A 144,179-nucleotide genomic window follows, 5' to 3' on the forward strand; every position below is an offset into this window, starting at 1 on the left:
CTACAGACCTTCAATATCTCAAAGATTTGTGATGTCACAAATACAGAATTGGGAGTTTCCTGAACCTCTAGAAGCAAATCTGGATTTATACATAGATTAAGGTAGCTGCTTATATTGATTTGGGGCATTAAAGGTCTACTTAAGTAGAGATGTTATTTTAATTTCAATCATACAGGAGTAGCAACATTTCACATTATTATCAACCTTAATGTAACTTTTTTTTTCTGACTAGTCTTGGCCACTAATACAGAATTCCCAGGGAATGAGTACGAGCTAAGTTTAATAATAAAAAAATACTTTAGGCACAAATAAGGAGGGAATGTATGCTGTTTAATAGGCAACGGTCATAGATAAGTACTTGACCTCTGCTATTTCATTTCATTTTAGCAACACCCTGTGAGGTATTAAACCTAATTTTAACTTAGAAAATTGAAGTTCCAAGAAAATTTGCAATTTGACCAACGTCACAAATAAGCTGAGATTTGAACTTGGGTCTGTCTGTACTAAGGCTCTATCTAGTACCTTCCTTTGAACTTCAATACGTTTTACAAATAATGAGTGATTTGGAAATTAAGCCCAAACAGTTGTCACTACCTATGGTGGGGGGACTTGGAAAGAAACTAGAGGCCCAGAAAGAGCAAGGAGAATGAAAAAGGTTCAGAAAGGTTGGTGCAGCGGACTGCCTTTGTTCTTCCATTCTTTTTGAGTAAAGCCTCTTCCCCTGTGTCCGTTGTTCACTCTCTTGTGTACAAATAAAGCTCGATTGTTGAGAAAGGCGATGGGGGATGGGGGACAGGGGGAAGAGCGCGACGACGGCGAGGTGCGCCTGCGCGCTGGTGGCGGCGGCGGAGGCAGTGGCGGAGCCCGGCAGGGAGCGGGTCCGGAGCGGGCCACCGGACCCGAAGCCGAGGGGGGCTTCAGGGAGCTCCCTTGCCGGGCCTTTGGCGGCCTGATGGAGTAAGAGGGGTTGGCTGTGAATGTGAGTATCCAGGGGCCGACCTGCGTTGAGGATTTCGGAGCCCGAGGGTCGTAGTGGTCTGTCTCTTAGGGAGGTGGTGGGGCTGCAAGACGCGCCAGGGTCTCTGCTCCTGCAGGTTGTGGCTCAAGGCAACCTGGCCACCCACTTTCCCGGAGCCTGCGCGGGTTTACGGGCAGGCGGTGATTCTGGCTTCAGGATATGTATTCTCGCGGGGGCGTTCCGACTCTGTTCTCAGCCGCAAAGGAAACGTGGCTACAAAACCTTGACCTTTTATGGAGGCCGCCAACCTCTTTTGGTCTCTGGGGAGGGGGCCCTAGACTCTGGTGCTCAAAGATTTGCGGGTCTCAGGCCAGGGGCTCCTGTGGCCTCTTGTGACTCGCTTTTTCCTCCTTTGGTCGTCTCCTTGTGGGATGTGTCTTAATAATAGCAACTAACTATGGAGCGCTTAGTATGTGTCTGTTTAATATTTAGTACGATCTCGGTGCATAATTATGGAAAGGAAATGCTTTGCACCTCCCTCCTCAATTTGTTCGATTTAGTCATCTCTGAGAGTAAGATTAAGCCATTTTGTTGGGAAGTTTACTTCCGTGGCTTCAATCAACTTGGGACTGCCATCATAAATAAGGAAGCTTTACTCTTACCCTCCTACCTTAGTCTTCCAAGTAGAGTTGCTGGAAATAAAGTTGTGCACCCCCACGACAGGCCATAAATAATTTTTTAGTGTTAAGAGCTTAATACCATTCTAAATCCCAGGAAATCTTTTATTATTGTTGTTGTTGTTGTCAATGGATCTTTATTTTATTTATTTATATGTGGTGCTGAGAATCGAACCAGTGCCTCACACATGCTAGGCAAGTTCTCTACCACTGAGCCACAACCTCAGCCCAGTCCCTGGGAAATCTTAAAATTTGTTTTAAGCTCTGTTCACAAGTTTGGCTGAGAATGAAACAGTGGAAGATAATATTCAGATTCGACTAGGATTTAATTAGTACTTACTACAAATATGCCAAATACACTCGGGTGTGTCACAAAAAAAAAAGAATGCAATATTGTGATGGCAGGTGGTTTATGCAGCACCTTTTGGATGTGATCCTATACATTTCTGATGGTAATTTGCTTAAACTAGCCTTTTTAGTGTAATTGGCATCACTTAATATGATGCTAAAACATCTTACTGTTACACCAAATTAGATATTCTAAGTATTTCTGCTGAGAAAGCAAACTGTTTTACAGTTATAGTTTCTAGAGTTAAGTCGAATCTAGAAAATGGTAGGAGCCTTTAATTTAGAGTATGTTTACTGGATGGTTTTTGAAGAGAACTTCAAAATGGCCTGGAAGGAGGGAAAGGTTATATAGAAATCTGACCAGGCTAGTCAGAAACAATTGCTTGTATTAAAAGGAAAATATTTTAAAAGGAGGGCTGGGGTTGTATCTCAGTGGTAGAGTGCTTGGCTAGCACTTGTGAGGCACTAGGTTCCATCCTCAGCACGACATAAAAGTAAATAAAAAGGAAAAACTATGGTGATTATTGTACATCTAGATTGGAGCCTATGTAGTCTAAAAGCTACTCTATAAGAAAAGCAGGTCCTACACAACGGTAAATGCCAGATGACTTGGTTCAGGAACCAGGTATGACTGGGTGAGAAGTATACATATTGGATGTCTTGGAATCACACGTTGGGAAGTTTAGTATTATACCCAATGAATGAGTACCTAGGCAGACAGGTTACACCTGAGTACTCTAACTGCATGCCTAACATGCAGAATTGCTAATTGAAAGTTTTCAGTCCCCTGGGGATGTGGCTCAGTGGCAGAGCACTTGCCTAGCATGGCCTTGGGGTCAATCCCCAGAACTAGAAGAAAGGGAAAGGGTAGGGGGAGCAAGTTTATAGTCAGTTGAGTGTTTTGTTTTTTGTTTTTTTTTTTTTAACTGAAAGAGACCATCAAATATGAGTTCCAGCTGGGCCTGGTGGTGCATGTCTATAATTCCAACTACTCAGGAGTCTGCGGCAGGAGATTCCAAGTTTGAGGCCAGACTGGGCAATTTATCAAGATCCTGACTCAAAATAAAAAATTTAAAGGGCTGGGAATAAAACTCAGTGGTAGAACGCACTGAGTTCAATCCCCAAAAAGAAAAATGGAAAGAAAAGAAATGAGTTCCCAGGTATTCATCAAAAGAGGATGGTTAAACAGATTTATGTATTTATGTAAATGAGCCAATATTGAAAGATTTCCAATATATAGTGAAAAAGAAAAGATGCCAAAAAGCGTGTGCATTTTGCAACCATTGTGGTTTTCTCTCTCTCTCTCTCTCTTTCTCTCTCTCTCTCACACACACACACACACACACACACGCATGTGCACGTGCGCGCACGCGCACACACACACACACACACTCTTACACACACACCATAAATGGAAATGGAATATCTGTGGATGGTAATTAGAATCACAGAGACAGAAAGTAGAAAACTGGTTGCCAGAGGCTGGGGAGAGGGAAATGGGAATTATTGTTAGTGGGTCCCGAGTTTCACTTTCACAATGTCACCCTAAGGGGCTTTGAGGAATTTTTTCCAGGGGGAACTCTTCTCAGACCTTCCAGGCTCTTTTTCCTCCCCTTTGGTACTGAAGCTTGACTCCAGGTTCTATTACTGAGCTGTATCCCTATCTCTTTATATTTTGAGATAGGGTCTTGGTAAGTTTTTAAGGCTGGCCTCAAACTTGTGATCCTCCTGCCACAGCCTCCTGACTCTCTGGGATTACAGTTGTATGTATATCCCAACAGTGTGCTGCTTTGCCAACCTTCTTTCAGGCTCTTGACATATCCCTGAAAAGAATTTAAGTATGAATCAGATTTTAGCAAAGAGGAGGAGCTTTATTAGAAAGTGAAAGGTGACAATACCATACTTAGAGGAGAATGCAGGCTATCTTGAGAGTGAGAAACACTTATGAGGTCTGAAACTTTAATGGGAATGTATGTGGGGATGGCATCATCCTAGATCCCATCATTGGTCTGGCATTCTCAGGATCTTTAGGTTGATGTTGTCTTTTACATCTGATCAACAGATGATATTTAGAATATTACCTTGTATTATACGTTTCTTAAAATCATCTTTCTTTGCTTTAATCTGAAAGTACATTGTGTAGGCTAGTTGCACTTAAGCTTTAATCAAAAAGAGGCAGTTTGTTTTTTGTTTTTTTTTTTACAGTTACTCTAATATTTGTAGATTTCTCAGAAATTTGGGAGTGACGGGCCCAGAGAAAAAAAACAGGTTTGGGGAGTTAGTCCTATCAAACTTATGGTTTTCCTTCCTCAGTTTCTGAAGTAGCTGGGATTATAGGCTTGTGCCATGGTGCCTGGCTCCTTATAAACATTATTATTATTATTATTATTATTATTATTATTATTATTATTATTTTGTACCAGGGATTGAACTCAGAGGCACTCTATCCCCAGCCCTGTTTTGTATTTTATTTAGAGACAGGGTCTCACTGACTTGCTTACCACTTCACTTTTTTGCTGAATCTTTGCTTTGAACTCATGATCCTCCTGTCTCAGCCTCCCGGGCCACTATAAACCTTTTTTATTTGAAAAATTTAAAACAACCAGAAAAGTAGAGAAAGAAATACATTGAACCCATGTAAATCTATCACTCAAATTTTTTAATCTGCTAATATTTTGCTGTACTATATTTGCTTTTATTCCTTTTTTTTAAAGAGAGAGAATTTTTTAAATATTAATTTTTTTAGTTTTTGGCGGACACAACATCTTTTTTTGTATGTGGTGCTGAGGATCGAACCCAGGCCACACGCATGCCAGACGAGCACACTATGCTTGAGCCACATCCCAGCCCTGCTTTTATTCCTGATATTTGATTTCTAAGTATTTTAATAGGTCTCTAATAAAAAAGAACATTTTCCTGCATAACCCAGATATGTGGGAATAATTTTTCTATATTATCCAATATCCATCCAGTCCCTGTTAAATTTTTTCCAAATTGTCCCTCTTTTTAAACCTTGTTTTGAGAGGGTGCTTGCTCTATTGCCCAACCTAGTCTTGATCTCCTGGGCTCAAGTGATCCTTCTACCTCAGCCTTTCTAGTAGCTGGGAATGCAGGTGCTTGCTCATGTTCCTGTCTAAACCAATTTTTATTCATTTTCCAATAAAGGCTACACTGTTGCACTTGGTTATAATGTGTAGCTTTAAAATTTTAAAATGACTCATTATGTATTCAAAATATAAATGATTATCATTTAAAAAGATGAAAAGCTCACTATAAGAAATTGTTTTTTTAACTGAATCCATGATAACTGTTCCATGTTTTATAAAGGAGGAGTGTGAAGTTTGGGAGATTAAAATTTACTCAGGGTTGTAGACCTATGAAATATTTTTTTTCTAAATCCAAGGTCCATGCTTTTTCTATCATACTTTGTAAACTATAAACTGGTATATAAATTCAAAGTTATTATTACTTTAGTACTTCTGCTACTTGTGTACTTTATTTGTATTTTTTGGATGGGTAATCAATATCTAATAAGATTATAATTTTTGGAGTATCAGTAAATCAGGAGAGATCTAAGTAATATGATATCTGTATAGCCATTCTGAAAGTTCAAAATATATACAAGTCAAACATCTTGATTTCTGGAGTTCCAAAAAAATTCCATTTCTAGAATTTTTACAGTCTTATAGTCTTGGTCTTAGATCTAAGGTCTTCTAAGTGTTAAAAAACAAAACAAAACAAAACTGATTTTAAAAGGTGGGTGTGGCTTTGTTTTGGTTTTAGCTTTAAAAACAATTCTATGTATTGCTCAAGTGTGTGTGTACACGCGCGCGTGTGTGTGCACACGTATGTGTGCATGTATGTACATGTAGTGCTGGCAGTTGAACCCAGAGACATTTTACCACTGAGCTCCATTCCCAGCCTTTTTTTTTTTGTGGTATTGAGGATTGAACCCAGTGGCACTAAACCATTGAGCCACATCCCCAGCGCCACCCCTCCTTTAAAAAAATATTTTTTAGTTGTTGATGGACCTTTATTTTATTCATTCATTTGTATGTGGTGCTGAGAATCGAATCCAGTGCCTCACACAGCGCTCTACCACTGAGCCACAACCCCAGCCCCTTTTAAATTTAGGGTTATGCTAAGTTGCTTAGGGCCTCACTAAATTGCTGAGGCTGGCTTTGAATTTATAATCCTGCTACTTCAGCCTCCCAAACCGCAGGGATTACAGGTATGCACCACTGTGTCCAACCCATTTCCAATCCTTTTTAATTTAATTTTATTTTTGAGACACAGTCTTGCTAAGTTGCCAAGGCTACCCTTGAATTCACCATCCTCCTGCCTCTGCCTGTAGTTGGGATTACAGGCATGTGCCACCACACCCTGCTACTTAAATCTTTAGAAAGTTCAAAAGAATCTCCAGTGTAAAGTAAGCTCATATCCCCAGGCCCTCAGTTCTTTTCCCACAATGACTGTTATGGGTTTCTTGGGAATCCTTTTAGAGGTATTCTGCATGTATGTATATTTTAAGGGTAAATTCCAACAGTAAACTATATAAGCATCTTAGCTATATAACTTAAAATAATGCTGTTCAAGGATATATTCCTATTTTTATTGTTTGTTTTTATTCCAAACATCTTTGTTAATTTTTATTTATTTATTCAACATATATTAATTACCTGGTGTATACCAAACATGTCAGGTAGTAGGAACAAAATGATGAGCAAAAGGTATTCTGCAATTAATATTTAATTAATTAAGTGTAATTAAAGAGAATATCAAATGCAGAAGAAGCAATTGGATAAATGGCATTCCAGTCAGGCATGGTGGTGCAGAGCTGAAATCGTAGTGGCTGAGATACCTGAGGCAGGAGAATCTCGAGTTCAAAGCCAGACTCAGCAACTTAGCAAGGCCCTAAGCAACTTAGTGAGTCCCTATCTCTAAATAAAATATAAAAAGAGCTGGGGATGTGGCTCAGTGGTTAAGCACCGCTGAGTTCAATCGCTGAGTTCAATCCTTGGTACCAAAAAAAAAAAAAAAAAAAAAAAGGCAGTCCAATAAGAAAAGAATAATAATATTCCATCTTTAGGATTGATTGTTGTCACCATGTTTGGACCTCTTTTAGGTTTCTGACCTTGATTGCCTGGAAACTGGCTTGGCTTCTTAGACTCCTAACTCTTGTCATTTAATAATTGTTTCTGTCTTCAGTACCTTTTTTGTTATTCTTTCAGAAATAATTGCATTTCAAAAAATACACAAAAGTGAAGGGAAGGGACTGGGACTGTAGCTCAGTTGCAGAGTGCTTTCCTAGCACATATGAGACCCTGGGTTTGATCCTTAGTACCGTGTTAAGGAAAAAATAAATAAAGGCATGCTGTCCATTACAACTATAAATAAATAAATAAATAAATGTGAAGGGGAGAATATTTAATCACTGGACAGAAGTAATACTGTTCATATTTTGATTATAACCTCTCAAGTTTATGTATGTTTTTATTTTTTATTTATTATTTTTTAAAGAATTTAACCTTTATTTTTTATTTATTTGTTTTTTATGTGGTGCTAAGGATCAAACCCAGTACCTTACCCATGCTAGGCAACTGCTCTACCACTGAGCTACAACCCCAGCCCTATTTTTAAATTTTTTAATCAAAAGTGAAGTCATTGTCTACCTACTAGCTGTAATCAGTTTGTTTCATGACATGTTATTTTTCTGTCATTAAATAATTACCAAACTTTTTAAAAAGCATTCTGCTGGCCATCAAGGAGCTTATAGTTTACTGGGAGAGGTATTCAGCAAATGATTATACTAATAACTAAATATAGCAAAAGATTTAGTTTAGGACCTGCTTTGTGTAAAATATTTCATATCAATGTACTAATTCCTCAACAGTCATATGACATTGACAGTAAAGGGAAGCAGACACTGAAAGATTATATTACTTAATTACCATCATACCAGCTAGTGAGTTTTAGGTTTTGAACACAAGCATTCTAAAGATCTTGCTTTTAATCATTAGCCTAATCTGGTGACTTTCAGTGAATTTGGGATCATCCCAAGGGAAAATGTAGAAATTTTGGGGAGTATTTTTTTTTCTTTTCTCTGTCTCTGTCTCTCTTTCTGTCTCTCTCTTTTTTTTTCTCCCAGCACTGGGGATGGAACCCAGGGTCTCACGCCTCACATGTGTTAGACAAGCTCTCTACCTTTTATCTGCATTCCCAGTCATTGAAGGATGTTCTTTTCAAAATAATTGGGAGAGTACACTGATATTTAATGGATTAAATATCTGGGATGTTAGACGTCTTACAATGTAAGGGACATTTCTGTATGGTTTAAAAAATTGTTTTCAAAAATTGTGTTACTTCTGTTTAAAAAAAAAATTTTTTTTTTTTGTTTTTTTTGTTTTGAGCCAGTCACAGCAGCACACACCTGTAATCCCAGCAGCTCAGGAGGCTGAGGCAGGAGGATGTTAAGTTCAAAGCCAGCCTCAATAGCTGAGTGAAACACTGATAAAAAAATAAAAATAAAAGGGGATGGAGATTTAACTCAATGGTAAAGCACTCCTGGGTTCAATCCCGAGTAGCCCCCCAAAAAGTTAATTTTTAAATTGGCAAAATTATGTATATTTATTGTGTATAAAATGATGCTTTGAAATATATATATGTGGGGCTAGGGTTGTGGCTCAGAGGTAGTGCTCGCCTAGCACATGTGAGGCCCTGGGTTCAATCCTCAGCACCACATAAAAATAAGTAAATAAAGGTATGTGTTCAACTACAACTAAAAAATATTAAAGAAAAAGAAAGAAATATATGTATGTGCTAGGCTGGTGGTACACACCTGTAATCCCAACAGCTCAGGAGACAGAGGCAGGAGGATCATGAGTTCAAAGCCAGCCTCAGCAAAAGTAAGGCCCTAAGCAACTCAGAGACACTGTCTCTAAATAAAATACAAATAGGGCTGGGGATATGGCTCAATGGTTGTGTTGCGTTCAATCCCCAGTACACAAAAGAAAAAGAAAAAAAAAAGAAATATATGTGTTATGGAATTAGCTCCAGCTAAATCAGCATTTGCATTGCCTTTTTTTGTGTGTATGTGGTAAAAATACTTAACTCTTGTATTACTTTCTTTTTTTAAAAAATATTTTTTAAGAGAGAGAATTTTTTTAATATTTATTTTTTTAGTTCTCGGTGGACACAACATCTTTGTTGGTATGTGGTGTGGAGGATCGAAGCTGGGCCGCAGGCGTGCCAGGCGAGCGCGCTACTGCTTGAGCCACATCCCCAGCCCCTCTTGTATTACTTTCTAATGTCCTAGAGAATATTCACATAGATGAAGAATCTTTTTATAATTTTCTAAACCTAGAACCAAGTTTGTTTTCCTTATAAGCAGTATTTTTGCATGAAGCATAGTTACATAAATCAAGGAATTGTTTCTCTTTAGTTCAGAAAGATAATCAAGAGATGGTCACTAAAATCAATACCCTGGTGGAGTGGCTTATGCCTGTAATTTCAGTGACTCATGACGCTGAGACAGGAGGATTGCAGATTTCAGGCCGGTCTTGGCAATTTAGCAAGACCATATCTCAAAAGACGAGAGAGAGCTGGAGATATAGCTCAGAGGTGAAGTGCCCCTAGATTCCATCCCCAGTAACCACCCTTCACAGATTTGGTCTAGAGTGCTGGATGCAGTGGCACATATCCATAATCCCAGCAACTCAGGAAGCTAAAGCAGGAGAATTGCAAATTTGAGGCCAGCCTCAGCAATTTAGCAAGGCCCTGCAATTTAGTGAGACCCTGTTTCAAAATAAAATAGGGTTGGGGATGTAGCTCAGTGGTAAAGAGACCCTGGTTTCAATCCCCAGTACCAAAAAACAAAACAAAACATAAAAAAGATCTGGTCTTTAGTATTTTGAAAAAATCGTATCACTGATAGCAATGGCATTCATGATTTATTTTTATTTATTTATTTATTTTTAGTTATTGACCTTTATTTATTTTACTTATTTGTATGTGGTGCTGAGAATCGAACCCAGTGCCTCACACATGCCAGGCAGGTGTGCTACCATTGAGCCACAGCCCCTCATGATGTATTTTTTTTTAAATATTTTAAAGTTGTTGATGGACCTTTATTTTATTTATTTGTATATGGTGCTGAGAATCGAACCCAGTGCCTCATGCATGCCAGGCAAGTGCGCTACCACTGAGCCACAACCCCAGCCCCTCATGATGTATTTTTATCAGCACTATAATATACCTGTTATTTCAGTCTGTTTTGTAGTTGTCATGTTCATAGTTTTATTTCTTAAAATACTGTCATGCTAGAGCATTTATATACTGAAATGTTTGTTTATTATTTTATGATAAATTATGTTTTTGGTTTTTGTTTGTGGTACCAGGGATTGAAACCAGGGGTGCTTAACCACTGAGCCATACCCCCATCCCTTTTTTATATTTTATTTAGTGACATATCTCACTAAGTTGCTTAAGGACCTCACCAAGTTGCTGAGTCTGCTTTGAACTTGCAATCCTCCTGTCTCAGACACCCAAGCTGCTGGGATTACAGGCATGCAACGTCACACCCGGCAATATGATTCTTTCTTTAATTTTTCCCACAAAGACTTGAGCTACCCTCCCCTGTACTCCAGGCAAAATGGTATTTTTAGTACTGATCTACCGTGTTCCTCCCTGAGACATTAGGGCTTCTTTATATACTTGCTCCTCTTCCTGGAATGCTGTTACCCATTTTGATCCAGTTAACCACTCATCTTTCATATATCTCAGTCCAAATGTCAGTTGCCTGGGGAAGTACTCCCTAATTTCCCAGACTAGGTCAGAGTTCCTCGCTGTGCAATGCTATCCTAAAATCCTGTCCCTTTTTTATAGCACTGTGACTATTTCTGAGGTAGGAAGGAGAGTAGCAATTCTCAACCATACAAAACTTAGCACCTTCCTTTTTTCCCTAAAACATTTTGGAAATTTTCATTTATATATATATATATATATATATATATATATATATATATATATACACATACACATATATATGTATATATATATATATATATGATTATTTAACAATCCTTAGTGTACCCATTAGCCAGCTTCCCCAATTGTTACCACACATTTTTTTTTCTTTCTTTTTTTTTTTTAAAGAGAGAGAGAGAATTTTTTTAATATTTATTTTTTAGTTTTCGGCAGACACAACATCTTTGTTGGTATGTGGTGCTGAGGATCAAACCCGGGCTGCATGCATGCCGGGCGAGCGCACTACCGCTTGAGCCACATCCCCAGCCCACAATTTTTTTTCTTTGAAGATACTGATGCCAAAGAAGACAGAAAAAGTATAAACCAAAAATAGAGGAAGTAAAAAATAGTAAAATGGTAGATCTAATCCAAAAATATTAATAATTCTCTTAATTTAACAGAACATCCTGATTTAATGCATAGTGACAGATTGGCTAAAAGTAATGCATGGGAAATTATATGTCATATAAACAGTTAAGCCGAAGAGAATAGCACATAAAAATTTGTGGGATAACTCAGCCAAGAGGAGCCAGAGGAGACATAATAATTAAATGTACTATGATATTCTGAATGACAACTGGAAAAGAAAAAAAAAAAAGATTAGGTAAAAAATGAAGGCATCTAGGGGCTGGGGTTGTGGCTCAGTAGTATAGTGCTTGTCTAGCATGTGTGAGGCACTGGGTTCGATTCTCAGCACCACATATCAACGAATAAGTGAATAAAGATCCATCAATAACTAATAAAAATTTTTTTAAAAATGAAGGCATCTGGATAAAGTATGGCCTTAAGTTAATATATTAATATTGCTTTATTAATAATGACATATGTATCAGCAATATGTGTAAGATGTTGATACAGGGAACTGGGTGTGAGGTATATATAATATACTACTGCCTTTGCAACTTGTCTATAACTCTGAAACTATTCTAAACCTAAAATGTTAATTAAAAACCACCCAAGAAAGATTGTAGGATACAACTTAAGTAGTACTTAACAGGAAAGTTTATAGCTTTAATCACATTTTTTAGAGGAAAAAAAAAGATCTAAAGATAATGACCTAAAGTTCAACATTGAGAAGCTAGTAAATGAACAAAATAAACCCACAGTAGTTAGAAAGATGTGATAAAGCCAAAAGAAGAAATCAGTAGACAAAGACAAACAGTAGACGAAATCATAAACTTGAGGGTTTTTTTTTTAAGATCAACAGTATTATTATTACTAGTAGTAGTAGTAGTAGTAGTAGTAGTAGTAGTAGTAGTATTTGGTACTGGTGATTGAACCCAGGGGCATTCTGAGCCACATCCCCAGCCCTTTTTGTATTTTATTTAGAGGAAGGGTCTCACTGAGTTACTTAGGGCCTTGCTAAGTTACTCAGGGCCTTGAACTTGCTATCCTCCTGCCTCAGCCTCAGGAGCTGCTGGGATTACAGGCATGTGCCACCATCCCCGGCCAAGAGCAATATTATTGATAAACCCATAAAATAAAAAAAAATAGAACATATGACTAGTATTAGGAGTAAAAGGATTTTTTCATACGATTCTGTAAGGCACATTAAGGCCTTACAGAATAACTTTGTGTCAGATTTGACTTTTTTTTTTAAATGTTGTCATATTAAAACTATCACAAATTCAAACAAAGTCTGGATAAATTTATATTTATTAAAAGATAAGGTGTTTTAGTCAGCTTTTTTGCTGCTGTGACTAAAGGATCTGACCAGAACAGTTGTAGAGGAGGAAAAGTTTATTTGAGGACTCAAGGTTTCTGAGGTCTCAGTCCATAGAAGTCTGGCTCCATTCCTCAGGGCTGATCATCATGGGGCAGAGTGTGTCAGAGGGAAGCAGCTCACATCATGGTGATCCAGAAGCAGAGAGACTCCACTTTCCAGGAGTCATGTCATATATACACCAAAGTCATGTCCTAATTCCCACCTTCTTCAGCCACACCCTAACACTTCAATTATCATTCAGTTAATCCCTATCAAGGGATTAATTCACTGATTGGGTTAAGACTCTTATAACCCAATCATTTCTCCTTTGAGCCTTCTTGCATTGTCTCACACATGAACTTTTGGGTTGGGGAACACCTCATATCCAAACCATAACATAAGGTATTATTGTTTTTTAAGTTGTACACATTGATGGGATTTATTGTTATATATTTGTACATGTACACAATATAGCAATATAATTTGACCAATATCGCTCTCCAGGTGTTAATGGTTTTAAAACCTCAATAGCTGGATGTGAGGGCACATCTGTTGTCCCAGCTACTTAGGAAGCCAAAGTAGAAGGATCTCTTGAGCCCAGAGTTCAAGGCCAGCCTGGGTAACATAAGCAACATTCTATCTCAAAAACAAACAAAGCCATGAAAAAAATTCAGGGCCACAGTAGTTTTGCTATTGAATTTTATCAAGTATTTAAAGAAGAAATGCATCAACTTAATATAAATTTGAGAAAATAGATAAGGAAGGAACACCTCTGCTCATTTCATAATGTCAGCACAAACCTAATAACTAAAAGCCTATAATGATACAAAATAAAAAGGAAATTAAAAATCTGCATACTTTATGAACACAAGCACAAAAAAATATATATGTAAAATGTTATCATATCCAACAAAATATACAAGGGCTAAACACATCATGATTAAGTGACTAAGAATATATGGATAAGTGTAAAATGTAAATTATATAATCTAGGTAGTGGATATAGGGATGTTCATTATAAAATTCAATAATTCTATGGTTGGAATTTTCCAAAATACCTTATAAGGAGAAAAAATTGAGGGAATGTTATGATCAGAATTGCATTTTAAAGAGACTACTTCTGTTGTAGTATAAGGAATTTAGAAAATATGATTGTGTAAGGGTATTTTGACAGAAGGTTTATCTCTAGCCCCCTTGACAGAAAGTTTATTGATAAGACCACTTATAATAATAGAGTTATTCTTTTTAGGATGGTGATATGAAAGTAGATTTGAGCCCTGGGAAAATTTATAAACTGCTGGACTGCTGAACTTTTGAACAAATTTTGTCTGATTTTTTTGTTTGTGTGCGTGTGTGTGTGTGCGCGCAGATGCACTTATAGTGCTGGAGATCAAACCTAGAGTTTCGTGCATACTGTTCAAGTGTAAGTGTTCTACACCTGATTTGCATCCAAAGCCCATGAGCATATTTTTTATTGCATGCCTGCTGATGTGTTAGGATCTATCACTGCCACAAGTACAGTATACACATAAGCTTTTAGTAAATGTTAGACTCAGTATTTATAAAGGTATTTTGGAGATTTCCAAATTTGCAAATCCCAAAATTTGCAAATACCACTATAGCAGCATATACTTTCCTTTCTAAAATTCAATAAAATACATGATGAGCTTTTTGAGACTTAATGATTTTTTTCTTTTTAGTTGAGATGGATGCAATATATTTATTTTCAGTGCCTCACATGTGAGAGAGGCAAGCGCTTTACCACTGAGCTATATAGCCCCAGCCCCAGACTTAATGATTTTTTAAAAAATACAGAACAAAAGCATTTAGAAATCTACATTATGTCAATTTATTTTATTTTTTTTTTAAAGAGAGAGAATTTTTAGTTTTCGGCGGACACAACATCTTTGTTTGTATGTGGTGCTGAGGATCGAACCTGGGCCGCACGCATGCCAGGTGAGCGTGCTACCGCTTGAGCCACACCCCCAGCCCTACATTTATGTCAATTTAACTTATACCAATACAATGATATAGTCAACCATGAACTTAAAAGATTTTTATAAAAATAGAAATAATGAAAACACCAGCTATTTTGGTTATACATGTACAAAATGGATGAGATTATTAAATATACTTTTAGCAATGAGAGGAGAACAACAGAGCTTTTTGAGAATATTTGTAGTCATCTAGGCTTATTCATTAGCTTGCAGTGATTATGGAATTGTGAATTATGGTGTAGACTTCTGGGAGTGCTTGGGGAAATCATATATATATATATATATATATATATATATATATATATGATTCTGTTAAAGATAGGAATTGTAAACTTTCAGCTGTTAAATAAATGCAATAAGCTATCCATTTATACTTTTTAAAAAGTGTATATAGATGCTATCTTGGAGTTTATGGGTTATTCTGTTTTCTGATGATAACTTTTTCTAGCATTTTTATTCCATTGTTAGGGTCAGTTTTATCCCACTTTCTTTCTTTCTTTTTTCCCTGAGGGGCATAATGTTTGCCAAGTTCCAGAATTAAGTAAGAAAATAGAACCTGACGTTAGTTCTAATTCTGAGTTAAAGAATCAGACTTTTGATTTTGCCTTGACAATTTCCTTGTTTGATGGAGGCATTACAAACAGCATTATTTGCTGGAAGCTGAACTTCTACCTACTTTTTAAATTTTTTTAAATATTTTATTTTTTAGTTGTAGTTGGACACAATACCTTTATTTTATTTATTTATTTTTATGTGGTGCTGAGGACCAAACCCAGGGTCTCGCACATGCTAGCCGAGCGCTCTACCACTGAGCCACAATCCTAGCCCCTGAACTTCTACCTATTAATGCCTTTTCCTGAGTCACAGCATTAAATTCCTGTCCTGTTTTACTCCTTTGCTTACTGATAAAAGAGTGGTCAATACATACACTCCTGCTAAGTGTTAGGGAGAATTGTAAAATGCCTGTTAAGTTTATGTTCAATCGAAGATTGATACAGGAAAACAACAATCACTTTCCTTCTGAAGGGGTGTCAGCAGGCTTAGAACTAGCAAATAGGATAGCTACCAAAAGTAAGAATTGAAATTCTGGTTTTTAGTTCATGTGCCCCAAACTACTTCTGACCCCTTAATTTTCAGCTTTCTACATTTTTAGTGAGACCCACTCAGTAAAGTGAGTATCTCCCATAAATGTCAGTCATATCTTTGCTCCATAATCTCTAGAAAATACAGGGATGGTGGCAAAAAGTTTCCCTGATGCCCTGTTTTGCTCACCAGAAATCCATTAGTTTTCTGACAGAGTTAAATGGAGGTATAGAAAGTTGCCTGTAGACTTTTGAAAATGATATTCAGTGTACTACTCCTCACCCTGCCACCCTCCCCGCAAAGAAACCAAAACAATAAACTTTTTTTCTTTTTTTAGTGTTTTACTGTCATGTAGATTCCAAGTTGAGTATAATTGTCAAAATTTAAATTTCTTAAGCACTACTGGGTTTAATGTATGAATGTTATACAGATATAAAAAGTTATATCTGTTCCTCATAGTAGGTTAGCAAGATCAAACAAACCTACCATCCAATAGCCTGTTTTTAACTTATTTCTCAGGTTGTTTTAACAATAAAACCAAATGATGATGTTTTGAATGAAGTTCTTCTACACCAAAAGGTGTTTTTTGAGCCCTGAGTTATATAATAAATATTAGAAGGTATTGATGTTTGAAGTAGACTACAGTTTTATTAAATAACGGCTACTTGAAAGACTATCTTCCTGGTCAACGTAAATCATACCCTGTCCCCACACATGCCCCCAGTACTGGAGATTGAACTCAGGGTTCTTTACCACTGAGCCATGTTTCTACCCCCTTTTAAAATTTTGAGACTGGGTCTCATAAGTATGGGAGTTTGAAAGAAAAGAATCTGACATGATATACAATTTTGCCTAGGCGAATGGTAATGGTACTAATAATAGTAATTAGTACATGGAGAAACGGTGATTATAAGGTTTTTAGGGTATTGGGTCTGAGAAATGTCATATATTTCTCATTTGGAGAAACAAAAGATTTCATGAGGTAAATTTAATTGATATGGGCAGGAGATGTAAGGTGGTTAAAGTGAGGATGGCAGTAATTGGATTGCTTATATACTTAGTTGACTTGCATTATGGAACCTCTCAATCACCTTGGTTGAGATCACCAGGCAGGATGATTGCTTCTTTGGCTTCTAATCTTTGTTAAAGCCTTTAAAGAGTAATGGTTCATATCTAGAAGGTTGTGAGCTAATATAATTATTTCAGAAAACTTAATGGAATTATGTTTAACCTAGTTTAAGGACCTACAAATTGAAGTTCCTGTCAGATCAACCCAATATATATACTATATTTTCCTTATTAATCAAATTGCTAGCATACTTTTTCACTTTCTGAGAAAGTAAAAATGAATTTAAGAAATTGATCTAAAGAGTATTTTTATTATATAGCTTTTATTTATTTATTTGGTGCTACAGATTGAACCCAGCTCCTCACACATGCTAAGCATACACTTTACCATCAAGCTACATTCCCAGCCCATATATATAGCTTTGTTTTTGTTTTATTTTTTTTTCTAGTTGTATATGGACTCAATGCTTTTGTTGTTTTTTAGTTTTTGCATTTTTTAATATTTATTTTTTAGTTGTAGTTGGACACAATACCTTTATTTCACTTATTTATTTTTATGTGATGATGAGGATTGAACCCAGAGTGTCACATGTGCGAGGCAAGGCCTCTACCGCTGAGTCACAACCCTAACCCTATTTATTTGTTTTTATGTGGTGCTAGGATTGAACCCAGTGTCTCACACTTGTGAGGCAAGTGCTCTACCACTGAGCCACAACTCCAGCCCCCAGCCCATATAGATTTATTTCTTCATTTATTAGAGGTTGACATCGTCAGCTTTTTAAAATAGCAGTAGGTTTTCTTTTTCTTTTTTTGATTGGGAGAAGGGTACTGGGGATTGAACCCAGGAGGGCTTTACCACTGGGCTATATCCCCACCCTTTTTTATTTTTTGAGACAAGCTTCCTCTAAGTTGCTTGGGGCCTTAATAAGTTGCTGAAGTTGGCCTCAAACTTGTGATCCTCTTGTCTCAGCCTCCCAAGTCACTGGGATTATAGGTATATACCACCACTCCTAGCCACAGTCTGAATTTAGTGCTTAGTTTTCAGCTGAGTAAAAATATAAAAAAAATTAACAGTACTGTTGCTTGTGTCAGAAAGTCAGACTTTGGGGGCTGGGTATGTAGTTCAGTGGTAGTGTACTTTCCTGGCATGCATAAGGCCCTAGGTTCAGTCATCAGCACCACCATCAAAAAAAAAAAAAAAAAAAAAAAGTTCACACCTCTTCGTTGACTTTATTGCTTCTGAGGTTTTTTTGTTTGTTTCTATTTTGCTTTGATGGTTAGTTTCTTGAGGCAGAATTTAAAATATTTCTGGATCGGGCTGGGGATGTGGCTCAAGCGGTACCGCGCTCGCCTGGCATGCATGCGGCCCGGGTTCGATCCTCAGCACCACATACAAACAAAGATGTTGTGTCCGCCAAAAACTAAAAAATAAATATTAAAAAAACTCCCCCCCCAAAATAAATAAAAATATTTCTGGGCCTATCTCTTCATCAGTTTACTGAACTCCTAGATTAGTCCTGGGTGTTCAATAAATGTTTATTGGATGAAATAACAAAATATTTCATACAAGTAGTAAACTTTAAGTAAATGTTAAGACATAAGAAATTTAGAAGAATAAACATGCTACAACAATACTAGAGTGAGTTAGGTTAATTTTAAGGTTTAGGAGATTTTTAGTAATCCTGAAAGTATAAATAATATTATACCTATCCATTAAGGAGTATATCTTTGTTTTGGTAGCTAATTGATATTCATCTTTCTCAAATGTCCAGATTCCTACCCTGTAATCTTGTTTTTTGATGGGAGGGCACTAGGGATTGAACTCAAGGACACTCTACCACTGAACTATATCCCCAGCCTTTTTTATTTTTTATTTTGAGACAGTGTCTCACTGAGTTGCCCAGGTTGGCCTCAAACTGGTGATCCTCCTGCCTTAGCTTCTTAAATTGGTTGGGATTACAGGAGCCATTATGCCTAGCTACTCCATAATCTTATTCAAGTGTTGAACCTTATTATTTAAAATTAATTTAGTATAGGAAAGATGGTAGAATGAATTGGACATAACTTTCCTATGTTCATATATGAATACATGACCAGTGTTAACTCCACATCATGTTCAACCCCAAGAATTGCATCCTAATTAGAATAAGTTATATTTCATGTATGTATAATATGTCAGAATTCTATTGTCACTTATTCTGAAAAGAACAATAAAAAAGAAAGAACAGTGCTTTTAAATAAAAAATAATATTAGATGCTCAATGTTAAAGTAGGTTGCAACTGCAAGAAAAACGTTAAATCACCAGAGACATGGAAAACCTTAGGCATCTTTTATTGGTCTTTCTGCTATTGTCTAGCAGTTAGGTTGACGTATAACCTTCTTTTGTCATGGTTTTAAGATTTTCTAAAGAATGAACTGCATGTAAGGAATGAACTGCAAGTAGATATATCTGTTAGAGCTTGGTATTGTTGTGTAGAGGAAAAAAAAGAATGCTTCTTGTAGAGTGGACTTAAAATCTTAGGTGGAGTGTTGAACTCAAAAGCTGAGTATGTTAGTGCTAGAGGATTGTGCAGTTGAAAACCTTTGGGTCTTACTCTAAACCCAGCTCTCTTCATCTTGTGTTTAGTAACCTAAGATAGTTCCATTTGGAACAATTCAACAAATAGTTAAACAGATTGCCTTCAGCGTGCCAGTTTCTGTCCCAAGCGTTGTAACTATACTTAGTGTTCAAAATATGTGAAGTTCAGGCTGGGCTGTAGGTCAGTGGTAAAGCACCTGCCTCACATCCTCAGCACCAACATGAAAATAAATAAAGATACTGTGTTTATCTACAACTAAAAAAAAAATTAAAAATATATGAAGTTCTTATTCTCGTGGAACTTAAGTTGTAATTGGGAAAATAAGTAACAAAGGGTCCTTGTTTCAGATATTTCTTGCTGCATAATAAATTTACTGGTTTTAAACAACATTTTCATTGTTTCTTATAATTCTGTGGGTTGAAAAGCATTCAACTATTGGTCTTCCTGATCTTGCTTGGAGTTTGTCTTTGGTGGCTGTACTTGGGAACCCCAAAACAGCTTACTTATAACTGTCACTTGGTCTTGACTATTGTTGTACTCTGTTGCATTTCAGTTCTTTTCCACTTGGCCTCTCCCTGTGGCTTGGCTTTTTAAAAGCATTGTAGGTATGTTCCAAGAGGGAGTATTACAAGTGGACAAAGGCAGGAGCTGCAGATTTTGGAAAGCCCAACCTTAGAAGTTATATAGTATCACCTTTACTACATTTTATTAGTCGTACTAGTTCACAGTGAGGAGGGAAATACTCTACTTTTTGGATGGGTGGTGACAAAATCACATTGCAAAAGAACACATTGTAAGAGATTGTTTTGAGCATCTGTGGAAACATGGTCAACTAAGTGTTCACCATGTTTCCACAGATGGTCAAAACGTGGTCAATTAAGCAGGTTAATAGAGAAATAGGGGAGGAGGGACAGCATATGCAATATCATATAGGGGTTCAAGGAAGGCCTCCCAATGAGGCAGCATTTTAATATCTGATGGAAATGATAGAGTAGGCCCGTAAGAAACATAGGTCATTTTAAGGAAGAATATTCCCAGCAAAGAGAAAAAAAAAAAGTAGAAGCCTTAAGTGGGGAGAATCCCTTGTATGATCAAGGAATAGCAAGGAGGGCATTGTGACTGAAATGGAATGATAAAGGAAGAGTGGGGGCTGGGGATGTGGCTCAAGCGGTAGCGCGCTCGCCTGGCATGCGTGCGGCCCGGGTTCGATCCTCAGCACCACATACAAAGATGTTGTGTCCGCCGATAACTAAAAAATAAATATTAAAATTCTCTCTCTCTCTCTCTCCCCCCCCCTCTCTCACTCTCTCTTAAAAAAAAAAAAACCTATTTAAAAAAAAAAAAGGAAGAGTGGTAGGGCATTTAAGCTTGAGAGGAAGTGAGAAACAGATTGGTAGCCACAGCAAAGACTTATAATTTATAATTTTCTGTAAATCATTGGAAAATTCTGAGTAGAAGAATGACATGACCTTATTTAAATTTTAAAAAATCCTGTTCCTAGAATCTTTGGCTATGTATATGAAAATAGACTCTAAGAGGTCAGAGTGGAAATAGGGAGTCAAGTCAGTAGGCTTGACCATTATGTGGCAAATGATAAATGTCCTAGGTAGTAAGAACTGGTAGAAATTAGGGTATATTTCAAGGTAGGGTTGACAGGATTTTCTGATAAGGGTGGATATGGGATGAGAAAGAGCAATCAAGGGTGACTCACAAAGTTGTGGCCATTGGCATCTGGAAAATTGGAATTTCTGTCTGTTGAGACAGGAAGACTGGTAGAAAAGCAAGGCGGAGGTGAGGAAGATATGACTTGTAATTTTGACTATGTTAAGATCAATTCAAGAAGGTATCTGGGGGAAAGGTTACTAAATGTTAACTTCTTTGTTGCAGGTTTGATGTTGAGTGCTTCAGATCTGGTCACTATGGTACGAGAACGAAAATGCATATTGTGCCACATTGCATACAGCTCAAAAAAGGTAATCAGAGGGAGAATTGAGGCTACATGGATAATCATTTTTTCAGAGATGTCTTATTAATAGATGGATAAAAGCTTTTAATAATGTCTTATTTAGTTTCTTTCTTAAACCATAGTCTTAGGCCACTGGTTTCTTTCTCAGTACTACCTCATTAAGTCAGTACCTGTATTATTAAACTTCTACCAGAATTTGAATGTACTCACAGGTGAATGATATAGAGAAATTTAGTTAGGAACCACTTACAGAGAAATTCAGGTTATTAGAGGTTGTTATTTTCTGAGATTTTAAAATTGTATACTTTTTTATTATTATTATTTTTAATATTTATTTTTTTTAGTTCTCGGCGGACACAACATCTTTGTTGGTATGTGGTGCTGAGGATCGAACCCGGGCCGCACGCATGCCAGGCGAGCGCGCTACCGCTTGAGCCACATCCCCAGCCCCTAAAATTGTATACTTTTAAATGCACAAATGCTTAGCAAATATGGCATTTTTCATATGTACCTGGTTTCTGTATATGCCCAGTCTTATGAAAAGTGCAATATAGCAGAAATGGTACTAACAATATCCTAGACATCCACAAGATGGGGATGTTGCACAAAGAAATATAGACCTTATCTGCCCCCTCATTCCCCACCTCAGTACTAGGGATTATACCCAGGGTCACTTTACCACTACATTCCCAGCCCTTTTTATTTTTAATTTTGGTAAGGATTTTGCTAAGTTGCTGAGGCTTGAACTTGTGGTCCTCCTGCCTCCTTGTTCTAGAAAATCTCCCGAGTTGCTGGGATTACAGGTGTGTTCTTGATTGTTATTGGAAATTCAGAAAACTGTGAAGATCATGGGCTAGGTTAGCCAAGAAAGTCTGATTGCAGGTAATGCACCTTGAAAGAAATCTAAGAGTAAAGCAATTTAAGTGAAATGGAAAAAAGAGATAGGTTAAGTGAAAAACAACATGAACAAAGACACCCAGGTAGAATGGAGTTGGCAGTTCTAGGTGTCAGTAAGAAAGCTTATTTGATTGAAACAGTTTTGTTTTGGGATTAGTGGGATTGTAATTTAAGTGAAGATAATTGGAAAACAGTATCAAATGTGCTATAATGAAGGTTTTTTACCCCTATTGAAGATTTCAGTTACTGATGGAAAAAACTAATTGATTTAAAATCATATTTAATAATATATCTGCTACCTTTTAAAAAGTAAAATAATTGGGGCTGGGGCTTAGCTCAGTTGTAGAGCGCCTGCCTTGCATGTGTGGGGCCCTGGGTTCTATCCTTAGCACCACATAAAAACAAACGAAATAGAGGTATTTTGTCCAACTACAACCAAAAAACAACAAATATTTTTTAAAAAAGTAAAATAATTGTTTTTTTAGATTTAAAACTTGATCTGGACTTATGAAACTTCCAAGTTCCTTATGTCTACTTTCATAAGGAGATGGGACTAGAGAGGCCAGTGTTCCAAGGTGTGGTATTAGATTTTCTTGGAGTAGCAGCCCTATCTTGTCACTTCACACTTGCCATGATCATAGTGAAGTAAAAATCAAGGACTATAGTTACTTACTCCTCTTGTCTTAGGAAAAGCTAGTTTTATGTTGTTAGACAAGGGAATGGTATGGTTTTAGTGAGTAATATAGTGTAAAATAACAATGGATTAGTTGGAAGGGATGACTCTACTAATTATTTTTAGATGGATTAAGAACAGTTTGTGTTGAAACAGTGCTTTCCTCCAGTTTCCCAAACAAATGTAATCCTGGTTTCTCCACATATACTTTAGAGGAGAAAAGGCTCTAGGGTGACTTGAGCAAGGAAAAGCTGTATAATATAATCCCTGAGCATCCTCATGCCCATTAACTTATATAAAAAACCAAGAAGCTATTAAGTTAAAAATATGTATCTATTCATTTATTTTTGTTATTATTTTTTTTGGCACTAGAGATGGAATCCAGGGGCACTTTACCACTGAGCTACATTCCAGCCAGCGCCCCTTCCCCCCACCCCTCCCCTTCTTTTTTTTTAAATTTTGAGATAGGGTTGCTGAGTTGCTTAGGGCCTGGCTAAGTTGCTGAGACTGGCCTGGAACTTGGGCTCCTCCTGCATCAGCCTTTCAAGTCACTGGGATTACAGGTGTGCACCACCACACCCAGCTGTATTTAGTTTTTTATTTCAGCGTTTCTCGAATTTATTCAACCATGATACCCAGTTCTTTACAAAGAACACTGATTAATGTGCAAGGAACTAAACAGAAGCCTGGTATACAAAAATGTGTATATTTGGAGCTCTTACCTTAAGTCTAGCCTGTGGGTCTTGTCCAGGTATTTTGAATACTCAGTTGTTTCACTATTTGTATTCATTTTTTGGAACAGAATGGGTGAGGATTTTGCATATAAATTTGGGAAAAATTAGTGAAGTGTTCTAGAAAATCAAAAGTCACATTGCAACTAGTTTTTAATTATAACACTTTTGTAATAAATACAGAATCAGTTTTTATATCAGAGAGAATAACTCATTTCAATTAATATTGTCTTGGTCAGGAATGGCTTGGTTGCTAGAAAAACCACTTATATTTAACTGAAGGAATTTAAAATACAGATAAGAATCTAAAGAAAAACAGCAAGCATAGGGACTTGAAGATTTTGTAAATTCTTGGAGTTTTTCATTCCAACACAGTGTTTGGAACATTGAAATGTTGTCTTGGTGTCAGATCAGCCTGGGTTGGAGTTCCAGTTTAACTACTTGGTTATCTATAACTCTGAGAGGCCATCTTTTCATATTTATCCCTTCAATCCCTCACTCTCCACTCGGTACATAATAAGCACTTGATAAAAATCTGGTAAATGAAGAAGTTAACTTCTCTGCATCCTGTGTCCTTGGAAAGTTTATAACTCTGCAATATTTTGCTGTTCAAATGAGAAAATGTTTAGGGCACTTATCACAGAATATAGTAAACAGTAATATTCAGAAATTTTAGTAGCCTTTTATTATTTGTATATATAAATAGCTATTCTCTAATTATGACATGCTGGCTATATAAACTTTCAAGTGACAAAAGGATAGACATTTACAGCTCTTTGTGTTTTGTGTGTGGTTTGCATGTTTTTAAATGACAACTTTTTCACAGATTTTATTTTCTTCCCTCTAAGAACGAGATAAGGGAAGTGGGAGGGGACATAGTAAATGTTCAAACTTTTCATTAGATCCAACCAAATCAGTTGGGGAAGTGGAGGAGTGTGCAGTGAAGTAAAGCAGTAACTGAATTATTGTATTCAAAGTATTTTTTTAAAAACTTCCTGATCTGCTATAGAGAAGAGACTGTTATATTTGTAATTCCCATCTATAATTGATGTAGCCATTTATATTCATTCAACAAATGTTTATTGACACTCATATTCCAGGTCTGACAAACTATGTGTAAACCTGTTACTTTCTTTTTTTAATACTTATTTTCTAGTTGTAGTTGGACACAACACCTTTATTTTCTTTTCATGTGGTACTGAGGATTGAACCCAGGCCTTCGCATGTGCTAGGCAAGCACTTTACTGCTGAGCCACAGCCCCAGTCCCATAAACCTGTTAACCTTTTACGTACTTTTTTTTTTTTTTTTTTTTTTTTGAAAGGTACCTAGGATTGAACCCGGTCTCACTTAACCATGGAGCCATATCCCCAACCCTTTTTATTATTATTTTTTTCCTATTTTGAGACAGGGTCTTGCTAAGCTACTTAGGGCCTCACTAAGCTACTGAGGCTGACTCTGAACTTGGGAGCCTGGCTGTAGCTTACTCTTTCGGGAATACTAGGGATTTAACCCAGGGGTACTTTATCACTGAGTTACATCCCCTAGCCCTTGTGATTTTGTATTTTGAGACAGAGTTTTGCTAAGTTGTTTAGTTGCCTCACTGAGTTGCTGAGGCTGGCCTTGAACTTGTGATGTTCCTGCTTCAGCCTCCAGAGTCACTGGGATTACAGGCACACACCACCATATCAGGCTGTAGCTTACTCTTGAAATATTCAGTAGAGAAAGAGAGTGTGGACAAAAGTAGTCAAATAGTTGGAATACTAAGTGATTTAAGAATTAAAACAAAAATTAAAACTTTAGAAAATTCTTTGTAGCGGGATAGAATTAACCTACATATTTTATTCTTAAAAGTCTTTTGCCTCCTGGGCTAGGGTTGTGGCTCAGTAGCAGAGCGCTCTACTCGCACATGCGAGACTGTGGGTTCGATCCTCAGCACCACATAAAAAATAAATAAATAAAATAAAGGTATTGTATCCAACTAAAACTAAAAAATAAATATTAAAAAAAAGTCTTTTTGACTCCCGAAGGCAATACTTTCTAATCATTTTAAAAAGCCATCCAAATATGTTTTTCTAATAATTTCTTTTACTTAAAATATATTGCTGGACACAGTGACACACACTTACAATCCCAACAATTTGGCAAGCTGAAGTAGGAGGATTCAAGTTTGAGGCCAGCCTTAGCAACTTAATGAGACTTTGTCTCTAAATGCCAAAGTAAAAGGTGCTGAGGGTGTAGCTCAATGGCAGAATGCCTTTGGGTTCAGTAATCCCCAGTGCCAAAAAAAAGGAAAATATTTCAAAAAGCACAGCTGAAGAACTGTGATCTGGGAAGAATAGTCACACACAAAAGAAACATTGACACAGGAAGCTGAATCCCCAATTGTTGATTACATAGGACATAGAATTTTGTCTTTTTTCCTCCCTCCCCCAAAACAATCCCCCTTAGTTTAATCTGCTTTTTTTGATTTTGAAGGAGATGGACGAACACATGCGGAGCATGTTGCATCACAGGGAACTTGAAAACCTGAAGGGCAGGTATGGGAATGGCTCTCTTCCATAAATTTGCATATGGGGGAGGGGGGCTGAGTACCAATGGTGCCTGTCCATTTATTTATTTATTTATTTATTTATTTATTTATTTATTTATTTGTGTTTATTTATTTTTCAGTTGTGTATGGAATGGACTCAATGCCTTTATTTGTTTTTATGTGGTACTAGGATCGAACCCAGTGCCTCACACTTTCAAGGCAAGTGCTCTACCACTGAGCCACAACTCCAGCCCCTCCTGTCAGTTTATTTGATAGTAATCTTTTGTTAATGAATACTGTCTTATGGCATAGAACAATCTGTTTGCATTAGTAACAAGTACAGTAGATTTTTAGCATTCTAAAAGGATAAACCCTGTAATTCTACTTCTTAGGAGGCTAAGACAAGAGGATTGCAAGTTTGAGGCCAGCTTGGGTAATTTAGTGAGACCCAGTCTTGAAAATAAAATAAAAAAGAATTGGGGATGTAGCTCAGTGATTGCCTAGTATGTGTGAGTCCCTGGGTTCAATCTCTAGTACCCCACCTCCATAAACAACTGCAAAGGGATAAACTGATATCTTTGTGCATCTCACATGTGTAAAATTCACAGCAGCTCTGGTAGAATATAACAAAGATGAGTTAGGATGAACTAGTTCTCTCTTTAGTAAGCTATATCATTCCTACAAAGCAGCCTTACAGCTGGGACATTTCATATTTAGCAATGTTATAAATTATTGCATACTATAAGCCTCTAGTATTCCTAGAATAGTCTTTGAGAAATTCAGAGTCTACTAAATTGCACTGAATCTCATTAGTATGAACAAAATCAAATTACAGGCCTTAAGTGTATTTGAGAACGCTCTTTTGGGATTTAAAACTTGAGATGTTTAAGGGAAGAAAATATAATAAGCTGCTTTTAAAAAAAAGTATGTATATATGCCTGTCCTTTTTCCATTTATGGTTTCTTTTTTATTGTTTTTGACTTCAATGTTTTGCATTTGAAGTTTGGAGACTGGATAAACAGCATCATTGGGAAACTAAGAAATATGAAATGTATTTTATTCCCTGAATAATAGTTAAGTTTTGATCAGAATACCATCCTAGCAGCCATGGTGGCACACACCTGGAGTTTCAGTGGCTTGGGAGGCTGAGGCAGAAGATTGTAAGTTCAAAGCCGGCCTCAGCAAAATCGAGGCACTAAACTCAGTGAGACCCTGTCCCTAAATACAATACAAAATAGGGCTGGGGATGTGGCTCAGGTTGAGTGCCCCTGAGTTCAATTCCTAGTACCTCACTCACCAGCCTCCCAAAAAAGAATGTCATCCTATATCATTTGACATTATTGTATTAACTTTTTTGTTAAGTCATATTGTTTTAGATTATGTGGGCAAGTTAATGTGTTATGAAACTTTCAGCATCTCTTTAGCATATTAATGGAATTTTTACATGTCCCTAGTCTCATACTATGCAAAGGTTAGGTTTAGCAGCAATATAAAGAGGATTTTACTCAAGAGTTAGTGTGTGGTGAGCCGTTGTCATAACTTGAATATATGTGATTTCTAACTTACTAGCATTCAAAATCTATGAAAAACAGTTAAATTTTTATTCTATGTGGATTATTTTAATTATTTATGAACCCATTTCCAGTGGACTTCCTTTTAGAGCTTACCTTATTCTAGACTACTTACCTGCCACCTGCTCCATATGTACATATTATAAAATTAAATAAAACGATATGATATGTCAAGAGCTTTGTAATGTTGTGAACAACCAATAAAAAAAAATAAAAGTAAAAAAAAAATTAAATAAAACAAATAAGGTCAGTAAATCTAGTTAATAGGAGAGAAACCCATTGCATTCCAAGACTAATGTCATATTTAATTCAGAGGTCACTAATCAGCCATTTAAGACTTTTAAAAGACAGTCGATTTATTTATTTATTTAATGAGAGAGGAGGGAGAGAGAGAGAGAGAGAGAGAGAGAATTTTTAATATTTATTTTTTAGTTCTCGGCGGACACAACATCTTTGTTGGTATGTGGTGCTGAGGATCGAACCCGGGCCGCATGCATGCCAGGCGAGCGCACTACCGCTTGAGCCACATCCCCAGCCCCGATTTATTTATTTATTCATTCATTCATTTATTCATTCATTTTGTGGTACTGGGGATTGAACCAGGACCTCACAAATGCTAGGCAAGTTTTCTACCTGCCTTTTTTATTTTATTTCAAGACAGGATCTCACTAAGTTGCCCAGGCTGATCTCAAACTTGGGGTCCCCCTGCCTCTTTCTCCAGAATAGCTGGGATTCCAAAGGCATATCACCACATCTGGCAAAAATTTAAAACAAGTTTTGGTTACATAAGATTCATGTTCACAATGAATACAGAATCATGAAAAGCAAAACTCTTCCTGCCCCATTCCCCTTTAAATTCCACTCCTGTTTTAGAGGATAGTCAAGGGTTTAGAGTATTTCCTATCCAGACCTCTTTCTATGTATTTACGTAGATTTATATTTATATACACACATTTTGTTTTGTAGCCGGACACATTCCATATGTGTGTTGTTCTGTAACTTATTTATTTTTTCCTCCCCTCCATTCCCCTCCAAGCAAATTCACTGTGTAATGGAGATTTTATCTACCATTTTCAGTTACTCGGAACATAATTAGAATACTGAAGCATCTGAACCACCAAATAGAAATGTCATTGTTACCACCCTAATTCATTTTAATGTAGAGAAGAGCGCTTTAGTACTAATTTACTCATACGTTAGATACAATGCTCACATGTTTTAATGGTTTCCCGGCCTTTAATAAATTATAAGGAAGAAGGCAACAGGTAACAAGAGAAAAAAAGGAAAGAAAGAAAACATCTGTTAAGACTATCAAAAAAAACAAAATCTCTTCAGGCATGGTGAAGCACACCTGTAATCCCAGTGACTCAGGCAACTGAGGCAGGAGGATTACATGTTTGTGAGCACTCTCAACAACTTAGTAAAACCTTGTCTTAAAATTTTTTAAAAAAGGCATACTATCTCAAAAAGCATTTACTGACTTGGAACATTTTCTGAAAGAAAAGTTATCACTAGTCTATATGGTAAGTACAGATAATCATCCAGCATTATTCCTTTTTCCTGTTACCCTCAGTTTGTGATTATTGCCTCTGAATTTTGTGGTTTATTACTGGCTTTCTGGTATTTAGACTTTCTATTTATAATTGTATCTATAATTTCAGGGTTTGATCTGGTTAAGAATTGTGAAATATATATTTTTAAAGTTTTTAATATAAGCTTGAATGAGAAGTAAGTAACTGATCCTCTGGTTCACAATTAGGGATCTGGAGTATTTCCCTATTTTCCCCCTCTATTTGTTCAGATGTGTGGTCTATAAGTAACTTGTCCAGATAGATGCTGTTAAAAAGGCTCAAACCTTTATTTATCAAACAGCTGTTGTGGTGTAGTTAGAGCAAGCTTAATAAAGAAAAGCTTATGCAGAGACCATCTTAAGGCAGCCTTTCACTCATGAAAGGAAATTGTGTGGTAACAGGATGAAGGTAATTTGAGATCTTTAAACACCCTAAGGAAAATTACTCCTTTTATTAGTTAAGAAGCGAAAGTAGTTCATTTTTCCCATAATTATTTTATGTACTTACGTAAAGTATTTAAACTGGTTGTTAATTAAAGAATTGAAAAATAGCATCATTGGGCCAGCCTTAGGTTGTCCAATACTACATATGGTCCTTACCCGTCTTCGGATGAGCTGACCTCAGGGCGTCAGCCTCCTGTCTTAGATTGGTACCACTGTAATTGGATCTTACCCGTCATTGACTACCGGTCCAGTATACAGCCACACCTGTGGAGAGGTCTTTGTCATGACAAGCAGAAGGGAGGAAGATACACCAAGCCAATTGATGGCTCTTGTTGGAAAAATTGTACCACCGATGACATCATCAGCAAAAATACTCCAACACTACCACAAGTCGCTGCACCAACAGATAGTTCACAATGCATACAAGTGAGTTCACAATGCATACAAGTGACACATAGTTTAGGCAAGTTCTGCAAGCAGTTCAGTGATGGCTATTGCAGAAACTGTAGATTAGTTTTATCTTTGTCTTCACCGGCACTGGGATGAAGATAGGAATTCTAGTAATAATGGCTAAAGAAAAAATTATGTAACATTCCAGAAGGCACTAAAAGAAAACAATTTTCTTAACAATTTACATTATCTTGAAGAGAAAAGAAAACAATTTTCTTAACAATTTATATTATCTTGAATAGAATTATTAAATATAATGAAAAGGAAAGGTGAAAGTAAACAAACAGATCTGTTAACCTTCTTTTTTGTTTACATATTAAAACAATTCTTAACAGTTATTTACCCAATTTAAATTAAACCATTTAAATCACGTGAATAAAAAAAATATTTTGATCCATTTTTTCATGAGCGCTCATCATATATGATATATGGACATACGTACATTCAAACATATAACACAAAACACAAGTGTGCACACATAATATAATACATACAACACATAACATAATAGTAAAGGCCTTATAACTTTTTACAGGTGAAATCTCCATTGCAATGTTTAAAAACTCTATAGTCAAAAAAAAAAAATAGGACTGATCAGCAAAACATTAACCTAGGTCTGTATGAGCTCAAAAAACAAAATAGAACTTCATGATATGGGAAAGGGCAATAATAAAATAGATATTGAAAAAAGCATCCTGGTTCTGTCGCAGATGTAAGGATAGCCAAATTGGAGTTTTGGATATCAGCTGTTATGGATTTGAGCCAAATCATCTTCTTTTTGGTCTATAGAAATCGCTTTAGTTAATCTCTCTGGAATCCAAATCGGCTGCTGTTCTCCTTGTGGAAATACACAAACAGGCCCCCGACTCCAGACAATCACTGGGTCAGAATTTTAGTTAATCTTTCCGGAATCCAAATCGGCTGCTGTTCTTCCTGTGGAAACACACAAACAGACCCCCGACTCCAGACAATTACTGGGTCAGGACCTTTCCATTGTCCTGTTAGAATATCTTTCCAAAGTACCTTGGGCTTATGTACATTTTTTGGACACATATGCCTTTCTGCAGCACTAAGTCCTGATGAATCCAAATTTAAAAAGTTTAGAGTAAAAAGGGTTATTTTAAGTTTATCTTTGGGGAATATATACCCCTTCCCAATTCCGTCTTTTTGCTTTAATAAGTACATTTTAATAGTTTGATGAGCTCTTTCAACTATGCCTTGTCCCTGTGGATTGTATGGGATTCCTGTTATATGAGTAATGCCAAATGATGAGCAAAATTGTTTAAAAGAGCTAGAAGTATAACCAGGGGCATTATCTGTTTTTAACTGTTTTGGAACGCCCACAGTGGCAAAATTTTGTAAGCAATGAGCTATAACATCTTTAGTTTTTTCTCCGGCATGAAGGGAGCCCATCAAAAATCCAGAAGAAGTATCAACTGTAACATGCAAATATTTTAATTTTCCAAATTCTGGCAAGTGTGTGACGTCCACCTGCCAAATATGGTTAGGTATCAATCCTCTAGGATTGACTCCAAGATTAACTTGTGGTAAAAAGGTCACACAATTTTGACATTGTTTTATTATTTGTCTAGCTTGTTCCTTAGTTATTTTAAAACGCTTTTGTAAAGTTTTAGCATTGACATGGAACCTTTTATGAAAATTTATAGCTTCTTCTAGTGTAGAGAAAATATGTATGTCATGTGTAGTTTTATCTGCTAAATCATTGCCCATACTAAGGGCTCCAGGCAATCCTGTATGTGCCCTGATATGTCCTATAAAGAATGGATCTTTTCTGTCCCAGATTAAACTTTGTATAGTGGAAAACAAAGAGAAAACAGTAGAAGAAGGGGAAATCCTACCAGCATCTTCAAGGGATATTATAGCATTAACTACATACTGACTATCAGAAAATAAATTAAATACAGAATCTTTAAACATCACAAAAGCTTGTAATACTGCATTAAGCTCTACCTTTTGAGCTGATTGTTTGGGTACTAAAAATGTAAAAGTTTGATCAGGTGTAACTATTGCTGCTGTACCATTATTTGACCCATCAGTGAATATATTTGGAGCATTCATGATAGGTGTTTTTCTTGTCATTTTTGGAAAAATTACAGGATGCAATGACCAAAAAGACAATAAAGGATTAGATGGTAAGTGGTTATCAAATGAAACATTAGATTTGCACATGATTATTGCCCAAGTATTTAACTCATTAGCTAATTCATCAATTTGATTCATAGTATATGGAGTAATAATTTTATTGGGAGAAATTCCAAATACTCCCTTTGCTGTTTTTATTCCTTTGAGTATTAATTGTCCTACAGCCTCAGGATATCTAGTAAGAATAGTGTTAGGAGAATAAGATAAATGTATCCATAATAATGGACCTTCTTGCCAAAATACTCCTGTAGGAATATTTTTTGTTGGTAGTACAATAAATAATAAAGGCAAACTTATATCAATTCTATCCAAATGCATATTTTCCATATATGTTTCAATGATTTTTTTATGCCTTTCTTGCTTCAGGCGTTAACATTCGGGGTGAATTTGAATCTGATGGACCTTTTAGGATATCAAATAAAGGTCCTAATTCTCCTGTTGGAATACCTAGATAAGGCCTTATCCAGTTTATGTCTCCTAATAACTTTTGAAAGTCATTAAGTGATTTGAGTTGATCTACTCGTATTTGAATTTTTGGTGGACGGACCATGGTTGAGGATAATAGAACTCCTAAATAATTAACTGGAAAATTTAATTGTACTTTATCTATTGCTATCTCTAGATTATAATTTTTTAATAAATTTGTAAGTGTGGCATAACATTCTAGCAATGTGTTTTTAGCTTTGTGTGCTAATAATACATCATCCATATAGTGAAATATTTGTAGTTCAGGATTTTGATTTCTAAGTGGCTGGATTACTTTGTTAACATAAATTTGACACATAGTTGGGCTGTTAGCCATCCCTTGAGGGAGTACTTTCCATTCATATCTCTGATCAGGACCTTCATGATTTAGTGCAGGGATAGTAAATGCAAAACGTGGACTATCCTCAGGATGAATTGGAATTTAAAAAAAACAATCTTTAATATCTATAACTAAAACATACCAAGTTTTTGGCAAAGCAGACAATTGAGGAATCCCCGATTGAGCAGGTCCCATAATGACCATTTCATTATTAATGGCTCTTAAGTCTTGCAATAATCTCCATTTACCAGATTTCTTTTTGATGACAAAAATGGGAATATTATGGGGAGATACAGAAGGTTGTATGTGTCCTTCCGCTAATTGTTGTTTGACCAGATCATGGGCTACTTGTATCTTTTCTTTAGTCAAGGGCCACTGAGGAACCCATACTGGTCTTTCTGATTTCCATGTAATTTTTATTGTCTCAGTGGCCCTTTGTGAAAATCCAACCCATGTCTGTCTGTTCCTTGATCTATTTGTATTGGTGCTGCTATACCTTGTTCTTGTTTTTCTAATCTTTTTCCTTTCCTAAAACCTTGTCTAGCCATAATAGTGGGTGCATTTTGATTGATGTTATTTGTTAATGTCAAACCTAATTGATCTAAGACATCTCGTCCCCATAAATTTATGGGAAGATGATCCAATACATATGGCTGTATAGTTCCTTCACATCCTTCAGGATCCTTCCAATCTAATACCATTGCGCTTCTATCGGGATTAGTCGCCACTCCTAGGCCTCGAAGCGTTTGAGTGGCTTGTTGTAATGGCCAATGTTTTGGCCATTCTTGACGAGAGATGATGCTAAGGTCTGCACCTGTATCCATTAGCCCATTAAATTCATGTCCTTGAATATTTAGTTTTAGCATGGGGCGAGAATCTAAATTTAAAGAAAGCATAGCCCAATCTACACCTGTGGAGCCTAATCCCTTGGAACCTCTTTCTACAGCATGACTGGAAAATTTATCATGTAGGCTTGGTATTATTAGTAACTGTGCTATTCTATCTCCTGGTGAAATTACTGATATACCCTTTGGAGAACTGGCTATAATTTTTATTTCACCTTCATAATCGGGATCAATTACCCCAGGACTTATCAAAAGTCCTTTTAGAGTAGAAGAGCTGCGTCCCAATAATAAGCCTACTCTTCCTTTGGGAAGAGGTCCTTTTACCCCTGTGGGAATGATTTGAACTCCCATCTCTGGAGTTAGTACTGATCTGGTGGAGGCGCAGATGTCCAACCCTGTGCTCCCTGTGGTTTGTCTGAAGAGGGATCTGATGGACAATGTGTCCTGGTCACTACCCTGATGGGGTTTCTGGGTTCCTCCAGTGCTCCGTATATTTGTGGTTTGGGGCCCCGGAGCATTGGGGCCCCCTGTCCATTTTTTGGCAACGGAGCCCGATGCCTTTGTCCACGATATTGTGGATAAACACCTTGTCCTTGTTTGTTTTTTGATAATGGAGTACCCTCTATGGTGGTTTGAGAACGGCATTCATTAGCCCAATGTAATGGAGTACCCTCTATGGTGGTTTGAGAACGGCATTCATTAGCCCAATGTCTCCCTCTACGGCATTGTGGGCAAATACCCGGTATTCTACTCCTTTGATACCTAGTTTTGTTAAACCCTCCTCCTATGGGGCAATTCCTTTTAAAATGTCCTGTTTGTTGACAATTGTAGCATGTTCTTGGCCTGGTATATAAAGCCTGTTTTACTGCAGCTGCCACAATTTGCCCTTGTTCATTAATGTCTCTGGCATCTAAAGCCTGTTTTACTGCAGCTGCCATGACTTGCTCTTGTTCATTAATGTCTCTACATAATTTAATATATGTGTTTAAATCTTCCTATTTCCATGGTCTAATGATATCTCTGCACCAACGATTCGCTTGGTCATAAGCCAGTTGTTTTATTAATGGCATTGCTTGTTCTGTATTCCCAAAAACTCTGGTAGCTGTTTGAATAAGCCTATCTACAAATTCAGCATAAGGTTCATTAGCTCCTTGTATTATCTTAGATAATTGACCTTGTAAACCTCCATGTCCTTGTAAAGTCTTCCATGCCTTAACTGCATCTACAGCAATTTGTGAGTATACGCCAGGATCATATGCAATTTGTTGCTGCCGATCCTCATAAGGTCCCTTTCCTAACAACATATCTAGATTTCTCTGAGAATAACCAGCTGCTGCATTTCGCCTAGCCGTCTCCTTGCAAAATTCCTCATTGGCAACCTTCCATAACAGGTATTGTCCTCCATTTAGCACAGCTTTACAAATATTAGCCCAATCTGCTGGCGTCATGTTTAAGTTGGTAATGGATTCGACCAAGCTTACAGTGAAGGGTGCTTGGGGACCATAGGTTGTTACAGCCTCTTTTAGCTCCTTCACTGTTTTGAAATTTAAACCCTGGTAAATTCGCTGCCCTCCTACCTCATATACAGGGCATACTTGAGATCCTGTCTCAGGATCCCAACTATCAACTGTGGGGGTTGGGAGCCTCCTAGCATATGGAGGTGGTGCTGTTGATTGGACACTTATGCCCTCTGGTGGTAAAATGCTGTTAGTAGCAGTCTCCTGTAGAGGTGGTGCTGTTGGTTGGACACTTACGCTCTCTGATAGAAAGGTGTTATTAGGGGCTGGGGATGTGGCTCAAGCGGTAGCGCGCTCGCCTGGCATGCGTGCGGCCCGGGTTCGATCCTCAGCACCACATACCAACAAAGATGTTGTGTCTGCCGAGAACTAAAAAATAAATATTAAAAATTCTCTCTCTTTCTCTCTCTCTCTCTCTCTCTCTCTCTCTCTCCCCTCTCTCACTCTCTCTTTAAAAAAAAAAAAAAAAAAAGAAAGGTGTTATTAGCAGTCTCCTGTTGTAACTTTTCCCCTGATGGCTTTTTCTGCTCTAAACTTCCTTCCTCTGTCTCACTAGCTTGAAAGACCTTCTCTTTTACTTGAATCTTTTCCTCTTTCTGACTAACTTGAGAGACCTTCTCTTTTACTTGAATCAATATGTCTTCTTCTTCCTCTACCTTTGTCTGAATTGAAGGCTTTGGACTAAGCAAACCAGATACGAGTGTCCACAATGGCAATGTGCCAACTGGCAGAGTCCCTGGGTTGTTCTTTTCTATTCTTTTTAAATCTTCACCATGATGGTTCCATTGTGATATATCTAACAACTCCTCCTTAAAAAGCCATGGGCTACATTGTTGTATTGTATCAACGTATGCCCTGTTCTTGATTTTACTGAGATGCCTCCTTCCTCTAACAATTTACTTAACAGTCTTTTGGTTTGTTTTTTACTAATTGCTGATCCCGTATTTCTGCTATAATACAACCCAACAAGATAACACCAAACAAAACCGAGACAGAATGAAATAAAAATGGAACCATACAAAATCATTATATCAACCTTTCTATCCTCCTGAAATGTCCATCCGTCCTTTCTCCCTATCTGTTCCTCAGACGCAAATAGTTTTTCCTCAGATGTGAGCGGTTTTTCTTCCGTCTCACTCATCTCCAGGGACAGGCAAGTTAAAACAAAAATGAAGCAAAACAAAAGAGGAATCTTAGAATGGCTACCCATCCTCTCGCCCTGCCCTCAGGGGCGAGCAGTTTACTTACCCTCAGTCGCTCCCCGTGCGAGCCACCAAATGCCGCAGTCTGGCTGGGCACAATTCAGGAGCCACTTGTCAAAAGAAACTAACTTTATTTTTAGAACTACAAACGCCAAACAAAACAGCTCCTCAGGAAAAAACCCTCAGAGCCCAACTGCCACCACCGGCTTCCCACAAGCCTCTCACCCCCACACAAACCTCACCACCTCCCACAATCCTCCTGCTCTTGAGGCTGATTGGCTGGGTCGTGTGGGCGGAGCCAAAGAAGTCCCCCAATGAGCAGCTCCGTGGAGGAGCCAATCAGCTAGATGTTGCTGGGGCTGCTGTGAGCCAATCATCAGCTGGCAATCTGAAGGGCAGGGAAATAGCCCAATGAACATCACCGCAGAGGAGCCAATCAGCTAGATGTTGCTGGGGCCGCTGTGAGCCAATCATCAGCTGGCAGTCTGAAGGGCAGGGAAACAGCCCAATGAACATCACCGCAGAGGAGCCAATCAGCTAGATGTTGCTGGGGCCGCTGTGAGCCAATCATCAGCTGGCAGTCTGAAGGGCAGGGAAACAGCCCAATGAACATCACCGCAGAGGAGCCAATCAGCTAGATGTTGCTGGGGCTGCTGTGAGCCAATCATCAGCCGGCAGCTGGAAGTTTGCTGGCAGCTGGAAATTTGCTGGGGCCCCTTTGGCTGTAGCTCTCAACAAACACCCTAAGGAAAATTACTCCTTTTATTAGTTAAGAAGCGAAAGTAGTTCATTTTTCCCATAATTATTTTATGTACTTACGTAAAGTATTTAAACTGGTTGTTAATTAAAGAATTGAAAAATAGCATCAATAACATATAATTTAATTTGCTAGTAACTTTTTTTTTAAACTTTGAAACAATTTATTTCATTGATAACAGTTATTTAAATTCTGCATTTATGATTTCAGTTTCTTTATTTAAAAAAAAGAGGGAGCCTAAGTAAATAATCTCAACATCACTTCACATATAACAACATATGGCTCGGATATCAGGGAAAATGACAGAGTAAAAAATTCAAAAATTTTGTCCATAAAAACAACAAATAAACCAGGAGGAAAAATGCTTGAGTCAGTTGTTTTGGAACCATGCTAGTAACTTTTTTTTTTTAATTTTTTTTTTTTTTTTAAGAAATTTTTTTTTTTAGTATTTATTTTTTAGTTACTGGCGGACACAACATCTTTGTATGTGGTGCTGAGGATCGAACCCGGGCCGCACGCACGCCAGACAAGCGTGCTACCGCTTGAGCCACATCCCCAGCCCCTTTTTTTTTTTTTTTTTTTTTTTTTTTTTTTAGTTTTTGGTGGACACAACATCTTTATTTTATTTGCATGTGGTGCTAAGGATCGAACCCAGTGCCTCGCGCACTCAGGGCAAGCACGCCACCGCTTGAGCCACATCCTCAGCCCTAGTAACTTTTTAAAATGTAGTTTCCTGGGCTGGGTTTGTAACTCAGTGGTAGAGTGCTTGCCTAGCATGGGTGAGGCACTGGGTTTGATCCTCAGTACTATATTTAAAAAAAAAAAAAATCAAATAACTTAAAAATAAAGGTAAATTCTTTAAAAACAAAATAATTTGGTTTCCCAAACATGGTGTGTGGAAGCATAAATACCTGTTGAGTGTAGAACAGAGGTTATAAGGTTGCCTCTGGATATATTGGCTTTTTAGAAGATGTAGTTGTCATACCCTGTTCCTTCTCCGTATAAATGAGAATTATCTTCTTGAAGTATCTTATAAAGTTTATCTCTCTTTTTTAAGCTAGATTTTATTTATTAGAAAAAAAGATGTCTATTTTTGATAAATTATTTAGTGCTTACTTTTATGTCACACTTATTGCCTACACCGTTCTAGGTTATTGATGTATTTTTGCCTGTACTGTTCTAGGTTACTGATGTATTTTGTCTATCAAATAACTTTAGAACTGTGGTTATGTTCTTGCTCAACAAGGAAAGCAACATGTTTTCAAAAATCTGTGTTTGAATATCAAGTATCCAACATGTGCTTTGGGGTTGCACAGTGTGTGGGTTTACGATTATGTATACTTATTTTTAATGAGGTTAAATTCTGCCACTTTATAGTTCATTTCCTAATATTTTATTTTATTATTATTTTTTTTGAGAGAGAGAGAGAATTTTTTTTTTAAAGAGAGAGAATTTTTCAATATTTATTTTTCAGTTCTTGGCGGACACAACATCTTTGTTTGTTGTGCTACCGCTTGAGCCACATCCCCAGCCCGAGAGAGAGAATTTTAATATTTATTTTTTAGTTTTCGGCGGACACAACATCTTTGTATGTGGTGCTAAGGATCCAACCCGGGCCGCACGCATGCCAGGCGAGCACGCTACCACTTTGTGGCTCTCCAGTTGTCTTTAAAAAAAAAAAAAAAAAAAAAAAAAACATTTTTTTAGTTGTAGATGGGCACAATATCTTTTTTTTTTTTTTTTTTTTTTTTGGTTAAACACAATACCTTTATCTTGTTTATTTATTTATTTATTTTAATGTGGTGCTGAGGATCGAACCCAGGGTCTCCCTCATGCTAGGCGAGCACTCTACTGCTGAGCCACAACCCCAGCCCAATATCTTTGTTTTATTTGTTTATTTTTTTATGTGGGTTGAGCTACAATCCCAGCCCTCCAGTTGTCTTTTTAAAAATCTCTCTCTTTCTCTCTTTCTTTTATTCCCCCAGTACTGGGGAGGTACCCACAGCCTCATGCACGCTAAGCAAGTACTCTACCACTGAGCTCACCCCAGCCCTGTTGTATCTTTAAAGAGGGATTTTGATGGTTCAGACATGAGAAAAATTATCTGCATCTTAGAAATAAAAGTAAAATCTGCAATTTCATTTAAATATCTTTTAAGGATTATACTAAAAGTCAAAGTATAAGCAATAGGGTGATGATGTTGTTACTACAATATACAGTTTAGTATTCTGTAAGTGCTTTGGTAGAAAAGGGGACAAATACATTTTCCACAGTTTTAGAGAATTTAAAGACAAAAGCTTTTCTAGTGTAAAATTAAGTTGATTTGAATTTCTATTATAATATAAATTAAGTATGCTAATTTTGTTATATGGTGTTCAGATTCTTCTGATACTGTTCATTCTGATAAGATTTTTAACTCATTTTTGTTTTGCTGTGCAGAACAGCTTGTTTTGTATTATAAGTTAGTGTTCACTTAGAATGAACCTTATCAATGTAGTTTCTACAGAGAAAAGTATGCTATTCCTAGTAAGATGGGGAAAGTTGACGATTGCTATTCTTTAAATGTAGTAAGTATAGTTGAAGACTTTTGGTGAAAATAATGTACAAGTACCTGTGGGATTAGAAGGAATTAGAACATTGATAGAATAATTTAGAATTAGTGTTTTTAGAGAGAACCTGGTCAGAGTTCATTAAAATGAATCTGTAAAACATGAGCATTTTGAGTTACAAAGTCCAAAAAAAGGTGAGAACTTGTAGATTTTCTCTCTCCCATGATGTTTAGAAAATTAGAAACAGTGTTGTGCGTTAATTTTATTGGGGTGTGTGTGCATGTGCGTGTGCGTGTGCGCGGCGCTGCTGGGGATCAAACCCAGGACTTCCTTGCATGCTATACAAATTGTCTAACATTGAGCTAAATCCCCACCTGCATTGCACAGTATTTTCTTTTTAAGTTTACTGGGTATTTTTTAAGGGCTTATACTTTGTCACGGTTGGCAACATTGACTATAAAAAATTAGTTGTTCAATAAGTTGGTTTTTAGTTTTTTGTTCTTTAGTGAACATTCAGGTGATCTCCAACAGAAACTGTCTTTAGTAAAGATGGTTTTGAGCATCTTTTCTGGCTAATTGACATAAATTCTGCCTATGTCTTGTTAAGTATATGTAAGAAAAGATGAAGCAGAGGCACACCTGTGTGTGTTTCTGCCTGGCCAAAGACATTGTGTCTTTTTGTGTTGATGTATTTTTTTAATAGATTGGCATAGGAAGTGCAAAAATGCCACTAGTATAAACCCAAGTCACATGATACAGGATTATGCCAGTTCGAATTATTGAATGGATACTGCTGCCCAGTGGCTTTGGTGTTCAGAAGGTCCTTAGAAATTATTGCAGAGACAACTGATCCAATCAAGGAATTTTGAGAAGCTAAAAAGCAGTTAAATTTTAATATTTATTTATTTTTTTAGTTTATAGCTCTGGAAAAGATTGAAGACTTTAGCTTCTTACAACTGGCCAAGTATGAAATTTACCCTTAAGTAAAGGAAAAGAATAAATTCTGTCTGTCCTGTTTAAACTAATTTTCTCATTTTCTTCTTCTCTAAACAGTAGCATTTTCTGTAACTTGAGAATAAAGCAGCTGTTAACTGCCTACAACTGAAATTCTTTTCATTCCCTTTACAATAAAGCCCTCCTGAAGCAGAATGTAGATCACATTATCATCCAGACCAAAAAAAGTTCACTGAGACTACTCCTATCATTTTTCTCAGGGTCCGGAATCTTCACATTCCAGGCAGAGCTCCAGCTGTTCAGATTTAGTTACACAGTTGGGATTGGCTGTACCACCTACTCTTTTCTCCACCCCTTAATTTTCACTGGAAGAAGACTCTAAAGCAGGAGATTAAATGGAAGTGCTGTCACCAGCTTTCTGAGTGCAGCTGGCACCATGGGTGTGCTTCAGAGCAACTTATGTTTGCTCTGAGCCCCCTGCCCTGCCTCCCCTTTCACCATGTTTCCTCTGGCCAAGATTTTAAGTACAGCAATTCAAGAAGATTTCTCCTCCTAAAGCTCATTAATCTGAAGTGTATTGCCTCTTGATTGCTGGAAAAGAATTTAAAATTCATCTCAAAAGTAACTTATGAACAAATTTATTAAAGTGATGAAAGGAGCATTGAAATTGATTAGCACTGATTTTTTACTGTACCAAATTGTGCAGTCTCTTTCAGAGGAAACTTTAACAGATCTGGTGAGTGTGCCATGCCAGTGGGGAGAATTGAATGTCCCTCGTCTCCCTCTTTCCCTAGGGACAGTAGTCATGAGTGCCGAGTATGCGGGGTCACAGAAGTGGGTCTTTCTGCATATGCAAAGCACATTTCTGGCCAGTTGCACAAAGATAATGTGGATGCCCAGGACAGAGAAGATGATGGGAAGGGAGAGGAAGAGGAGGAAGATTATTTTGACAAGGAACTCGTTCAGTTAATAAAACAAAGGAAAGAACAAAGTCGGTAAGTGATGATTTTTATTTTTTTAAAAAGCTTGTCTGTAATAGAACATAGTAGAGAATATATTTTACATACTTTTTAGCCTATAGCATTTAAACTTACTTATAAAATGTAACTTGAGGTTACTGTCTTATGAATAAAGGAAAATGAAATGCTTTCTTGAACTACTGTGCTATCTGCTCTAAAAAATTCAAAACTCAGTATTGTATGCTAGCTCTAGCTACATTCTGAGGTTTTTACTACATTGATAACTATGTTTAGAACTGTTTTAATGGTGTCCAAATTTTGTAGTGGAAAACTTAATTGAGTGTGAGCTTCTTTGAATATATAGCATTTTTAATTGGCAAAATAACATCTAGGAAAATTTTTTTACCTGATATGATTTAACATGGTGCTTCTGCCAAATTTGATTTCTGTCTTTGAATCCCTAGTGGCTACCAAAGTGTTTTTTTTTAATATTTATTTTTTAGTTATAGGTGGACACAACACTTTCATTTTATTTTTATGTGGTGCTGAGGATCGAACCCAATGCCCCACTCGTGCCCACAACCCCAAGCCTACCAAAGTGGTTTTACAAATATTTATCAAGTTAATTTATATTTTAAATTTGAGAGTGTCAGTATCATTTGAGTATCATTTGATAAATATTTGTAAAACCACTTTGGTAGTTTGTATGGTATTTTATGCTTGTATGTATGTATTGAGGTGTTAGGAATTTGTGATTTTGCCTTATTGATTTTATTTTCTGAAGAGTTTAATTAACAGCACAGAAATTTTCAGATATGAGAGAACACCATTTATAAAGTGGAATAATTTTTCAAGTCCAAAGACATGATTAAAAACATTTGAAATTCTACAATAAAATTTTGATCTTGAATCTTGAATACTAGTCATTCACTTCCTTTTTGGTTAGATATTTGGATATAAAAAAGGAGTATGTCATTTAACTCTATGTATAATCAGGAATTTTTTGAACCAGTCCTTAAAATAAGACTTCCTTAGCCTTAAAATGTCAATAGCAACATGGTTCTTTGAGTCATTCAGTTGCTTAGTCCTTCAAATGACATTCTTATTATTATTAGTACAGTTGTAGTTTACTCTTTCTGCTGTTTAAGGGAATTGGAGCCTCTAGGAGACTAACTTCTGTTTTATTCTTATACACCAGTGCCATTGTTAGCATATCTGTATAAATGATTGTTAAGTCAAAGGGTAAGAAGCATTTCAGTAGATTAGACATTGATAACACAATTCTTCAAATTTTCTTATATGCCTTTGTGGTAACCTATTTATAAAATCATCTGTTTCTTCATGAGGTCCCCCTCCCCCCACATGAGATATTTAACTCTGTTCTTTTGGGGCTGTGGATTTAGCTGAATACTATTATTCCCTCAGTCTAGCCAGGTCATGATGATCCAGAAATTCTTCTTCATATATGATTTATTCCCCAATTCTCCCCCCATTTCTGATCTCATTTGTATAACTGAGTCTGTGGTTCCATTGGATGTTATAAGTTGCCTGCTGCCTAGAAAGATAAAAACAAATTAGTTAATGATAACACACACACAAAAATCCTGCTAGTGTATTTAATATCACTTGTTACTTGGAGACTTCAGGTCTTCTGGTTAGCCATGTTGTAATTTATAATGTAAATGGTATTTGCACTTTTTTAGATATATTAACTTTCAATTCCTTGTGGAAAAAAAGGATTACAATTGTGTTCAAAATGTTATAGACATTGAAAGCTCTTCAGACCAATTAAACTAAGTATTGAATTTAAGATTTAAGTCAAGTTTAGAGAAAGAAACCTAACCACAGAAACTTTGCTTTGGGATTTTCAGTCTATCAAGGCCTAGTGACTTAGGAGTATAAACTTAGATTCAGACTGCCAAGGTTCAAATCTTCACTCTGCCACTTTTTGGCAAAACACTTAACCTGTCTCCTCCTCAGGTTTCTCATCTAAAAAATAGGAATAATAAGAATACTTGCCTTAGGATTGTGAAAATTAAATAGGTAATCTATTAAAAGAATTGCATTAAATGATACTTAGTAGATACTCAGTAAATTTTGGCTAATATTACTCATTATCTCGAGTCCTTAGCACTCCTTAGCTTGTGCTAGATGCACCGTAGGCAGTTTATAGAAGAAAATGGTTTTGTAATTATTGCTATGATGTTTACTTAAACTTATTCACATTTCTGTGGCCTCCTTATTTAACATGAATAGTTCAAATAGTTGTAACTTCTTTATAAAATACTCTACCTCATGGAGCTCCTTATAGCACTTATTGTGGTTACTGCTTATTTGTATGTGCTATTTTACTCCTGTTGGACTTTAATTCCTTGGCTAGGTTCTGAGCCCATCATAAACAGAAGCTGCATATTAAAGTTTTCTTATATCATTCACAGTCATTGTATAAGTGCTTGATAAACTGTTTATTAATGAAGATAACCATGCAAAATATGATCGTAAAAATAGGTTAAGAAGGGGCTAGAGTTGTGGCTTAGTGGTAGAGTACTTGTCTAGCATGTGTGAGGCACTAGGTTCGATCCTCAGCACTGCATATAAATAAAGGAATAAAATAAAGGTCCATCAATAACTAAGAAAAAATATATTAAAAATGAAATTAAAACAAAACAAAAATAGGTTAAGAAAAAAATAGGTTAAGAAACTGGATTTTTTAGAAGGAACCTGTAATTGGAGAAATCATGTATTAAGGACAGATAAATTAACATAAAATTGTATCAACAATAGAATAAAAGGAACAGAGTCCTAGAATATGCCAATAAATATAGAACCAAGGAAGGATAGTGTAAATATGTCAGATTTGTAATATTTCTGGGATGATGGGGGAAATAATATATTATGTAATATTAATTAACTGAAGACTATTGAGTTTAACCATACCATTTAAAGATGCGAAAGCAAACACTATTAGAAATAAAAATGGGGGCTGGGATGTGGCTTAGTGGTAGAAAGCTGGTCGGGCACGTGTGAGACACTGGGTTTGATCCTCAGCACCATATAAAAATAAAATAAAGGTATTGTGTCCACCTAAAACTAAAAAAAAATAAAAATAAAAAAAAATTTTAAAAAAGGGGCTCTACTACTTAATCTAAATAATAGGGGAAAAGAGGCAGAAGGGAAGTTTGGTGGGTTTTGCCTATAAAGAATGCATTAAAATTTCTTTAAATTCATAACAAAAAAACTATTTTTCTTCCAGACAAGATGAGCCTTCCAATAGCAGCCAAGAAATAAACTCTGATGACAGGCAACCTCAATGGAGACGAGAAGACCGAATCCCTTACCAAGACAGAGAGAGTTACAGCCAGCCAGTGAGGCATCATCGTGGACCTCCACAGAGAGATTGGAAATGGGAGAAAGATGGCTTTAATAACAATAGAAAAAATAGCTTTTCACATTGTTTGAGAAATAGTGGTGGACCAAGAGGATGTTCTGGGTGGCATAAAGGTGTTGCAAGAAGTTCCTCAACCTGGTTTCACAACCACAGTAATTCTGGAGGTGGTTGGCATTCAAATAGTGGGATGGTAGATTGGAATTATAACAGTACAGGAAGGAATTCCAGTTGGCATTCTGAAGGAACAGGTGGCTTTTCCATTTGGCATATGAACAACAGTAACGGAAACTGGAAATCCAATGTACGTAGTACAAATAGTTGGAATTACAATGGCCCTGGAGACAAATTTCAACCAGGCAGAAACAGAAATTCTAACTATCAAATGGAGGACATGACTATGCTTTGGAACAAGAAATCTATTAAGTCAAGCAAATATAATCCAGAGAGATATAAATGGCAGTGGCAAGACAATGACAAAATTGGTACAGTTGCCACATACAGAAGTCCTTCTGAAGAAGGATTTACAAGTGATAAATTTCCTTCAGAAGGCTTACTTGACTTCAATTTTGAGCAGCCAGAAAGCCAAACCACTAGGCAGGCAGACAGTGCAGCTTCCAAAAGTAGTGGAAAGAATGGCAGTGTAGCAAGGGAAAAGCCTCGTCGCTGGACTCCATATCCTTCCCAGAAAACTCTGGATTTACAGTCAGGATTGAAAGAAGTCACCAGTAACAAGTCAGAAATAATAGATAAACCTCTCTTTGATTTTAGCTTGATTACCACAGGAATACAAGAACCTCAAACTGATGAAACAAATATCTCCCCAATACTAAAAACACAAAAAGAAATACATACTGGATCTCTTAATCACACAACCACTTCTGACTGCACTGTTTCCTATGAGGTGGTAAGAGATTGCCCCATTGCAGAAAAACCTGAACAAAAGCATGATTCAAATAGGATTCCTTCATTGAAATCCCCACTCCTTCCACTTCCAGCCACTAAATCAGTTTCTCAAAAGCAAGATTCAAAGAATCCTTCAAACACCAAAGCAAATTCTTTTTCCCCTGGAGAACACTCAGATCCCTTGAACAAACCCACTTTAGAAGACAGACAAGGTTCTCCTTACATATCCAAATTGCGAAGTTCATGTCCTCATGTTTTAAAAGGGAATACAACTACATCTGGCACTCAAAAAAAACCTGATGATAATTTAAATGAAACATTACAAAAAGCCAAAGAAGTGCCAGAGTGTCATGAGACATTGCAAAATCCACTTCTTAGCACTTCTAAGAGGACCAGTAACTTTGCAAAAGCAAGTAGAAATGTAGAAGAGTCTGAAAAGGGATCTTTGAAGACTGAGTTTCAAGTGCATGCATTAGAAGATGAAAGTGATGGAGAGACATCTGATGTAGAAAAGCATGGAACAAAAATTGGAACTCTGGGTTGTGCAACTACAGAAGTTTTATCCTGCAGCACTCACACTGTTGAAGAGAAAGAACAGGATGAACAGATCTTGAAAACACCTCGGAAATTTTCCACCTCTCCTTGTAATTCCACGGTTCACCAGAATGAGTCTGAGTTACAAATGGCATCTGCAGCTAGTCCACACTCTGGCTTATTGCTAGACTTGAAATCTCTAGAAGATGGACAGGATGACAACCCTATTAAATCTCACATATCTTTCGAAACAGAAGGCTTTGAGAGTACTAGTTTAGATGCTGAGCTTCAAAAAAGTGATATTAGTCAGCCCTCTGGTCCTCTCTTGCCTGAACTAAGCAAGCTTGGCTTTCCTGCCTCACTTCAGAGAGATCTAACCCGGCACATTAGTTTGAAGAGCAAAACTGGAGCACACCTTCCTGAGCCAAACCTCAATAGTGCTCGCCGTATTCGCAATATTAGTGGTCATCGAAAGAGTGAAACAGAGAAGGAGTCTGGACTCAAACCAACCCTACGACAGATTCTAAATGCATCTCGGAGAAATGTCAACTGGGAACAGGTCATTCAGCAAGTAACCAAGAAAAAACAAGAGCTAGGCAAAGGCTTACCCAGGTGTGTGCCTCTTTTCAGTATCTGTGTTCTTTCTTGCTTTCTTTTAAAGGTATCCTTTGACCTGGGTCAAGAGAATTCTGCTTGTTCCTTTTAATTAAATGTTTGCCAAAAATACTCATTGTAGATGTCTGATTCAATTTACTATCAAAGAGTAAGTGGTACTCTATGACTAATGGAATACAGTTTTTCTTAGTGGAGAATGGAGGTTAAAATGGAGGCACACCTCCTTCTGAGAAAGGAGATAGGGGCATAGGAAAAAATCATCAGCAATCCATCATTTCAGTTTGTATATCCATAAATCTGTATCTATCTGTAGAATTTAATTTCTCTAGATCTAGATCTTGAATGAATGACACAACTTTTAAATATAACTGTCCTCATTGCCTTTTACTTAGAACCTGTGGATAGTTACCTTTCTGTATTTACTCTGGACATCATACTTAAGAACACAAAATGTTTATCTCAAACACTTCTGTAATATTGTGGCTGTTCATCTTATGTTGAGGTACTATTCTGAATGATAAAGTGTTCAAACAGATTTACTACCTGAAAATCATAATTCTGTAGCATTTTAAACTACCCTTCAGGTTTAGGGTAGTTTCTATCCTTGTTCAAATAATAAATTTATTTTTCCCCCTTTTCCTTTACCAGATCTGGTGAGTAGTATATGAAATTATGAGTAAAAAACTCAATGTAGTGCCTGACACTTGTAAGTGATCAGTGAAAGTTTATTGTTTGTTTTGGTTTATTTACTTTTAAAAATTAGGTGTTTTTGTTGTAGATTTAGAGCTGTATTTGAAATAAAATTCTCAATTTTTACTCTCATATGTATTCTTATGGCTATATGTCTATAATTTATTACTGTGACATAGCAATATTATTTATTTTCTGTCTCAATTCCTTATCAAACTGTGAGCTCCTTGAGAACAGGAACCATCTTATATGTTTTTGTAACCTGTGCTTGACAGAGTCTGACACATTAAAAAGAGCTCTTCCCTATAACCATGTCGGTTTATGTTTTTGTTTTTGTTTTTCTTTTTTAAGGTTTGGCATAGAAATGGTACCTCTGGTTCAAAATGAGCAAGAGGTCTTGGATTTAGATGGTGATCCTGATCTGTCTAATTTAGAAGGATTCCAGTGGGAAGGTGTTTCCATTTCCTCATCTCCTGGGTTGGCCAGAAAGCGAAGCCTTTCTGAGAGCAGCGTGATCATGGATAGGGCTCCTTCTGTGTACAATTTCTTCAGTGAGGAAGGTACTGGCAAAGAAAATGAGCCCCAGCAGATTGTTTCACCTAGTAACTCATTGAATGCTGCACAGAGTCAGAAAGCAACGATGTGCCTTAAACAGGAGTTGACACCTCTGACTGCCTCCCTCAGAACAGGTGAAAAGTCTGAAAATGTTGCTACCCGAAGGCGTCATAGTGCACAATTACCCTGTGATCATATAATACCTTTGATGCATTCAGCAAAAGACCTAAACAACCAGGAGAGGTCTACACCACCATCAGAGAATCAGAATGCCCAGGAGAATAATGGAGAAAGAAACTCTCTCTCATCAAATGCATCCTCACTCCTTGCAGCCTCCAGTTTAGCAGATGCAGCCACTGATAGCAGCTGCACCTCTGGTGCTGAACAAAATGACAGCCAGAGTATTAGAAAAAAACGAAGAGCCACAGGAGTGAGTATGATTCCCTGTGCTTTTTATAGAACATCTCATGTAGCAACTTAGTTGTTTATAAAGAAGGTTTAACTGTTTGATTTTGGAGGGATTTGGGGTTGTAGTTCTCTACACTCTGGAATAGAACTGTGAGGCTCTTATTTCATCCTACTGGTTTCTTTCACCGAGTAGTTCTACTAAATTAGATGTAATGTAATATGAATGTACAGTACCAGGAAAGTATGAAGTCATCGCTAAAACTAGTCTTCAACCCAGTGATTCTTTGTATCACCTGACCAAGAATAAGTCATATCTTCAGCTGTAATGCAGTCTATTTTCATAGATGTACTCTGTACTGCTTCTGAAGAGTTTTCTGTTATATTCGTAATGCATGTGTGTATGACTGTTGGATTCAGAACTTCTAGGATTAACACTAAAGTAGCTTGTTACTGTTAGAGTGCATATATAAGAACATAGCATAGAAGTATTTTGTTTTATTTTTATGGTATTGAAAATTGAACCCAGAGGCTCTCTACCACTGAGCCATACCCCCAGCCCTTTTTATTTTAATTTGAAACAGGGTCTCACTAGATTGCCCAGGCAGACCTTGTACTTATGATCAACTTGCCTCAGCCTTCCGAGTTTCTGGGATTATAGGCTTGTGTCACCAGGCCCAGCTTTTTAGTACTTGTAACTATCTTTTGTCCTTTAGCTACCCAGCCTGGCTTCTTAAGAGTCTTGTCCTTCACCAGTACCACTTCAGCTCTTCTGGCATTCCTACTTGATATTGCTTAATCTTCTCAGAATTCCTTTCTGGAAAGAAAGAGTTGCTGGTAGTGATAGAATCTGGAATCTGGCACTGTAAGAAAATCGTCTCTTTCCTTTAAAACTAAGGCAATAAATAAAGTAGTTAGGGTCATGGGTTTAGACCTGTTTCAAATTCCTATTCTGTTCCTTGGAACTAGACTGTACATAGGGGATATTAGATGATTTGAAATACAAAAGTAAAAAATTATCCTTTGGCAAAGCTAATTTTTTTTCATCCTCTAATCCCCATTTTTTTCCCAAATATTGGCTGACAACACAATTATTGTCTTAAAGGAGTTCATGATCAAGTAGAAGAATTTCTATTTTTATTACAAAAAAGTGGTCAGAACTGAGTATGGACACAGCTTCTTCCTCTTTTGCCCATGACAGCATTTAATTGTCCCTAGCTCTTTTTTCCATTGAGTTTAAAACCATCATAGAGTCCACGTCCACAATGACAAAGCTAGTATCTTGAGGTTTGTCTCATAGGCAGTTTAGCTTCTTATTGCAAAGATTTTCTTGCTGAAGTTTGAAATAGAAACTGTGCCAAAATAAAATTAGAGTTTGTGTTATTGGCTTTGTTCATATGTGTGAATTGCTTCACCAAGGTGGAATGCTTTACCTAAGCCTGTGGGTTTTACCACCTTTAAGATGCTGGGAAGGCATCTGATCTTGTATTCTCCCCCTCACCCCTTTTTTTCTTTTTAGCAGATACATTGATTCAACTAATATTTGACTTGTGTGTGAGCAATAGTGAAGGATAATGTACGACTATCTTAGAACTTTCATTCTTTATTCTTTTTCTCTTGGATAATGACCCTTACATATTGATATTATTCAGTTTTGTTTTGCTCCACAGGATGGATCTTCTCCTGAACTCCCAAGTCTTGAGAGAAAAAATAAAAGAAGGAAAATTAAAGGGAAAAAAGGTATGGTGCAGAATATTGTGGCAAAAAGAAGTTGTTCTTAAAGCATTTGGTCTTTATACAACTTGACACAGCAAACTTGTGTTCATCAAACACTGATACCCATTTTTTTTTTTTTTTTGCATTGTTTTACTTAAGAGCAAATTGGATTTCCTACAACACTCAATACAACTAGAGGAAGAGTATATGATGCCACATAGACCTGTAGGCTGAGGTTATATATCTCTTGTACAATATAAGCCAGAAAATCTTATTGGGCCTTTTCAGTAGGATAAAAAAGAGCACGTCATTTAATAAAAACATTGTTGTTCTTAATCATTTATAGGCATTTCTCTCAATTTTTCATTTTTGAAGCATTTTGGTTGCTTTTCTAATAGTGAATTAGGGAAAGAGGTTATTAGCATTGTTCCTCCTCTGATAGGTTTCTGTGACTTTTACTTTCCTTATAGGGAGTGATTTGATGAGTGGATGTGATAAATAAGGGAAGAGTCAAGGGCAACCCTGTTTTCTGTTTGGGGAAATTAGGCAGATGATGTTATTATTTATAGAGATAGATGACTCCATGGCAGGAACAGATTGAGGCTAAAGAAAGATGAGTTTCCTTTTAGATCCTTTGATTTAAGGGACCTTTGAGACACTTAGAAAGGGATATAATAATTGGATATGTGGATCTGATATTTAGAGGAGAGGTTTTAGCATATTAAATTAGAAAAAGACAAATGATGACACATACATTATTTAGAACATTTATTTAAGTTAAATACACTCCTCTCGGGGTGGGGTTGTGGCTCAGCGGTAGAGCACTCGTCTAGCACGTGCAAGGCCCTGGGTTCAATCCTCAGCACCACATAAAAATAAATAAATAAGGGTATTGTGTCCAACTATAACTAAAAAATAAATATTTAAAAAAGTAAAATAAATAAACAAATAAATACACTCCTTTCTGATATTGTGAAATATATTTTTGGTCTTTGTTTGCTGGCATACAACCTAAATCCTTGGAATCTCTTAAGTGATAGAATCTTTTTTGTGTGTGCTAATGGTTGACTTATGGCTGGCAGGTAGCTTCAGGATGAGGGGTTATTCACCTGAAAGATCAAGGCAGGATTGAAGGGTTGGGACTCTTTAGCTGTAAACCCCACCCCAGCCCCTGCCCACGCATGCAGCCTTTTGTGGGGGAGGAGGAAGCCCTGAAGGTTAAATCAGTCTTCAGTGGCCCCAAATTTAATCAATTATGCCTGTGTAGTAAAGCCTCCATAAGAACCTAAAAGGAAGCTGGGACCGAGGCTCAGTGGTAGCCCTCTTGCCTGGCATGTGTGAGGCACTGGGTTTGGTTCTCAGCACTGCATATAAATAAATAGATTAAAGGTCTGTCAACATCTAAAAAAAAAAAAAGTACGTGTGTGTGTGTGTGTGTGTGTGTGTGTGTGTGTGTATAAACACAACTACAACAAAATAACCTAAAAGGACAGGGTTCAGAGATCTTCCAGGTAGCTGAACACATGGAGGTTCTTGGAGGGTGGCTCACCCACACAGCATCAAACTTCTTTCTTCCATACATCCATACATTACCCTATGCATCTCTCTATCTGTATCCTTTGCAATATCCTTTATAATAAATGAGCAAATATAAGTATTCCCTTGAGTTCTATAAGCTGCTTAAGCAAATTAATTGAACCTGAGGAAGGGGTTATAGGAACCCTAAATTATGGCCTGTTGGTAGTCTTGGAGACTAAATGCTCAGTCTCTAGGATATTATGTTATCCCTAGGTAAATAGTGTTGGAATTGAATTGGAGAATACCTGTCTGATGATGTTCCCTGCAGAATCAATTTTTGCTGAGTATGGGGAAAACCCCCACACATCTGGCATCAAAGTGATCTGTGTTGTTGAATGTGTGTAAGAGAAATAGTCTGAATTTGACTTCTTATGTTTCTACTGACACAATGTATTTTTTTCACAAGGCATTTTCTAATAAGGAGAGCTATTCTAACTATGAAAATACCAGAAGATAATGGGAAATGTGTCAGGGCATTAGAATGGGCAAGGATTTTTTGGATAAGACCCCCAAAACACAGTAAGCAAAAGCAAAGATTGACAAATTAGTTAAAATAGCACCCAGATCAACTTCCCTGTAGCCTTACTCGAGAATAAAGGAACAGTAGATCTCAGACATCTGCTGATACCACACTGCTGCCTAATCCTTTTTTCCCAGTTTTTCTGGAGCCGCCTCCTTCCTATGTATCCCCATCATTAGCAAACTAAAAAATATTCTGTACATCAAAGGAAATAACAGTAAAGAAACAATCTCAAGAATGGGAGAAAATATATATGTTTTTAGTGCTATAAATATTCTGGATATTAAACCCTTGTCAAATATATATATCTATCTCAGTGGTAAATAATAATAATAATAATATGACTGAAGAGAACCATTTAAAATTAACAGACTAGAAAAATATAAGATTTGGGAGGAAAGTTCCAAGCAGACTAGGTCTGAGGCCCAGTCTAAGCAAAAGCCCTAAATGAAGTGGATGGTAGCTAAAAAATGGAAAATAAAACCTCGATCCATGAATGTGCTTCAACAGAGATTTCACCTGGGAAGTTAGTGGAGAAAGAAAGTGATTAGTTAGGATAGTACAATGTGGTATACTTGACCTATGAGACAACTCTGTCTTGCGATTCTTACTTCATTTCTATCTTTGATATCAGGCTTGGTCACATATTTTCTAAAACTTGTCGAGTCTCCTAACCTCTGGAGGAGAAAACAAAAGTTTTTTCCTGAATCATGGGCATAGTTGAGTCTTTTGAGAAACTGTTACTGAAGAGGAGTCTCCAGTATTAAGCTGGGCCTTATGATTTCTTTCAGCAGAACGTTCTCAGGTTGACCAGCTACTGAATATTTCCTTAAGAGAGGAAGAACTAAGCAAATCACTGCAGTGCATGGATAATAACCTTCTGCAGGCCCGGGCAGCTCTGCAGACAGCATATGTTGAAGTTCAGAGGTTGCTCATGCTCAAGCAGCAGGTAACAACATATGTATGGTCTAAATGAAAACAGATCATCTCAGAAGTAGATTTTGAAATGCTTAACAAGATACTTTATTTTCAGATAACTATGGAAATGAGTGCACTGAGGACTCATAGAATACAGATTCTACAGGGATTACAAGGTATTCATAGGGTGTCCATAGCTTATTACTTTTTGTTCTATATAGAAGGGAGGGAAAAGTAGTTATGGAAAGATCATATGGTTTCTCCCATGTTTTTTTGGTTTCATCATTCTGTAAAAAGCCTGAAACCAGCTAGGCACCATGGTGCTCACTTGTAATTCCAGCTACTCGGGAGGTCAAGTCAGGAGGATTGCAAGTTTGAGGCCAGCCTCAGCAATTTAGTGTGACCTTCTTAAAATAAAAAATAAAAAGGGCAGGGGAAAAAGGTCACTGATAGAACGACCCTATGTTCAATCCCCAGTGCTGCAAAAAAAACAAAAAGGGAAAAAAAACCCTTAAACTGTATATCCCAGAAATGTTTAGCAATGGATATAGTAACTCTGGATTAAGAATAAAAAGACCAGTGTTCAAATCTGGCACTTCCACTGGTGTTTATATAATTTTAGATAAGTCATTTAAAGTTTAGAAAATTGATATGTTGATGCCAATTTTATACCTGTATCTTTAGTAGTTGTATAGATTAGATGATATTCTATTTTGAAGAATTATGAGGGAGTATACTAATATATTTATTTAAAATTCCTTTCTAATGTTTATAAATACAAATTGTTTTAGAAACAAGTGACTCTTCAGATAGCATTTTTGTATTCGTATATGTGTTTCTTGTTCTAGAAACATATGAACCTTCTGAGCACCCAGATCAGCTTCCCTGTAGCCTCACTCGAGAACAAAGGAACAGTAGATCTCAGACATCTGCTGATACCACGCCGCTGCCTAATCCTTTTTTCCCAGTTTTTCTGGAGCCGCCTCCTTCCCATGTATCCCCATCATCCTCTGGAGCCCTTCTCAAAGTAACTACATCTCCTGCTTTCCAAGCCCCTGGGAGTGTCCCTGCTCCAGACTCATCAGTTCAGATTAAACAAGAGCCCATGTCTCCTGAACAAGATGAGAATGTGAATGCTGTATCACAAGTCTCTGCTTGCAGTGTATCCAAGGAATTACCCCAAGTTAATAGTAAGTAAGCTTTTCTCTAGCTTAAAGGGCATCCCTGCAGTGGGACTAGGACAGTTATATAACAGTGTGTAAAACCATACTTGTCCATTAAACTAAAGTTATTACAATTAAATTTTTATTTAAATGCCCTACCTAAAGGAGAGTTTTTTAAAATGTTTTAGAGAATGTAATTTAAATATCAGTAACTTAATTTTCTCTAATTTAAGGTTACTGAGTTGACTTTGTATTAATACTTAAAAGTTTCTATTTATTAGGTTAGGTGCAGAATTTATTTGGTGTTTTTGATAAATGGGTTAAAGTTGTTCATCCAGTTTTTTAGATAAGGTATATGCTCTGAGTTTTTTATCATCAAATGTCCTTATCTCAAATACAAGTCAGAACTTTTATAAGCCTGAGAGGCTGGTAGCCAAGATAAGATGACGTGGGGTTCTGGGGTTTGTAATCCTCTAATGGGAACTTGGACTTAAGTGGTTTTGAGAAGTAGCCAGGATTTTTACTCTTTTCATAAAATAACATCTAGTTAACATTTGAGAATAACTTGTTAGCTATTTAAAATCTCTTAGAAGTTTTTATGACCACAGTGTTGCCGTATTGAAAATTAGTCCAAACAAAGAAACAAACTGGCATTGTGTGATTTCTTGAGCAAAAACAGTCTGAAAAATTACCCTGGCTTTTAGTACCAGTATAAATAATATTGATATCAAATGGAAATTGTCCTTCATGTTGAATTTTAAGTTGCTTTTTTTGTGGATAGTATTTAAGATTTAAAAAAATAGTAATAAAGATTCTTTTATAGATTTCTTTTTCTGATTACAAAAATAATTCACTTTCATTATTAAAAAGTTGGGAGATTACAAAAATGTAGATGTTATTTTGTTATACTATTTCGGTGTTTACTCTTTATTTTTTTATTTTTGGTACTGGGAATTAAACCCAAGGTGCTTTACCATGAACTATTTACTTCCTACCTCTTTTTATTTTTTATTTTGAGAAAGGGTCTCACTAAGTTGCCGAGGCTAGCCTTGAATTTGCAGTCCTCCTGCTTCAGCCTCGTGAATTGCCTGGGTAACAAGTATGCACCATCATTCCTGGCTATATTTCAAGCCATTTTTTTTTCTTTTTTACTTTTTTCTTTTTGTGACACTGGTAATTGAACCTGCCAGGGCCTCAAACATGCTAGGCAAGCACTTTACCATTGAGCTTTATCTAGCCCTCAGTCTCTCTTATATCACAGGTATTCGTGTATTTATATGTAGACTTTGTTTTTTTGTTTTTTTTTTTTTTTAATAAGAGAGAGGGATAATGATTTTTTTTTTTAAAGAGAGAGAGAGAATTTTAACATTTTATTTTTTAGTTATTGGCGGACACAACATCTTTGTTTGTATGTGGTGCTGAGGATCGAACCCGGGCCGCACGCATGCCAGGCGAGCGCGCTACCGCTTGAGCCACATCTCCAGCCCTATATGTAGACTTTGTACAAAGGAGAAATCATAGCCTATTACAACCTGACCTTTTGCATTTAATATTTCATTTTCCTTTGTCTTGAAAATAATTCATCTAGAGCTGGGTCTGGTAGCACAGGCCTGTAATCCCAGCTACTCAGGAGGCTAAGGCAGCCAAGTTCAAGGCCATCAGGGCAATTTAGCAAGATCCTATCTCCAAAAAAATAGATTTTTTTATCTAAAATATTTTAAACATTTTACTAGTTGTGTAATATTTGAAAAGTTGCACAATCAAGATATACAATAATTTATGTAATAAATCTCCTTTGAATATTTAATTTTTTCTCATCAGTTTAAAAATTCCTAAAACAGGAAATAATTAAGTTAATGAAAATAAGCATTCTTAAGTCAATTGAATTTTTTAATCACCCGTGTATAGTGAAATAGGATGGTGTGTGGGTAAAAGGAAAACATCTAAGAAATAAAACTGGAAATACTTTAGCTAAATAGATATTTAAATATCTAGAAAGAATAAAACACCATATTAAATATGTGGACTTTTAAAATAAGATTAAGAGTAATATAAGCAATCCCTGCCCCACATGGAGTTTGTTTGTTTTTTGGCAGAGCTGGGGCTCAAACCCAGGGCCTCACAAATACTAGTCAAACACTATTATTGAGCTATTCCCAGAGCCACATAAGGAGCTTTTGAAAGGACTAAGACATGCCTATTATTTTTTATATTGACGTAAGGCAAAGGATAAGTGCCATAATAGGGATGAGTGTAGGTTATGGGTAACTTCATAGAGGATGAGTTAACAGCTGTAACAATCATGGTTTTATGAACATATCACTGATACATTATTTGGTAGAGGTTCAATTAGTGATAAATAATTTGCAGTTTGCAAACACACAAAAAAAGATGTAAAAGTTTTTTCCTTCTCAACTTAGGAGAAATCAGTTGTCCAGTTTATCCAGTCATCACTGCAGCATTGTCCTTATCAGAGGTAACAGAAAATTGCCATGAACCTATCCAAGATCTGAAGTTTCCTGTGGAGCAAGGAAATACAAGAAACAGGGAAAACTCTCCCTCTTCCCAATCAACAGATCTTCTTAGCATAAATAAAGACAGTGAAGAGCCAACCAAAGGCAACAGTGGGTCTGAAGCATGTAGCAGTTCGTTTCTAAGATTATCTTTTGCTTCAGAAACCCCTTTGGAGAAGGAGGCTCATTCTCCAGCTGACCAGCCTGAGCAACAGGCAGAATCCACTTTGACATCAGCTGAAACTAGGGGAAACAAGAAAAAGAAGAAACTTCGGAAGAAGAAAACTCTACGGGCTGCCCATGTTCCTGAGAATAGTGACACTGAACAGGATGTATTTACTGCTAAACCTGTAAGGAAAGTAAAAACTGGAAAATTAACTAAAGGGAGTAAAGTAACCACCTCTACCTGGGAAGATAGAACTGGTCAGGAGCAAGAGAGTGTCAGAGATGAGGCAGACAGTGACTCATCCCTGGAAGTTCTAGAAATCCCTAATCCTCAGTTAGAAGTAGTAGCTATTGATTCTTCTGAATCTGGAGAAGAGAAACCTGATAGCCCATCTAAAAAAGATATTTGGAACTCTGCAGAACAAAACCCACTAGAAGCTTCTCGTTCTGGTTGTGATGAAGTTAGCTCTACCAGTGAGCTTGGTACCCGCTACAAGGATGGCATCCCTGTGAGGTAAGGATGTTATTGGTCCAATCAAAACAGCTTTCATCAGTCTTTTTTTTTTTTTTTAATGTTTATTTTTTATTTTCAGGGGTACCAAGGATTGAACTCAGGGGCACTTAATCACTGAACCACATCTCTAGCCCTATTTTGTATTTTTATTTAGAGACAGGGTTGCATTGAGTTGCTTTGTGCCTCACTGTTGCTGAGGCTGGCTTTGAACTTGTGATCCTTCTGCTTCAGCCTCCCAAGCCACTAGGATTACAGGCATGCATCACCACAACCAACCACTCGTCTTTTTTTTTTTTTTTTTTTAAAGAACTTTTCATGGTGCTAGGGTTATAGCTCAGTGGTAAAGTGCCCCTGGGTTCAATCCCCAGTACAAAAATAAATAAAACTTTTAGTTACGAATCAGAATTTGTTTAAAAATCAAAATTTGTTTGAGAATAGTAGGTTATAAAAATGGAGGAATTAGATTTTAATAGTGGAGATTTTTCTGCTTTCTCTTTTGATTAGGTTGTAAATATTCATTCTGTTTTTATTTTTCTTCATATAGAAATTTGATATAGAAAAATTGATCTCTTATTATATCATTTACTACTTTGCCCATTGTTTAGAGAAATTCCCTGAGTTGGGAAATTTTTAGATTTTCTATCTGTCCTATTCTCACAGATGCTAAGAAGGCTTGCTTTTATTTTGCAGTGTGGCAGAAACTCAAACTGTGATCTCCTCCATAAAAGGATCAAAAAACTCTTCAGGTATTTGTCATTTTATTTTATGTAAATCAACCACAGGAAAAAGATTTGTAAATTTAGATCCAAGGTTTATATTTACAGAATGGCAGACAGGAACATCAACAGAATTGTCTTGATCAGCGCTAAATCTTCAAATCCTGGCTTTTTCAAGTCTTTCACTTCCATCTCTCTTATCTGAGTCCCTTATCTACTAATTAGTATTAAGATTTCATTGGCTCCAGAGATTTTTGCTTTGAGAAGGAACTGCTTAAAGAATAATCCCTTACTTAAAGAAATAACTGTTCAGAAGCAAGAGATGCAGCAAGAAGAGAGACTGGGTACCTTTCAAATATCACTGAGAAGTTCAGTCTGTAAGGATTTTCTTCCTAAATTAAAGGTCCCCCACCTTCTCTTATTTTATAAGCTTCATAATAAAGATTTTCAGTGAGAATTGTTATATTCTGCTAGAGAAAATAGACTTTTTAGGAAATCATCTTTAGGTTTAATTCAGGGACAACTATATGGTGTAATGTTTTTGAGTTTTGAGTATCTTTCTAGACTGTAGCAGACATGTCTCTGAAACTTATTCTTGTTTTCTAGAAATATCTTCAGAGCCAGGAGATGATGATGAGCCCACAGAAGGAAGCTTTGAGGGGCACCAAGCTGCAGTGAATGCTATTCAGATATTTGGAAACTTACTGTATACCTGTTCAGCAGATAAAACTGTCCGAGTTTATAATCTGGTGGTAAGTGAATGTGACATTTTGAATGTTTTTGGTTATATAGGTTTTGGAAAATCTTGTTCATACTCTCTTCAACATGGAGGGGAATTTATTGAGGGGGTTTTACTGACTTTAGTTGTAGTTGATCCACATCTCAGTGGGGTCACTGGGGACTTTATTATTTCTCTCTTATCTTTGTCTTCTCTGATATCATCTTTTCCTAAAAGGTAGTTCTCTTGTAAAGTGCCTCTGGAGTTTGTTTTTCTTTTCACCACCAGAAAGGGGGGTGGAATTATATAAACAAGCTTGGGCCAGTCAGGTACTACACTGGAGTTGATGATGGCATCAGTTGCATAGCTGCTGTATTAGGAGTGATAATATGAATATTAGGGAGTATTAGAGGAAACATTTTTCCCTAATAATTAATTAATTACAGAATCCAAGTTATTGAGGAGAGCAGCAATTTTTCACTCTCTCATACTTTTATGATTTAAGTTTTGGATTTCATGTATGTCAAAACTAATTCTGTTTATCAATAGTGATAGCCAGGAAACTTTAGGGACAGTAGGTTATCTTCACAAACACTGAAAAAGTATGTAAAGTTACTAAATTCAGTAAAAACTCAAAAGTTAGCTGATGAACCAGAAAGATTTGTTTACTATAGGCAGTAGGTATATAGGTTCCTTTAATCTAGTGATATGAGTAGCAGCAGCAATGACTGAAGAAAGGAGACGGTGGTACAAGAAGTATGAGTGTAAGATCCAGGGGGATCAAGTCCATCTCTAAATTACAAGGGGTGTGTATATGTGTGTGTGTGTGTGTGTGTGTGTGTGTATGTATGTGTATACATACATATAGCTTGTACACACATACACACTTTTTTTTAATATTTATTTTTTACTTGTACTTGGACACAATACCTTTATTTTACTTATTTATTTTTATGTGGTGCTGAGGATCAAACCCAGGGCCTTGCACATGCTAGGCGAGCGCTCTGCCACTGAACCACAAACCCAGTCCCTACACACACATACATTCTAAATAGATTTTGGTGTATACATAGAAATGACATTTAGAAATTCCCTTAGGAAATCAGACCTAGACCTTGAAGACTTGTAGTAGCACATGACACATTTTTTTTTAGTATTGTGGAGTATTCTCAAGCTGATGGTCAAACATGCAACTTTATGGGTAATTAGCTTCATTTTGAATTTGCTAGGTGCTTGGTCTATGTGTTAGAGAACCTTGCCCTAGGCATGAAAATTCGTACCTTTTTTTGTTTCTAGTGCTATGGATTGAACCCAAGTCCTTGCACATACTATGTATATGCTGTTCACTGAGCTACCCTCCCAGTACTGGCCTTCATTATAGTGAATTGCCTTAAGTATTTTTTTGTATGTCTCAGTTAACATAATTCTATGTAGCTCAGTATATGTGACTGTTTTGATAGGCATTCAGTGAACAAATATTTATTGAATATCTTTTGTGTACCAGGCATTATTCCAGGCATTGAGTGAACTGAAATTTTAGCATTTTTGTTGTTGATGATGAAATGTATTGTTTAATCCTACATCCTAAAAGTAATCATTTAATCTTTGCTTGATTTTAGAGTCGGAAATGTATTGGTGTGTTTGAGGGCCATACTTCCAAAGTTAACTGCCTTCTGGTTACTCAGACCTCTGGAAAGAATGCTGCCCTTTACACAGGTTCCAGTGATCACACCATTCGCTGCTATAATGTTAAGGTAAGTGGGTCTAGAGAAATCAAAAGTATTTTAATTTTGCCAGGCACCATGTTGCATGCCTGTAATCCCAGCATTTCGGGAGGCTGAAGCAGGAGGCTTGAAAAGTTAAAAGCCAGCCTCAGCAAGTTAGCAAGGCCCTAAGCACCTTAGGGAGAGCTCATCTCAAAATAAAAAGATCTGGGGATGTGACTCAGTGGTTAAGTGTCCCTGGGTTCAATCCTTGGTCATCCTGCTACCCCGCCTCTGCCCCCCAAAAAAGTGATAATTGTGAGCCTTTGACTATTTACTGTATTGAATGGAGATACTGTGGCAGATACTTCATTCCACCCATTTGACTTTCTTTGTGTCTGAACCTGTTTTAGCATACTGAATTACCTTGGGTAGACATGAGATTTAGACATAAACCACATTTTGTGTCTCTTTCCAGTATTATTTATATCCTACTATTAATAATATATATCCCCCTTGGTCTTTCTTTCAAATATTCTTAATTTTTGCTTTTATATCCTATGCCAAAATTTAGCCTAGATAGAATGAATTACAAAATGTTTAAAATTTTTAAACCTAAATACATTGAACTAAGTGAGAAAATCTCATTAAAATTACATATAATATATGGTTTCATAATTATGTACATGTATAGCTCAGTGGTAGTCCATGAGGCCCTGGGTTTAAGGTGTAGCACTGCTCCTACACCAAAATCTTACATAATATGTTCTTAATTTCTTTAAAAGACAAAACTATATGATACAAAATTTATGACTCTACATCGTTAGGTTTATCACATATATAGATGGAATATATATGATAATAGGTAAAAGGAAGGGAGGGAATATAGTCAGTGCTAGTTCAAGGTTCTTGTATTTTACTGGGAAGAAGTCAGTATTTAATTGAATTGTTAATAATTAAGATTTGATTTCTGTGGCACTGTTCACAACTTTAGTGTGCATCAGATTCATCTGGAGAGCTTAAAACACATATTAATTGGATATGTTTTAAAATCTATACTTTGGCCTTTAATCACTTGGGTACCATTTAGTAATTCTTTTCTTTTTCTTTTTTTAATTCTTGTCTGCTACTATCAAATCTAGGGCCTTGCATGTTAGGCAAGCACCCTACCACTGAGCCATACCTCCAACCCTCAACAATACTTCTTGTGTATATACTATATATGGCCCTATACTTGGTTCTAGGTAGATTTTCTAGAATAATCCAGTCCTGGGAAATTCATGGAAATAATTTCTTTTTTTTTTCTTTATTTTTCATATATATTTTTATTTATTTATTTTTTTTAGTTTTAGGTAGACACAACATCTTTATTTTTTTATTACTATTATTTTTTTTTTTTAATGTGGTGCTGAGAATTGAACCCAGTGCCTCATGCATGCTGTGCGAGGGCGATACCACTTGAGCCATATCCCCAGCCCCTCATGGAAAAATTTCTTGAAAGTCATATCAAGTAGATAACTTCTTAAACTTGTATGTGCATTTGAATTACTAAGGAAATTGTTTGTAATGCTGAGGATCAAATCCAGGGCCTTGCTTATGCTAGACAAGTACCCTGCCACTGAGCTAACTACATATCCAGCCCCTTAAGGAAAATTTTTAGAAGTACAGGTTCCTAAGCCTACTGAATTAGAATCTCAGGAACTTGCGGTTCTATATTTTTAAAAAGCTTCCTGCGTAGTAATGGCCAGTTAAACCAGTACCATATTGAAGAAGGCATTTGAAAGTTATTGAAATAGAGAACCAATTATAGGAAAACACATTTGATTAATGCATTTATTGAATATACAACATTTTCCTTTTTTTAATATTTATTTTTTAGCTGTAGATGGACACAATACCTTTATTTTACTTATTTATTTTTATCTTTGTCCATTTTATTTCAGAGACTTAAGACTCATAGTGTCCTTTGAAGATTTTCTATATTTTTAATTAGAAACATAGATACCATTATTAGAATGTACATATTTTTTCCATTGTTACCTATAGCCTGCAAATCTTTGGCCTCGTATTTTAAAGAGGAAAAAGATCTTTAAAAAATCCTCTACAAAATAGAAAATGCCATGATTTTCTTCCTCATTAGAGTCATTTGAAACTCTACTTTCAGGAGGAATTGTTTTCATATCTTATTTGCTGATTAGATAATTGTGTACTTTTGTCAGACCCGAGAGTGTGTGGAGCAATTACATCTGGAGGACCGGGTTCTCTGCCTCCATAGTAGATGGCGAATTCTTTATGCTGGACTAGCAAATGGTACTGTGGTGACCTTCAACATAAAGGTTAGTAGTTGGGGGAAGAAAATGGTGTTTTCTCTTGCCATTTGAAAATAGAATGAGTGTGTGCAGGAAGAAGTAATGGGCAGGCATTTCCATTTTCTGTTGGGGAAATAGCAGAACTAGCCATTACTTAAAAACTGTTGTCTTCTGATGTAAATGAAATAAGATCCTCTCTTCTGTCTGTTTAGACTCAAAGGTGCCAGGACCAAAATATAACTCTGCTAAGTTAAACCATGTCTGAAGATTTGGGGCCAAATAATGAGTCACAGGTTAAACCAGTCTATTTCATTTTAAGAATGATACCATAAGAAATGAATCTGAACTCCTTCACATATGACATTGGTGTGATTTGGAACTGATGTAGGGTTTCATGAGGATGACCTTTTCATTAAAGTGAACTTATCAGAGTTTTGCCTTAATGCCCTTGTGGCCTTATTATTTACTAACCCAGAGATAAACTCATTTGTTGAGCAAGCCTTTATTGAATATCTGGTATTTTGCTAGGCTCTCAGTAAGGTTTATGGAATTCTTAAGGGAATCTGTGTTTTGCTAAGTTTATTGGACTTCATTTTGTTGGCTTTAAAATGTGAGAAACACGATCCAATTTATATTAAAAAAGTCACTGGGGAGTTGATGAGATTGGGAAGGACTGGTATTAGTAGAAGCAAGGAGATCATTTAGGAGACTTTATAATGGAAGTTGACTTGAAAGGTTAGACTAAGGGTTAAGAGAAAGAAGTGGATGAAAGATGTAGTCTATAAGATGGAATTTGTTAGTCTTACAACTAAGGTTGCTTTTATTTTATATAATGGTGACTTATTTTTCAGAACAATAAACAGCTTGAAATCTTTGAATGCCATGGCCCTCGGGCAGTCAGCTGTCTTGCCACAGCTCAGGAAGGCGCCCGAAAATTGCTGGTTGTGGGATCTTATGACTGTACAATCAGTGTACGTGACGCATGGAACGGACTGCTCCTCAGAACTCTGGAGGGCCATAGCAAGACCATTCTTTGCATGAAGGCAAGTATAGTATAAAAGACAAGATTTGTCTGGCACAAATAGAGTTTCAAATTTTCTCTGTTGTCTAATACATTTAGAATACAGCTACTTTGAAAAGAGCAAGGAAGTAACCCTTTTCTTTATGCCTGGTTCACCAAATGAAATGCTCATTTGTGATATATTAACTGAGAGACAATAATTAAGAGTATTTGGGCTGGGGTTATAGCTCAGTGGCAGAGCACTTGCCTTGCACACAGAGGCACTGGGTTCAATCTTCAACACTACGTAAAAATAAATAAACAAAGTAAAGATATTGTGTCCATGTATAACTAAAAACTATTTAAAAAGAAATTAAGAGTATTTTGCCAGGCACAGTGGTGCATGCCTGTAATTCCAGCAGCTCGGGAGGCTGAGACAGGGAGGATTGCAGGTTCAAAGCCAGCCTCAGCAACTTAGCAATTCAGTGAGACCCTGTCCCTAAATAAAATACAAAATAGAACTGGGGGTGTGGCTCAGTGGTTCAGTGCCCCTGAGTTCAATCCCGAGTACTGTCCCCCACCAAAAAATAAAAGTGTTTTATTGTAGAAGGTGGCTATACTATAAGAGCTTCTTAATCAGTCCAGAGAGCTAATAAACTTGGCAGTTCTTGTCAGTTCGTCAGTTCATAGTGATTTATAGTGATGGAGCAAAAGTTTCAGTTGAGAAAATTTGTCTTGGAATCATTATTTTTTATTTTTTTATTCTTAAGCGTTAGGTGGACACAATATCTTTATTTTACATTTATGTGGCGCTGAGGATCGAATCCAGTGTCTTGTGCATGCTAGGCGAGCACTCTACTACTGAGCCACAACCCCAATCATTGGAATCATTATTTTATACCTGGTTCATGCTCAGCTCAAAGTAGAATAGAAATTAGATCCACCAGTGTTATAAATTAACAGAGGAAACAGAACTTTGTACAGAATCTAACTCATTGAGGTTTTTTTCTCTTTAAGGTGGTGAATGATCTTGTGTTCAGTGGCTCCAGTGATCAGTCAGTTCATGCTCACAACATTCATGTAAGCCAAGTTGATGTAGTCTAAGGAAATCTTTCATAAAATGGTGGTTAAAGCTTGAAGTTTCCTCAGCCCTCTTGCAATTTAAATTAAGCCCTTTATTCAGTGAAAAAATTAATAGTAATTCTTATGTATATGCTCTTGGATAATATTGAGCAATCCAGAAATCCTGACTTTGTCAAAATTTTTTGTAGGAGACAGACTCAAGGTTTTGTTTGAATGCCCCATTTAAGCAAATTAAATGGAGCAGCTGAGGCTCTTAGAAAGTGGGTGTGTTATGTAGTTTAAAATAGAACAAATTAAAACCGCTGAAAGACTGTACTTACGTCCTAAAGGCAGCTCTGAAGCTGCCTTTGATTTTTAAAAAATTGATTTTACTATTTCTTATTATCAATTCCTCTTTTGAGGAGTGGGACTTAATAAGAAGACTGTCATGAGGTTGTGTTAGAATACTACTGGTTCTTCTAGTTAGTACTTTAGATGCAATTTTAAGCCTCCCAAAGGCCTACAGGGACTGTTTATTAAGCACAAGGTAAGTTCTTGGTCTATAAACTGGGGCATAATCCTACTTGATGGATTTGTCCAGATTCAGTGAAATTATAAAAGTAAAAGTACAGGCAGAATATCCCTTATCTGAAGTGCTTGGGTCCAGAAGTATTGCAATTTTTTTTTTCAGATTTTGGAATATTTCCATAAGATATTTTGGGACTGGACCCAAGTCTATACATGGAATTTATTTATATTTCATATGTGAATAGCCTAAAGGTAATTTTATTGTTTTGTTTTTGACTGATCTGTCACAGGAGGTCGGATATGGAATTTTTCACTTGCAGTGTCATGTCTGCACTCAGAAATTTTGGGATTTCATATTTTTGGATTAGAGATGTTCAACTTGTACTTCAAAAGCTGTAGATAGAATTGTGGCCCTTCTCTTTCTATAACATTAGGTTCTATCAGGATACATTGCATGTATTTTATATAGGTAACAAATGCCTGTGGAAGCACTTCAGCTTTTAAAATTAGAACAGATGCATGGGTTTACAGATAACCTCAGAATTATGCCTCTTAGAATTATAGAATCATTAATCTCAAAAGTAGAAAGGAATCTTAAAAATCAGTCTAGTGACTGTTATTTTTCTTCTGATGTAGACTGGTGAACTTGTACGGATCTATAAAGGTCACAATCATGCAGTGACTGTGGTGAATATCCTAGGAAAAGTGATGGTGACTGCTTGCTTGGATAAATTTGTTCGTGTCTATGAATTACAGGTAAAATTTAGATTCAGTATTTTGGCTTGAATGGTTTGGAGAGGTTGTTTTTTGGGATTAGTGTTGATTTTTGATACTGCTTTTTTTTTTTTTTTTTTTTTTTTTTTACAAACACTCTAAATAATTATGAAACTGGACCACACTCTGACAGACACTACTCTGAGATACTTGGTGAGAGGTGCATGGGTGTCAAAATGTAAATGGTTTCTAGAGGGCAACCTCAGTCTCTTTTTTAAGAGTTCTCTTTTAACAGTTCTCCTTGTGTGCAATTTTGAGACTTTGATTTTAAAGAAATTGGTTTTACTACTTATCATCAACTCCTCTTATTAAGTAGGACTTAATAAGGAGACTGCCATTAGGTTCTGTTAGAATACTACTGGTTCTTCTAGTTAGTGCCTGAGATACAATTTTAAGCCTCCCAAGGCCTGCAGGGACTGTTTATTAAGCACAAGGTAAAAATAACCTTATTACCATGTTTTTCTTTCTAAGTCCCATGATCGACTGCAAGTTTATGGAGGACACAAAGACATGATTATGTGTATGACCATCCATAAAAGCATGGTGAGTATTATTTGTCTCATTAGAAGTTTGCCTTTGAATGTGTTTATGTGACATTCTACATACTAATAATATGTTACTACTTATCACTTCCCAAAGTGACATCTGTTTCTGTATGCCTCATTATTGAATGTCTGTTTATCTCTTGGCATAGTAATAGTGAGAAATAACACAGCAACATTGTTGAATATTCATTTTTGTTTATAGTGAAAATAATTACAGTAAAAATCTAAGACCATCCTTCACTAGAAGATATATTTAAGATGCTTTTAAAAATTGAGTGGTGCTTTTTCTAAAGACATTGTGATCTGAACAGAACTCTGAAGTGGAGTCAGGAGATTTGGCCAGTGTGACATAGTTATAGCAGACCTAAAAGTAGAAGCTAATAGGGCTGGTAGAATGCTCACCTAGCACGTGTGAGGTCCTGGGTTCTATCCTCAGCACCACACAAAAATAAATAAATAGAATAAAGATATTATATCCAACCACAAATATATATATATATATATATATATATTTTTTTTTTTTTTTTTTTTTAAAGTGGAAGCTAATTCTCTTAACCCTGCTAAACCTTCATATATTTTATTTTGGTCTAATTGTGGGGTTGAGGATGGATATTTTTCAAACTCAAAGAGTTTTGAAAGAGTATTGAACCCTTTCCTGCAATGAATTGAAAGAGTATTTTTCAAAGAGTATTGAACCTTTTCCTGCAATGAAATGCAGATGCCTAATAAGCAACACCAGTTAGAAACCAGAGATACCTGGGCTGAAGAATAAGTAGGTGTTGCCAGGTGTGGTGGTGCACACCTGTAATCCCAGCAGCTCAGAAGGCTAAGGCAGGAGGATTGTGAGTTCACAGCCAGCCTCAGCAATTTAGTGAACCCTAAGCAACTCAGCAAGACCCTGTCTCTAAATAAAATATTAAAAAGGGCTGGGAATGTGACTCAGTGGTTAACCACCCCTGGGTTAAAAAAAAAAAAAGGTAAATGCCCTCTGAGTCTTGCCAGGCTTGCTCTCAGCCACAGTCCCAAGAGTGGCTCCCATTCTAGTACTCTGGAGCTTATTTTGCTTTAGGTTTGTATTTTCTTTTAACTTTTTTTTTTTTTAAAGAGAGAGAGAAAGAAATTTTTTAAATATTTATTTTTTAGTTTTCGGCGGACACAACATCTTTGTTTGTATGTGGTGCTGAGGATCGAACCCAGGCTGCATGCATGCCAGGCGAGCGCGCTACCACTTGAGCCACATCCCCAGCCCCCACTTTTTTTTTTTTAAATTAGGTGTAGATGGACACAACACAATGCCTTTATTTTTATGTGGTGCTGAGGATCGAACCCAGGTCCCGCCCATGCTAGGCAAGCACTCTACCGCTGAGCCACAATCCCAACCCCATCTTTTAACTCTTATTTTAAAGGTGTTTTGTAGTTGTTTCTTTGTGTATATTTTGATCCAGTGTTATAAATCTCTTTCTCTAGATTTATACTGGCTGTTATGATGGCAGTATTCAGGCTGTGAGACTAAATCTGATGCAGAATTACCGCTGTTGGGTAAGCATTGAAATTGTTCCTGTCACCGGACCTAGGAATTGCTTAACCCTAGGCTAGTTTATAGATTTTCATTATCATTAGTATAGCATTTTTGTATTTGAGCATCTACTTTTTGCCTTTTACTGTAGGACAAGGAAGCTATTTTAAGAATCATACATACAAGAGCTTTGTAATGTTGTGAACAACCAATAAAAAAAAATAAAAATAAAAATTAAAAAAAAAGAATCATACATAAAATGCTTATACTTCTTTAATGAAAAGTCTTTCAAGATTAGATAATATCAACTATATCAAAAGTATATGAAGTAAAAGCAGAAGTGGTTTTTTGTGGGTTTTTTTTTTTCCTTTTTGTGACCTGTCCCTCTACTATACATACTTTTTAGGGATTATAAATGTTTAATGGCTTGGTTTATATCCTCATTGGTTTCTGAGGAATAAGTAAGTAAAAATTTGTAGTCTTAAAGTTATAAACCTCAGTTCACCAACCTAAATGATTAGCCCTTAAAACTTATTTTACATTTGACTTTAGGCTTATCCACAGCCTAATTACTTTTCAGCTTTTTTATGTATTGCTGTCTTTTTCTATTTTGCCAGTGAAGGTAAGCAAAATCTAGTACAATAAGATCCAGAGGTGGTGATGCACACATGTAATCCCAGCAGATCGGGTGGCTAAGGCAGAAGGACACAAGTTCAATGCCAGCTTTAGCAACTTAGTTAGATTAATCTCAGAATAAAAAATAAATAAGACCTGGGGATGATGCCTAAGCATCCTAGGTTTAATTCCTTGTGTAAAAAAATATATATAGGGGCTGGGATTGTAGCTCAGTGGTAGAGCGCTCGCCTAGCACATGTGAGGCCCTGGGTTCGATCCTCAGCACCACATAAAAATAAATAAACAAAATAAAGGCATTGTGTCCAACTACACCTAAAAAATAAATATTTTAAAAAACATATATATATGTGTGTGTGTGTGTGTGTGTCTAGGTATATATATGTGTGTGTGTGTATGTATATATATATGTATATGTGCGTGTGTGTGTGTGTGTGTGTGTGTGTGTGTGTATATATATATATATATATATATATATATATATATGGTGGGATGGAATAGTCTAACAATGAGAAATATAAAAATTTGCATTACTTTTTAGAAATAAATTGTTAGAGCTATAAGGTTTATTACAAACAAGTTACAGGGAAAATGCCAAGCCAGTTTTTATGCTTTTCTGACTAATAATGAAAACGAGCCACATTTACAAGTAAAGTTACACTTTTTTAAAAAAAGTAGGTAATAAGGGGCTGGGGATGTGGCTCAGTGGTAGAGTGCTCACCTAGCATGCATGAGGCACTGGGTTTGATCCTTGGCACCATATAAAAACAAAATAACGTGTTCACCTAAAACTAAAAATACATACATAAATAATTTTTTTAAGTAGGTAAAGATTATGATTCAAATGATAAAACATTGTGAGAAAAGTCAGGCTTCCATGACAACAAATATTTCCACAAATGTAGTTTTCTTTATAAGACATTTTTATTTCCAAGTTTACAAGTCATCAGTTCTTAGGATTATTAAACATATCCCTTTTAGTATTACAGGAAAATTATTTTGTAATAAATAGTCTAAGATCGAAATTCTGTTTTATGATGGCAAGGTCAAGACTATGATTTGAACTGAATTTATACTTGTTCATTTATATATATTTGCTAATTTTTTCCCTAACAAGATGTAATGGCTACCTTAGTGTTTTATCTTCTCAAAATACCAAAGTATCAAAAGACTTCTTAGTCCTTCGGGGTCCTCATTATATTGATAATTTCGTTGCCTCTGGCCCTGCTATGTTTATAGCCAAAAATAAAAAATAAGGGGTGTACTTTTTGCTTCCGTAGTATTTATGGGATAAAACAAGGGATGTTGTGATCATATGTTTACTGTGTTCTTTCTGTTTTTTTGTTGTTTTGGGGTGTTTTGTTTTGTTTTTTACTGTGCTTTTCTTTACCTAGTCTCCTCATTCTCTTCCTTTGCAGTGGCATGGTTGCTCTCTGATATTTGGTGTTATAGATCACTTAAAACAACATTTGCTGACTGATCACACTAATCCGAACTTTCAGACTCTGAAATGTCGCTGGAAGAACTGTGATGCTTTTTTCACTGCTAGGAAAGGATCCAAGCAGGTACATGAGTGGGATTCAAGGTTAACTGGGGTTTAGACTGCTCAGAACAGAGGCTGGCAAATCTTTACTTTATTGAAATTATGGACACTCTTAATAAATAGGAGGAGGGTTGAGGAATTTCTTTTTATTATTCAGAGACTTGGGGAATAATTCAATGAGATTTTCAAAGTAATTATGTAGGTTTTGAGAAAGCTTAGGGGAATGTTTTCAGATGTTTCAAATCAATAACAGAGCTTCCTGTGTTAGGACAAGAACTCCTTTTTTTTTTTTTTTTTTTAAGAGAGAGAATTATTTTTAGTTTTCGGTGGACACAACATCTTTATTTTTATGTGGTGCTGAGGATCGAACCCAGAGCCCCATTCATGCCAGGCGAGCACATTACCGCTTGAGCCACATCCCCAGCCCCCAGGACAAGAACTCTTAACACAAGAGTTTTTTTAAGTCCATAAGTGCATACTTTCATATAAATTAGCAAAGTGCCAGCTCCTAACTGCCTTCAGGTATGAATCCCATATAAAACCTATTTTATATAATGGCTTAACTTGGCTTTGGCTTTCTTCTGTTCTATCACCAACTTGTCTCTCATAGCCCTTCTCCCTTTTCCTCAGGATGCTGCAGGACACATTGAACGACATGCTGAAGATGACAGCAAAATTGATTCATGAAGTTTTTTGCCTCCCATGTTGGGAAGTTATTATATTAGTAGTTGAACTGTTTTCACATAGGCCCCTCACACTAGCCACTGTCTTCCTTTCTCCGGTGAAATGGGGAAGGAGAAAGTGGGTTAGCAGTCAAGCTAACAACTAGCATAAGTCTGGGCAGCTCTGTGGGTTGATAGAGTACACTTCAAGTTCATGCTGGAGGGTTTAAACAGTCAAACAGATTTTAAGGAACCATCCTCTGTGACTGCATGACATTTAGTGATTTATGCTACTACCATTCTTCAGATGTTCATTAAATATCCAGATCTTAGTTGGTTACCTAGTTTGACCCTAATCATACAAACATATTTTGTTGATTTCAGTTTGTGATTTCAAGTGTATGTTCTTATGATGGTTTAGACCTGTAGTCAGGCTTTTAAATACATTTTGTTCAAATGGTAGGTTTTCAGGATTAGTTTTAATTTCTCCAGTTAAAACAACTGGATATTTAAATTGTAAGCAAATCATTTCCTTTCTTAAAAATTATGTGCAGTGTGTTTCACTATTCACCCGCTTTGTAGATGGACAGAACTGACTTTAAATGCTAACGGACACACAGATTTTTTATAAATAGCTAGAATAACTGCTCTGTTCACTATTTTAGAAATTCAAATGTTTAAGTCCCATTATGTAACTCCTTTCAAGTTGCTTTCCCTAGTGAACTTCAGTGCAAATTTTGATAAAGTGCACAGTGTGAAGAAACGTGCCAACCTAATGTCTACTTTTCTGTTTTGCTGTTAGACCTGGGTGCTGCTCACTGCTACAGATATTTTCAGGCTGTTTGAACTGGAGGTGTATTTGTCTCCCCAAATTTCTGACTCTCCAAACTTCTTGTGGGTTTGAAACCTTTTGGTTTACTTTATTGCCTACCCCCATCTCTTACTGTTGAACCCAGACTGATGGCAAATCAAGTATTCCTTTGGACTCACAGAGTGATTTCAACCCAACTGCAGCACCCAAGATGGGAGAGTTAGAATAAAGCATCTGGATATAATTTTTAGGGCCTCAGGCAGGCTTATTAGAGACTTATTCTGAAGCCAGTGTCTTTACTTTCACTTCCCTGCTAGCTGGGAGAGGAGAGGATTATGGTGAAAGGAAAGGCTGTGTCCATTGGGAACATCCAAATCACCAAAGACTTAATGGAACTGCTTTGTTTCTAGATTTTCTCTAGACTCTTACCAGTAAAGCTATACATATATTACTTTCTAACCTTTTGTTTCTGAATTCTCAAAACTCAGATTCTTCAGAGAGGCCAAGAAAAGGAGAGGGAGGAGCCCTGAGCTACAGGGTGTGTGACACCTACAGTTTCTTAGGATTGCCAGCATCCAAGTTTATCCCCTGTTAGTGCACATGTCTTTGAGTATCCTTCCCTCAAGTTCCAGAGCAGGGGCTTCCCCAGGGGCTCATAGACAGGTGCAAGAGGGGCTGAAACTCCCCTGAAATTGTATACAAGACTAAGAATGTGTTTGTTTGTTTTTTTTCCAGGAAAGGTTCTAGTGGTTGTTACTGGATCTAGAAAATGTTAAGAACTAATGTAGGAGCTACTACCAGATAATGGATGGCTCCACAAGCTATTTCTGTGCTTGTGAGTAGAAAACTCTTGTTAACCACATATTTAGGTTTGCATGATGCTGTATAGAGAACAGAGAAGATCCTCTTGATAAAGTATATTTGCACTGTTTCTGTGTGGGATTAAAAGCTTTTCCTGCCTCTCACCTCCATTTCCTATAAGGGTAACGAGAGAAACCACACTGTTCCGAGCTTGGAAATAGTAATTTCCAGGAAAGTCATTTTGGATTTGTTGCTAAACCTGGTCTTTTTCTCTGAACTGCAGTGACTGCATTTCCACATTGGCATAGGTGCTCTGTTCTGCCCAAGGATGTGTCTGAAACAACCATGGTGGAACTTTTGTATAGCAGGAAAGGGGAATGTAAAGTGTTGGGCAGTCAAGGGGAACTTTTGAGGGTATTGCAGACTGGTAGGATAGGTAAGAAGTGTGATTTGGATTTAACTTGGTAGACTCATGTGCATGTATCTGCCTCTGGATATGCATGTGTGAAAGTTCCTTTGTATGCATATATATGGGTGGGCACCTGTGCTTATGGTATTTTTTATTTCACAAAAGATTTCTTTGAAAAAGTGGTAGTAATGTGTTCATTTCAAGAACATGTGATATTCTAACATCAGGTTCAAGTGTTATCTAGAATGAACTGTCTAGCCCTCTGTTGAGAAATAAAGGGACCATAAGCATTTCAGTTGTTTATGGTTGTGTTATCACCTTTAAGCGCCTTAAGTTATGCAAAACTTCCGCTGTTTTTTAAGTTCTCCATGATATTGTTACAGCTATCGCTTCTTTCCCCTTAAAGAAGAGCTGTGGCTCAGGGTCTGTGCCGATTCTGCTGTTTAGAGGCTTCAAGAGGAAGGACATAGTTTAACAACCTGACAGAACAGGCACGTTTCTTATAAGTAATTGGAGGCCATTTGTAGAATGTGATTTTTAATTGTTTGTGCCTATTCTAACAGCTCAGAGCCATGAAAACCATAAATTATTTTAGAAAGGCTATTGAAGATCTTTCTCCTATTAAAGATGTATATGCCCTTGAGCTGCTCCAGCACCCTTGGTTTCAGATTTTTTAAATATTGAATATGGATAAGAATGAAACACTTGACTGCTAAAATGTTTACTAGCATAGGCTAATGTTTTAATGGCAGTTCTGATAAAATATCAGTCACTTCAAATTTTATGCAAAAGTTTAATTAAATTCAAAATATATTTTGGCATATTCCTCAGTTACAAAACAAACAGTGGAAACAAAAAGAGCAAAGAGTTATCTTGACCTGATGTTATTCAAATTTGAGAGCAAGTCATTACTTTTACACTCCTCCTTTGGTGGGGAAAAAATTCTAAGAATTACAAATTGAGTGTTTAGCTCATTACCTACATACAGTTTATAGACAAAACTGTTTCTGCTTAAGTGATTATTTGCTTAATAAAAGTTTCATTTTGTTCTTTTTTCTGAACAACTTTAGTGACTTAGGCATGTGGCCAGTTTGGTGGGAGTAGAGGAATGGCATCGTATTTTTAATGGAAGAGAATTCATTGGAAAAGACTGAAGTATATTGTAAAGTGGGATTTGGACAGCCTGTACACTCTGGTTTGCTCAAATAATTGCAGTTTACGTAGGCATTCTTCTAAATTTTGATTCTGTTACCTAAAGGAGAGCTCCTAGCATTATTATGAAGGCCGCACCTGCCACTTTTATAAAACAGTGGTTTTATCCCTGCCACAAGTCAGTAGGACCCTCAGGGTTTAAGAGAAGAGATCTTATGGATAGGAAAGAGGCTGTGATGGAGGCAATTTGGGCTGTGACTTCCATACAAATGGATGAGGAATCCTCATTTAAACCAGACCTACTGTTATAGACACCAGCCTCTAACTTCACCTTCAACCCAACTATGACCTGCTGGGTCATATAGTGACTGAAGTTTCCCAGAGTTACTCTAAATTTAAGATAGTACACCAGTGAATTGGGTACAGAGGGGGTCAAGAAAGGCTGTTGAAGATCTTTCTCCTGTTAAAGATAAATATATGCCCTAGAGCTGCTCCAGCACCCTTGGTTTCAGATTTTTAAAATATTGAATATGGAAAAGAATGAAATACTTGACCGCAGAAATGTTTATAAGCAAATAGCCTAGTCTTCTTACGTTTTGGTATAAAGCTGTGAACTTCATAACTTTGTAAAGCAAGATATAAAGCAAATACAAGAGGAAAATAAAGTAATTTTTACTAATCAGCTGTTTACTTTTGTTACCTTGTCTGCATATTCATAGTCAACCCTTTCATGTTGGCTAGAGAAAAGGGAAATTAGGTGGAAAACACAAGATGCTTATATCATACTACCACTAATATATATCCCCCCTTGGTCTTTCCCACAAATATTATTCTTAATTTTTACTTTTACATCTTATGTCAAAATTTATCCTAGATAGAATTATAAAATGCTTAAAATTTTTACACCTAAATACATTGAAATAAGTGAGGAAAAAAAATCACATTAAAATTATATTTAATATATGGTTTCATAATTATGTACAACATACAGTTCAGTGGTAGGGCATGAGGCCCTGAGTTCAAGCTGTAGCACTGTTCCCACCCCAAAATTCTACATAATATGTTCTTTATTTTTTATGTCCAATACTCCAGCAGTTATTCCCCTTCTTCATTATATGTATTAGAACTATCTGAGTGATTCCTATGCTCAAGAAATTTTAATAGCCAGGCATAAGGGCTCATGCCTGTAATCCTAGTGGCTTGGGAGGCTGAGGCAGGAGGATCAAAAGTTCAAAGCCAGTCTCAGCATCTTAGTGAGGCACTAAGCAACTCAGTGAGATCCTGTCTCTAAAATTTTTTTTTTTTAAAAGCCAGGGATATAGCTCAGTGGTAAAGTGCCCCTAAGTTCAATCCCTAGTAACAAAACAAAAAAAGCAATATATGTGACTTTTTTTTTCCCCCTGGGGATGAAAAAAAGTGCAAGGGGCACTTTACCACTAGGCTTTTTATTTTTTGAGATAGGGCCTAAGTTGCTGAGGCTGGCTTTGAACTTGCAGTCTTGCCTCAGCCTCCCAAATCACTGGGATTACAGGCATGCACCACTGTGCCTAGCAATGACTTAAGTAGGGCTTGAGGTTTTGTGTTTGTGTTTTCCATTTTCTATTCTGAGACTAGGGCTTTCTGTAGGTGACTGAGAGCATAATTAGAATGCATTCAGCCCTGCTGATCTACACACAACAAAACAAAACAGTGGAACCAGCTGTACACGTGCCTTTATTTAGATCAGTTGTTTTTTTTTTTTTGTTTTGTTTTGTTTTTCCCAGAATGCAGCCAAACATGTGTCTGAAAACCCAAAGTATCAACCCTATTCCACTGGATCAGTTTACCCCAGAGAGGCCCATTCTAAACAGGCAGACCCAAGTGCAAGTTTGGTTACTGTCCCATGGATGGGAGAGTATAAAGGTGAGAGGGCTCCAGCACGAGTGAGTGGCAAGTGCAATTGGCAGATGCTTCTGAAAAAGCCTTAGTGCAAGCTAAGGGGGTAGCATTTGCCTCAGAGCTGAGGCAGCTCAGAATCAGCCAACCTTGGATAGGTAGGCTACACAGCTGAGGCAGACACTTGCCTTCATGTGGCAAAGGAACAAAGTTGTTTTCCCAAGGGTCAGGCTAGACATGACCGATCAAGACAGTATAGAGCAAAGTGGAGGCGGAACACGACCAAAGAGGTGCCTGGAAGCATGCTGATGCAGCTACTGGATCCTTTGAGGTAAATGACTCTAGCTATATTGGGTGAAATTGAAATCCTGAGTGATCTTGCATGGCCTTGGATGAGGCCAGCCTGGTTCAAGCATACATAGTGAGCTGTAGCCACTGAAAGAAGAAGTCCTAAGATCAGAATGTAGACAAGAAAAGGAAACCCCAGCCCTAGGAATCTTATGGGATGGGGGAAAAGGAACAGACCAGAAAGGTAACATGTTTTCCAACATAAAATTATTTGGGAAGCTGAGGCCCCTTGTGAGCCTCTGCTAAGTATATGTGTCCTGTGGACTACCTTTCTCACCAGGCTTCCTTCCTGTCCCATCCCTCCACTACCATTTGGAAGTGAGGAGCAGAGTGGGTCCATTTCTGCCTCATTTACTGCCCACCTTGAATTTTTTTAAACATTTAAAGAATATTTTTAGTTGTAGATGGACACAATACCTTTATTTTTATGGGGTGCTGGGGATTAAACCCAGGGCCTCACAAGTGCTAAGCAGGCACTCTACCACTGAGCTACCACCCCAGTCCCATCCAACTTGAATTTTATGGTGCAGGGTCAGTGTGCTGCATCTGTTATGCTTTACCTCTAGAACATTGAGTTTGATGATACCGTCTCCATCCTTGTCAAATGCATTAAAAGCTCCTGTGTAAAAGAAAACACAGGCCAGAGGCCTGTTACAGGCTCACTCCAACTTCACTACTCAATTTTCTTAAGAGGACCACATGTTTTTAAGAGGATTATCTGCAGGCAGAGCATCACCAGTAACCCTTCCTTTGCCATCCTTTTCTAGGTCTAAAGAGGCTTTGGCCTTTGTTCAGCCTGGACAGAGTAGACTGAAAGATTATCTGGCTTCTTATTGCCAGAGCTATCCCGTGGGAGGGGGCTGGAAGTACTCTAGAGAGCAGAAGGGCAGCCCCCACTTACTGAACATGCCCTCCAGCCTGACGAAGCAGCAGATGAAACTGTCGAAGTCAATGTTCATGCGTTTGTCTGCATACCGCATGGTAATGATGTCATAGAGCTGGCTGTTGAGGTGGAATCCTGTGAAGGGGCAGGATAGAGGAGAAAAGTGAAACTGGAATTCTTAGACCCCATTCTATTTCCTCTAACCCTTTAGGCATACTGTCCTCAAAAATGGAAATGAGAAACTTTCCTTTCTTTAGTAGGGTCCTAGTAGCTTAGTCCCCTCTCCCATTCCCACACCCACCAGTTATAGTCCACATGCCTGCCACCCCCTTTCTTCCCAGCACCTGCATCATTGACAGCATTTCTCATCTCATAGCTATTGATGGTGCCAGACTGGTCTGTGTCATAGTGTTTGAAGATTTTCTGGTAATAGAAAATTTGAAGAAGGTCACACACAATCCCTAAATCAACCCTCTTTTTCATTCCCACACTTTACGCTCTCATCACACCTGCCAGGTCTTGATCTTCTTCCATAGATGATGGAACTCTTGCAGGTTCAGCCTCCCAGATCCATCTGTCTGGAGGAGGAAGGTCAGGGCTACTGGCACATAGCAAAATCCCCCTGGACTGGGAGGGTGTGGCTAGGGGACTCTGCAGGGAAGGTAGCCCCATAGGAAGCCTCTACCTGAACTCCCCTACCCCCCTGCCTTATCCTGCTATTAACCACCCTACCACCACCACCAATAAAGTTCCTGAGGCTTCATAACAAGCCTGCCCTCTAAGGATCCTTCATGTTTAGATAGAATTTCAAGCAGGATCTCAGGCTTGAATTAAGAGCTGGGGATGTGGCCAGCCACAACCCAGTGTCCGTCCTTCTGATTATTTTTAGACCTGTATACAGGATGTTCTGAGTCCAAAAAAAACCCAAAACAATGCTTTCAGATGTTGAATCAGGATCTCCTTCCCTGGGCCCAAATTTGGGCCCTCTGCCTGACTAGGCATCCCTGGTTTTCCTGGCTCTTGTGGGCAGACACCAAAGGGTTGGGAAGGGTTGACAGGAAGGATACATCCATGAGAGCAATCATGCTACGGCAAGACTCCAGCGTGAACCCTTGTGTCTTCAGATCCTTGTCTGGGGGCATGGAGAAGAATGAGGAACCACTTTCAGACAACTGGACCCCAGCCCCTTCCCCACACCTAGTTTGAATATCTCACGCTTGTTCACAACTGTGTTAAGGACATTCTTGAGTTCATCTGCACAGATCTCCATGTCCTGAGGAGAAAAGGAGAAGAGTCCTGGTTCAAGAGTAAAGCAGCTGATAGAGCACAGACTTTGCAAAATAAATCCCAGCTATTCGCTTTTGTGAAATCCCTGTTTTGATTCTGTTATGGGAAGCTGAGGCTCTTCTGAGGAAGATGGGGACAGACAATGCACCTTTAGCTGTATAGACAGTGGGCAGCTAACACATAGGACAAAGGCCTCTGAGCTCCCCAGTGGATGTGTCAGTCCAAAACTCAAGGACTTGTAGGTTTCTGTCTGCATACATTCATGCCCCAAATCCAAAATGATGTCTGTTTAACAATAATGAAAGAATGGTAATTTGAACAGTCAAGTAGAAAAGCAAGCTCCTGTGGGAGTCTTAGGGTTGGAAGTACTTACATCACCAGCTATCTGCTTGAAAATGCTACGAAATTGCTGCTGTTCCTCATTTTCATAGTCCGTATTGCCAGGCCATGGCTGTAGAAAACAAAGGAAAACTGGTTCATAGGAATCAGGGATGGATGGATGAATTTTGAGGAAAGCTGCTTTTGGGCCAAAGGAGCTGGAGTGCCCAAAACAGCCATAGGTGGCAGCTGGAGCTGGGCACAGGGCTAATGCTTTTCTTAGTTGAACATAGTAAGCTGGAGTGAGAATTATCTAGGCCTTAGCGGCTCTTCACTCCATACCTTGCTAGCCCTGACACCTCCAGCCAAAAGACACACTAGTAATGCTGACATGTAGACAGCCCCACTGATCCCACCCGACCCCCAAGCTAAAGCCTTCTCTACTGTTTTGAGCCCGTATATTTCAATCAAATAGGCCCCAAGCAGGTCAAAATTCTTCCAGCTGCCTCAGTCTCAAAGGATCCCCTCCTCCCCATTCCACTGTGTTGCTGCTCCAGGATAAGAGAACTCGGCTGTGGATTTTTCTGGGGACTTCCGCCCTTTAGCCTCACCTCCACTAAGGCTTATATGGCCACCTCTCCCTACTCCAGTAGAACCCTCCCCTGAGTTGTAGAGGACTCCATTTCTGATATCAGTTCCCCTACCTTTCTACTACTATATCCCCCTCTTGTCAGGAGTTCAAGGACTAAAGACAGAAGTTGTTTGGTCTCAACTCTCAATCTGATTCTGTCTTACTCGGTCTTTTCCTCTACCGTCTGTCATTGTCCTGGCTGGATAATCTCCAGTGGGGAGGCTCAGACTGTAATTCCAGTCCTAGGACTAGTTTCATGTGGCAATAAACCCCAAGACATTCACCCAAATATCATCCCAAATTTTAGGGGAACTTGCTGAGAGAAAAGGTCAGTGGGACAAATCCAAACATTAGATGTTAAAAAGACACCCCCCTGGAAACCCTTCCAGCCCCCATGTCCCCCCAAAGCATAGGAGGACCCCTGTTGTGTTCTGGCGACCCCATTCATGCCACATGCTCAGAAACCTGTGGGGATTTCTCTTGCTTATCAGGGCTTGTTTTGTCTTTGCCCTCCTCTGACTCCTGGTCCACACCCAGCTCCTTGTTGCTGTTTGCTCTGTCTGAAACGAAGATGATGGGCTGGAGAGAGGAGGGAAGTGGGGAGGGGCAGGAAGGAAGCAAGGATTACAGGCTGAGCAGGCACATTTAGGCAACCTCCCCCCGGAGCAGCTTTGTTCAGTGAGAAGAAAAGATCAGGGTCAGGAGCTCCTGAACCTCAGTTCAAGCTCCATCTCTGCCGCCAATAAGCTGTGCGACTAGGGAAAAGTTGCCAGGCCTCTGTGGACCTCAGATCTTCATTTTTTAATACCCACCCCATCTCATGGTAGTACAAAGATGCAACAAGGTAAGTACATGTGAAAATGCTACCAATGTTATAACAGCATGATCTAGGGGAGTGATTTTCAAATATTTTAGACTTTTTTCCCCAAATGGAAATAACTTCAAATTCAATTTCCCCCAGAAGTCCTGTATAAATAAAGTCTTAATAAAAGAATGGAGTTCCAGCTGGCCACAGTAGTGCATGCCTATAATCCCAGCTACTGGAGAGGCTGAGGCAGAAGGATGGTAAGTTTGAAGCCAGCCTCAACAACTTAAAGAAACCCTGTCTCAAAAAGAGCAGGGGGTGTAGCTCAGTGGTACAGCACCCTGAGTTCAATCCCCAGTAAAACACACACACACACACACACACACACACACACACACACGCAGAGCTTCTCTGGTTAACGAGGACAGCTCCTTTTCCTCCGTACCCACATCACCATGGTGGCTACTGAGGAACCTCGAATCAACCTCTGGGACTTTGTAGAGTGTAAACTGAAAGAATGATTAATGGTGTGGTCAAGGCATGATCAAAACGCCAACTAGCCCTGTCCCTCACATAAGAAATACTTTCACTGGCCTGTTTACTCATCTATTAATGGGGATAGTAAAACCTGGGCTTTTCTCCTGACAGGGCTTTTGTGGAGATCAAAAGAGAATGTAAGCTATACTGCATGTAAAATTATACTGCAAAAATATTAAAAATGCTACAAAATGGGGCTGGGGATGTGGCTCAAGCCACATGGCATGTGCGCGGTGCTGGGTTCGATCCTCAGCACCACATACAAATAAAAAATAAAGATGTTGTGTCTACCGAAAACTAAAAAATAAATATTAAAAAATTCTCTCTCTCTCTCTCTCTCTTAAAAATGCTACAAAAATATAAGGGATATTTTTAAGATATGCTCTTGCAAAAGAATATGCGAAGGGTTGGAGAGCAGCTGCCATGTCATGCCAACATAGGTGGAAGATATTGCACCCATAGGCAAAGTCTGGGAAAGACTTAACTATAGGGTTTGGGGGCTGAGTGCAGAAAACAATAAAGTAAGCAGATTCTCAGAGCAGAAAAGCAACCTGACCCACCTCTGCCCCATTGTCTTTTCATGCTGCTTGTCAAGTGGGCAGGCCTACGACTACAGTTCCCCCAGCTTCAGCACCCAGCAGGCTCTGAAGGCCCTGGCTTGTTCTTTTAAGAAAGGGGCCTTGTCCAAGCAATTGAAGCTTGCAGGGATCCAAAGACAAGTGGAAGTTACAGTCTGAAAAGGGATAAACGCCAGGAGACATGGTGCAGCCATGGAACATCCCTGCCAGAAACATGAATCCAGGCCCAAATAATTTGTGTTTAGACAACACAGACGTTGAGTATAAGAGGCTGGCACCACAGAAGTGAGGGCAAGAAACAGGCCTTAGATGTAGTTTCCAGTTCTAGTTCCCCCACTCATTATGTGTTTATTTGGGGACAAGTCACCTTACTTGTCTGAACCTGTACCCTCACCTGTAAAAGGGGAATAAAAACAGCACCCACTGTTTAAATACTGTTATAAATAAAAAATCAAAAACCTAATTTTAGGGGCTGGGGCTGTAGCTCAGTGGTAGAGTGCTTGCCTTGCATGCATGAGGCCCTGGGTTCGATCCCCAGCACCACATAAAAATGAATAAATAAATAAAAATAAAGATATAAAAGAAACTAATTTTACCACCAGCACAGTGCTTGGTGACTGTTGGTTCTGGTCTGGGCCAGTCACTATATTTGGAGAAACCCTGTGATGGACCCACTAGCATCCCCATAAATACCAGCACCAAACCTTGTCTGATGGCCTGTGGTGGGTGGTTCAGGGCACAGGTGGAGCCAAACCACTGGACTCCAAAGCTAGCTCTGCCTCTTCCTGGCTGTGTGACCCTGGGCAAATTAATTTGTCTGTACCTTTTCTTCCCCTCTAAAAATAGGGATAATAATGGTGCCAATCTCATAGGGTGGTTGTAAGGATTGAGTTAATCTATGGAATGCACCCAGCACAGTGTCTCCTCAGCAAGTATCAGCTGTCACTATTACACACTCAAGATCCCAGTAGGGGCACAGGGAAGGAGGGAGAGGAAAAGGCTAGTCTGGCGCATGCATCATAAGAGCATGCACACGCATGCACATACACAACTCTCTACCCACTCACCCCGTTACACCCACCTTGGTTTTTTTCTTTTTCTGCATAAGAAAAGGAAACAGTAAATGCAGAATAAGTGAAAAGCAAGTTGCCAGAATGGCTGGTGGCATTGGGCTTCCCTGCATCCTGATCTATACTTGGGGTAAGGCTCTGGGGTCCAGATATCTGGATTACTTTGTGTCAAAAAGGAAAAATAGGTGAAGGGAGAAGAGAATTCTTTTTCCACATCTATGTCTAGAGATATGGCTGTTCTAGCTTTGTTTTAATAATCCACTGTTGTTGAATATGGTCAGGGGAAGGGACCTTCTGGCTTTTTTTTAAATGAATTTAGTAGCTGATCATGGTAGCACACACCTATAATCCCAGTGACTCAGGAAGCTGAGGCAGGAGGATTCTGAGTTCAAGGTCAGCCTGTGCAATTTAGTGAAACCCTTTTTCAAAATAAAAAATAAAAAGGACTGGGGATGCAGCTCAGTGATGGAGTACCCCTGGGTTCAATCTTGGGGTCAGGGGATAAGATTGGTTACTAAAACACTAAAAATGTGACTCACTCAAACTGACTTGTAAATGATTTTGAATGACAGAAAAAAAATCTTTTTAACTTTGGAGAAAACATTTAATGTAGGGAGATTTGAAATCCAAGTTTGGGGCTTCTTTTGTAAAATTAGAAGGTCTAGTGGGCTATACTGGGCCTGGAATTCCCTGTGGTAATAATTAGCTGAGCTAAGAGTGGCTGTTCTTTGCAGCCTCCAGATTGCCATAGTTGCTGCCACTCCAGTTGTCCCTCCAACACTGAAGCCAAGTGATATGTGAGAACTGCAGACAAATATGGCAGTATTAGAGACAACCAAACCCCTACACCTGCTTGTTCTATTTCAGTTGGGTGACATGTCAACTCCCATAAGAATTTGAATGTACAACTTCTAATAAGTCCTGTACATTGATTATCAGTGTCTGAAGAATAATAATAGTACCAAATGCATATTTATTCTAAAACCAAATATCTGTCATGATTCTGAAAATCTGAGCACTAGCATAGGGTCAGAATCCTGACCCTGTATGTCCCGACCAGGAAGACAGTTCAGTGGTCATTTGTCCTCCTATTGGCTGATGTCACACCCACTGAGCACAAGACGACTTTCTAACCAGAGCCCAAAGCCCCAAGGCAGACAGGATTTTCCTCAGTATGGGTCTAAGGCACAACAACTCTGTGCTTCTGGTGTAGGGTCCTCAGCCCTGGGGGCCTGCTTCAGCAAGGAGGTGGGGGGACCTAAATCTGGAGTCAGATTCTGGATTTGAGTTCTAGTCCTGCCTGTCAATTATGAGCTCCATGAATGCAAGGAAGTCATTTAACCCTACTGAGCCTCTGCTTCCTTGATTCAAAGGCAGAGATAATAACCTCATCTACTTCTCAGAAAATTTGCAAGGATTAAGTGAGATACCATATAGAAAAGTACCTTACAAGTCATAAAACGTGAATAATAACCTCCATTTGAGTGTCCATGTTGTACCAGACATTTCACACATGATCTTATTGATTTAAACCCCACAAAAGCATTGCCAGGTAATCATTATCATTATCCCCAATTTTCAGAGTAGGAAACTGAGTCATAGGGGTTCTATAATTGTCCACGTCAGGTCACCCAGGCAATAGATCTGAAGGATCCAGGTTTTGAAACTGGGTCCAGAGGTGGTGCATTTCCTTTTCTCTATGCGAGAAATCCATTGTTTTCCAACTTCATAATCCAACATTGGCTGCAGTTCTTGTTGTCATCCTTTCCTATGGCCTTGTTTCCTTCCTCTAATTGTTCAAACTACTCCCCTTTTCCACATTTCCCAGTCCCTGAACTAACTAAATGGCCTTAGGACTATGAGACCCATTACTTCTGGCCATGCCTACTAGAAGTTGCTGTAACAATCCCCTCTGCCAATACCCACTCACCCCTCTATCCCAACCTGTTCCCTGCCTGAACTGGGGAAGCTGACCTTCTGACCCTTGTCACACATGAGAGCTAATCCACTCACCACTGGCCGATCCACAGAGATTGTATTTTCGACTTCCCTGTAAGAAACACAAACATGGTTTTCAGTGTCACCAGGAGCAAGCAGGAAGCAGATGGAGGATTTGCTCAGGTCATAAGGCTTCTTGGTGCCAAACTGGGACTAAACTTAAGAGAACTCCTGGAGCTAAACCTCTACCCCAGGAACCAGCCCCATGTAGGCACCATCCCCAATAGCCAAGCCCAACCACATGGCTTCTTGTTGGTATTGTCCAGAGCTCCCTAAAGGCATGACACATACCTCCCCATGGACCTTGCACTTCCAGGGATATAGATCAGAGTATGGCAGGGACTATCAACATATCCGTGGTGGGCAAGGATAGGATTGGCCTTACTAGCTTCCCTTGCCACACTATCCTAAAATTTCAATCATCTCCAACATTTCCTATACCTCTTCTTTATTTTGTTTTTATTCCTTTATCAACTCCCAAATCTAGCATACTACAGTGTGTGTATATTTTATATATATTAAATATATATATATATATATATATATATATATATATACATTTGTTATTGTTGTTATTTCCTATCCATTGTTTTTTCACACCAGCTGTTAAATTTCATGAAAGCGGGGATTTCTTTCTGTTTAATTCACTTCTCTATCCCTAATGCCTAGAAGACCAGAGACACAGTAGGTACTCAGTAAATATCTGCAAGATGAATGAACCAACAAATGAGGGAGAAGTGACATAGGAGTGGGAAAGAGATGTAGACTGGCCAATATGTCCCAGGGAACCTTGAATAAAACAATCCAATTGCTTCCTGCCTCCATTATGTGGAATGAGCCATGTAAGCTTTTAGGGATAGGAGGGGAAAGTCAGGTTGTTACTCACTCAGATAGATTCCGCTTTTCAGAGAAGACCCGGAGGATGAATTCCCCCTCCTGATGGGGCTCATAGGTGGAGGGCACAATGACATACTCGCTGGGAGGCAGGCGGAAGCGCTGGGACACCTCCCGCATGTTAATGTAGGTTTTGCTCCTGGCCTTGGAGGCGTTATAGAGGAAGAAGTCCTTCTGCAGGTGCTGCTTGTTCCCATGCATCTGGGGGACAGAAAAGCCTGTGGAACCTGAGCCTCTTGGGAGGACTGTCTTATCTGGTTCACAGTTCACTCCAGAGGTCCCTTCCCAACTCTGTGGTCACCCATTCACAGTCTCCCCTACCTACTTCCAATTCCCAAGGCCTCAAATAGCTCAACATCACTGGAGCTCCCTACCTCACTTCCTCTTCCTTTTTTGTGGCGATTCAGAAGTGAAGGTCAAGTTTATTGTTCCCACACACAGGGACACTTACCAGAACTGCTGCTTGTCTGCTCCGAATCCCCTCAGGCTGGGAAGGACCCCAAAGAAGCAGAGGGGCCTTGGCTGGGTTCTGAGGGAGGTGATTCCTCCATCCAACCCCTCAGAACATGTCTGTGTGACTCTGCTTGTGGGTGTGTAGTTGCGTGGGTATGAGTATGTGAAGGTGTATGGTAAGAGGGAGAAAGTGCACATCTTGGGGGTGCAGTATCCTGAAGCACTTTCTCTGCAGATGAAATAATGTAGGCAGGGCCCTCTCCTATCATAGTTCTGCCCACAAACCCCACCAGGAAGCGTCTTGGTGAGCCACAGACAGACTCAGGACCCCCAGGGAATGCTGCACACAACTGCTGGCGCTGCCACTGCTATACCTCTTTGGGAACCTTGAGGAGAAACAGGAAAAAAAGACATATCAGATCTGAATGAGGATAAATAGTTGGCAGAAGGGAAGGCAGGCAATGACAGAAATGCAGAATATGACTCCTCGTGAAGCAGGCCAGCCTGTCAGACCCAGCTCCTCTCTACGGCACCCCCTGGAATTTCCTGCTTGTTAACAAACACAAGTGAGCTTGATAACAGGAGTTCTGGGGTTCACTCTGTATTAGGGAAGCTAGAGGACCCTTTTGTCCCCCAAATCCTTCTTGTTACAAAGGTGTTTCCTGGACTGGAGCTGGTCAGGGATTGCATACCTCGTAGATGGCGAAGCCAATGGTGAAGAGATTGGCCCCCAGTTTCCGGTCCTTCCGCCTGTTCTTCTGCATCAGGGCCACCAGGAAGCTGCAGATCACTTCAGAGTCATCAGGGTCATCGTCCTCCTCCAGGAGCTTCAGGCGGTACTGTGGGTTGGTCCAGAAAGTGTCTATGTCCCCCAGAAAAGAAATGTATATTCAGATCTGCCTCTTAGAAAAAGGGCAGGAGGAAAAATGAGACAGACACCTTATTCATCTGTATCCACCATGTGATGATAAATTTAAGGTGCCAACTGGATTAAAGAACATCTAGAGAATTGGTAAAACATTATTTCTGAGTGTGTCTATGAGTGTTAACAGAAGGAATTGGCTGTGTGTTGGTAGACTAAGTGGGGTGGGCACCCTCTGATCAGCTGGGGGCCCAGATAGTACAAGAATATGGCAAGAAAAGAATTCTCTCTCCCTCTCTCTAGTTAGGATACTCTCCTGTCCTTAGACATCATAATTCCAGGCTCTCTGACCTTTGGGCTCCAAGACTTATACCAGTATCATCACCACTCCCCCTGCCAGTTCCTTTCTTTGACCCTGGACAGAAAATTATACCACCAACTTCCCTGCTTCTCGGGCCTTCCAACTTGGACTGGACCACACTTACTGGCATCCAAGGGTCTCCAGCTTGCATATGGCATGTTGTGGGACTTCTCAGCTTTTATTATCATGTAAGCCAATTCCCCTAATAAATCCTCTGTCTATCCATCCATCCATCTGTCTATCACCTATTCTATTGGTTCTTTTTCTCCAGAGGACCCTAATATGCCCTGCATCTAGGTGCTTAATAAATATTCGTTGAAAACATAATTTAAGTATTTGTCTAAATATTTGGTGGGTGGAGTCTCTACTTTTATCAGATGGAACCACACTGATTGGATGTGTAGTTTCTCTTTTTCTCTGAACTCTGATTTTCAGCCTTTGCTGATGGCTTTGCTTTCCTTACCTGCACCACAAATGTTGTTGAGCCCTGGGATCTAGTTCTAGACCTCTCCTCTCATCTCCTGTCTCCCTAGGCAATCTCCCCCAATTCCACTTTTTAATTGTTCCCTCTATACTGATGGCACCTGAGCCAGTCTCTCTTCTGACTCTCTTCTTTCCTTCCTTTTCTCTCTCCCTTCCTTCCTCAAACATTTAAGAGTTCTTATCATATAATTCTCTAATAAAATTTAATTAATTATTTATTTTTGTGGCACTGGGGATTGAACCCAGGCAGGGCCTTGGGCATGTAAGGCAAGCACTCTACCAACTGAACTATATCCTTAGCCCAATAGAAATCTTCATCTGAATATTGGATAGGGACCTCAAACTTGCCATGTCCCAAACTAAAGTCCTCTTCTCATAACTTCACAACCAATCCATCTAAAACAAACAACATGCTGATATTTTTTCCCCCTTAGTGTGTCTTCTATTGTCTTATGTTGCAATGTTGACGTCATCTGCTCAGGTCCCTACACTGGGAATCAACCAACTAATCTACCTTCCTTTCTTTCTCTTTCTTTTTTCCCCCCTTTTTACTGGGGATTGAACTCAGGGGCTCTTAACCACTTAGCCACATCCCCAACCTCTTTTCTATATTTTATTTAGAGACAGGGTCTCGCTGAATTGCTTAGGGCTTCACTAAGTTACCAAGGCTGGCTTTGAATTTGTGATCCTCCTGCCTCAGCCTCTAGTTTCTGGGATTACAGGTGAGTGCACCATGCCCAGCACCCTTTTTCTTTACAGTACTGGGGAATCAAACCCAGGGCCTCACATGCTAGGTAAGGGCTCTATCACTGAGCTATACTCCCAAACCTGCTCTGGACATCTTGACATCATTTTTCATTCTTCCCTCCCTAAATTACCTAATATACATTCCCCTAAATCTGCCTTCTCCCTTCCATCTCTGCAGCTACTGACTTGGTTCCAGGCCTTAAGTTAGTAGCTACTGTGGTTGTTCTGACTTTGAACAACCACAGTAGCTACTAACTTTGTTCTCCACTAGTATCCTCAACATGACCAACACAGTATTGTTCTGACAGTTTCCTGCTTAAATGTTATTACCAGCTCCCTTGCAAACTCCACAGCATGGCAGTTTCCTTCTCAGTAATATAAACAGGATTTCATAAGATAATAGACGTCTGGAGCTTTGCAGAGACTCAGAAAATAATCACGGATATGATTCTACCTGGAACTTGTTCTGCTTGGACCCTTCCCCCATCAAGAGTATCTCCCACCTGGAAAGTTGCGGCAGCCTCCAGCAGAGCAGCCCCTCACCCAACGGCCCTCATTCACGGACACTGTCCAGGTCTGAAGCTTGTCAGACTCCAGGGCATCAGCTGTGAGGTTGCAAATCTCCAGCTTTGTAAAATGGTAGATGAAATCCTCATATGACATCCTGATGGGTTGAAAGAAGAAATATCCATATAAGAATAGGTCAGAAGAGGCTGGGAATGGGAAGACTCCAGGCTGACACAGGACAATAAATTAGTTCAGAGGAACTTGATCAATGTCCCAGAGAAGCCTGCCTTTTCTTTTTAGGGTACAATGTCAGTTTTAATGCGTCTACCCCAAACTATCATCAAGTCTTCTAGTAATGACTCAAACTCATGTATGCTTGATGGAGGAGTTAGATGAAATATTAGTTATCTAAAAGCTTGTCATGTCCCATGTGTCCCTCTACAGCATACCAGGCAGAGTACCAGGCCCAGGGGAAAGAGAACCTTTGGAAAAGGATGAAAAATTAAGCAAACAATTTTAATAGTGACAAGCCCTACAAATAAATGAATCTCAGTCCTGGAGGAACTAAGAGAACCCTGAAGAAAGTTCCCTTTAAGCTGAGACATGAAGGCTGAGTAGAGATGATCTGTGTGAGGGTGAGGGTAGCATTAGGGATCAGGGCAAGTAGAGCTTCCCAGGCTCAGAGGAGAGTGATGTTAAAGCCAAGGAACAAGTGTGGCTGGAACAAGATCTGCATTATGCTGCCCTGGTCCTGGACTCAGTCATCACTGTGACCTGACTGTGGTTACTGTGACCAGAACCTCATTGTTGCTGGCCCTCTAGCTGAAGGAAGAGAACAGAGCCCCAATCACCCAAGAACTGAAATCCGACAGCATCCGACTGCCTAGGGACTGAGGTCTGATATTTGACCTTCCTTCCCTGTCCCTTACCCCTTCTGGGTCCTCTGGGTCCTGGACTCACCAGAACTCTCCATCCTCAGTGACCTGGTGCTGCAGACGGGCCTTCTCATCTTTGTCCACAAAGCTCCAATCCTTCCAACTGGTGGAGAAATGGAGGGATTGTGGAAGGAGAAAGAAGGGAAAGGCCTGAGGTGTGTTGGGATAGGAGATATCAGAGATATAGAAAGTTGAAGTAGCGCCTATCTCCAAATTGTAGCCAATGTGAGCCATGAAAATGCTGGTCTGACCTGTCACCCCCAGTGAAAAACTATAATTTCTTCCTGCTATCTTCAAGATGAAGACCAAACTCTTTAAAGAGTATATGAACTGTAGCCTTCTCTAGCTGAATATTTTTTCACACTTTAAAGATAAGAGCTAAACTCTTGGGGGGTGGGGGGCTAGGGCTATAGCTCAGTGGAAAACACTTGCCTAGCATATGTGAAACAGTGGATTTGATCCTTAGTATCACATAAAAATAAAATAATTAATCTGTCAAAAAAAAAAAAGAGCTGGCCTCTGCAAATAGACAAACTGAGATTCTCCTTTAATAACAGACCTAGCTGTGTAACCGTGGGCAAGTCATTTAACTCTCATCAGGTTCTGTTTCCTCAACTGCCAAAGGGAAATGATTACATTATCATCTCACAGGCTGAGTAGATGAAATCACGCAATGCTATATAAGAAACCGAGCTACTAAGAAAAAAAACCAAGCATGGAAATATCCTTTTTTTTCCCCTCTCCTGTCAGGAAAACATCCTAGTATCGTGTTTCTGAGGCTGGGAAGTTTTTTACAGACTCTCACTGCAAGTGGGAGGAAAAAAATAAAAAAGCACATTTGTGTTTTAGGCTTACTGAGAAGAATTAAGCTAAATTGGGTTCTAGAAATGCTTAGAGTCCAAAATTACTGAAGGAGAAATGGAGATTCCTGAGGCCAGAAGAAGGAACATGGGCTGGAGGAGTCTCCTTGAGTGACCAAGGGCTGGGTCCCACTTGCCAGCAATGGAGAGATCAGCAGGAAGTGAATGAAGTCTGGACATCAAACTGAGGCTGAAAAGCACAGGCCAGTGGAGTAGACAATGATGGGGTATCGAGGGCCTTTCCAGAGTAGAGAGCCCCATTCATAATCACTCCCTCCAAGCATGTCTACATTTCCCATCCAACCCAAACTAGCCAAGGGCTCCCTCTTTGTGATCCTTACCACATCGATGGTCTCAATTTATTAGTGCATGTCTGTCTGTTTTTTGGATGGGCAAGGCCTGTGTCTCTGTGTTCATTTCTACATCCTCAGACAGTATCACGGGGCCTGGCAGATATTACCAAGGAGTGAGGATTTGTCACATGGACAAATAAAGCAATGCATGTGAATGTTTATAGGAGAAAGGAAGAACATACAGTCAACAACTTATCACAGACTATCAAGAGAGGCGCCTGCTCACAGAATATCTCCAGTGCCTACATCTGTGCCTCCTATTTATAGTTGGTGTTCAACAAACATTTGCTAAAGGAATGAATAACTGAAATAAACAGTTAATTGCTGTGCAATGGGATAAAAGGTGTTAGGTACATAAGCACAGGGCCCCACAGGACCTGGGTTTGGTTCTTAGCTACTGAATCCTGCTATCACCTCCTAAGAATAAAAAGAGAACTCAAGAGGCCACCTGCCATTCAGCAGAGACAACCCTGAACCAGTGGTTGAGTGGGACTGTAGAGGTGTTGTAAATGTTCTGTATCCTTCACATAATAACTTTTCCATATTTTCTATTTTTGATGCCCCTAGTTTATTCCTTTAATTGATAAAAAGTAAAATTCTTTCAGAGGGGATTGTGTACCTTTGTATGGTGACAAAAAGGGAGGGGGAAAAAAGTTTCAGCACTAGGTAAGCATGTTCCAGAAACTGTCACATTTACTTCTTATAACATCCACAAGTGTTTATTGTTTCCATTTTACAGTTAGGACAAAGAGACAAGAAGGGAAATCACTTATCCAGTCCATATCCCTGACTTAAGACTCCGTTCCTGCCTGGGCCTGGCCCAAGCTTTCTGGAAGCCTTCCTTTCCAGTCTACTGACCATCAGCAACTTCTCTGTGTCCCTGGCATCCCTGCTTTACTCCCAGTCCTTCCCTGAAGCCCACATCTGCACCTTCTTCTCTGAATCATGGTCATTGGTTTTGAGGGTGAAAAATACACCCAGCAATCATAGTACTCTCATGGCTCAGTTCCCAGTCCAGCCTTTCCCAGACCCTGTTGCTGTCTTCCATGGGTCCCCTCACTTACCCATCACTCCAAGAGCCATTCCACTCTACCTGGCCCCAGGGGTTCCGCAGCCGCACCAGCTTCACTTTCTCACCTTTGAACAGGGCCTTGAGCAAAGTGAAAAAGTTCTCATGCTGTGGAGCCTATCTAGAAAGGGGACATCTGTCCTTCCCTGAGGGCTGGGATAGGGATGGAGAGATAATCTGTTCTGGGACTATCCTGCCTGTGAAATGTTAGGGTGAGGGGTCAAAACCTTAGGACTGAGTCAGAAGGAGTTAGGGCCTGACTGTTGTCTTACCATCTTCTAAGAAGTGACTTTCCTAGAGAACATCCTAGGCCATTATGAACTTCAGAGGAGGAACAAACATTAGGGTTCTGCACTAGCTTATACACATTAGGTATCTGTGTGACTTTTAAAAAAGCCACCTACTGCCTGAGGAACTACAGACAAATGCCCCCTCCAGTTGGACCATTTAGAAAAAGGTGCCTGTCCTCCAGGTGGCTCCCATGGGCTGAAACAGACAAGAGCCCCTCTCTATCCATCCCTCTGTCTGGGCACAATCTGTCCATCTGTGTGCAATGGACCTGACAAGGTTTCTATCTGTGACATACCAGGAAAATCCAGAATTCCCAGAAGGAACAAAACATTCTAACTGTTTGAACATTAGAGAACAAAAAACAAAACAGGAGACTACCTTTGTAGAACCAAAGTATTAGTTCTATTTGTTCCTTGGAAATTTTGGGAAAATTATCATCTTTAACATTAAAAGAAAAGATAAACTGAGCACCAGGTCCCCTTCTACCAGTTCTCAAAAGCCTCCCCACTTCCCAGGTGCTTTGCTTGTACCTTGAGTGGAATTCCCTGATTTGGGGCAAGCTCTGTGGATAGGGAAGGGGCACAGAAAGCTAAATTCCAACTTTAGGAGGTCAATTCAAGTAGGTCCCCATACCCCACCGAGCCCCAGCTGTCTCACCTCCTCCAGCCCAGTGACGGAATAGGCATGACCCTTGACCAGCCCGCAGGCCATTCTTGTCTCATACTGAACAGGAACAATTGTCTGTGGAGCAATAACCAGGCAGCCTGTTAGGAGTTAGGGGAGCAGAAGTTCTGCTGCCTGGAGAGTAAGTTCATATAAGTCCATTTTCTGGTTTCTGTGAGGACAAGAACTACTTTACTCCCTGAAAGTATGCCTCATGACCAGGAGCAGGGGCCCCACTTGCCCTTTAAGAGCATCAAAAAGACAGCCCCAGAGCAGCTGGTCACTCTGAGAAGGTTCTGCCTGGACTACCAAATAACAAGGTAGACATTGGGATGCAAGGTGGGTGACAGCATTTCTGTTCCTCCTTTATGGCCCCCTTAGGATTCTTCAAAGGAAGAAGGTGGAAATCTGGGTTTGTCCTGGATTTGGGGTTCCTCCTTCCCCTGAGCCCATCCAGGATTAACTGTTCCTAGAAAAGGGGCTCAATGAAACATATGGGTCTAAGCTTTTCTCTTTACATCCCCTCATCTCCTTCACACCCACCTAGCAGATGATATTCAAGAAATCAAAAGTCACGGCATCCAGGAATAGATTTCTTAGGAGATCCCTGTTCAGAAATGAATGTGCTTAAGAGTGCAGGGATAGATGTTCCATGTGCAGAAATATTTGAGTTGTAGCCACAAAGAACCTTGGCAGAAAGGTCGGACTGCCAAGGCCCAATGAATGCTAGATAGACTGCCTAGGTGTCAGCAGGCTTGGAAGCACAGCAGATTCAAGGGGAGATTCCTGGACCCATATTGAGCTTAGTAAATATAATAGCTGCATATTGGGATATTGTGCTTGAGTAAAAAAGTTACAGGAGAATACTTATTGGCATATTAAGAATATAAAAACTAATGAAAAAGCAGGCTACAAAGAAGTATAAAAATATGACAAGATTTTTAAAACAAAAATGTAGATTATATGCATAGAAGAATCCCAGAAGGACATTTATCAAATGTTAAGAATGATTATTTTTAAATGGGGAAAATATAGGTTGAATTTTCCTCTATACTTTTTTGTATGACTCAGTCTTCTTCCATGAACATGTAGAACTTCTGAAAGTATTAGAATGTAAGGCCTATGAGGAAGGAGACTTTGATTTCTTCACTAGATTATTAAACAAAGGGGAGAAAATTTGCTTCATTTGCAGTGGTTGCGAAGGAGAGTCTGACAGCAGCAGGGGAGGGTCATGCAGCTTGTGGGTTGGTCTATTTTGACAGTGGGAGTCATACACACCCGTGTAGGTCTGTCATCTGAGCCTCTGGGGTCGAGGTCTGAGTCCCTGAGCAGCGAATTATCCATATTCCTCACCATCCGTGCAATCAACTCCCCCATGTTCAGAGCAGAAGGAGAGGTTCCATAGGTCATGTTTGTGCCATCCTGAGGCCCGCCAAGAGTGTGGGGGACAACCCAGGAGAGGGGAGAGAACAAACAAAGGAGGGTGGAAAGGGAAGGATATAGAAATAAGGGAGGGGACAGACAAAGGAAAAGAGGAGAGATCAACAGAGCATGAATAGAGAAAAGATGGAGAAAAGTGATACAGAAAGCAAATGTTCATCTAATTTAGTCAACTTGCCTTCTAAGCCTTTCTATCTTTTGGGAATGTTAGGCAAGAAGGGAGCAGGAATTAATTTGGGCCCCTTCCTCTGAAATGGAAACTACCAAGACTACATTGAATAGCCCTCAGGGAAGTTGTCTCTCCTGAAACTCAGGAGCCCTGGGCATGATCTGACATCTCCTTACCTTACCGTTGGTTCCTGTATCTATCTGTTCATACCACTTTCTTGCACTGAGAGGCTGATCTTGCAGATAAAAACACAAAGCCCATGTTGCAAGCAGGCATTGTGGTCAAGGCCAAATGACTAGGAGGCTTTCTTAAGGAAATGACCGGTGGGCCCAGGCCCATAGTCAAGGATGAGGCCAACTTATGGGGCAAGCTTGCACTGAGCAATTCAGACAAGAGAGGCCTCCACGACATAGGCCTCTAAACCTATTTCCACCTAAATTTCAGGGTTTAAAATGTTCTTGCCCAATTTCTTTATTGAAATTTTTCAGGAATAACACTCTTTAAAAATTCCTCACTTTCAAAGTCAAGAATCTGCTTCTGATTCTGAAAACTTTCATTATGTCTCAGATGGAAGCTTGATATTGCCATTAACTGAGTGAAAAGCTTCCCTGCCCTGCAACCCACACCACAGACTTACATCAATGGAGCAGCCCATGAGGGAACCTCTCTCAATGGCTTTCCTCATAATCTTGTACATGTCTCTGGGAGCATCCTTGATCTCAAAAAACTCTGTCACCCCTCCTGTGAAGTCCTCCATGGCTTCTGTGGTGTTCCCACCTTTCAGGGCTTCATAGGAACCATGCAGCCTTGAAGAAAGGACAAAGACCAACCTGGAGTCACAGAGTTCCAAGAAATATGACCAGGTCCCTTTGCCCCCGGAACTTTACTCTTAAAATCCTGCAATATTCTCTCATTTCCCAATAGTTCTATGAACTAATGAAACAATATGACTGTCTTTCTTCACAACAAAGCTGAACTCAAGAGGACACAAAGAGCTAGAAGCACTGGCAGTGGAACCCAGATATTCTATATGCTGAACCTTGAGGTAGGGCTGAGTTAAAGCCAATAGCAGTGGGAGTGGAGCTTCTAAGTTGAGAGACAGTATGGTGTTATTATGAATATGCTACAAGCCCATCTATGAGTTCATAAGATGGAGACAAGTAAAATTGTAGGGTCTGAGCTCTAGAGATACAATGCTCTGACCAATGACTTTCAACACCATCAGGAAGGTAGAATTAAAAGAGTTCACTATGGAAAGCTAAAGCTAAAGGTTTCTTACACAAATCTTCATTTCACCCCTTTTTTTTTCTTGGTGATGCTGGGGATCAAACCCAGGGCCTTGTGCATATGAGGCAAGCACTCTACCAACTGGGCTATATCCCCAGCCCACTCATCTCTTCTCTTAAACTTAGTATTCTTGGAGATGTCTCAGCTGAATTCCCACAATACATATGAACATAAACATATGCATCCTGCTGTGACACTTGGGCTCCCTCGCCTCTCATCTGTCTTACATTCTATAGTATTGCCTTACTTAGCATATGCCTTCTCCAGCAGAGCACTCCAGAACTCATTGCGGTGGTTGGATTTGGTGAAAACCAGTTGATTGTTGTACGTTGGGAGACAGTCATCAACAACCACATCCACCCAGTCTCCGTAGCGCCAGAACTGCACAGAAGCATGAAGCACAGGCTCATATACTCAGATTACCATTAGGACATATGCTTGTTCATCCCATTTTGAGTTTGTGGTGTGTATATCTATTTCTAGTTGTACTGTGACCTTTTTGAGGGCAGGAAATAAGTTATAGACCACTTAATCTCTTCCACAGAGAATAGCCCAATACTGGGTACAGTAGGTACTCAATGTCATGTTAGGATTTGAGATTTTCTTTCTCCAGCCTAAGAGGTCTGGAGCTGCAGCTGAATATGCATATTTTTAGGTGTCCCAGATGATTCTCAATATGTAGCCAAGATTGAGAACTCCTGTGATCAGGGAAGGCGTTGTACTGATACTGATTTATGCATTCCTGGCACACACCCCACCATGCTTTTGGTGGTATTGAGGATTGAATCCAGTGTCATTAAGCTATATCCCCAGCCCTTTTTATTTTTTGTCTTGAGTTTGAGACAGTTCTCGCTAAATTGACTGAGTTCATCTCAAATTTGCAATCTTCCTGCCTTAGCTTCTGGAGTTGCTGAGATAACAGGAGTACACCACCATGCCTGGCTGATTTATGTATTTCTTGATAACAAACTGAAGAAGAATCAAAATGGAAAAGGAAAGTGACTGAAAGTAAACTCTGGCTATAGTAGAAATATTGTTCGATCATTTCATTTCTGGATATCCTTTTTTGAATAAATGAATTTAAACTGAAAAAGGCCAAATGTGTAGTTTAATCTCCCTTCCAATGGTACTTTCTTCCTTATTGAAAAGAAGACAAAAATCTGTCTGGTCTTTGTGTTTATGGCCCTTTAGATATGAGACCCTTTAAATGTCAGAGGGAAACTGGTAGTTTGATGGCACAGGGAAGACATAATTCAGGGCCTGGTTTCCATTCCCATTCAGAAGCCAGCAGGATGCAGAACCTGAAGACAGACACTATCTGAGGCCTTCAGTGCTGAGGTACAAGACAGCAGGCATATCAACTGATATCAGGATACTGAGGAGCCGTCAGAACTGGAGACAGACTCCTCAGAACTCCAGAAAGTACCAGATCCCCACATGCAGAATTCACTTTAGTTCTGGTTCAACACCAGGATTTGGCTCTTGTTACTAAGATGATTTGGACTCAGAATATTTCCAATGGCTGAATGGTTCTAGAATTAAGAGACTTAGTTCTGGACCAAACCAGAATCATGATCCCCAGATTAACTACAAGTTTCTTCCAGGCTCTGGAAGGGGCAAGTGAAACATTTAAAGGGCAGAAAGTAAAAAGAGCTGTAGTTCATGAACCAGGAATTCTGACAGAGCCCAAAGGGGCCTATGGCTTCCCAGAGCTAATGTCTTACGGGCCTACTTGAGAAGGCCTGCTGGCAATAACATGGTAGCCAGCCAGCTGAAGGGCAAAAATAGACCCATTAACAGCAATGTCTTTCTGGCATTCTGGGGTGCAGTGGAAGGTATGTGGGGCCCAGGGGTCAGAGATAAACACCTGCTTTCTCACAGGCTTGAAGCATTTAGGGGTTGCTGCCCACTGCTATGGCTGGGTGGGTGGAAAGAACCTTTTATGAAGCTGGAAGTGGTGGGGGCTACAGCTGGCCCTCTTACCATACTCTCATAACCTCACCTGGAAGTGGAAGATTCCCGCATAGTTTTCCGTGAAACTTTGATCGTGGGGTATAACTCGGAAAAGGAGACGCTCATTTAGGGTCAGACAGGCAATGGCTGCAAGAAACCAGCAGTCCCCTGCAGGCAAAAACATGACACAGTTTTCATGTGGGATCTATTTGTCCCTCCAGGGAAAAGAAGACCCCATCCCAGCCAGATGCTCTGTTTTGCTGAAGAATGGAGAGTCACATGGTGCCTCCTTTCCTGCTTCCAGATCAGACCTTATGGAAGTGTCAAATCAGGCAAGGAGCATTTGACAAGAACTCCTTGACAATATGATCAACAGAGCAACTTACTTTGGGTGTTTTTCTAAAGGCTGTAAGCAATTCCTCCTTTTGAAAAACAAACTGACTTCTATTTTGGACCTCAATAGAGGCAGAGCAATAGATGATCATAACTAGATTGGTTTTTGTTTGGGTTTGTTTGGTTTTTTTGGTACCAGGTATTGAACCCAGGGGCACTCTTAACAACTGAGCCAAATCCCCAGCCCCTTTTATGTTTTATTTTGATACGGGGTCTTGTAAGTTGCATAGGGCCTCACAAAGTTGCTGAGGCTGGCTTTGAACTTGTGAGCCTCCTGTCTCAGCCTCCTGGCTGTTGGGATTATAGATGTGCACCACTGCACCTGGCTGGGTTATTTTTCTTGGTAGGAAATTTTCCCTGCTTTGTACCTTTACATCAGAGCCCATTTTCCTTTTCTGACCTCAGTGAAGACTAAGTGCCAGTATGTTGAGAGCCACAGACAAGTCAAGATGGCGCCTGGCACTTTGCCAAGAGGAGTGGTTTGAGAAGTAACGCCAGCGAGCCATTAAGATGATAGAGATTCCTTAATGACTGACTGCTGTGTCTAGATAATGTCAATGAAGTTAAGCTATGTGTAATCATTAAGATGATGAGGATTCCTTATTGGTTGACTGCTGTATCTAGTTTATGTTAATTAAGTTAAACTATGTGTAATTAGTTGTGTATATATACTTCTCTGTAATAAAGTGGCTCCCGCTGTATCAACCTTCACAAGTTGCTTGTCACCCCCCTCCCCCTTACTTTGCCCAGCCAGACTGTGGCACCAGTAAACCATCAGCTAAGCAGATTTGTATCATAAGAAAGGCCAGCTAGGCAGCTGCCCTGGAGTCAGTATACAGGCACACTAAGACATTGCTGGCAGTGAAATGAGTTGGTGACATTTTCTTCTTTTCCAAATCTCCTTTCTGGAAAGGTACTATATGTAGTGAGATGACCCTGTGTGTGTGTGTGTGTGTGTGTGTGTGTGTGTGTGTGTGTGTGTGCGCGCGCCCGCGGGGACACCCGAGTGACATACCTGTTGTTCTCACAGTCCTAAAACTGCCTTCTAGGGAGGACAGGCTAAGTTAACTGCAACACTGAGAGTATAGGGGAGGCTGAGAGTTGCCCACAGCCACTTTTATTCTCCCTTCCCCCTGGAGCAGCCACTCTGTCCTTGGAAACAGGGCATAGGTGTCTTGAAGGGCTGAGATCGTTGGCCTGCTGGGTGCTCTGCAGGCAGCGAATCAGGTGCAGGAGAGCGGACATCTCATTCCTCCTCAGCTTCTCCCTCAGGAGCCAAATAAGCCAAATTATTTTCATTTGGCCTCGGATGCCCTTTTCTCTCAAGTTTTAAATTGTACCTGTTGATGTCCTCTCTAATCTTACTTAACAGAGCTTGTCTGTAGTACACGTCAAAGGTAATACTTCCTGAACAAAAGGCTGAGAGAGGAGGGTCTGATGGAACAGCCAAGCTAGCAAAGAGAAAACTAAATATTCCTTCGTATTACAAATGTCATTTTTGTTAAAAGATTCCTTTAATATGGATCTGTTCTTGGGCAACTTAAACAAGAGTTCCAGTTACAAGCACTATTTTTGGTAATACAGTTTTTGGGGTGTGTGTGTAAGAATTCTTCATGCTCCAGCGGCATGCTTGGTACACAGATAGCTACAGAGTTATTTTCTAAAGAAGGGGGTGCAGCTAGAAGCAGAGCTCTGGTTCTTGCTGAATGGGGTGTGTTGATGTCTTTGCGACTCTAAAAAGGGAAGCTGTAGCATGCAGCACACCTCCTGTGACACAAGGCAAAGCACTAATGAGAAATGGGGCAGGATACACAATAATCACCATGAGTCAATGAGCAAAAATTAATTGCTATAAAATTCTTCCAAAAATGCATTAAAAGCAAAAACACATTTTTGTCCCTTTACCTCCTAGAAAGGAACCACACCTTTTAGTAACCTCTGGATCATCTGGCAAGATATGGCTGGAGGGCCTACCTAGATCTCCTTGACAGATGTCGGTCCTATTGGCTCCACCAATGATAAATCTGGGATTCTCACAAATTTCCTGGGAAACAAAAGAGAAACGACCAGGTAAAACTAATAGTAGTAGCTATTATTTGTTGAGTCCTGGCATTTAGTGTTGATTGGCACCCTGTATCAGGAGCTTTATACCCATCTCTCATTTAAGTCTCCAAAAAAAAGAGTCCTGTGAATTGGATACCATCTTGTTATTTTTCAGATAAGAAAACAGAGGCTCTGAGAGGTTAAGAAACTTGTCCAAGGATACACAGATAGTAAGTGCTAAAAGCCAGCTGCATGCCTCCTTTTCATTATCCTATAGTGCTCCTCAAACTGTCATACTATTTGAGTAAGGATGCACCTTGAGAAGGCTGTGTCATTTCTGCTTTAACAAAGTGACAACAGAAAGCACAGTTCTTGCTCTTCCTAAACAAGAAGGAATGCCAGAAGGAAAATAAAGTTCTTTCTCTCCAAGATAATGATAACATAGATATTTAAAGTTAGTGTATGTCCCTACTTCCATGGACTCAAATGCTGGGGAAGCAGAGAGTAGACTTGGTATAAGCCTCACCAGCCTCCCGGTCCGTTGGAGGGGGCAAGTCTTTATTCAAGTCCATCCAATAAAGCACCAGTGGCTCCAGCAGTTTTAAGTTCAGGTAATAGGTTAGTGTTTAGCCCAACAGAGGTCAACAGAGGGCGCTCTTGGTTTGTATGAAGACTTCAAGTTTGGTTTTTTTTGTTTTTGTTTTTTTGCTAGTGGTCGAGAATTTTGTTTACTTTAAAAAATAATTATAGATACAGTGTTTTGGTTTTAACACTTTTCTTCACAGCTTTGAGAATCCTTGCTATTCCTGTGACACCCTCTCTGCCTCCTCTCTTTTCCCAACAACCCAATATATCCCAAGTGAGCTAAAGCTCCTGGCACTCAGGGATGGAAAGTCTTGCTTACAGCACATTACAGCCCTCTTCCTATCGCATTAAAACTCTGAATGCAGTGGAAGGATAAACCACTACCAATAATTTTTTAAACAATTACCTATATTTGGAGAGAGGGAATAGGTGCAAGGAATTGGGACAAATAAAACTTTGAACATAACCATTTGAAAATAGGTTTGAGAGCTGGGGTTGAGGCTCAGAGGTAGGGTGCTCGCCTAGCATGTGTGAGGCACTGGGTTCGATCCTCAGCACCACATAGAAATAAAGATATTGTGTCCACCTATAATTAAAAAATAAATATTAAAAAGAAAATAATTTTGACAAAAAGCATGTAAGGTTTTATATAATTAAAAGCTAAAATTAAAGAGGAATCATATAAAGCAATCTGTAAAAGCTGAAAGCAAACTGAAGCAAAGGAAGCTAACTGTACATCAAGTCAGGGACATAAAATGAGTTATTTCAAGTGACTTAAAATATAGCTTTTTGACTATCCCTTTGGGAATATTGCCTAAGAACAAACCCAAAACCATAAGAAATAAGAACAAATAATAATATCCTTATTTTAAAACTGACATGTGACATGTATACAATAAGATAAAGCAGATAAGAACTTATACTAATGTAATTAGCATAAAAAATGTAAAATTATAAAATAACTAAAAAAACTGCAGTGTTCAAATTGAGTTGCATATTTAACTCATGAATTACAAAGAAGGAAAGCAAAGCAAAGGTGAATACTGAAACTATAATTCAAAAATCTTCCTCTAAATAAAAGAATATATTTGATACTGCATATTTGAAATAACAAATGGAATACTAAGAATATCAACACAGAATGACATGAAGGTATATTCTAACACATTACTGGACTTCAAAGAAAAGGAGGGGAAAGTCTTTGGGCATGTAGGAAAAAATAAGTGACTTATAAGGGGAAAATCTTCTATTATCAGACTTTTCAGTAACATTTTTTTTTTTTTTTTTTTGTGGTGCTGGGGATTAAACCCAGGGCCTTGAAGCACTCTACCAACTGAGCTATAGCCCCAGCCCTCAGTAACAATTCTTTATGTCAGAAAAAAGTGAAGCAATATATTTAGGATCATCAAAGAAGGGAAATGTGAACCAAGAATTTATTTATAGTATAACTTTGTTTCAAGTATAAAGGGTATGGACAAACAATCCCAATATGTACGAATTCAGGGAATATTGTTCTCATTAGTTCTTCCTAAGGAATATACTCGAGATAAGCTACAGACAATAAGAAGAACTTGAAAAACATCAACATGGGTAGGGTGAGCACTTAATATAATACAGCTATTTACAGAATTAAAACTAAATGATGCTTAGCCAGGTATTGTGATTGCTTGGAGGCCGAAGCAAGAGGATTGTAAATTTGGTTTTAACACTTGTTGAAGACCCAGTCTCAAAAATATAATTTTAAAGAAAGAGCTGAGGAGAACGGGCTTCCGCAATCACTCCTTCTCTCCCGAACTGCCATTTCTGACATTCAGCTCTGGACTTTGCTCTCAATTTGCTCTGGAGTCCCAGGTTGCTCTGCAGTAAGGGGCTGAAGATCCCTAGTAAGCTAGACTGGCTCCTGAGCACCAGGAAATGAACACTACTCCCTCACCTTGGCATTGCATCACCTCAATTTTAAGTCATGATATTTCACATGACTGGCCAGGAGTTGAAGAAGGACAGAGAACTCAAGAGACTTAATGTGGAAATATATGCAGAATCTGAAATGTTACTTAGAACTTTGAGAACCAGAGTGGCGCCAATCAGATGAACCAGCAGCTCAAGATTCCATGTCCAGAGCCAGGAGGTCACAAGAAAAAACTCAGCCCAGGAAACACTGGGTTCAACATATATATGCTATAATCCTGATTCATCACCTCCAAAATGCAACTCTATTAAGCCCCACTACATGATGCTTTGCCATACAGGATCACATAGTCACAAACAATTTTTTAAATGACTCCAAGGAAAATTAATCCAATGTTGGAATTCCTTTTCTCTCTAAATATTAACGAAGATAAAATTGTAAACAGATATAAATCTTAAAAAACAACAACAACAACAACAAAAACTAAAAGAATCAATGAACACAACTTTCTTTTTCCTTTCCAATGTGAAAAGGAGTCTCCAGGGTTTTTTTTTTTTTTTTTTTTTTTTTATCTTTCAGCCTGGCTCCTTCCCGCCTTTTCTGAACACTTGGTCATTGACCTTACTTCCATCAGCAATGGCTGCTGGCAATTGTGAAAGTCTGCGCTGCTCTAGGAAGGTTGGAGAACTCACTTCATGCTTTGTGCTCCTCCCTTTTTGGATCCCTGAGACAAATTCTCTGTCACTCAACCACCTTACCCTTCCCATCCTGACTCTTTGAAATCTTAATGGGAAAAGTCTGGTAAATAAAATTCTTTATCTTGATACAGCTGAAAGAAAGCAAGAAAGAAAGCAAGAAAGCAAGCAAGAAAGAAAGAGCTGAGGTTGAGTTCAATGATACAGCACTTGCCTAGAATGTGCAAGGGCCTGGGTTCCATTCCCAATGCCAGGGTGCAGGTAGCGGGTTGGGACCTAAGTGGTGGTTAAAAGAGAAAATATATAGTATGTAATGTATTACCTGTAATGTTCAGGCAATGCACAAGTACTTAAAACTATTTCACATAGGAGAAGAAAGAATGAAAAAAATCTGTTTTCAGGAAATTATTTGTGGGGATATTATTAATATTGTTATTTAGACAAACAAAAGTTGAGGGAATTCATTGCCAGCAGACTTGCCTTGCAAGAAACAATAAAAGAAATTCATCAAGGAAACAAAAAAGTGATATAAAAAACTTGAACCCAATAAAAGAAGAAAGCATGTAGGAGAAGGTATAAAAATAAAACCTTTCATTTTTCTTATTGTATATTAATTTCAGTCAAAGCAGACTCCAAAATTGAAAATTATCAGAGAGAAAGAGGGCCTTATGTAATGATAAAAACATTGTGGTGGAGGGGGTGGCACATGCCTATAATTCCAGAGACTCAGGAGGCTGAGGCAGAGGCCAGTCTTAGCAACTTAGTGCAATCTTGACTTGAAATAAAAAATTTTAAAAAGGCTGGGGATGTAGTTCAATGGTTGAGCTCTAATAATATAGACAGACAGACAGACAGACAGACACACACACACACACACACACAATTTTCCAAAAAGACATAATTCTATTTGTGTGTGCACCCAACAACAGGGTATCAAAGTACATGAGATAAAAAGTGATAGAACTAAAGGAGAAATAGATAAATCCAATATTATAGTTGGAGAGTTCACCATCTCTTTTTTAATAATTAAAGGCCAAGTGGGCAGAAAATCAGTAAGGATACAGTTGGCCTGAACAACATGATCAATCAACTTGATTGAATTGACTTTAATAGAATATTCTACCCCCAAATGGAGGAATAAGCAGTCTTCTCAAATTTCTCTGTCACAAGTCATTTAGGCAGATCACACTGTGGGTCATCAAATATACCTTAACAGATGTAAAAGAACAGAAATCATACAAACTATTTTCTCAGACCATAGTGGAAATGGAACAAAATAAATAACAAAAAGACAGCTGAAATTATTTGGAAATGAAACAAACATTTCTAAATAACACATGGGTCAAAGAAGAAATTTCAAAGGAAGATTTTTAGAACTAAATGACAATGACAATTAGGGGCTGGGGTTGTGGCTCATTGGTAGAGTGCTTGACTGGCACATGTGAGGCACTAGGTTCGATCCTAAGTATCACATAGAAATAAATAAGTAAATGTACTGTGTCCATCTACAACTAAAAAAAATCTATTTTTTAATTAAAAAAAGAACTATATGACAACTAAATATAGCATCATAATTTGTGGGATGAAGCAAAAGCAATGCTTGGAGGGAAATTTATGGCATTTAATGCATATATAAGAAAGTAGAATATAAAATTAATAACATTCAACCCAAGAAAAGGAGAAATTTAAGCCTAAAGTGAGAAGAAGAAAATAAATTAAAAACTAGAGCAGAAATCAGTGAAATAAAAAAAGTTAATGAAAACAACTATTTTTTTTTGGAAGGAGCAAGAAAACTGATGAAACTCTACCATATTTAACAAGAAAAAAGAGAAAACATAAATTACTAATAGAAAAAATAGAGACATCACAACTGATTCCATGGACATTATAGGAATCCTTCAGGCATTCCCATATGCTTAATTTGATAATTTAGATGATATGGATACATGTTTTGAAAGATACAAACTACCAAAACTCACATAAGGAGAAATAGATCATATGAATAGAGGTATACCTCTCAAAGAGTCAATAACTAGTAACTCCCCCAAATGAAAAGACCTAGATGACTTCACTGGTGAATTCTACTAAATATTTAAGGAAGAAATGGTACCAATTCTCCACAAATTTTCCATAAAATAGAAGCAGAAGGATCACTTTTTATGACTCATTTGATGAAGCCAGCATTATCCTAACATGAAGCCAGAAAAAGATATTACAAAAAAAGAAAAACTACAGACCAATATGTGGTATGAACATAAAAAATACCCTGATCAAAATAATAGCATCTTGGGGTTGGGTTTGTGGCTCAACAGCAGAGTGCTTGCCTACCATGTGTGAGGCACTGAGTTCAATTCTCAGTACCACATATAAATGAATAAAAAAAAAGGGTCCATAAACAACTAAAAAAATTAAAAGAAATAAAAAAATATTAGCATCTCAAATATAATAATGTATAAATAGAGTTAGATACCTTAAGTAGGATTTATTCTAGTTATGCATGGCTGATTTAATATTCAAGACTCAATGTAATATACCACATCAACAGGCTAAGAAGAAAAAGTCCTATGATCATATTGATTGTTGCAGAAAAAATATTTGACAAACCTCAACACTTGTTTAAATCAAAACCCCACAACTCTTACCCAAGTAGGAATAGAGGAGAACTTCCGTGACTTGTCAAAGAACATCCACTTTGCAAAGAACAACTAAAACTTCATACCTAAAAGTGAGACACTGGATGCTTTTTCCCCAAGATCAGGAACAAAGCAAGATGTACCCTTTTACCACTCCTATTCAACATCATACTGGATGTTCTAAGTAGAATAAGGAAATGAAAGATGCAAAGATTAAAATAAAAAATAAACAAACTGCCTTTATTCAGATTACATTGTCTATATAAAAAATCCCAAATGAATGACAAAAACAACAACAAAAGAAAACCCACTGAGAACTAATAAGCAAGTGTAGCAATTCCATTTACATGACCACACATTAGGTGTAAGTCGATATGAACTCATGTTTAGCTTTATATAGGCACAGGTGGTTATACAGAAAAATATTTATGGATAAGTGTATATGCATGCATTAGTACACACACACTTATCTTTATCAGCTGAGAGTCAGACAGTAGCAAAGAACAAAACTAGCAATCAGATTCTGGTTTCTAATACCATTTACAATAAAAGAAACCAGTGTTTGCAAGTGCTTAAAAATAAAACCTCACAACAAAAGGGTATATGAAATAGACACAGGGGCCAACTGACAACTCCCAGTGATCACAGCTGAACAATGAGCAACAAAATAAGGCAGTATTAGATCAGAACCCAAAAAGAAAAGTAAATATCCATGAGTCTAAACTGATATAAATAAGTGATTGAACAAGTTAATGAAGAGAAAAGACAAAGCTCTCATGCAGAATTATTCCCAGTTATTTACATAGGGTCCTCTGCACTCAAGCAGGCAGAGCATAACTCCCATTTGTTATGGATTTATGCTTTGGGTCTTGCTTCTGAAGAGTACGGTAAGGAAAGGGAGAGGGGAATAGGAGCTTTGCAGTAGAGAAAGCTGACAAAGTTACTTCAGTCATGTTAAAGCTCAACATCAACAATGATGAGGTGTGTTTACAGTCTTGCCCTTGATAGATACCTAATGAAATGAGGTATCTCTTTACTTCTGCGTGCCTCCTCCCCCAAACCCATAAATCCAATCAGGAGAAAAACAGCAGAGAAATGCCATTTGACGGGTATTTTACACAATACCTGACCAGTACTCTTTAAAACTGTAAAGATACAGAAACAAAGAAAGCTTGAGAGATTGAGATAAACAATAGGAGCTAAGAAGACAGCACAACCAAGTATAAAGTGTCTTGGACAGAATTTCCAAATAGAAAAAGATAGCATGTAAAAACGAAGGAAATCTGAACAAAGCATGGCCTTCAGTTCTAAAAATAGGTACATTCATTACAATTAATAGATCAATAATGACCTTACTACTCTAAGATGTTAATAGAGAAAACTGGGTGCAAGGTACAGTGGCCCCTGCTTATCCACAGGAAATATTTTCTAAGACCCCTAGTGTATGCCCAAAACTTTGTATAGTACCAAACCCTAAATATACTGTTTTTCCCTATACATACACACCTATGATAAAGTTTAATTTATAAAGTAGGCAATTAAGAGAATGATAGTAACTAACAATAAAACAGAATAATTATAATAATATACTGAAATGAAAGTTATTTAACTTAAGAATTGTTTATTTCTGGAATTTTCCATTTAATAATTTCAGACCACAGTTGACTACAGGTAACTGAAATCTTAGAAAGCAAAATTGAAGATAAGGGGAAATACTGTATATGGAAACTGTACTTTCTCCACAATTTTTCTGTAAGTCTAAAATTGTTCTAAATTTAAAGTTTATTTTAATAAGACATTAAAACACATCAAATATTTTTTCATACATTCAAATGAATTCATCTGCTGGGTTGCACACATACACACTGCCTCAGAGCCCCCTACTTTAGAGTTTTTTGTCTGCTCTAAATGCAGGGAACCCTTCTGGGGTTTTAGGCACCTCTTTTCAGGAAGAACAGCTTTGCCCAATATGCCCCTAAAGCACTTTGATCTACTCCCACTGACACAAATGGTCTCTTCAGTTGCCCCACAATTGGGTAGTCAGGAGCAAACTGCTTCACCCTGGAAGGAGTCTGGCTGGTCAACATGGATCTTGCCATTTAAAGAGAAGTGACACCTCACTAACAAGCCAGGCTTAGATGAAAAGTTAAAGGCGGCCAGTCTCTAGCCTCCAGTTTTTTGTTTTTTTACTGTTCAAAACCTTGCATAGAATTCTCCCTGAAACTGTGAGCCTCAAACTCTTAACTAGTCCACTCTCCCAGCCCTGAATTCCTGCTCTCCAGAAGAGCCAGGATGGTCAATTATAGCTTAAAATCTTACTGTGAATTTAAGACAATGTATTAGGTATTAGCTCTCTTTAAAAAATTGTAATCTCAAAAGAAAGAAAAAAAATTTTTAATTAAAATATATACAGTCTCAGGAACCTATAAAGTATTATAATACTCTCTAGTTCAAGAATAGAAAAATAACACCTCCAGGTTTAGGAGGAAGCAGGACGGTATTTGGGGACACACAGGTAAGGAAAGTCTTCATAAGCCACTTGCTCAGAGGGGCTTGGGGTCCATGGCCCTGGGTTCTGGACCACTTGACCTCCTGTTCCCTAAGAGTTATCTCCTGAACCCATGTTCCTTTCATCCCTACCTTTGGTCTTTTCCACATGATGGCCTTCATCTTGGTTTTCTGGCTCAGCTCATGAGAGCCCAGAGCCTGTACACCTGCTGGGAAGACACGGTCTTCAAAGAGGCACTTCTGAGCCAGACACCGTTGTTTGAGAACGACAAAATCCTGCCCCTCAAATTTGAGGGGCTGTGCTACAGTGCCCTCACCATTTCTCCTGTCCCTTTCTCGGATCACACGATCACAGAAGAATCCTGGCAGCAGGTAAGGCATGGTGACCACTCAGGGAGTGGAACTGGGCCTTAACTGCGGCCTCTCTCCCACTGCGCCCTCAGCCCAGGCCTAATCCTCTCCTGAATAGTCCAGAGCCTATATAGCTCCTCCACCCTCAGCAGCGCGATGCAAATGAACACAGCCCAGAGAAAGGCTGTGATCAGAGTCAGCAGCTTTGGCTGGAGGCCCCTGAGCCCACGGTCTAGGGGCAACACCATGCGAGTCACAGAGGGAGCCAGGGATGGGAAACAGCTAGCCAGAGATAGCCCCAGGACAGACTACAGTGGCTTGTAGATCTTATGGGTATCACCAACAGCCTTGCTGAGACTCTTTCTTTAAAAAAAGAAAATATAGTTACAAAGAGGCTCACCCTGCCTCAGCAAAAGGCATTCATGCCTTTGACGCTGGCGGTCAATGGGATATAGCATGGGGCCTTCTAAACATGCTGTATACACTAATCCTATACAGGCTGCTGAATGCATAGGAGGAATCTGCTTCAAGCCATTGTCTGAGGGTAATGAAGCCTCCATTCTCCTGATGTCCCTGCCCCACCCCACTCCCAAAGAACTTGACTAGCCATGTAGGGATCTAATCTGTGAGAAGGATCCAGAGAGGAGGTCAATGGACCTCAGATGAAAGTCTGTTAGAGAACAGACATCCACTGATGCAAATTCAAATTCAGGACCCATGGGGCAAGAACATGGTGGATGGGGAAGGCAAATAAACATGGGTTGGAATTATATTCCTAAGAAAGCTTGGCTTTTTCTAAGTATCACCATGCTTAATTGGACAATGCTAATGTGAGCACAGGAAGTTGAAGTAGACGGAAACTGAGGTCTGGCAGGATGCCCACTTGATGGTGCCCAGTCTGCTTGTCTGCTCATTAATCCCCATTGGTCTTCTTCTGCTCTGTGCTTCTCAATGGTAGTCTTTGAACAACCAGCATCAGAATCACCTGTGATGCCAATTTGAAATGCAGATTCTCAGGGCCCATCTTCAGAATTTGAATCCCTCAGGTAATAAGATAGGGGTCTGAGACTCTGCATTTTAAATAGGCTCATTAGGAGATTCTATGTCCATTAAAGTTTGAAACCATGATTTTAGCATTACAGGGTTATAGAATAGCTCAAAATAATTTGTGAGGTCAGTTCTTTTAAGAAACAATTTAATTTTTAGGGCTGGGGATATTAGCTCAGCAGTAGAGAGCTTACCTGACATGCACAAAGACCTAGATTTGATCCCAAGTGCTGCAAAAACAAAACTAAATAAAAAATAATTTTTATTCAATTCATACATGAACAGAGACTTAAATTACCAAATAATAAAAAAGAACACAGAACTAGCAGTCTTTTGCCCTTCTTTTTCCATTGCTAAATCCTTCTCCACAAAGGAAATCATATTTAATTCTAATTTTAGATTTCAGCTATTGCAATTTCTAAGCTCAATAGTTAACATTTTGCCACCTTGGTTTACTTACCTGTGTATTTGTATTTATTGATTTTGTTTCTTTTGCCGAACCATATGAAAGAATAATTGCAGTTATCATGACACTTTTCATCTATGAATATTTAGGATTATTCTTAGAATATAGCAGGCATCTTCTAAGGACAAGAACATCCTCCTACTAACCACAATACCATTACCATGAAATTCAAAATTATTCTGTGATATTTTCCAAGATAAATCCAAATCCATTTGTTAATTTTTTCAGTTGTTCCTGCAATGCCTTTTATTGCTCCCCGCCCCACCTACTGAGGGATGGACCCCCAGGGCCACTCTACCACTGAGCTACACCCCTAGTCCTTTTTATTTTTTGAGACAGGGTCTCTTTAAGTTGCTGAGGCTTGCTTGAAACTTGTGATACTCCTGTCTTAGTCTCCTAAATCACTGGGATTATATGTATGTGCCACTGTGACCAGTTTGTCCAGTTTTAAAATTGTTTTTTTAGGAATTATTTTTGTGTGTGTTATTGGGGATTGAACCCATTGTCTCTCTTTTTTTTTTTGAACCCATTGTCTCTTTATCATTGAGCTAAAAAAAATTATTTTTGAGACAGGGTCTCACTAAATTGCTGAGGTTGGCCTTGAACTTACAGTCCTCCAGTTTTAGCTTCTTGAGTCTCTGGGATTATAGATGTGTGCTACTATGCCTGGCCTGATTTTGCTTTTTTTGTTTTTGTGTTTTGTTTGGTATCAGGGATTGAACCCAGGAGCACTTACCCATGAGCCACATCCCCAGCTCATTTTATTTTTTATTTTGAGACAGGATCTTGCTAAATTGCTTAGTGCCTTGCTAAATTGCTGAGGCTGGCTTTGAACCTGCAGTCCTCCCATCTCAGCCTCCTGAGTCTCTGGGATTACAGAGGGCATGGCCAGCATTTTTTGGGGGGTGGGTACCAGGGATTGAACTCAGAGGTTCTTGAACACTAAGCCACATCCCCAGCCCTACTTTGTATTTCATTTAGAGACAGGTCTCACTGAGATGCTTAGTGCCTCAATGTTGCTGAAGTTGGCTTTGAACTTGCTATCCTCCTGCCTCAGCCTTCGAAGTCCTACGCCACCACACCCAGCTCTGGCCAGCTTTTGTATTTTGAACCAGAATCTAAATAAAGCTCAGATTTTAAACTTTAATAATTAAATAGTTGGATCAGGTGCTGTTGAAGTAAGAATTAATGAACCAGAAGATAAGTCAAAAGGAATCACCTAGAATACCACATAAAGAATGGAAGAAATAGGAAACTGAAAAAAAGGAGAAGGAAGAGAACATGATGTCATTAAGATATATGCAGGATAGAGCAAGGCAAATTCAGCTTTGCATCTAATTTGAGTTCCAGAAAAAGATAATAGGAAGTACGCAGAGGATAACAATCTAGGAGCTTTTTACAATTGGTCAATAATTCCAATCTTCAGATTCAGGTATTACAATGAATCTTAAGTAAGAAAGATATAAAGAAATGCCACAACATAGTGGAGTTGTAGTATACTATAGAGAGAAGATCTTGGCCTCATGTGTGGAATCTAGGAAGGCATGAAAGCAACAGGGAGGCTACTAGAGAAGAGGAAGGGGATCAAAAGGAAAGGAGAGGAAAGGGCAGAGGAAGACAATGGGGCTGGATATGATCAAAGCATGTTATTTTCATGTAAAATATACCACAATGAAACTCATTCTGTGTAATTAAAATGCACTAATTTAAAAAAGGAACTTCTAAACAATACACTCCAGGAAAAAGGAAAATTATTTTGGAAAGAAAATTTTAAGACATAAGAAAGAATGGTAAGCAAAGAAATTGGCAAACATTAAACCTAAGCAAATTTGACTGGATTAAAATTTATAATTTCTCATGTTTGGCATGTTGCTCAGGAAAATAGCAATTAAAGCGCTCTGTGGTCATCATTGGTTTCAGACTTTGTTAAAACAAAGTATGCATGTTAACATTTTTAGGGACACCATTGGATTGGAGGATTTCTGATGCACAGACTAGGTTTGGTTTCTCTGAAGTTCAGCTCCCTCTCTCTAATCATTCACTGGCATGGAATAATTGTTATTTAGTGCCAATGTAGGATTTTTTCTTTTCAGCGTTGAGTATCCCAGGCCGAGTCACCCCTCTGACTGGGAATCTACACAGGATGTGTTCATTTTAGAGGCAATGGGACACAGCAGAGAGCTCACAACAGCAGTAGACCTTCCCATGTTGGCAGAAAGCTTCCATCTTAACTGTGCTGATGTGATGCCAAGTGTGACTAGTTTTCCGTAATTCTGAGCAAGACCACAGATAATCATAAAAGTACCTCCAGTACCGATTTGGGGGTTACAAATGAATTTTATCGAGCATGCAAATTGTAAATACGGAATCTGCAAATAATGAGCATTAACTGTATGGATCATAGCAATAATATCCCCAGTGCATACCTCTGGAAAAAAGAGGAATTTTGTGACTATTTGATCTGAAGCAACTAAAGGAGGGATGACATAATTACAAACAGGGAGGACTGCTGTATAGAGGAATCAGCTGATTCTTTTTCACTGTCTTCTGGGTCTGAGCCAGATGTGCTACATTTTCCATCTGAAGAGTTCTGGCTAGAAATAAAGATGACCTTTCCCTAAGAGTTCAGGTTATTTTAAGAAGAGGGGGGCATCCTTTTGCTTTCAAACCCTTCACATCAGGAAAGAAAGCCATTTTTCTAAAATTGTGGAAGGGTGTAGCTCCTAGACAGTTTGTCCTTATGATATAAAAATTAATAGCAGTTTTTATACTATATGGTTGATGCTGTGGAGTATAGAATACCCTGATAAACATTATGAAAGTGTTTATTTAAACTTGAAGGTCGGATGAAAACAGTAAAACAAGTGTCAGCTTCCTTAAACAGAATCCTTCCCATGTGTTAGGAGGGGCCTTGGGCTTCCTTGGGAATTTAAACATATCCTGAACCCCTACTTCATAAGTGTCCAAGAGAGCACAGCTTCCTCCCTTCTTCCCTCCATATTTCAGGGAGCTCCTGGAAGTGTCCTTTTTGCTTCTTTCTCTTTCCACACTCCTGAGCTTTCTACACCCCGACTTCCAGGCTCCTTCACTCGGTCCTGCCTGTGTAAATCAAGATACAGAATAGATCTCTGCTCTTCAACGAAAAGTTACCTGCCTCAGGCACTTCACATTAGTCAGTCGAGATTTTGTGAAGGGCAGGCAGGAGAGGGCCAGCACGGGGTGAGTGGCCGTCAGCCCTTTTGCTTTCCCCACCCCACTTCCATTTCAGTTCTAGCTCTCCTCCTTGTAAGTAAAGCAGCGAATTTTCTTTTCTTTCCCTAGAAAACATTCATGTCTCTCTTCACATCCTGGGAGAAAGTACTCTTTATATAATTATAAAAATCCTTCTAATTTTCCCTTTTGCTATTTTTATTTTTTGGTGTGTTTAGTCAGGTTTTTTTTTTTTTTTTTTTTTTTTTTTTTTTTTTTTTTTTTTTTTTTGCCACTATGACTAAAAGATTTCACCAGAACAATTGTAGAGGAGGAAAAGTTTTTTTTGGAGGCTTACGGTTTCAGAAGTCTCAGTCCACAGACAGCCAGGTCTGTTCCTCAGGGCTCAAGGTGAGGCTGAATATCATGGTAGAAGATGCAGCTCCCATCGTAATCAGAAAGCAGAGAGAGAGAAAGACTCCACGCTCCAGATACAAAATATATACCCCAGAGCCATGCTCCCCAATGAACCACTCCCTCCAGCCACACCCTGCCTGCCTCCAGTTACCACTCAGTTAAATCCATTAGAGTATAACCCATTCATTTCTCCTCCAAACCTTCTTGCATTGCCTCACGCATGAGCTTTTGGGGGACATGTCATTTCCAAACTATTACACGGGGAGGTTGAATCCAGGGGTGCTTAACCACTGAGCCACATCCACAGTCACCTCCCTTTTGCTCTTGAAGAAAGAAGTTGAATGTCTCTGCCATGTTAAGAACCTAAAAAGTAGGGCTGGAATTGTGGCTCAGCAGTAGAGTGCTTGCCTAGCTCATGTGAGGCCCTGGGTTCATCCTCAGCACCACATAAAAGATAAATAAATAAAATAAAGGTATTCTGTCCAACTAAGACTAAAAAATAAGTATTTTTTTAAAAGAATTTGGAGAGTAGGTACATTTGACTAGAACATGTCTAAAGAATCAAAGGAAATTCTGTAAGAGTAAGGAAACAGTTACAAGGCCTGACATCAAAAGTATAATATATCAACTCCTCTCTGTCCCCAGGGTAACAGCCTGGAAGAGAAGAGAAGTTGGATCTGCCTGAAGATGGGAGGGGGCAGCACCTGGTCATACAGAAGGCAGCAAAAGCCAGCAGGTGTGAATGGGTCCATGCTGATAGGCAGCATGGAAGAAGAAATTGAATGGGAAAAGTAAGATGAGGAGGGAAGAACTGTGTGAAAGGGGTCTTCTTTGTCTTAGTTTTTCCATTCTGGGTGTTATTTCCCCTCACATTTCACATTTTTCCTCACATCTCTGAAATCATGAAGCATCTTACATTAGAAAGCCTCCTTCCATTGCATTCAGCTGTGACTCTGTGGACATTCTTAGAAACTATATTTTTTAGAGAGAGAGAGAATTTTAATATTTATTTTTTAGTTCTCGGCGGACACAACATCTTTGTTTGTATGTGGTGTTGAGGATCGAACCCGGGCCGCACACATGCCAGGCGAGCGTGCTACCGCTTGAGCCACATCCTCAGCCCTCTGTGGACATTCTAAGATCAAGAAAGTGTAAGTGCTAGCATTGAATCTGGGCATGGTGGCACATGCCTATAATCCCAGTGACTCAGGAGGCTGTGGCAGAAGAATTGCAAGTTTGAGGCCAGCCTCAGCAACTTAGCAAGACCCTCAGCAACTTAGTGAAACTCTGTCTCAAAAATAAAAAATAAAAAATAAAATGAACTGGGGATATAGCTCAGCAGTAAAACATCCCTGGGTTCAATCTTCAGTAAACACACACACACACACACACACAGGTGTTTAGCATCAAAGGCTTCACAATCGGGCGAAATGTGGCTTATGGTGAGTTGCAGCTTAGGAAACTTACCTAAATTCTATCCTTAAAGGAGTCTAATTTAAGAGATCTGGGGGTATGGAAAAAGCAATAAGGTCAACTGTTGGAGTACTATGGAGCTACTGATTGGCAAAGAGTTTTCTTCAGGTTCAGGTGTTGGCAGAGGGAACTAGCTGGCTGAAGGAGTGAGGAAGAACAGGTGTAAGAATGAGGTCTGGATATGGGATTATAGTTTAGTGGCAGGTAGAAGGGAAGGAAAACACCAGAGAGCTGTGGGTAATGTTGAGGTCTTAATTCACTTTCCTGGTGCTTTTCCCCCATAGGACACAGTCTCCTTTTCAGACTGCTCATGTCTGACAGAGGTCACTACATCCAAAAAAGTATGTGGAACACTGGTTTCCAAAAAGGGAATTGCATTTCAGAAAGTTCTGGGTCATTTCAGTTTTTCAATTTCAATTTCAACCCATATTGAAAATTTTCATTTCTATTTGAATTCAATGACTGTAAATAATTCATTTGTCCCTTTCTGGACCTTTTTTTTTTTTAAACACAATGCCTTTATTTTATTTATTTATGTGGTGCTGATGATCGAATCCAGAGCCTCACATATGTAGGCAAGCTCTCTACCACTTAGCTACAGCTCCAGGCCTCCTTTCTGGACCTTAATCATTTCACCCATAAAGTGAACAAGGACTACACCTGGACAACGTCTCTAAGATCCATTCCAACTGATAGTCTCTAATGCTATTTTCTAATTTATGCTAATGAACCCAAGATGATGTTCCCATGATCTTCTTTTTTGTTGTTGTTCTCTGATCTTAACCCCAGGAGGACATGTGGGCATTTTAATCAACACTAGTCTTTGCTATCTGGTCCTGTAGCAACACAAACAGTAGAAAATTCAGGATCTTGTTGATGATGGTGATAGTTGGGAGCACATCCTGAAACAGCCAGGTCTCTTAGTGCACATCGTTTCACACACTGACCCCAACAGGGGAAGTTTCAGGACCAATGTAGTGCCTAGAATATAAGAGACCCTTTAAACATTTTTATTAATTTGCAATTCTTTTAAGGCTCAAGTCTACCAGGGACCAGTAAAAATCTATTTGTAGGTTTTGGTCCCCTGTCCTTTGCAATGGTATCAGAAAAGGCTTTTAGGACCTCCAGGCCTTGGAAATCAGGGCTGTCCTATGTCTTGGTAACCTATACCTTCAGTTGTGGGTTTTCATTCACCAGTTTCAGCTGTGTACCGCTGTGGGCCTGGTCTGTGCTGATTAAGGGGTCTAACGATGAACAGGAAAGGCTTCTGCTCTTAGCAAGAAGGGAAGAAAGGAGAAAGTTCACCCCTGAAGTTTTGGAGAGAAAGGGAGGAGAAACTATCCAGATAAAAACAAGAATGGAATTCTAGGCAGAGAACAGCATGAATGAAGGCCTATTGGGTGAGAAGACCTGAGGCAATGGAGCAGCAGGACATTTAGCTCTGCTGGTGTGTCAGGGTCCTGGGGGCGAACAGTCTGGCAGCGGGCAGGGCCATCTTGAGAAGGGCTGACATCTCAGTTAAGAAGTTTGGACTTATCCTAAAGGCAGTGGGGGGCATGTCAGTGAAGATATTTCAGCAGGGATGTGACATGTCCAAGCACTGGCAGCAGGGACGAGTGTGTGTGTGTTGGGGGGATGAAGATCTTTTCTAAAGCAAGGGCCCTCAGGACAGTCAAGGGCCTTAGGGAAGGACTGTCAGGAGAGGAAAGGAGCCCTGAGGCATACACAGGGTTGTTGGGTAGTTCAGCTCAGGTTCATAAAGAAAAACATGGTAAAAGAATGGCACTGGGGTTCAGCCAATGGCATTGGTGTTACCATTTCCTCATGGAGGGTTTCTCTTCCTAGACTGAGTTAGCTCCTTGCTACCTGATCCCTTACTACCCTGAACACTGATTCCTGACAGTCAATGAGACAGTCACTATCATTCAATGCCCATCTTCCCCTGAGGACTTTAGGCTCCAAAAAAGAATAAATTTTTGTCTTCCTTATTCACTGATGTCTCCCTAGTTTGCCCAGTGGCCAGCACTAGTAGATGCTCAATAAATATTTCTCCTTTTTGTTGGCGGGGATTACTTCTTGATCAAGATGTTTCTTGAATTAAGAACAAGAGTCACACTGGAGGAATGATCAGAGAAGGGAGCAAGGGGAACATAATTTTCCTCCTGGTAGATCACTGTAAATGAAACCCAGAGGCTGGAAGCATGCCCTAAGGGAGTAGGTGTTTTTATCCAGGTTCTGTCATGTGCTCATTGGGTAGACTTCCCTCTGTATGCCTTGATATCCTCATTTGTGAGGTGAAATATAACGACAAAAATGATGGCTAGACTCTTCTAATGCTAACATTTCATACTTGAAAAGTTGTCTGCCACTCTCCTCTTTTTAAGGCTTCTGTGTTTCAGAAGTTCATGGCTACTGGCAAAAATGAAGAACAACAATATCATGATTTTAGTCCAAGAAGAGGAAGGGATCTTACAAAGTTATTTAAACAGAGAAAGTAGATCTGGGTTGTGTGGAATTTATCCTGGATAAGGGAGATTTATTTTTATAGGATGAATTAAACCGAGTTCCAATCACTTTCATAAAAAGCAAGATTTTTTTTTCAGAGTGAGAGAAAATGAGAGAGAGAGAGAGAGAGAGAGAGAGAGAGAGAAAGAGAGAACAAGCAGCAGCTCTGCCTCCCACTCTCAGTTTGGCAAATTATCTAAGACTTGTCCCTCTCCTCCCTGCTTCACACATGAGGGCAGAGCCCAGCAGAGCTGCTGCCAGGATCCTTCCCCCAGTGCCCATGTGCATAGCTGAGCTGCAGGAGGTGCAGAGTGGGAGGACTTCACTGAGGGAAAAACCCAGACAAGCAACCAGTTAGCTACTCACCGGAGGTCTCTTCCAGACGAACTGGATGGGGAACTTCTGGCTATAAAAGAGAGAGGTCTCATCTGGTGGGAACTCAGGATCCAGAAAAAGAACTTTCTTCTCTAGACATTTCTTGTGAAGCTGCTCAAATGTCTTCTCTTTCACTCCAATAATAGGAAAATTGCGGCTGATGATAGCTGAATAGATACCACTTGGGTGTCCACCCCCGGCCTCTGTGGTCTTGTCCTGGGCCGGGTGGGGAACAGGCCCTGGGGACCTGGGCTCGGCCCCTGTCCGTTGGGCTACAGTTGGACTAATGACAGTCGGCATAGCAGGCAACTTTGAAAGGTAGAGCTTTTTAAAGAAAACAAGAGATAGCTACCTTTAGAGAAAGGAAGCAACCGCAAAGGGGAAGATGGAGTGATCCTGTCATCTGAGAGAAAAATGTCCACATCCAATTTGAAGTTCAAGATCCATCAGAAGTTCACCTGGCTTAGGTCCAGCTTAAAAAACTAAGCCGTGATCCTGAAACCATAAATTTTCCTGAGGAAGAAATATTAAAGGAGTTCTGAGCAATTTTTACCTGGGGGCTCCTACCAGCAGCATGCATGCCAGAGGGAGAGAAAGAGAATGAGGGTTGTATTTCAGTGGCCTGAAGAAGCTTGAGCCAGGAAAACTAAAAATAGATGTGAAGAAAGATGGTGAGTATGAAACAGGCTAGTGCTGGACTGCATCGTAAAGGGAGAAGATCCTGGTTAGAGAGATTTTGAGTTGCATTAAGTGCTGGTGTTGTCAGGAAATGAAAGGAGAATATCTGAGTGAGATGAACATTGAAAATCAGCAAAGAGCTGCTTATGCATTGTTATTGAACAGTTATCAGACTATCAAACAATTGGCCACAAATCAATGGAAAACAGTAAAAAAACTAGCTAGAATGTGAGATACTGAATTCTAGGGGAATATTCTGTGCATGTTAGAGAACATGATTTTTAGTTCCTAAAACCCTAGGATATCAGAACATTATTCAGTATTGGATTTGGCATCTCTTCTAGAATGTTCTGGTGTCAGCGCTGAGTGGAACTGTCTAGATAGAAAATGCCACTCAGCAGAGTCCTCAGTTGAGGAAATCCCTGTCTCTTCTTGCCCACTTTACTCAGGCGTCTCTTGTCTACCCATCCCCAAAGTAAACAGTGGGATCAAATCTGCTACAAAAAGTGCTTCTGAGTAGATTATAGTGACTATTCAGCCATGCCACGTTAGGCTTTTCAGACAAAAATAGATACTAAGCCAGGTCGGCCATCAAGTCCTAGGATGTCATATCCAAGGAGCTGGTTTCAGGGCTCCTAGATGAGAGTGTAAGTGCATGGGAAGGGAATTGCCTGCCTTGCCTTCACTCTGTCTTCTATCCATGATAGTTGCTCTCTAGGCTGAAAGGAGATGGCTACATCCCAAGTCTGGCCCAGTGGGGACTTGTCCCAGACTGCAGCTATGCCTGTTCATCTGTGACCAGTCTCAATATTGCAAAAGTAGAAGCTTTGGAAGGTGGAAAGTGAAAGTTGACTCATTATCCCTGAGCCTGGGTTATAGCTTTGAGAAGCCCTGTGTCAAGCACTATAGGGGCCATTAGCCTATCCTTCTGTCCCTCCATAAAATGCCCATGGATCTTTACTACTCTTTGAGAGGCAGAATAGAGTTAGAACAGTCTCTGGAGGCTGACTGTCCAGATTCAAAGTCCGCGTTGGCCACTTAGTGGCTGTGCCTGTATAACTTTGAGTTACCCCTTCCTTTATCTTACATATCAATTTTCTCACCTAAAAAATGGGTATGATAGAAGTGGGGTTGTAGTTCAGTGGTAAAGCACTTGCCTAGCACATTGAGGCACTAAGTTTGATCCTCAGTACCACATAAAAATAAATAAAGGTACTGTGTTCATCTAACTAAAAAATATTATAAAAAATGGGTATGATAGTCATTCCTTTAAGTATTAAACAGGTTAATTCATGTCATGCATTTAAAATAATATCAAGGGGCTGGGGTATGGCTCAGCAGTAGAGCACTCGCCTCACACATGCAAGGCCCTGGGTTTGATCCTCAGCACCACATAAAAATAAATAAATAAAATAAAGTTTAAAAAAATGAAAAAATACTACCAGGATTGTTTTAAGCACTCAATAAATGGTGATCTTAGAGAAGAGCTTAATTTAGTATTTCTTGGGGTTAAGCCAGCACATAGAGGGCAAGGTGCTATTCAGTTTTCTTTATCAGTTGTTGTGACACCTTCACTCATTGTATTAGTCAGTTTTCTGTTACTATAATAAAATACGTGAGATAATTAAGAGAAAAAGTTTATTTTGGTTCACAGTTTTGGAGATTCCAGCTCATGATCAATTGGTCCCATTTTGGGGGGCCTGTGGCGAGGCAGCACATCCTAGCAGGAATTGCTAGCAAAATTGCTCACCTCCTGGCTAGGAGGCAAAAGAGGAAAAGGAATGGGCCAATGTCCCACAATCCCCTTCAAGGATTCATACCCAATAACCTAAGGACCTCCCACTAGGCCCTACCTCCTAAAGATCATACCACCTCTCAGTAGGGCCACCCTGGGGAACAAGACTTTAATACACGGACCTTTGGTAAATATGTATTTGAACCATATCTTTCATTGATGCAAATCCACATTCACTCCATGAGCATTTACTGAACATCTTCCCTGTACACAGCACAGGAATCTAGGTGCAATCTGCCCAGGTTTGTGTGGTGGTGTCTCCAATCAGAGGCTTGCCTATCCACATGTGCTAAAACTACCCCTAAAAATATTGATGTTCACCCTCAAATTTACCAAGGCCCAGAAAGCAAGGGTGGAGTTTCCTTTCCCCACCATCGTTACTTTAGCCCCCACCCCAGTGCTGAAATTCACAGCACTGACCCACGTTTTATTGTTTTAGCTATTTAACTTCCTGCTTGCCCACAAGACTATGAAGATGGGAGTAGGTTCCCATTCCACCCTCAGGATTAAGTATACAGAAGGCCCTTAATAAATGTATGTTATATATCTGCTGCATGAATTTCTCTGTGAGTGCAGAAATTTTTTGTACATAAGGTCTGCCAATGCAATCACAGTCTCTTGGCTGATTTGAGAGGAGCTTTCCTGGGCCACACACTTGCTGAACTTTCTTTCCTCAGCTGTTTAAGCCAGCTGCATCTGTTAGTAACTAGAATGAGTATGTGACAGGGTAAGCCTCTTGTCAGAGCAGGGTGGGAATATCCAGCACATAGAGGGCAAGGTGCTATTCATTTTTCTTTATCAGTTGTTGTGGGTAAAATGTTCTTTCAGATGTGTAGGCCAAACTTTATTCAGCTGCACAACTGTGGAAACTCATGCTATTATGGAAGAATCCAATCTGAGCCCAGGAACAAAAGGCAGATAATGAGCATATAAACAGCTGTATATTTCAACTCCCAGAAACCTCTTTAAGGATAAAAAACTATTTCCCTCTTTTTGCACTGGGGATTGAACACAGGAGTACTTTGCCATTAAGCTACATCGCAAGCATTTTTATTATTTTGAAACAAGGTCTAAGTTGCTTAGAGCCTTGCTAACTTGATGAGGCTGAACTCAAAACTTGTGATCTTTCTGCTTCAGCCCTCCAAATCACTGGGATTACAGGTATGTGCCACCTTGCCTGGCAAGGAACTAGTTTTAATAATGTATCTCATTCAAGGTTTCATGATAACTGTGGCAGGAATGATTTCCCCTGCACAATAGTGATGGCTAATGGCTCCTATCCCTGTCTTTTCTGCCAAAAAACCGCCCAAGCATTTCTTTGATTCAACACTATTATAAGCAACATATTTGTTTATAATACTTATCATTCATATATATATCTTACATAAGGGTTGCAAAGATAGAACTCCTTAGTGATCACCAATCTGACAATTGGAGTTTTGGTCTCTCATGACCTTGATACATTTGAACAGTATTTGTCAAGTATTTTGTAAAATGTCCTCAACTTGGGTTTGTATGATGTTTTTCACATGATTTAGATTGAGGTTGTGGATTTGAAGAAAGACTATCACAAATGTGACGTACACTTCTCAAATCATATTTTGGGGTACTTGATATTGTTTTATTAGAGGTGATTCAAACTTTGATCACTTGGCTAAGTGGGGGCTACCAGGTTTCTCCACCTTTCCTTTTTTATATCCATGGAGTATTTTTATTTTATTTATTTTCTATTTTTAAAAATATTTTTTAGATGTTGATGAACCTTTATTTTATTCATTTATTTATATGTGATGCTGAGAATTGAACCCAGTGCTTTACGCATGCTAGGCAAGCACTCCACCACTGAGCCACAGCCACAGCCCCATAGAGTATTTTTAACCTGTAGAATAACTCTATAGGTTTGATTAACCCCACTTAAGACAAATTTGTTGTATTTTTAGTTAAATCACTGAAAACTCACAGAATGTAAATAGATTATCTATTTTATTTAACAAATAAGGAAACCAAAGCCCAAAGAGGCTTGATGGCATGGTCAGGATCAGTGAGACCCCACCTCTAAATAAAATATAAAATAGTGCTGGGGATGTGACTCAGTGATTGAGTGCCCCTGCTTATTGTAGAACCAAGCCCCAGGTCCCCTGACTTGCAATGAAGAAGCAAATGCATGACCAAGACTTCATTAATGGAATTAGGTATAAGATCTCCAGATCCTCACTTAGTCATGGCTTCCTTCCTTAATTAGGGAGGAATCAATACCATCAGCACTGCTGGAAACAACTGTCAAGAAACAGTTGCCCAACTCTGTGTGACTTGCCACAGCACTGCAACCTTTTAGCAAGGAAGGTTATAAAACGAGCAGATCAGATATCAGGTGCCAGTGTCTCCTTATCTGTATTTCTCCTAGAACGCTGCTGTATACCATTGTTTGTGGCTAATTTGGTAGTCTGTTTCCAGTATTGCTACTGATAGCTTCCTACCCCACGTCCACCAGGCTGAGAAGTTATTTTAGTTAAAGTGCCTTCTGGAATTTTGCTAACCATTTGAAGGTTTTAGTAAGTGAAAATCTAAAAATCAGAGTGGAATGCTTGATATTGTCATAGGAATCTCATTACCCATAAGGTTTTTACATGTGGTTAACTATGAACTAAAAACCATATAGCTCTAGCTGGGCATAGTGGTGCGTGCCTGTAATCCCAGTGGTTTAGGAGGCTGAGGCAGGAGGATCACAAGTTCAAAGCCAGCCTCAGCAACTGCGAGGTGCTAAGCAACTCAGTGAGACCCCGTCTCTAAATAAAATATAAAATAGGGCTGGGGATGTTGCTCAGTGATTGAGTGCCCCTGAGTTTGATCTTGGTACAATGTACCCCTCCCTCCCCCCAAAAAACAAAAAACCATATAGCTCTAGGGGAAGGGATGTAGCTCAGTTGCCTAGCATGTGTAAGGCCCTGGTTTTGATCCCCAGAACCATATAAATAAAATAAATAAATACCCTCCAGATATTTGTGTTTTGATTGCTTCTGCTGCCTATCATTATGATTTACTGATATTGAAGGAGATGTGAAAGTGAAAGTGAAGGAATCCTGCAGACTGAATTCTGTTGTTTTCCCTAAACCCAAGGGAATTCTTCTATGTAATCATAGCACAACCAGGACAATTACCATGCAATCAAAAGATTCCATCCAAAATGTTGCCAAACTGTCCCAATAATGTTCTTTATAGGTCCAGAATCCAATCCAGGATCACAACTAGGGTCATGTCTCTTTAGTCTCCTTCAATCTGGAACCATTCCCACCTGTGTTTTTGTGTGGCCTTCATGTTTTGGAGAGTATATGTTCTTTGAATTTGAGTTTGTTTTGTTATAACTTTTCTTAGATTAAATTACTCAGTAAATATTTTATCAAAACATTTCCATTGATACATGTAGATTAATCTTTAATGGTTGCATAATATTCCACTACATGGAGGTACTATATTTGGCAAATCATCTATTAAAGGAGGGATGTTACATTTATTTCCAATTTTCTATAGTATAGACCACATTGCAGTTAGTAGCTCTGACCATTTATCTGAAGTGGAACTTCTAGGCTATAGTATGCAAATTTACAATTTTGATACTGCTGCAATCCTGAAAGATGATACTTACTTATAATTTTGTCAATGATGCACAAGAGTGCCTATTTCCCACACTCCCATTAGAACCGGACATTTTCATTCTTTTTTTGGTACTGGGGATTGAACCCAGGGGCACTTAACCATTGAGCCACAGCTACAGGCCTTTTTATTTTGCGACAGGATCTCAATAAGTTGCTTCGGGCCTTGCTAAATTGCTGAGACTAGCTTTGAACTTGAGATTTTCCTGACTTAACCTCTCAAGCCACTGGGATTACAGGTGGGTGCCACGGCACCCAGCTTTCATTCTTTTTAATCTTGGCCAATCAGGCAAAAAATAAATTATTTGATTATTAATAAGGCTGAGCATCTTACATATGCTTATTTTGTCTGTTTAGTTTCTTTTGTGTTTATCTTTGCCCACTTTCCTGTTGGATACTTTTTTTTTTTTAAAGAGAGTGAGAGAGAGAATTTTTTAATATTTATTTTTTAGTTCTCGGCGGACACAACATCTTTGTTTGTATGTGGTGCTGAGGATCGAACCCGGGCCGCACGCATGCCAGGCGAGCGTGCTACCGCTTGAGCCACATCCCCAACCCGGATACTTTCTGTTTTTAAGTGAATTTGTCAATTTATTGCTTGGCTTTTAAGTCTTGAAGGACAGATAAATTATGGATTCATTTGAGCTTTGCTACAATATTTGTTGAAACAATTTAACTTTCTCACATAAAATCCTGTTTCCTGTGAAAACATATCAAGAATTAGCCACAAGATAACTGAATATTGGTAGGTCAACTCAGCTGCACATGGATCTCTGGTATATAGCTTTCCACATAGAAGGCAGGTAAAGTATGAGAAGCAATAAGAGCAGAAAACAAAAACACCAGACAATATTTCTCTGTTGTAAAATGTTTCAGTATAGATTTGGGTCAAGGCAGAGCATTTCCTCACTAACTTTAATAGTTCCTGTTTTCTTTCTTCCTCCAAAGATATTTTAATGGAATAACAGACATGAAATAAATGTTTGTCTAAAGATAGGTCTTAATTATTAAACTTTAATTTCTATTAAAAACCATTATTTAGGCCTTGGGATATAGCTTGATAGTAAAACACTTGCCAAGCATGTTTCAGAATATGGGTTCAATATCTAGCACTACAAACAAAACCCCCATCATTAATAAAAATAACAATAACAACAATAAAACTCCATCATTTATATTAGGAAAGAGCATTGGTTTTCAGGCTATGTTTTATTTTAGGTTGGCAAGGGAAAACTGAAGCTAGTATTCATGACTTCAGTTAATTTAGGAGTCTTCTTTTTTCCTTAATTGCAAAACATACACAAATAGGAGCAAAGGATACACATGTAGCTATGTCAGCTTTCATTTGGTGCAAAATTCAAACCTCAACTAATACAGTTAAATGTGACCATCAGAAATGTACAATGTTTACTGCATTTGGGCAGATTCCTATGTCAGAAAAATAAAATTAGAAATAAATACATGCTATCCTCACTTAAAAAAATTTTTTTAGTTGTAGATGGATACAATATCTTTATTTTTATTTGTTTATTTTTTATGTGGTGCTGAGGATTGAACCCAGGGCCTCATGCATGTGAGGCAAGCACTCTACCACTGAGCTACAACCCCAGTCTCCTATATTCACTTTTTAATCAATATAATCTATCAGTTAACCAATCACAGCCAACAGTTACTGAAAGTCAAGTGTAAAGGTGCTCTAGCAGATATAAGAGAAATATAACATGCTTTTAAGAAACAGAGAATCTATCAAGAAAAGACAGACATACTTGAGACATTATGGTACAATCCCTGAGAATGCATAATACACCACAATTATATGTGGGACAGCATTTCAGAGAATGGCAAAATCACTACTAATGGGCACTGAAGAGTTGGGGTGCGAGGGTGGTTACAGTGTGTGGAAAAGTGAGATTTAAATTGGGTCTGAAAGGGTGGTAAGATTTGTCTGGGTGGAGGGAGGATGCTGCAGCTCAGGTAGGGGAAGGCACAGAGGTGACATTTTAAGTAGCTAAGTGGAGGAAGACTGATAAGAAAGTGTGCATGCTGAGAGTACTGAGGAGTTGAGGCTGTCCCAACAGATGCTGTGGTAGGCAACAGAAAATTATTGGGGTCTCCAGAGCAGAGATCATTGTGATCCAACTGGTATGTTGTAATGTTCTACTCCATGCCAAGCTATATTGGAGCCTGAAGCAAAAGGAAAACTCAATAATCCTGAGGCTATCTTTATAAAAGATTTTGATGGTTTTGTTCAGCATGACTTTTACAATAATTACAATTTTTAAAAACAGTACATTAAAATACTTCTTATCATGCCTGAAGCAAGTGCCTCACTTGCCTTCTCCTATTCCCAGCCTTGTTCTCTATTTTTGAAGTTCAGTGGTGAGGACATGGGTATTTATTGCATTATTATTAATTAGAGCTTACTCATTTTTTTAGAGCTTACTCATATTATCAATATCCTTAGGCAAGTAGACAGTATTTAATAAAAACAATCAAATAATTTAAATTTTAAGAAGATTAATTTAGAACTTTTGAGCCTGAGAAGCAGGAAAGGGAAAATAATCCTTTGTGCTCCCGAGTAAATCTCTAGGGCAGAACAGGTCCCCACTGTTGTAGGGTATGCAGTACACACAGAGAGGGTTATCTTAACCATGTCAATGTAGGCAAACGATAACTGTGGCACCAGACACTATTGTCCATTTGGAGACTGGGCAACTTCCCTGCTGTAGCCAGAGTGAATCTGCCACATTGGCCTGAGGCAAGCCCAATAAATGGGCCACTTGGGTAGGCTTGGCACACCTAAAAATCCATCCAGTCCTGCTCAAAAAGAGGCCACTCACTGGCCCACAGAGCTTACTACAGGGCCATAGTCCAAGAGGCAAGGAAAATTCACCAACTCTATCAATGTCTCAGGGCTTTGTGGGTACGTAGGAAGAGTCGTATTTGTAAAAAGAGTCTCAATCATTAATCATCTTAAAATATGAAATCTATTGTCCATTAGTATATAAGTGACTAATGCAAGATTATTTTTAGCTAAGGAAACCAATTAGATTGCAGCACAAATCTTAAAAGAGGCCAAGGGAAGAACTGAAAATATGCAGGCAGCTCCTTCTGAGCAACACCAGGGGAGCTTCTTTGTCATTTGATGTGGACCTCCCAGTCACAGCCAATATTCAATGAAAGCTTCTCCAGGTTCAGGGTGGACATTTTGTCACAATACATAAAAGCCACAGGCTGATCTTTACCATCTACATAGCAAGACAAAAAAAAGAGGAAAAGTTTGACATATACTTAGGAGGGAAAAATATATTCTTCAAATCTGACATATTTTCTGACTCTATCATAAAAACTTACTTAGAAGAATCTAATTTTTGTGTGTGCGTATGTGTGGTGCTGGGGACAGTACCTAGGGCCTTGCAGGCAACGTTGCCAGGCAAGCTCTCTACCCTGAGCTACGTGTCTCGCCTGAGAATCTAATTTAATAGCACTTAATTTTTTTTTAGTTACAAGTAGATATAATACCTTTATTTAATTTATTTATATGTGGTGCTGAGGATCGAACTCAATGCCTCACATGTGCTAGGTGAGCACTCTACCACTGAGCCACAACCTCAGCCCTAATAGCACTTTTTTTTAAGAGAGAGAGAGAAAGAGAGAGAGAGAGAGAGAGAGAGAGAGAGAGAGAATTTTTTAAATACTTATTTTTCAGTTTTCAGTGGACACAAAATCTTTATTTTATTTTTATGTGGTGCTGAGGATCGAGCCCAGCGCCCTGCGCATGCCAGGCGAGTGCGTTACCGCTTGAGCCACATCCCCAGCCCCCTAATAGCACTTTTACTCATGAATTTCTATGATTTTTTTTTAAACCATGAAAAACCTTCATTGTTTTGAATACATCCCTGGTTGAAAAGACAGTTTGACAAAGTGATGTGCCCAAGCAATTCAGTAGGTAAGGAAGGATATAATTCCCATCCTATGCCCCTCCATAAACTCCATCAACATGGGCAGGATTCACCAAGGCTTCAGATATCTAGATTTTTTAAAATTTGTTTTTTAGTTGTAGATGGACCATAATACCTTTATTTTATTTATTTTTATGTGGTGCTGTAGATCAAACCCAGTGCCTCACATTTGCTAGGCAAGTGCTCTACCACTGTGCTCCAGCTCCAGCACCCAGATATCTAAGGATTAAAAAAGCATTCAGAAATACCTAAACTACTAAGTCAAGCCCCAAACAATTTCCCTTAGAAAAAATAAGGCAGGAAGCAAGAAGAAAGACCAGAATGGTCTTACTCACTATAGAGACTAGAATACTTGACCTCCACCAGTAAGTGCAGAGTCCATTTGAGCTAGACTCATGTTAGTTTAGAAACTAAGCATTTCCTCATGTCAGATACTTTCATGTTTACAAAAACAAATGCTGAGGTAAGAACGAACTGTTTCCTCACCAGATGAGTGGGTAGTCACAGAAGATGGCTTCTTCTTGAGGCCTAAGAACAAGATCTGCTCCACCACACATTTGCTGAGATAACGACCCCTCTCATCTGCACAACTGGAATAGATATAAATGGATTTAGGAGAAGAAGGATGGGGATTTGAATTAGTCACAGATCAAAATCTCTTATGAGTTCCCTTCCATCTGTCCCTATGGAATCATGATTCATTCAGGGTCATATTGACCATGATGAAGAGATGAAAAAAGATGACTCTATGCCAAGGACTAACAAACCACTGGCCAAATCAATCTCCCTTTAACACCATTTGAGAAAATCACAGAAGTACACAAAAATCACAAATGTAACTGGGATATTATAACAAATTATAAGAAATCAGGCACTTAATGAGTTGGTGGAAGGAATTATAAAAGCCCAAATTGCACTTTTTTTTAGTTTTTAGGTAGTGGGGAATGAAATGAACATTAAAAAAGGAACACTCATGGAAGAGTAACTGAAAAATGTCCCAATTCATTTCTTTAAATAATAACCAAAAACAGCAATGCATTTATTTGAGGATGCCTAAATATAGTATAAGTTATTTAAAAAAAACACACAGCTTCTTTAGCTGCTATTACCTGTTGATCAAAACACTGGAACAGAATGAAAATTTTCTGTGCAAGAATTGGTTCTGGTGGAGATACTGAAATGAATGGCCATCGTCGAGATATAACTCCCCCACTGCAGAACCCTGTTAAGTGAATCAGGGAACATGTTTTATGTAATAGGAAAAGAATGTCAGCTCCCAAAGGGACATAATTTTGAAAATGTGAAAACTTATGTCAAACAAAAACTTAGATTTGCTACAGTTTGAATATGGAATGGCCCCAAAGTCCCATGTGTTGGTCCTCAGCCCATGGTGTTATTGAGAGGCACAGGAACATTTAAGAAGTGGGATATAGTGGTGGTCTTCAGGTCATTGGGATTGTGCCTTTTGAAGGAGACTGTGGGGACCCCTGGGTGGCTCTGCTCTGCCATGTACTCCCCATCATGATGTGCTACCTCACCTAGGCCCCAAAGCAATGAGGCCAACTGAAATATTTTCCAAAAGTGAGCTAAAATAACCCTTTTATTTTTATAAGTTAATTATCTCAGGTATTTGTTTTAGCATAGAAAGTTAACTAGCAATATTTAAGCTGCACAAAGTAGTCATACAAATATCTAATATATTCAATACCCAATCACTCTCAAATAGATAATGAAACAATATGAATAGAGAAGTCACATAAGAGGTGCACAAAGAATTAAACCTTGCTGGAAGAAATTTAAACTATGAAGTATGGTCAGGGGCATCCCTGAAAACACTATCCCAGAATGTGACAACAAGGTCAAGAAGGTTCACAGAATAAAACTGATGTTAAAAAAAATCAGAATATAATGGATGAGGATCAACTATCTCTAGATCTTCCATTTCGAGAAAGGTATCTGGTGCCTACTCTTTTCGGCAGAAGGGCCCCTTTGCATATCATACAATGTCATAGCACTCCATATGGCAGATTAAGATTATTGGCAATACTTGATGTGCAATGGATCTCTAGTATTTTGCATTTATTCTGGAATTTCACATGGGTCCCAAATCCCTAGTTTGGCCCACAAAGACATGCCTAAATGAAACAGAAAAGAAAGCTATAACTTAATTATTTTACAATGCTAATATAAATAAGGATAAGTATTATTATAATACAAGTAAAAATTTATATTTGGCCCTATATTTTGGCACATGGCCAGGAGAGAAGTCTGATACAGGTTTCATATGGCTTAAAAGATCTTCTCAAAAGGACAAATCAGATCTCGATCCTACCAGGCTTTACTCGGGGAGATTTCAGTTGTTTGAGTTACTTGATGAGAAGTCATTTAGTGGGGTTGGGGTCCCTGAAGTGGTCCATAGTCACAGGTACCCTTCTGTGAGAGAATGAGTTTCAGAGCTAATACACAGACTATGATCTAATGAGCTTTTAACCCAGCAGTAATCACTGCTCAGCTAAAAAGAACCAACAGTCAACTGTTCAAGAAAGACATTTTCCTCTTTCCCCAAGTTCTTTTAAGACAATTCCAAGAAGGGCAGACTAGCTAGGCAATAATTCAGAAATTATTTAAAACTTTGATTTCTAGATAAACACTAGAAGTACCTATCTCCATTGGTGGGGCTCACCACTTTTACATGCTATCAGACTTTTTGAAAGACTATAAAGAGACACAGAAGTAATAAAAAGTGTAACCTGTTTTCCCAAATACCTCAGTGCTGACAGCAACCCGGAGTCCAAATGAGGAATTAGTCATCCAGCCTGTGGATTTTCCTATAGTTGTCTTTATTGGTACCACACTTCCACTGCGTTGAAATACTGGTATCTACAGCAGAACAACAATAACAGGAAAGGTATTTGTATAAGGAAATTTCAAAGTAGAATTTAAAAATATTTCATTATATAAGATTCCACTCTTTATAAGTATAGACTCTAGGGCAAGATAAATTTGTGGGCACAGAGGTAGTATATGTGGGGATCCTGGCATTAAAAGGAAAGAGCACAGCAACAAAAAAGTGGTTCACTTTCCAATTACTAGGGAAGCTGACTACCCTTCATTAATTTATCACATATACTTGTTTTTGCTGCTTTTTCTTTTTCTTTTCTTGTTTTCTTTGCAGACTGTGAACTGAATCCACGGTCCTGCACATGAAGGCAAGTGCTCTACCACTGAGCTTCATCCTTAGCCCTTTGTGGGACGGAGTCTTGCTAAGTTATCCAGGCTGGCCTGGAACCTGTGATTCAGCCTCCTATGTAGCTGGGATTACAGGTGTGCACTAACATGTCCAGCTACTGTTTTTTCTTTTAAATGATGAATTTTATTTTGCACACTCTATAACTGGCCTTTCCTATGTTGTAGTTTAACATTCTCATAAATTGTAATAAACATGTTTACTTCTAGAGCCTTGCTAAAGACTTAATTTTTCTAAGTGGTGTATGTATGTATATGTAAAGTATTTCTTGGTTTGGGGAGATGACTTTTGTTCTTTATCACTGCACCAGAATACTTTTTGCTCTCTGTTTCTCTGGATCACCAGAATGACTGACTGAATTCTGAGGGTGGATTTGTGAAACTGCTTCTGTTATAGCTGGGCATGGTGGTGCATACCTGTAATCCCAGAGGCCCAGGAGGCTGAGGCAGGAGGATTACAAGCCCGAGACCAGCCTCAGCATCTGAGCAAGGCCCTCACCAATTTAGGGAGACCCTATTCAAAAAAATAAAAAGGGCTGAACCTGTGGCTCAGTGATAAAGCACCTCTGGGTTCAATCCTCAGTACCCCCCCCCCCCCGCAAAAAAGAAAAAAAACCTCAGCCACCACCAAAAAAGCAAACACCCCCCCACAAACTGCTTTTCTTATACATATCATCAAGGGTAATTTAAGTGACTCTAACAACATCGTGTGAGCATGGCCCTCAGCTCTCAATCTTCTGGAATGCCACTTGGCAGGGAAAGCCTGGTAAGAATCACATGAGGACTTGTACTTTGCTGTGGTAAAGTGTTAGCAAGGAGAAGAGTAGAAGAACATATATGAAGTTGATAGTGAGGATGAAGTAGTTAAAATGTCCCCCATACCTAATTCGTAGTAGGCAACAAGAAGTAAAGAACATCTTATTCCTCCCCACATCTCCCTCTCTAATTGGCCAATCTCTCTGTTCTGTTTTTCTTTATTGTTTTTTTGCTTGTTTGTTTGTTTTTAAGAGTACAGTGTTAAGTTAAAGTGGAATGGGCTCTAGATGAGGAATCAGCAGACTTGGGAGCTTGTCTCATTTCTCCCAAGATTTCTCCTACAATCCAGCTGTCATCCTGGATAGATAAGTTACCTGTAAGTGTAAGGTATTTAAGTAGATGATTATTAAGGTTTTTCTCTAGATCTGAAAGTTAATATCCAAAATAACTTTCTTTGTTTTTAATACCTTTATTTTATTTATTTATTTTTATATGGTGCTGAGGATCAAACCCAGTGCTTCACATGTACAAGGCAAGTATTCCATCACTAAGCCACCACCCAGCCCCTGAAATTATTTTCTTTATAAAAAAATCACTGCTGATAATTTAAAAAAATCACATCACTGCCTATTTATTAATCTTCACTCTACTCAGGGACTATGACAGTGCTATGATTTAGCTATAGGAAGGAACTTCCCTTTGGAAACTCAAAACAGCCTGGATAGGCAGGCCCCTTTGATGCTAACGTCATACTGATATTACTCCCTTGGGCTGAGAGGCCCAGGATCATGCCTGAAAATTCATGTTTTTAACTTAGTCTTGTAGAAGGACATTCTATATGGCATGCGTTATAATCACTGCATTTTCTGTTTTTAGTATTACTTTTCTTAGACACACAAATGTAAACATATGGGTAAGAGTTGTTTTTATCCCCGATATTTCATAGAAATTTCATTCTAAGACATTTTTCTTCACATTTTAACAGCATTATTGATATAATCATATATATTTCACATTTAGAGTATACAGTTAAATAGGCTTCAGTATATTGGTCTTGCAACCCTTACCACTATTGATTTTAGAATATTCTGATACCCAAAAAAGAAATCTGTACCAAGTAGCAGTCACTCTTCATCATACCCCAATTCCTTGCCCTGCCCCAGCCCTAAGCAACTACTTACTAATCTAATTTCCGTTTCTATATGTATATGTTATTATGCAGAACACTAACATTCTTGGTTTTATGATACAGGCACACAATATAGACTGAAGGTCAGTATCCCCCTAAAATTCATTTGTTGAAGTCCAGTCCCCAAGGTGATTATATTTGGAGATAGGACCTCTTTGGAGATGATTATGTAAAATGAGATCACAGTGGTGAGGCCCTGATACGATAGGAACAGTGTCTTTATAAGAAGAGACAGGAAGGGGTTAGGGCTGGGGCTCAGTGGTAGAGTACTTGCCTAGCACATGTGAAGCACTGGCTCGGATCCTCAGTACCACACAAAAATAAAGGTATTGGGTCCATCTATAACTAGAAATATATTTTTTTAAAAAAAGGAGAGACAGAAAGTGCCTCATTAGGAACTGCATCAACTGGCATTCTCATCTGATCTGGAAATAGAAATTTCACAAGTGTGAGGAAATTAATTTCTGCTGTTTAAGTCACCAAGTTGTGGTATTTTGTCACAGCAATCAGAGCAGACAAATACAACACAGGTAGAAATAATAGTCTGAAAATAACTTACACTATCCAAGGCAACTGGAATCTTCACGGTACATCCTCCTTTCCAATGAGCAAATGTCTTAGAGTGATACCAGATCTAAAACAGACCCCAGTGAGAAAGAGTTTATGAGCAACTCTGCTCACAACTTACTGATTAAAATATTCACTTAACTGCATTTCAAATAACCAGAAACTAAAATAAATGGAGATAAGTGGGGGTTTTTGTTTGTTTTTGTTTCATTGTGGTATGGGGAAGTATTTTTTTAATTATTTATTTATTTGGGAGGGAACTGGGGATTGAACCCAGAAGTGCTTTACCACTGAGCTACATCTCCAGCCCCCCCCCCCTTTTTTAAATCTTGGGTAGAAGTTAGGAAGAATATGTGTTTTTAAGAAGATCTGAAAGAGTGGGACTTGATGGCTCATGGTTATGATCCTAGCTATTCAGGCAGCTGAGGCAGAACAAGTTCAAGTTTGAGGCCAAGCCGAGCTACTCAGTATAACTCTGACTCAAAATAAAATAAAAAGGACTGAGGATATAGCTCAGAGGCAGATGCTTGCCAAGCACGTCCATGGACCTGGATTTGATCTCTAACATGGGAGGGAAGGAAGGAAGGAGCAAATCTCAAGGGACTATGACTAATTAATTTAATAAAGGTCATTTGTTTGCCCATCTGTACATTCAAAAGTAATTACACCTGTAATCCCAGCAGCTCAGGAGGCTGAGACAGGAGGATCATAGTTCAAAGCCAGCCTCAGCAACAGCGAGGTACTAAGTAACTCAGTGAGACCCTGTCTCTAAGTAAAATTCAAAATAGGGCTGGGGATGAGGCTCAGTGGTTGAGTTTCCCTGAGTTCAATCTCTGGTACCAAAAGAAAAAAGTTATTTGCTAAACAACATAACCACTATGCTGGGTGCTCCACATACATGATAATTAAGATGTCTAATGAGTGAAAAGGCAGTCCTTGACCTCCTGGGTTTTATAGCCCACTTGGATTATAAAAACTTAGTGCTTCTAGCAGTAAATGAAATGACAAAATAGAAAAAAATAACCAAAATAAAGAAAAGCACGTTGCAGGTATAGAGATTGCAAATGAGGCAGCAGAAAAGGAAAATACCAGAGAAAGAATAGATCTGGGATAAAAAAGAATTGAAACATGGATTGCTAATATGGTATCACTTTTTTACACAGTATAATTCAGAGCTAAGGTTCTAATTCTTATATGAGATCTCTATCAAGAGGGAGCCAGTTGCTGAAATATCAAAAAGAGCCTATAAAGTAATTTGATGGAATAAATCCTTAAGATATCATTAGAAGGAGAATGAAAACAAAAACCTTATTTTCTCTCTTTTAGCCAGTATACTTTCTGGCAGCCAGTGTTGCAAGTTCACCTTGTGGGATTACCACATCCTTTATATAGCACAGTTGTTTAGTCTGTTACCATCCTGTTGTGAAGGTGACAGAACTGTGATTTGACCATCATTAGCCATAGTGAACGCTTTTATTTTGGGGGGTTGGGGGGATTACTGGGGACTAAATCCAGGGATGCTTAACCACAGAGTCACATCCCCAGTCCCTTTTATTTTTTTTAAATTTTGAGACAGGGTCTTAATAAGTTGCTTAGGATCTCGCTAAGTTGCTGAGGCTAGCTTTGAACTTGCAGTTCTCCTACCTCAGCTCCTGAGCTGCTGAAATTATAGGCATGTGCCATTGTGCCCAGCTGCCACAGTGAACTCTTAATTCAATAGGGTCAAACCTACTGCAGTCATGATATATTATTCTTGATTGGATTCAATTTATCAATATTTTGTCAAGGATTTTTGAGTCTGTGCTTGTAAGAACATTAGCTTGTTTTCTTTATGTTTCTTTTATATGTCATTATCTGGCTTTCTCTCTCTCCTCTCTAGCTAATCCCAGTAGCTCCAGATAAAGCATTGGTCCCCAATAAAGGTAAACTGATTCAAACAAGGTTTGAGCATTGTCTTGTCTACCACCATAACTGATTAAAATGAGAGATACAAGGTTTGTGCTTTGGTGCCATATCCAAAGATCTCCAATTTAGGAAGGGTATAACTAGTATAAAATTCCACAAAGGACCAAACCCAGAACTCAGTCCCAGGTTCCTAAGCAAGTTCTTGCTGAGTGCCAACTATATACCAGGTATCCACTTAGTTGCTGGGGATGTAATAGTGAACCTAACAGATGAAAATCACTGCCTTCGGTGTTTGAAGTAGTGGGTGTACCAACATGTCCCGTGGTTCCAGCGCTGGTTTTGACCGCCACATTACCATTTTTTCGCCCGAGGGCCGGCTTTACCAAGTAGAATATGCTTTTAAGGCTATAAACCAGGGTGGTCTTACATCAGTAGCTGTCAGAGGGGAAGACTGTGCAGTAATTGTCACACAGAAGAAAGTACCTGACAAATTATTGGATTCCAGCACAGTGACTCACTTATTCAAGATAACTGAAAACATTGGTTGTGTGATGACTGGAATGACAGCTGACAGCAGATCCCAGGTACAAAGGGCACGCTATGAAGCAGCTAATTGGAAATACAAGTATGGCTATGAGATTCCTGTGGACATGCTGTGTAAAAGAATTGCTGATATTTCTCAGGTCTACACACAGAATGCTGAAATGAGGCCACTTGGTTGTTGTATGATTTTAATTGGTATAGATGAAGAACAAGGCCCTCAGGTGTACAAGTGTGATCCTGCAGGTTACTACTGTGGGTTTAAAGCCACTGCAGCAGGAGTTAAACAAACTGAGTCAACCAGCTTCCTTGAAAAAAAAGTGAAGAAGAAATTTGACTGGACATTTGAACAGACAGTAGAAACTGCAATCACATGCCTGTCTACTGTTCTATCAATTGATTTTAAACCTTCAGAAATAGAATTTGGTGTAGTTACAGTTGAAAATCCTAAATTCAGGATTCTTACAGAAGCAGAGATTGATGCTCACCTTGTTGCACTAGCAGAGAGAGACTAGACATTGTCATTAGTTTACCAAATCCATGATGCCACTTGTCTGTGTGTTTGGTAACAACAAACCAACATTATGGAGGCCCTGGATTGAAAAAGGAACCTCTCCCACTGCTACTACTGAAGTAGTTAGGACTCTGTATAAATAAAAACAGTGCTTTTGGAAAAAAAAAAAAAAGAAAACCACTGCCTTCAAGGAGCTCACATTCTAATAGGAGAGGTACATAATAAGAAAATAAGTAAATATACAGAATGTTAGATGGTGGCAAGTCCTGTGAAGAAAGAGAAAGGCTGGAGAGGCCTAGGGAGCACCAGGAGCAATGAGAGAAGTCTATAAACTTAAACAGGTGGTCAGAGACAGCTTTGCTGATGAGATATTTGAGCCCAGACTTGGAGGAGAGGAGATGGGCCCCATATAAATATGGGTAAGAGTGACAGTGTGAACTTCAGACAGCCTGCTCATTTAGTGTGAAGTGTACTGGCCAGCCAGTCAAGATAAAGAAGCAGGTCTGGCAAGAATTTTTTTGGCTTTTTTACCCAACATTTGTGAAGATGTTGCAAGAGAAACAATCACAGAACACTCTGATAAAAAATGAAGGAATATAGTTCAAAGTCACAACAATGTGTTTGCAATGATGAATCATTAGTAAAAATTCTTGGCTAAGTTAGAAAGGGAGCCAGTTTCTCTTAATAGATACCTACTGCTTTGTTAGAATAAACTTGAAAAATTCTCATCAGACATGCTCAGCAGGACCATTTATTTAGCTGTTGCTGCATTTAATGTTTTCCTCAGATTTCTACTTGGCAAGGGAATCTTTGTAAAGATCCCTCAACTTCAGAACTTCAAATTACTGGAGAAACCAAGAGGAAAGACTATAGTTCATAAACATTCTGGAGAAAAACCTGGTTAGTCATATCAATAATAAAAAGTGTAGGTAGCTGAATGGTGGCCACTGAAAAAGAGTCTCTTGACATGGTAGTCTCAGTCCAGTCCAGCACCCTGCATGGCTCTTTCCTCTGTGTGCTGAAGCCTGGAGTGAAGCTCTAGTTCCTGAGGACTCTCCCTAGTCTGTTTCCTTTCTGCTCTTCATTCCACACCCTCTTTCCCTAGTCTGGGGCACCAAGTCTCCGTGGTCTCTGCTCTGCAGAAAAAGGGTTGTCCCTGCTTCACCTTTGTGCTCTGCCTAAGTTCACTGCCCTGGGCTCTGGTAAGCTGGGACAGTTCATATAGTAATAATAACAAATGACAATAACTAATAAGATAGCTAAGGAAGGTAGAGATGATAGAGGGAAGTCATTGTTGATCTTGATCAATTTGGTGAGTACTGGAGATAATTTTTGGTACCAAAATTTAGGATTCAAAGGGAGCCAGAATCAAAGAGCAAAGTTTCTTTTCTTTTTTTTTCTTTTTTGGTACTGGGGATTGAACTCAGGGGCACTCGACCACTGAGCCATATTCCAAGTTCTATTTTGTATTTTATTTAGAGACAGGGTTTCACTGAGTTGCTTAGCACCTCGCCATTGCTGAAGTTTCTTTGAACTTGCAATCCTCCTGTCTCAGCCTCCCGAGCCACTGGGATTACAGGCGTGCGCCACCGTGCCTGGCATAAAGAGCAAAGTTTCTTTATACTTAAGTTTCCCACCAGAGTCTGATACCTCATAGTAGACAAAAGATTTTTTTTTTTTACCCTACCCTCAGTGTGTTTAAGAACTCACTTAAGCAAGTCAGTGTGAAGATGAATTCTGATCCTTCTTGGGGCCATCACCTATTCATTTTTCTATCACCTGGCCTCCATTAATTTCTTATCCTAAGTGGACAGTGTCATGATTTTTAAAAATCATCAGTTATGGCTGGGGTTGTGGCTCAGTGGTAGTGTGCTCGCCTAGCTTGTGTGAGGCACTGGGTTTGATTCTCAGCACCACATAAAAATAAAGACAATAAAGTCCATCAACAACTAAAAAAAAAATCTAAAAAAAATCATCAGTTATTACAGTCATTTGGTGTCTGTTCACCAAAGCATTATGGAGAAATTTAGTTGCTTAAAGAAACAAAGGGATAAGAGAGATGAGACTTGAGATATGTGACTAATTGTTATTAGTCTTACCTCATTTGATCTTGGCAGAAATACATCAACCATGGTGGTTTTTGGTTCTGTGACTGGATGAACCAATAAAGCACTTCCTTAAGAATGGAGAAGAAATAAAATTTAGTGTCATTACGAGAATTCTTTTCCTTTAATTGAACAGTATTGTGGTTTTTATTTTGTTTTGTTTTGGTATGGGGCTTGAAAACAGGGGTTCTTCACCACTGACCTACATCTCCAGCCCTTTTCATTTTTTTTTTTTTTCCTTTTGAGACAGGTCTTGCGAAATTGCTTAGGGCTTGGCTAAATTTCTGAGGCTGGCCTACAACTTGCAAATCTCCTGTCTCAGCCTCCTGAGTAGCTGGGATTACAGGTTATGGGCCACAGTGCCTGGCAAAAAACTACTAGACTGTAAACTTCTGTAAGGCAGAGACTGTGGTGAGTTAAACCAATGATTCATCAGAGAGATGCATTGTTAGAAAGAGGACAGGGGCTCAAATAGGTGACTGTTATTACCCATCATTAATCCATATATGGAATATCAGGATTATAGCAAGGAACCCTGACACAATTTACTACAGTATCATTTTGTGCTTAACTTCTGGTGCACCAATAATCTGAAAGCACCACTGCATCTCTCCATGGCTTTACTGTTTTCTTTGAGTAATGCTGATGATAGTGAGTCCACAACTGTTATCCAGAATTGTGTCACTGTGGCTACTCAGGTTCTTTTGCTTGGGCAGTTATCATTGGGAAGGCTGTAGATGCAAGTATTATTAAATTTTCTTTGATCTTGCCACCATGCAGGTAAAAATTCATCATTTGTAAATTCTTTATTCAATAAACACTGATTGCCAGGCATGTTGATAGGCTCTGGGGATAGAGTGGCAGATAAAACAAGCATGATCCCTGCTTTCATGGAGCTTATAGTAAATGAAGACAGATATTAAAAAGTAATTGTAAGATAGAATTAAGACAAATACCAAAAAAAGCAAACAAAGCAGAAGTTTTTTTTAATGCGACAGATTGACTTTGATGGAGGAGAACAGTCTAAGGTATAAGAAGGCAAGGAGTGGTCAGGGAGGTTTCTCCAAGGCAGTGATTATTGAGACCTAATGTGTAAGGAATTAAACCTAGGAATTTGAACATGCCATCTGAGTGCTCTGCCACTGAGCTACATTCCCAGACCAAGGACTCTATTTTTTTAAATATTTTTTTTTTTAGTTGTTAATGGACCTTTATTTTGTTTATATGTGATGCTGAGAATCGAACCCAGTGCCTCGCACATGCCAGGTAAGCCCTCTACCACTGAGCCCCAGCCCCAGCCCAATGACTCTATTATTTAACACTGGAAGTTTCCATTGTTTGGCATGTGGTTACCTTTTGGGCAACTCAATGTTTAGACTGGCTGTTTGAGCTTTGTCTCTAAGATAATAAACTTCCACGTTCTAGAATTGATGGTTAATCCTTGTTAAAGAGGCCTAATACTGTATATGAAATAAACTCTTCTGGTTCTTTACTATATCTATATGATTTACTTTTTGCCTACTTCCTTCCCTGTAGTGGTCTCAATAGGCTTAGAAGAGTGAACACAAAACAAAAGTTTAAACTATACCTACAAATAGAATGGATTTATTTGATGTTGGTAAGAATAATACTGTGAGTGCTATAATTACAACAGAATAGATCTGCAATCCCACTAATGCATTACAAATCTTGATGAAGGAATTTATTTTAATTTTTTTAGTTTCATTGGGATTAGGATTTTAAAAAGTGCTCTCATAGTAGAAAATTTAATAGAAACATAATTATAGTGTTTGTAATTAATAAATGCTCACCCAGCATGTATTCATCTTCCACACCAAAAGTCTCTAATTCATCTGGGAATTCTATCCACAGAGGCCTGGGAAAGTGAAAAGAATGTTCGTTACATTTTAATGTAATTATATGTTTTTTAAGATTTTTATATTTTTAGTTTAAAAACTATACAAAGGAAACTGGAAAGCACTAAAGAGTCAAGATTCTTTTTCATACAACTCAAGTTTTTATGAGAAATTGCTGTGATTACTTTACATTTTTATTATGTAAAAATGTTCTAAAGTAATATTGAGAATTCTAGTACCTGCCACTTTTCCTTCTGATTGTTGAGCACTAAACACTACTCTAATGGGCAGAGTCAGAGCTTTATGCAAGTCCAAATGCCTAACATCTATGGATATGATTTTATAATGATGATAATTCTGTGCTTTTTAAAAAAAACATGTTTTTAGTTGCAGATGAACACAATACCTTTGTTTATTTATTTTATTTGGTGCTGACGATGGAACTCAGTGCCTCACACATGCAAGACAAGTGCTTTACCGCTGAGCCACAACCCAGCCCCTCTGTGCTGTTTTATTTTTGTGTTTGCTGCTTTCATGCATCACTTAATCACTATATCTTTGAGAAGAACTGATGTTTCTTGTTTCCAAGCTGGCATTATTTTTTGGGGTGTGGTGTTAAGAAATTTTGAGTATTCTTTTTTGATTGTTATTGTTTTGTGTATCTAGGATGTATTTGGGTTCATAAACAATAAAACTGTCAGTATATATCTACCTGGATATCAACTTAATGATTCTAGTCATTTTTCAATTACATGAGGAAAGAATATCTTCTAATAAGCAAAATTTATTTTTAGTTTATTCACCAGCCTTTGTAATAACATATTTCTTTCCTACAGAACAAAACAACAGTATACCTGGGTGATGTCTAGAACCTAAAAGGGAAACTTCTAACAAATATAGATTCTTGAAACATACCCAAAAAGATTCCTAGAAAGTTTTGGAGGTATAGCTTTTAAAATCTATAGTGGAAAGCTCCCCAGGTGATACTGATTTCATCTAAATTTAGGAATTTCTGATCCTGAAGTCTTGGTGAATTGTGTATGCTGGTATGTATCATTCCCTAATCTAGAAAGTTTTTTTTTTATATTTTGCCTTCAAAATAGAGTTAAAATTTATAAACAAATGCTCACCTCAAGCTTGGAACAGTTTAGTCCTAAGAGTAAGATAAAGGAAAGCCTAAGGCTGGCAGGTAAGTTATTCTTTCTGAAAAGATGCTACTGTCAAATAATGGATTCTTTCAGTCACTTCTTTATTCTTTGAGATAGCTCTATTTTTGCCTCTCACCTAGCATGTACATTTAATCACAGTAGTAGGGGGTCTAGTTTTTTTTTAATCTGTCTTCGACAGCCAGAATCACGTGCATAATTGGTAGTCAAGAAGCTCACTGGAACTTGATTAAACGTGAGGCTTTTCTTCACTTTTCCTTTTAAAATCACTGCACAATTAGTCTAGTCCCTAATCATTGTGAGAGAATTAGGCTACTGCAGTCCCTGAATGGATGATGCATTTTTACCTCATGACTGGTTCAGAAGCCACATGTGCATGGTAGAATAGAGAATACAAATAGGGTAGGAGGGTGTAGCGTTCTCTGATGGCTTCTCGGATAAGTCTGGTGTATTCCTCCCCAAAAAGCCAGGGTTCCCGCCGCTTGGTGTTCATGTTAGCATGGCCACGGAAGAAGGGTTGGTAGGCTCCTGCCTGGTACCAACGCACCAGCAGTTCTGCATCTGGATTTCCAATGAAGCCACCCACATCAGCTGGTTAGGAAAGAAAGGCCAAGTAAGGCAACCAGACTTCAAATAAATGATGTACAGGGTAAGATAAGGTCTTGATGACTGTCCAGAAAAAGGAAACATATGTGCATTCAAAACTATGACCTCAAAAAGGGGAGCACATTATATAAAACGGCCTCTCTGGAGATCTGACAAAACACTCTTTGAACACTGTCTTCTTGTTAAAAGACCAGAAGATTATTCCAAAATCAATACTCCTATATGTTCCTGAACTCATATTACCTAGAAATCATAAAATGTTGACTTGATTTATTGTTATGTGTGTGTATTGGAAGGAAGGAGCTGGTAACCAAT

The 144,179-nt window shown here is 38.7% G+C and overlaps 4 protein-coding genes across 16 annotated transcripts in view; 2 read left to right on the forward strand and 2 right to left on the reverse strand.

Moving 5' to 3' along the window:
- Positions 1-822: 822 nt before the first annotated feature.
- ZNF106 (zinc finger protein 106) lies at positions 823-75,762 on the forward strand. Of its 7 annotated transcripts, none has more exons than XM_081289144.1 (22): positions 823-979; positions 21,328-21,413; positions 26,184-26,245; positions 41,860-42,060; positions 45,278-47,461; positions 48,506-49,139; positions 50,785-50,854; positions 53,720-53,877; positions 53,962-54,022; positions 54,695-55,036; positions 57,430-58,201; positions 58,892-58,947; positions 59,524-59,669; positions 61,255-61,389; positions 63,558-63,674; positions 64,499-64,690; positions 65,665-65,727; positions 66,874-66,993; positions 67,483-67,554; positions 69,024-69,095; positions 71,124-71,270; positions 71,879-75,762. In XM_081289144.1, the coding sequence occupies exons 2-22, from the start codon at positions 21,333-21,335 to the stop codon at positions 71,933-71,935; spliced, it is 5,742 nt and encodes a 1,913-aa protein (XP_081145270.1). In that variant the 5' UTR covers positions 823-979; positions 21,328-21,332; the 3' UTR covers positions 71,936-75,762. The 7 variants fall into 7 exon arrangements, with proteins under 7 accessions (XP_081145270.1, XP_081145273.1, XP_081145271.1 ...); XM_081289147.1 differs by having other exon boundaries at positions 54,815-55,036; XM_081289145.1 differs by having other exon boundaries at positions 53,723-53,877.
- A 1,015-nt stretch (positions 75,763-76,777) lies between these two features.
- CAPN3 (calpain 3) lies at positions 76,778-119,930 on the reverse strand. Of its 5 annotated transcripts, XM_081289154.1 has the most exons (23): positions 119,321-119,930; positions 101,108-101,177; positions 98,790-98,908; positions 97,035-97,168; positions 96,138-96,306; positions 95,170-95,313; positions 93,886-93,969; positions 92,933-93,018; positions 90,681-90,758; positions 89,717-89,877; positions 87,453-87,622; positions 86,300-86,508; positions 85,429-85,465; positions 83,427-83,444; positions 80,891-81,004; positions 79,850-79,927; positions 79,405-79,462; positions 79,257-79,321; positions 78,699-78,767; positions 78,534-78,612; positions 78,208-78,324; positions 77,867-77,925; positions 76,778-77,393 (listed from the first exon to the last, which is right to left on the reverse strand). In XM_081289154.1, the coding sequence occupies exons 1-23, from the start codon at positions 119,627-119,629 to the stop codon at positions 77,367-77,369; spliced, it is 2,454 nt and encodes an 817-aa protein (XP_081145280.1). In that variant the 5' UTR covers positions 119,630-119,930; the 3' UTR covers positions 76,778-77,366. The 5 variants fall into 5 exon arrangements, with proteins under 5 accessions (XP_081145280.1, XP_081145281.1, XP_081145277.1 ...); XM_081289155.1 differs by lacking the exon at positions 83,427-83,444; XM_081289151.1 differs by lacking the exons at positions 87,453-87,622; positions 89,717-89,877; positions 90,681-90,758; ... (6 more) ...; positions 101,108-101,177; positions 119,321-119,930 and adding an exon at positions 87,135-87,142.
- Positions 119,931-126,642: 6,712 nt separating this feature from the next.
- Positions 126,643-144,179, reverse strand: part of GANC (glucosidase alpha, neutral C) — a 77,578-nt gene continuing 60,041 nt past the window's right edge. For 2 of the 3 annotated variants that reach the window (XM_081289416.1, XM_081289415.1), the window contains exons 18-25: positions 143,606-143,849; positions 142,048-142,112; positions 140,231-140,307; positions 135,165-135,239; positions 132,181-132,294; positions 130,524-130,636; positions 129,901-130,004; positions 126,643-128,700 (exon numbers count right to left, since the gene is read on the reverse strand). In XM_081289416.1, coding sequence (XP_081145542.1) covers positions 128,591-128,700; positions 129,901-130,004; positions 130,524-130,636; positions 132,181-132,294; positions 135,165-135,239; positions 140,231-140,307; positions 142,048-142,112; positions 143,606-143,849 — 902 coding nt within the window. In that variant the 3' untranslated portion in view covers positions 126,643-128,590. Of the gene's footprint in view, positions 128,701-129,900; positions 130,005-130,523; positions 130,637-132,180; positions 132,295-134,928; positions 134,951-135,164; positions 135,240-140,230; positions 140,308-142,047; positions 142,113-143,605; positions 143,850-144,179 lie in introns of those variants that run through there. The other variant, XM_081289417.1, reaches the window with a different exon arrangement.
- On the forward strand, positions 137,345-138,308 carry LOC308646489 (proteasome subunit alpha type-6-like). The gene has a single exon (XM_081289430.1). It carries the CDS (start codon positions 137,392-137,394, stop codon positions 138,130-138,132), a length of 741 nt encoding a protein of 246 aa, XP_081145556.1. The 5' UTR covers positions 137,345-137,391; the 3' UTR covers positions 138,133-138,308.

This window comes from Spermophilus citellus, assembly GCF_964194105.1.
Source record: "Spermophilus citellus genome assembly, chromosome: 4".
In the NCBI taxonomy this organism is placed as follows: domain Eukaryota; kingdom Metazoa; phylum Chordata; class Mammalia; order Rodentia; family Sciuridae; genus Spermophilus; species Spermophilus citellus.

Bases quoted from the DNA above. Each gene is read 5' to 3' on its own strand.
- ZNF106 (XM_081289144.1), top strand. From the start codon at position 21,333: ATGTTGAGTGCTTCAGATCTGGTCACTATGGTACGAGAACGAAAATGC. The intron at 49,140-50,784 runs GTGAGTATGATT...TTTGCTCCACAG, and splicing joins AAAAACGAAGAGCCACAGGA to GATGGATCTTCTCCTGAACT. The intron at 71,271-71,878 runs GTACATGAGTGG...CCTTTTCCTCAG, and splicing joins CTAGGAAAGGATCCAAGCAG to GATGCTGCAGGACACATTGA.
- LOC308646489 (XM_081289430.1), top strand. From the start codon at position 137,392: ATGTCCCGTGGTTCCAGCGCTGGTTTTGACCGCCACATTACCATTTTT.
- CAPN3 (XM_081289154.1), bottom strand. From the start codon at position 119,629: ATGCCGACTGTCATTAGTCCAACTGTAGCCCAACGGACAGGGGCCGAG. The intron at 85,466-86,299 runs GTGAGTAACAAC...TGTTTCTTACAG, and splicing joins GAAAAGCGGAATCTATCTGA to GGAAGTCGAAAATACAATCT. The intron at 77,394-77,866 runs GTAAAGCATAAC...TTCTTCTTTCAG, and splicing joins TCAAACTCAATGTTCTAGAG to TGGCTACAGCTCACTATGTA.